Here is a 136,827-nt window from a genome sequence, read left to right on the forward strand (position 1 = left end):
AGGTGTACGTGGACGGGAAAGAGGGCTTTTTTGCACAAGAAAAGGGAGGAGGAAAAAGCACAGGTGCCCTGGTGGCAATCCTGTCCATAGCAATCACTGCTTACTTGCAAGAGAGCATCCAGGCAGTCTGGACGCTCTCTTTCGCAAAAGTGCATTGCTTTTTTGATGCACTTTTGCAGTGTGGACACTGTCTTGCGCAAGAAGCCTACACTGTCTTCCGACAAAAACTTCTTGCACAAAAAGCCTGCAGTGTAGACATAGAAGAAAACCCCTTTTTCCTCCAGACTGCATGAGAGACCTGACAGTGATGGGCAGCCTGTGGGTCATATGCAGCCCATCAGGGCTCTATGTGTGGCCCCTAGGACATTGTGTTTGGTGTTGCTCATGTGCAAGGTTGCCAGATTCTGCCGGCATAGTTTTTTTCTCTATTGGGATGACCAAAGTCGCACATTTAAAGCAAGGGCGAGATAAGGTGCATGCTGATTGCACATAACATTGACAGTGAGCGCTATGAACATCCAATCATCCAATCCAAGCGCTGCTGCGGTTCATTCGGCACACCTCCTAAATTCTAGGTACGCAGTTAGCAAAAGTGCTGGGAGACCATCTTGGTTAAACAATCTTGCAGCCCACTTGTGTGGCCCACTCACTAGCCTACATTGCCAGTGCCTGCCCCAGGAGAACCGCCAGCTCCTGTCTCATCATGCCCTTCCTATCAGCATTCAGCCCCCATCCCACCGGCTTCCTCCATCATTCCTTGGCCACTGTCCCCTCTTCCTCATGAGCCCCCTTAGCTTTCCCTGCCCATCAGCCCCCCATTCTCCTCCCCCACCTCCTGAGCCCCCTTCCTCCTCCCCCAGACCCTCCCTTTCCTGTGCCCTCAGCTTTCCCTGCCCATCAGCCCCTTATTCTCCTTTCCCCCTGAACCCCCTTTCCCCTCCTATGGCCCCCCTCCTCAGCCCTTCCCCTTCTGAGCTCTCTCCCCTTAAGGGCTCCCTGAGCCCCCCTTCTTCCTGAGCCCCTCCCCTCAACCCCCTCCCCCTCCTGAACCCCCTTACTGAGCCCCTCCCCTCAACCCCCTCCCCCTCCTGAGCCCCTCCCCTCAACCCCCTCCCCCTCCAGAACCCCCTTCCTGAGCCCCTCCCCTCAACCCCCTCCCCCTCCTGAGCCCCCTTCCTGAGCCCCTCCCCTCAACCCCCTCCCCCTCCTGAACCCCCCTCCTGAGCCCCTCCCCTCAACCCCCTCCCCCTCCTGAGCCCCTCCCCTCAACCCCCTCCCCTCAACCCCCTCCCCCTCCTGAGCCCCCTTCCTGAGCCCCTCCCCTCAACCCCCTCCCCCTCCTGAGCCCCCTTCCTGAGCCCCTCCCCTCAACCCCCTCCCCCTCCTGAGCCCCCTTCCTGAGCCCCTCCCCTCAACCCCCTCCCCCTCCTGAGCCCCCTTCCTGAGCCCCTCCCCTCAACCCCCTCCCCCTCCTGAGCCCCCTTCCTGAGCCCCTCCCTCAACCCCCTCCCCCTCCTGAGCCCCCTTACTGAGCCCCTCCCCTCAACCCCGTCCCCCTCCTGAGCCCCTCCCCCTCCTGAGCCCCTCCCCCTCCTGAACCCCCCTCCTGAGCCCCTCCCCCTCCTGAACCCCCCTCCTGAGCCCCTCCCCTCAACCCCCTCCCCCTCCTGAGCCCCCTTACTGAGCCCCTCCCCTCAACCCCGTCCCCCTCCTGAGCCCCTCCCCCTCCTGAACCCCCCTCCTGAGCCCCTCCCCTCAACCCCCTCCCCCTCCTGAGCCCCCTTCCTGAGCCCCTCCCCTCCCCTCATTTTCCCCTGCCCATCCCCTCCGCCTTCGAAGTTCCCTCCCCTTCGCCGCAGTGGCGCCCGCAATGCGCATGCGTGGCCGCGGCGGCGGTTTCCAGCCGGTTGGGAGGAGGAGGCGGCTCGCATCGCCAGCGCGCGCCACAAGGACGCGCGGACGCAGCTCGCCCCCTCCCCCTTATCCCCGCCCACGACCGCTCGAACGCTTCCTTCTCCCTGCTTCATTGGCTGCGGCAGGCTGGAAGGCGTGAGCGCGAGCCGCTTTCCTTAGCTCCCATTGGCTGATCGCGACGACTCTCGGCCGCAGGCAGGGGAGGGACCAGCCAGAGGTACTTGCCCATTGGTTGCAGCGCCGCCAAGGTGGGCGGGGTTAGCTTGGCTCGTTCTCACACCATTGGTCGAGGCGCGTGTCAGCTGTGCTCCCAGTGGAGGAGGGCGCTTGGCGCGCCGCCCACCTTGCCCGAGGGAGGGGCGGAGCGCGAACGCCCCTGATTGGCTGTGGCACGCAGACGCGAACGCCAAGGCGAGGCAGGGTCGGGAGGGGGCGGGCGGTGGCGCGCGAGCCCCACCGGGGCCTTCCCATTGGCCCAGGCTGCCGCCCCGCGCGCGCGCTGGAGCCGGATCGGGAGCGCGCGCGCTGCTGCTGCTGCTGCCTCCCGCGGGGGCGCGCGCTAGGGGGAGCTCGAGCCGCGTCTCCCTCACGCTCGCACAGTAGCGGCGGCTCCTTTGTCCCGCCGCGACGCGACCCGGCGGGGATGGAGCCCGCGAGCGGCCCCGCGAGGGGCGGGCACGGTGAGCGCGGGGAGGGGGGGCCGGCGCCCCATTGAATGGAAGGGCGGGGGGGGCTGAGGGGCTACGGCGGCCCGGCAGGGTCAAGAGGCCTCCGCGACGTTCCCTGCGCGAGAGCTCGGCCGCCCCCCCGCGCGGGGACCCTTCCAGCGTCCTCCCTGCCCCCCCCGTGGGCTGTGCCCCCCCGAGCAGCGCCCCTCCCCCATCCCCGGGGCACAGCTCCCCCCTCGCCCCTCCCCCATCCCCGGGGCCCTGGCCCCATCGCGGCCCCCCTCCCCGGGGCACAGCTCCCCCTCACCCGCCCCCACCCCTGGATCACTGGCCCTCCTGGGTATCTCACCCCCCCAGTCTCTGGAGAACTGGCCCCATCATGCCCCCATCCCTGGGGCAGTGTTCTCCCTGAGCATCCCTCTTCCCCCACCTCCCAGGGATGGGGGGGCAATGTGGGAGGGGTGATGCTCAGATGATGCCCCTGGGATCGGGGGGTGATAGGGGATGGCAGTGCCCCCCCCCCCCGTGATCATCTCATTTCTGGTGTACTTGCCCCCATGAGCACCTCTCCTTTCATGAGCACGCCATCCCTGATGTACTGCACCCTGTTTGCGTTTCCATCCGTTCTGGGGCTCTGGCCCTCCATCAGCATCTGCCCCTCCTCAAACATGCTGCCCTTATCCTTTAGCATCAACCCTTCCAGTCACCCCAATTCATTAACAGCCCTCTCTTTTCTTCCCAGAATACTTCCCCACCAAGGGGTTGTGCCCCCCCCTTGCTAATCAGCCTCTTTCCTGCCCCCTTTCTCCCAGAATCTCTTTGCTTCCACCTTGCTATCATCCCACTCCACCCAAGAAAGCTGTCCTTACCTTACTCCTCAGCATCTCCCTCTTTAGGCTGGGGTGCTTCCTCCTTATTGTTCAACATAAGTATCTTCTATCCTGTTTAAACTAGTTCCCACATCAATATCCCCCTCTCCCATTTCCGTACCTCATTTTGTGGATCCTGCCCACACTACCATCATCTGCCCAGTCCCAAGGAATTGTGTTTTCCTATCTCTTTTCTCTAGCCCATGGAGTTGCTCTACTCTATTCTCAAGAGCTATGGTCCCTCCTCCTTCCACCTTCTCTTTCTTTGGAGAATTGGTGATTTGAGGGGGTTGGCCTTAGATCCCCCAGGCTTACAACATCCTGGCTGGATTCCCTACACATTCATATATTTATTATGGGAAAGGTTCAGATTTTCCACCTGCTCAGGACAGAGCCACAAGAAGAAGCCAATCACTTGTGCTTGCAGGATGGTCTATAAATTCTCTCTCCTAGGAGTACTTCATTGCTCAGGCTCTGACTTCCTGGAGAGATACCAAGGTTCTCATGTGCTGGGGGTGGGGGGAGGTTGAAAGGAGCAGGATTAGCTGCTGCATCAAATAGGCACATAACCACAGACAGCTCCACATGCAAAGTCCCGCTGTCAGATGTATTGGGGAAAGGAGGTGCAAAAAATTGCCTCAATTCCACTCAGCTCATTGATATGAATTTGTGGGTGATGATGTTTTAAAGAGGATTTGCTCTCAAAGCCTATTAATAAGCACCCCCTTGCTCAGAGCATCCCCCATGGTTTCCTGACACACAAAGCACATTTAAATATGAATGGGTCTCTATGTAACACAGCTTCTCATTAGAAATCATTTGGAAATAAAGGGAATATTTACTGATGCCCCAATATTCTAATGGAGGGTTTTAACTGTTCTCTTTCATCTCCTGTTTTGGGGCAAATTTGTGCTGCCTTTGATGGTCACAAATCAGTTAACAATGTAGTCTATTGTTTTAAGGCAGAGGCTCTTTGTTGTATTTTGTATAACTGTAATAGGTTTTTAACAACTTTCCTTAAACATTGTCTTGCACACTTGTTTTTGTGGTGTTTCTGATGATCATTCATATAAAAAGTATCTTTTAATATTAAACATTTACAAAATGCTACATATTTTGAAATGATGGAGGTTTTGCTGTATGTTAACTTGACCCAAATGTAAGCATAGTTGAAGTCTGAGACTTTTAACTATAGATTTAATAATACCTAGTTCTAAATAATATTAAATATTTTTTACAAATTTTCCCTTGTTCCCATCTTTGAGTGATACATTACCCTAAGTATCTCAATTTCTGTTCTTCATAATTGTTTTATTGCCCCTAATATCTTGGCATCATCTTTATTTTAAAGTGTAACCCAATTTGCTGTATGTCTCCTTCAGAGATAGAGGAGCGTGACAGATTTGAAATGTGCAGGGAGGGTTACTTCAGGTTTTTCACTTTTTTTGATTGGTAAACTGTATCTTCATGCGTTTTGCATTCATTTTTGCTTTCGTCCCTCTGTGTAATGACAGATAAATGGTATGTAGCATGTTCAGATCACGGTGACTGCTTTGCTAATCTTCTTTCCATTAAAATATGAAAGGAGATAGGCAAGTTAATGGAGAAAATCGGTTAATTTTCTGTGTTTAAAATAATTTATATTTTCCTTTTTCAAATATCAGAATCTAAAGAGAAGCAGAAGTGGAGATATAATTAAAGGATTTGTGCAGCTGTTTTTTAAAATTCATGAGTTGCATTAAGATCATCTAAAATGAGTGGCTTTTAAGTGTCTTGTAGCATATTTGATTACCTTTCTGCACAGGTTGGGTTTTCAGCATAGTGGAGCATGCTTATCACAGCAGAGTCAGTGAAAGAAGCAGGTCATCCCCAAGTGAGACTTCTGTGGCATATTTCCTTATTCTTTGCAGCTGGTATTTTCACATAGCTGTGGGGATTTGGGTGTCAGACTCCTCTGAAGATCTTGTCCTTTGTTTAATTCAAGGATGAACATCAAGGAAAGAGAATGTGTCTGTATTTTATTGTTCAGGGCTAAAAAGGTTTTCAAAGGTTTTAAACCTTCCCAAGACTTTTATTCCCCACCCCAGTAATGAGCATTCTGCTCCCATTTGCTCTGTCTATCTATAAAAGTTACTTTAGCAGATAACTGTTAAAATTGCAAAAGTGTAGTTTTAACAAAATAAAACAGTAACATTTTTTTAAGCAAGCAAAGTTTTCTTTCAGACTAAATAATTAAAAACCTAGAAATGGCAGTACTGGGTCAGACCAGTGGTTTGTCTAGCCAGTATCATGTCTCTGGCAGTGACCAGTGCCAATGATTCAAAGGGAATGAACGGAACTGGGCAATTTTGAATGATCCATCCCATCATCCAGTCCCAGTTTCTGGAGTTGGAAATTTAGGAACAGCGAGAGTATGGGGTTGCATCTCTGACTGTGGGACTAATAGTCATTGGGGAGTGCCTTTTCCATGAACTCAACTAATTCTCTTTTGAAGCCACTTATACTTTTGGTATGCACAGCATCCCATGGCAAGAAATTCCATGGGTAGACTGTGGGTTGTGTGGAGAAGTACTTCCTTTTGTTGGTTTTGAATTTGCTGACTATTAAGTTCATTGGTCAACTGCTAGGTCTTGTGTTATATAAAAAGGTAAATAGTCACTTTCTCCACACTATCATGATTTTACAGACCTCTGTCAAATCTCCCCTCTCTTAGTTGTCCCTTTTCAGACTCTTTTGTTTGTCACTCTTCTTGTATGGCATTTGTTTCAGTCCTTAATCACTTGTGTTGCCCTTCATTTTCCAATTCGAATGTATCTTTTTTGGGGGGGTTGGGATAGCTCAGCAGCTTGAACATTGGCCTGCCAAACCCAGGGTTGTGAGTTCAATCCTTCAGGAGGCCATTTTGGGATTTGGGCAAAAATTGTCAGGGATGGTACTCAGTCCTGCTGCGGAGGCAGGGGACTGGACTTGATGACCTCTCAAGGTCCCTTCCAGTTCTAGGAGATAGGCAATTTTTTAATTTAGATGGGATGAGCAGAACTACACACAGTATGCAAGGAGGCGAATTATCATGGATTTATACAGCTGCATATTTTCTGTTTGATGATCTATTCCTTGTCTAATGGTTCCTAACGTTCTATTAGCCTTTATGACTGCTGCTGCACATTGAACAGAAGTTTTGAGGGAACTATCCGCTAGGGATGTTAAAATGTGTGTAAATTAAGTAACTGTGTAACCAACTGAAAATTTCAGCGGCTACACATGGGGCAGAAGTCAGCTCCATGGGAGCGACTGTATGCAGGAAGCTGGCTTTTAAGCCAGTTCTCCATGCATACCCATTCCCACATGCTGCCCTGCGCTGCTGTCTCTTAATACAGAGGCAGCAGTGTGAGGCAGCAGGTAGCTCCCAGGGAACTGGTGTGTGCATACCTAGAGCCTTGCATTTAGCCAATGAGCCCAGGCTCATCAGTGAATCATTTACATGGTTACACTTTCACATCCCTACTATCCACAGTGGTAACTGTTAATTTCAACCATATTATGTGTGTGTTAAGATTAGGGATGTTAAAAAGTAGTTAATTAGGTAACCGTGTAGCCGCTGAAAATCTTAGTGGTTACATGCTGTGGGCTGTGCAGTATAAAGCTTATGCTGGGTTGGGGAGCCTTGTTTGGGTCGGGGCCACAAACCCACAGAAAAATCAGTCAGGGGCCTCACAAAGCGAAAAAACTGAAACCTCTCACTGACATGGCCCCCAGCTGAGAAGCAGAAAGACATTCCCCTCCTACTCCAGAGCCTATGGGTGCCAAGCCTAGTAGATTTTGTGTGCTCCAGCCCTGTGGTGGGGCCTGGAGTGCCAGCATGGGCTTCCCAATGCTAGAGGGACCCTGAATCTCAGGGGCCGAATCGGGCTCCAGGCCCTGAGGTTCCCCAGCCCACCTTGTATTGCAGAGCCTGCAGTGCAGCTGGCTGTCCGGGAGCAGGGCTGGCAGATAGTGTGCACTGTCAGCCCGCTCCTTAGGAGCCCGTAGTATAGGGCACTAGCAGGCTCTCTGGGAGCCAGTGTGTGCTGGAAACTGGCTTTTAAGCCAGTTCCCGGTGTGTACTGACTCCCACCTGCTGGGCCCTCTCCTCGGGAGCCGGCTGCCACTGATACAGAGCCAGCAGCGCAGGGTGGTAGCCAGCTCCTCGGGAGGGGGGTCAGGCGCTGTCATGTTACCATTATGGCAGTCAATAAGCTTATGCTTATCAATTAACCATTTAAACAATTACAAAAATGAGTGTTTTTAAAAATTACAGCTATGAACTAATAAGATGTATTTTAGGGGGAGAGATGTGAGATCCTTGCTGCTTTAACAACCATGTTCACACACATCACTAGTTTTAATCCTTGTTGAGGCAATGCGAGTTATCTGTGTTACCTTAGCATTGGAGGTCTTGGTCTAATGAGAGCTCAGCCGTGCTAGGTTGTGGACAAATACAGAACTGTCCCTTATCCTTGCGTATCTGAAAAGATGGTGATTCTATGAAGGGCTGGGGGAGTGGGAGGCAGTCACCTATATACGTTTGAAATAAAATGTATGAATTTTTCTGTTCATTTTCATGTCAATAAATATTGAATTTGCTCAGCTGTACCTCATTATGTTAGACTAGCACCAGGGCCTTCCGTCAGGGTCAGAACAAAGCATTGGCTCTCACTGAACAATATTTATCATTGTCTTTACAAAGTGTACTTTAGAAATACACAACAAAGGTGGTCTCTGCCCTGAAGAGTGTACAGTGTATGTATCTCTCTGTAGTGGGTGGAGAGCATAGAAACTAAAACAGTGGTGATCTGTGCATAAGGGAGGAAAGAGGTGTTTGTGGGAAGAGTGAACAAGTGGCAATTGACACTGGCATCACTGGTAGAATGTAGGGTGTGGGTTGTGATGAGATCAGAGTGGATAAGTAGGGAGGGGGAGAGTTGTATTGGGCCTTGGAGGTTAGACCTCTTCACTAGTAAGAGCTGGTGCTTTTCCTTGATTTGAAAGGAGGAGCAGTATCATTGTCCCCATTTTACAGATGATGAAACTGAGGCAGGTGGTGGGGAGGAACTTGTTCATGGTCACTTAGCAGGACATTGACAAGCTAGCAGTAGAACTTCCGTTCCATGAGTCCAAACTCCAATGTTCTGTCCACTAGGCCACACCGCCTCATTAGCTCCCCAGTTAGGGTTTCCACAACCAGCTCACAAGCGTTAAGCTATAGCTGCCCTGTCAGTACTGGGAATATAATATTGGTTTCAAAAATCACTTTCTCCTTGTGCAGATGCAGCCAAATTGGGGAGTGATGTGGTCAGAGTGACAGTTGTGTTCTTCATGGAGTGACTGTTTTTATTATTTGTATTAAGACCCCATTGTGCTAGGTGCTGTACAAAAGGTGATCTCTGCCCCAAAGAGCTTAGAAACTAAGACAGACAGACAGGGGAGGACAAGGAAACTATTCTACTGTATTCATAACCAGAATGCAAAAAAGTAAATCTCAAGATACCTAGAACTGTTCATTTCCCATAGAATAATTTTTTTCTGTATTTTAACAGGCAAATAAGTTACAGTCCATTGAGTGCAGCAATTATTAGTTTCCCATGTAGAGGAATATAAGACAAATTATATAAATATTCAGTAGCCCACTTTAAGTGTCTGGCTCTCCACCTGCAAAACTTGTTCGAGTGAAATGCACCAGTTCTTACAGTGTTTGAAAATGGAAAGGAGATGAGCCATTCATTTTACATCTTGACAAAGCAGACTTGTTTATTAGAGAAACACACATTTCAGCTGGAATAGTAATTATCAGTTTTCTTCTACAGCACTGGATTAAAAACCAGTAATCCTGAGACCTCAGTCCCCTCCCTCGTCACTGCACGGACTCTGGGCTGTGAGATATCAGAGACCTCAATGTCCATAGGTAAGATTTGGGCTGTTGTCTTGTTCATCTCTGCTCTGCTACAGAGGTGAGTTCTAATAATGATTTATTGAAACATTACTTACTCCACTTTCTACTGTCAGCTGTTTTAGTCATGTTAAATATGTGTTTAAAGAGCATATAACGCAGGGGAGAGAGAATCTTAGTGTTGCTGCATTTTCAGAGCTATAGTGTCACTTCAGGTCTTTTGGATTCCTTTGTTGGTTCTAAGAGCAGATTTCCTTTCTAGCGAGAGCACTTAAATTACATCCATATTCCTCGAAGTACAGCAGCATCATTTCATTTTAGTGCAGTTGCTCAAAGCAATATTTTGTCCTTGAACGTGTTTGAAATCAACCAGCAGATCACATTATCTGTTGACAGCAAGAGAATGAAATACATAACTTACAACTGTGCCAATAAAGAATATGTCCCTTCATAAATTTCACTGTGTTTGTAAGCTGCAGGTCAGCGATTGCAAGCTATGAATCTCCTGCAGTGAACAGGTCTCAGTCTTTTGTAGGTACTGTAATTGAGTATTGTCCTTCTTTTGTTTCAATATAAGACATTTAATTGTTCTTTGCTTTCCATTAGCTGTTGGAGAGGGGGGAGAATTGCAGGGCTTTTTTTTTTTTTTTTTTTTTTTTTTTTTAAGGAGACAGAAGAGGAAAATGCAGTGACATGTCTTCAGAAATCATACCAATTTCTGAAGACTGGAGAGAAACAAGAGTGGAAAGAGTCTAGAATCAAATGCCTGAAACTCATCTACAGATGAACAAAAACTGTAATAAATCATGGACTTAAACATTCCAAATGAAAGCCTGAAAGTCAGTCACTGGATGCAAGTAATTTTAAATATGTAACTTTTTTTAAACAAGTAAATCTCCCAGTAATCAGTTGGCTGCTCTGTCCAGCAGAAGAGAGATACAGCTGTCATTGTTCAACTTCTTAATTCCATGACAGTGAAAATAGGTGCCACTGACAAATGCAGTTTCTGTTTGCAGGAACTTAACCACTTAAGTGTGTTCACATGGACACAAAAGAAAGAAACTAAGTCCAAAACTTAAAATATCCAAAGGTTTCAGGAACATTAGGGGTAGGTTATTTAATATTGCTTTGCTTTTGTTCTGAATGGGAGTATTCTAAGCCTTGTTGCCTGCCTTTCTACTGCTTGATAACTGTTCTGTGAGCAGAATCCTAATGAAAGAGGCACTTTTAGAATGGAAAATAATCCATAATATACTAAAATGTGTGCCATTCTATTGGAGTGAGACCATTCACACAGAAGAAAAATTTTACAGGGAAGAAAATCTACAGTAAGTGGATGGCCAGCCATCAGGAACAGATTTGTTTTTACAGTCAGGAAAAATTATGGCATATGAATTTATAAATATCTAACTGAAACCCAAACTTCTTGAATATGGGCAGGGGTAAACACTATGGCACTGTCTAGTGTGTTTATTAGTGCTGTTGGTAAATTTGCTCCCAATGACAGCAGTGACTAAACATCCATTTTTTAAAAATAGTGACTCATATTTGTGCTCAAATCTGAATGTTTGACAAGGAAATCTCCAGTATGTCCAGGATTGAAAGGATTAGATTTGCATTGGAAAAATGCTGATAAAATCATGTATATGATTTCACTGCATATACATAAACCAACAGTGAGGATCCATTAGAGGCAGCAGCATGGGGTGCCAGGCAGGAGTTGGTCCACAAGGGGAGCCAGTTTAAAAAACAGCTCCCCGTCACTCTGCATTGCTGCCTCTGATACAGAGGCAGCAGTGTGGGGTGGCAGCAGCCCATGTCCGGGGGGGGAGTTGTACCTGAGCTCCCGGACCCAGCATGAGCCACAACTGAGCCAGGCTATCTTCCTTGTTCCTAATACAGTTCAAATGCAGAGCCACAGCAGGGGTAGGTCCTGGACCCGCTGCAAGCCAGGACTGAGCCAAGCTGCTGTCCAGCCTGCTAAAAAATTTGCTGGCAGGGGTGGGGAGAATGCATGTAGTCTGTAGCATTAACCGATAAGCTTTTGCTTATTGGTTGATCAACTACACTGTTACATCCTTGGCACAGTTTGCTGCATTCCTCACTCTGGCTGGGGAGCACAGGAGGCAGACAAACCTGGACCTGCCAAGCTGGGGGACATGCACCCCTTCCCCAGCTATGCCTTCTGCAGCTGCCATGAAGAGGCGATTCTCACCTGTCCTCTAGCTGTTGTTGTGAGAGAGGGCTAGGGTAGTCCGCTTTGCTCAGGGCAGCCTGCATCCTGAACCCCTCATCTCCAGCCCCACCATTTTATTTTCCAAAAAACAAAAATTAAGGACCCAAGCAATGCCAGGTAAGTCTTCTAGTGTTTGGCCATTTGTGTTTTTAATGGTTATGAAACTTTAACTTTTGAATCTGAACATCTACTATCATTAAATAATTATCTGACCCCCTCAATTCCCACAACTGTGAAATCTACATTGATTAAAAATTGGAAAAAATGCTTAAAATAGACGAATATATTGATTAATCATTTCAGCATTGATGGTAATAATTTATCAAATTTTGCCAAGCCTCATTATATCAAACTAAAATCTGGAATTCTTTTAAGTTTCCATTTTCTTAATTTGTTTGTATCAAAACCATGCATCACTCCTTTAATTTTTTGTCTGTATATAATTCTGTAATCAAGTCAGATTTGTGATCTTATAACATCATGACAAGAAATAAGTACAGGGTTAGGATTTCATAGCAGAGTCAGTAGAAAGTGAGAGTGAAATGATACAGGCAGACTTCTTTGTGCCTTGTAATAAGTGCTGCACGCACCTTTAGGTAAAAATGAGTTAGTGATTGCCTCTTGTGACCAAGAATTATTAGGTGACACTGGGAATAGTAAGATGAGGGAGGGCAGAAGGTGAACGGGGGCATAGGCAAGGAATATGGGATTCTAAAGTTCTAGTTTCTTCAAACCCCTGTTGCAGCTAATAAGAAACATTTTCCCTCTGGACACAACACATCTGAGGACAAAGTTTGGTCCAGTTTTTACAAAATGAATTTTCATCTCTTATTAGAGTCTCATGGGGTAGCTGTGTTAGTTGGTAATTTCAAAATCAATGAGCAGTCCTGTGGCACCTTAGAGACTAACAACTATAAGTTTTCGTGGGTAAAACTCACTTCATCAGATGAATTGGGAGTGGAAATTAGTCAGGTTGTATACAACAGCAAGTGGAAGCTGCAGTCTGCTTGAAGTTTTAATTGAGGGGAAAGCCACTTCTCAATTAGATGAATTTGTCTAATTTATCTCAGCGATTATCAGAATACTCTTTGATAAATATCAAGCAGAACTGCTTACTCTGACCACCTTCATATCTTTCAGGCTTGATTACAACAGCTAAAGCATGGTAGTAAATTTGGTAAGATAGCAGTTATGTTAAAAAAGGGCCACCTGTTTAAAATGGGGATGTGACTGAGTAGTCGACTAGATGATTAACTGATAAACCTAGGCTTATTGCTTAATCTAGTTTACTACTTGCATTTTTCCCAGAGGCAGCAAGGAGGGGGAAAGCAGGAGCTGGTGTTGGGAGGAACTGGCTCCGTGGTGCCACCTGTTCCCGTATCCTCTCCTTCCCCCTTCCTTGATCAGAGGCAGCAGCGCGAAGTGTGGGGGGGAGAACAGGACGGGGGCTGCTGTAAAGCAGCCACTGTCCACAGATTGTCTGAGCTCCCGACGGACAGGAGCTGCTGCCAGAGGTCAGCCCGGGCCACCATGGACAGAGGCTGCTTCGCAGCAGCCTCCCCGCTCCCCAGCAGCCTCTGTCTGCGGGGAGCATGGACCCCTCATAAACAGGGGCTGCTGCCACCCTGCACTGTTGCTTGTGTATCAGAGGCAGCAACATGGGGAGACAGGCAGCTGGTCCTTGAGGGGAACTGTTTTTTAAACTGCCTGGCACCGCGCACGTCTGCCTCTGATACAGAGACAGCCATGCGGGGTGGCAGGGGGCTCCCTGGGAGTGGGGCCGGAGTGCATTGGTTGCTGGCCCTGCCCCGAGGACTACAGAATAGTTGACTAACCGCTAAGAATTCATGTGGTTAGGTGACTATTCTATTACCCATTATCTAACATCCCTAGTTTAAAGCAAACGTCCCCAAACTGATGGGAGACCATGGGGGTCACTTACATTTTTACAGGTCTCTGACAAGCAGAACTTTGAATTCTAGAGTTAAACTGATATATGAAGAATATATGATTTATAGGACTGGATCTGTCCCGAGGATCATGTAGCCCAGAATCCCATCTCTAGTAGCAGGCAGTGCCCGATGCTTTTGAGGAAGGTGCAGAGAATTATTCATTTGCAGGTGTGAGCTAATCTGCCCCCAGGAGGCTCTCAGCCTGGTCTGTAACCATTACAGATTGTCTGAAGCCCTGAAGGGGCAGAAAATAAGAAAGGGTTTAACAATGGAATCTTATCTAGTAACATTGTTTGCCATTTAGTATTGAGCAACTGACATTCTACTCTATCAATACTCTGATCATAAAAGACAAATATGAATCCCTTAAGACTAGTATATTTTTCTGCCACAGAACAAGAAGCTCAAGAATTCTCAAATATTTAAGCAATGCACCTTGCAAAGTAATAAGAGATGAGACTGTGGATTGTTCTCTTCATGAATGTATCAGAGACAAATTTAAAAAGCCTCCTTTAACAAACCAAATATAGTACTTTAAAGAGATGTGTCATCCTTGATCTAGGAGAACAGGTTTGCATTCTGTTCTTTCAGTTCCCACTTAGGGTACCTTTTTGCTCTCACAGCTGCAATATGTGTCAGAGCATGAAATCCAGAAATGGATTTGGTTTCCCATGTGGCAGTTGGTTGTAAACATTTAAGTGCTTCATTCTAGCTTGACAACTGTAAGATCCCGGGTTCTGGCTGGGGGTTGTGTACCTCTTTCTCCCAGACTCATTGCTCTTAGAATCTCTAGAGCTTGAGAAATGATAACACTGTGTCCTTGAGGGTTTTTATAACAAATTTAATTTATATTACACAAGCAAGTGAAGCTTTTTCTTGCATAATCTGTTAGACTGTAATCTGGTCTGAGCAGTGAATATTTAGGCATTTTATATCCTGTAAAAACTTCAGTATGGCTACATTGATAAGCGAGACTGCAGTGATACTGCAGGTTTTGCCTCCATAACTCATTCTGACTGCTGGGAGCAAAGAAGTATGATCAAAACTGAATACAATAAATGTTCTCTTCTCCATGGCTGATATTAACCAGGGAGCGTGTTCCCTTTAGCTATCTGGAATCTTTAAATATATTTATACCCAAATCTTTTGCCATACAAAAGCAAATTCAGTTGTGGAAATTGTAGGGTTGCTATCTGGACTCTTCTGATGGAAATATGCAGACATGTAATTTGGCATCTTTCTTCCAAACTGTACTTTGGCTCTACTGTTTCCATGGAATTTAACAGATTTTAATATATAAATTCAGTAGTGGTAGCTTTTGTTGTTAATGCAAATGTTACTAGTTAGAAATACTGTATCAAAATTCTATTTAAGAAAGAGAATTTCTAATTTAAATGGAAAAATAAATTAAACCTGAAATCACTGGTTGGCCACACAGTTTTTCAGACCGCATTTTTAATTTGGGCTATTCTGTCATAGTTGTGGACAGTGTTTTGCTATCAGAGGGGTTCTATTTTATTGCAGTCTATACTAGGCAGGTCCCATCACACAACACAATTTCTTAGGTTTGGTGTCACAGGACTGGCAATCTTATCTTGAAAATGTTCTAGTGATTTGGATTTGAATCTGCATGAGATTGTCTTCTGTAGTTTAGGTTTTGTGACAGGTTTTTCTATGTGAGGTTTTTTGGTATGTATTAGTGAAATACCCCTTTAAAAATACTGGCATTTTAGACTGAACCAAACCGGTGCTTTATGGCATGTGCCTTCTGCCAAGAGTTAAATGGATTGATTAATGGTTTCTGTAAGCATATTGATTCTCTCAGAATCACATATTGAATGGGTAAAGTTCTGAATTGGGAGTAAATTCCAGAGTTTCACTTAAAATAGATGACTTACCAAGGTGTAGAAGCAACAGAGCTTTGTTTGTGCCATTGGAACTGCTTTCCATGGATAATAGGTTCTTCATTACTAGACATTTTTAAATGAAAACTTCATTTTGCAAAAGGTCTGCTGTAATTCAAGTAACAGTACATTCAAGGAAGTCCTTCCTGCATTAATCGGGGGGGGGGAAGGGGGGGAGGAATCAGATTAGATAACAGCAATGATTTCTTCTGTGTAGAATCAGCTTATAAAATCAAAAGTTGCACTACTTTAAATTTGTTTAAAAAACGGTTTTGTTAAACCACTATTAGCGTGGTTGCTGTTATATCATTTTACAATAAATTATATCAGCTGAGTTTGCAACTCTCAATTTACTGAGTGATGCAGACTAAATAAAGATTTAAATCAGTTTGTGTCTCTAAAAAAATGCACCAATTTAATAAAAATTGGTATAAAATCACACCTGTATGGTGCAATCTTACATGTACATCAGGCCTTATTGTGATAACACCTCTTTTGCATATGCATAATACCCAGTAATATTGATGGATATTAAGCACATACATTGAAAGGAAAATAGACCCTTTAGTGAGCATTGCCCATGCTAATTGTAATTATTTATTTACAAATATTTGAAAGGTATGAAAAAAAGGTGAGGGAAGAATTATTGAGGGTGGTTTTAATGGGTGCTTCTAGAGTTAATGGGAAGAAATTAAAGGGGAAATTTAGTCTTAATATCACAGAAATTTTTTTGAAAACGAGTCCTGTAAAAGTGTGGAATAATTTCCTTAAAGACAAGGTGAATGTGGAAATTAATTTGACTCGAGCACAAGGGGGCAAGTTCTTCCCTGGCTTCAGGGAGTTGTGGGAGAGAGCTTGGATTAACAGATCTTTTGTTTCTAGTTTGTATTATGGCTTTCTGACAAATGCAGACAGGAATTAAACTGTTAATGTATATTGGTATAATTTCTATGGCATTCCTATTAATCCCGTAGACTGGCTGCTTGGAAGCCAATGCTTCCAGGTATATGGTCAGTGTCCCACATGTGTCTTCTGAGTTTGTGTCCATTGCTCATGCTCTTCTTTGGCAACATGATTATTTCAAAGAGGGATATGTGTATTGAACAGTAGGGTGCTTACTTTAGTCAGTTACCATTTCGTGGAATGAAATTGTGCTATTATGATTTATTCATTTACTGCATTTTCATGGTTCCTGGTGTCCCAGTTGTGAGTTCCCCTCCACCCAATGCTGTATGAAATTGTCTTATGGATACAAATATGCATAACTTGAAGCTGCTTTGGACAAATGCCTCATGTAACCTATCAATTTTAATGTCACAATCTGCTGGGTCTGTACATCTTATTTTGGTGTATGCATCGTTCTTGTATGTAAAGTTAGGAAACTGTTTATGGTTCTAAATGTGCAATGTAAGCCTTCAGTGGTATGAGCCCTCAGTTGCTCTTCGTGGGGAGGAGGGAGTTATTGCAGCTCTGTGTCTTGTCTGGGGGAGACCAGGAGAGCTGGTCTAGCAGGACATGGTGGTGAGGAGCCCTAGAGAGCAAGAAGGTGAGTGGCAGTGGCTTTATCAGCAAACTGGGCAACAGTCCCAAGGGGTCTTCTGTGACTGTAACTTGTCATGCCAGCCATGGATATATAAAGCTGTATCAGTGTTCTTGCACCCGCTCAGGCTTTCTGGGGTGACCCTGTTGCTTTCAAAGAAGCGAGCCCTCAACTGGCCGTGGTGTTAAGCCATTGACTGACTTGCGCTGGCGGTTCTATCTAAAGCCATGCTCTCTTGCACTAGGATACTACTCTGAGCAATTCCATTGAAGATGTCCACTCCAGATCCTCCAATGGGAGGAACGCCTCGCCCAGGGCCTTCTCCTGGACCCGGGCCATCACCTGGTGCAATGCTGGGCCCCAGTCCTGGACCTTCGCCTGGCTCTGCACATAGTATGATGGGACCCAGCCCTGGACCACCTTCAGCAGGACACCCTATACCACCTCAGGGGTCTGGGGGCTATGCTCCCGACAACATGCATCAGATGCACAAGGTAACCAATGGTAGTAATTGTGCTTTGCTTGAGTGGGACTTTCCTTTTTCCTGCAGAGCCAGTGCATTCCTCTTTCCCTAGTGATTACAAATAAAACGAAACAACTAAGAGTTGCCCAAACTTTCTAGAGCATGCTATTTCCCTATAACAAGTAAAATGTAGTGCAAGATATGATCCTTTCTAGGTCTTATCTTTCATGGTGGACCAAAGCTGACTTTAAAGTTGATTTGTGAAGGAAACAGAAATGAGGCTGAAGCCTGTATTTGTTTCTTGGCAATGGATACAGAAGGCCTGAAAAGTTGTGTTTTCTTTAAAAATTGGTTTACTTTGGTTTTGATACCTTGAAGATATAAAAAATGCCAGGCCTAGTCTTCTCTGGTTTTGCTGGAACACTTGGGTTTCAGATGTGTAGTTTGTGAATATCTGCAGGGTTATGTTCAGCGATAGATGCAGATTCAGATTTTGTAGCTAGAGCCCTGAAAAGCATATCCGCTTTATTTCTGTGGATTGCATGCGGATACAAATTTTGTATCAGAGCAGTGCTCTACAGATGTGAGCTGAAAACTGTCTTGCTTCTATTTGAAACTTGTGTGTGTAATGTTGTTCATTTAATTCAAATAACTCCTAGAACATTAACAAAAGCAAACCAACCATCCTTCTACCCTGCATTTCAGATCGGATTAAGAATATCTTTCTTTGTTTTAGTTCTCAACTTTTATGACCTTAGAATTCTTAGTTCTATGGCCAATCATTAAGCTCCAGGGTAGAGAAGACCTCCGTTTTATTGTAATAAGCAGCCAGGAAATTTAAAAAAAAAAAAAAACCTTTTGGACCATCTTCATACAACCTAAAGAAAGAAGGGGTCGAACCCCTAATTTTTGTACTTGACTCAAGGTCACCTTTATCACCGCCAGTATGCAGAGGGTGTTTGAAAAATTGGTGTACTATGTTAAGGCATAACTCGTTATGGGGACTGCAAACAAGAGACTGGACTGAGATCTCAAGGAGTAATGGGTTTAGTCTGAGAGCTATAGCTGACATTGTTTAATGAGATACCCATGGCACCCTTCAGACTTACACCACTGAGAACAAATAGTGCAGCATACCTCAGACACTACTAACCTAAGTACAACCCATACCACACAATGCAGCAGCCTACTCTTTGCTTCCATGTGTCCTCTGCCTCCGGGAATGCCTTAGCTTTTCCTGTGACACAATTATTTTTAAGCAGGTATTGACTGCTCCTTTTTTCTTGGCAGCCAATGGATTCCATGCACGAGAAGGGAATAACTGATGATCCTCGGTACAGCCAGATGAAGGGGATGGGAATGAGGCCAGGCGGGCACGCAGGAATGGGTCCTCCTCCAAGCCCAATGGATCAGCATTCTCAAGGTCTGTGTTTCTCCTGGGCGAGGGGCCTGAGTGAGATTTGCAAGCCAGTTTCTGAAAAGGGGACTGAACCTCAGTCTAGTTTCCGTGGTGTTTCCTGTTGCAGTGGGACTTGTCGTGGGATAGTGAGCGGCTGTAGTAGCATCTCATTTTTGTGAAAGGCCATCTGTTGTTTGCTGTGCTCTTGTGTTCTGCCACGCCGAGTCCAGTTGCTACACAAAAGGGCATCTGGTGTTCTGGCATAGCCACATACAGCACAAAGTTCCCCAAAGGATACCCAGCCGTGTCCTGTAATTCCCTCGGCTGCCACTGAAAGTGCTCCTGTGTTCCCTTTGTCACGGACATGGCAGTGGTTCAAGTGGCTCTGGGGAGAGGGTGGTTTTATTACCGAGAAAATAAATCTACATGCAGGGACCAGATGGAGAACGCAGCAGGTAAGAGACGTGCAGCTCTTCACTGCCACCAGCATGTCTGCGACCCTTCCCTAAACAGATCTTTGTAAAGCTTCAAATGGGATTTTTGTTTTCTTGTAACCCTTTAGTTCCAGGCAAGTTTGGTGCTATTCCTCTCATTGGGAGCCCTGGTTAAAGCAGTTGCTACATCCATTAAGAGTGCTTACCTAGCTCCCCCCAGAAGTGTTTTTAAAATGACAGCAGCCTTTCTGTAGTATTAAGGCTACAGCATGCTGCAATAGAATTGCACCTTTTTTCCAGGTTACCCTTCTCCACTCGGTGGTTCTGAGCATGCATCAAGTCCAGTTCCAGCTAATGGTCCATCCTCTGGCTCTCAGATGTCATCTGGTCCTGGAGGAGTCCCGCTAGATGGTACCGACCCACAAGCATTAGGGCAACAGAACCGGGGCCCAACCCCTTTTAACCAGAACCAGCTGCACCAGTTAAGAGCTCAGATCATGGCCTATAAGATGCTTGCCAGAGGGCAGCCTTTACCTGACCATCTTCAGATGGCAGTGCAGGGAAAGAGACCAATGCCTGGAATGCAGCAGCAAATGCCGACACTACCTCCACCCTCTGTATCTGGGACAGGACCAGTGCAAGGAACAGGGCCTGGGCCTGGACCAGGACCCACGCCTCCAAATTACAACAGACCTCATGGTAAGTGCCAGCTTTGTTGCTTCCTTAGTGTAAATTCAAGACTCTTCCGTTTCGGTACAGACGCACACAGACTGACTGCATGGAGATAGCATATGCAAGGAGAAGCGTGCATGCTTCCTTTATTTCTTTGGTACCTTACATCCGTTTATGGTGGGATGTTGGTCTGCATAATGTCAGGTCGTGCATGCGCAAAGGCGTCTTTGTCGTTTTCAAGGTCCTGACCATTTTGCCCCATCGATATCTTTGCTCTTGTTCCCTTGCATTCCTAGTCCCCTCTCCTAATTGCTCCATGTCTCCAGTCGCATTGTTTTGTATCTTCTGTCACAAACCAGCCTCCGGGTAGCACCCCTCCCACAGAACACACGTCTGGTGGGAAACCTCCCACCCTTCAGCTCTGTGCTGGTGTCACATCATGCAGTCATGTGTTGACATGTGGTTTAGACTTTCTGAAATGGGACCTCAGCTCGCCAGGGCAGGAACATGGTCTTTAGCTGATTGGAAATGGTCTCACATGCTAATTAAGAAACTGAAGGAGCATGGTTTTGTTCTGATTAGCTACATGCAGGGAGCAAGCAGATTAATAACCTGCAGAGAGAGGCTTCCTCTTGTTTTTTGCTCTCCTTTGTGCAGGTATAGGAGGGCCTAACATGCCTCCTCCTGGACCCTCAGGAGTTCCCCCAGGAATGCCTGGGCAGCCCCCTGGTGCACCCCCAAAGCCCTGGCCTGAAGGTGAGACTAACTAGGGTTCTTTTAAATGGTTAATTACAACAGATTTCTCTGGCAATCCCTTCCTTAGAGCATTGATGGTAGCATGGGGCTGGGGATGGCACGGGGAGGAAAGGCATACTGAAATGAAAACTGACTGAGCCACCAGCACTTCTTGGGCCTTTTGTTTTGTTCCTCCAGCCAGCACCTGAGTTGCTGCAGATCCTAGAAGACTTTGATTTTGGTTTCTGCTGCAGTGTGCCCCTGCCACCTGGGGGACTGTGGAAGACATTGCAGCTTTAGTTCTGTAAAAACCCTCCACCTGGCTTTTGCGATCCTGCAGACAGATCACTTAATTCCAATGCAGATTTTGAAGCCTCTGGAGTGTTTTGGGCTTTTTGGCAGCCACCTGATGTCTTTGATCAGATGGTTAGAATCCAATGAATGATCTTGCCAAAGAGCTGGATTTTGCTCAGGCATCTACACATTTTTCTTCCACTTGATAGGGGATGGGTGTACAAAGTTATGCAGTTCATCTTGTAGCTAGGTGGAAGGAATTGCATTTGGTTGCTGTGAAATGTAATTAGGAGTGGAGGCTGGGGGATAAACCGGACTGAATGACTTGTTGAGGGGTGAGAATGGGGTGAACATGGCTGTGTCCTGTGTTACAAAGTACAGTAAATACAGGACAGATGAAAAAGCAGAATTTTTTTTCTAACCATTTTTTCTGGCAGAGTTCTTCTGCCCATGAACCATGTAGCTGGGCTGCCTGTCAGCTCTCCAGTGCAACTTAGAACCAGTCTGTTCAGACTTGCATCCCTGAAGCTTATCACCTAAATGAGTGTCCTGCTTTCCAGAGGCGGTGAAACCCAGCTGCTCTGAAAATCAGGCTAGTTACTAAGGTGCCAAACTGGAGTCACCCAAATCTGAAAGTTTTTTAGTCGGGGCCCGCTTGACATTCTGAAAGGTTTAAAAAGGCGTGGGGGCATATACAACCTGGTGTCACTCCTGGTTTGGTTTTTGAACAGGACCAATGGCAAATGCTGCAGCCCCCACTAGCACACCTCAGAAACTGATTCCTCCTCAGCCAACTGGCCGTCCTTCACCAGCACCCCCAGCGGTACCTCCTGCAGCATCTCCTGTAATGCCACCCCAAACTCAGTCACCTGGGCAGCCCGCCCAGCCTGCCCCCATGGTGCAGCTCCATCAGAAGCAGAATCGTATCACGCCGATCCAGAAACCAAGAGGACTTGACCCAGTGGAAATCCTTCAGGAGAGGGAATACAGGTAAGAGCTCTGGCTTCTGTTGGAGTTGTGAGATGCTAGTATTAAGTGCCTGGCTGCCTCTTCCCTTTTATCCTCCCACTTGTTTCTTTACTTTCCTGGGGAATACAGTGGGGTCCTCCCCTTGCCCCAGACAAAAGCCCCAGTTGACTTGCACTTTATAGAATAGCCTAGGATTGAGGAGAAATATGCATAATTTTACTTCAGAATCTGTCTCGACAACTCTTGAAATCTTACGGTTTTCTGTGCAGTCTCGCCTGTCTTTGCATCTCTTTTGATTATAGAGCCTAGGTCGGTCTCATGCCAGAGAGGAATGCTACTGCAATGCCAATGTATTAAACCATGTTTCAGATGCTGTGGTCCAAAGCTGTGCTTAGCTGTCAGAAACCTGTCGCACATGAGCTGTGGTATCCCAAAAAACTGGACAGAGCGCCGATGTATTTAACAGTCTTGTCAGTTGAACAGTAAAAGGGTGGAAGTGCCCAAACTTAAATTCAATTTGTCTGTCTGTCAGCTACAAAATTCTGTCTTATCCCCTCAGATTGCAGGCGCGCATTGCTCATCGAATCCAAGAACTAGAAAACCTGCCCGGGTCTTTGGCTGGTGACCTGAGAACCAAAGCTACCATTGAACTTAAAGCACTAAGACTGCTTAACTTCCAGAGACAGGTAGGTTATGGGCTCTCAGTAGCTGGCCTTCCCAGAGCAGGAATTAGCCAGTCACTGCAGATTTTGTAATGCAAGGCAAGTCCAAGTTGCACAGCAATAAGATAATTAGCATGTGTGTGTCTGTGCCTGGCTTGGAATAAAACAAACTGAACTTAATACTAGACCCCCCAGGTCTGTCCCTTGTATTCACTTGCTACTGTGGAAGTGGCAGCTTACCTTCATACTGGACTGGATGGTGCATTGGTCCATCCCATTTCCTGCTTGACTGATCTGGCCTGGCAGAAGGAAAAGATGCCTGATGAGATGGACCACTGAGCCAATTTGGTGTGGCAGTGGACTAGCTGAACCATTGCCATGCAGTGCTATGGCAGCATCTCAATTCTGAGACTCCATATGCAAGAAATTCTGATTAAGTAGCTTTTTGCTTTTTTGTTTTTCCACTGAGCGGGTGATCTGTCCCTGTGCAGAGGATCTGCCCGAGGCTGTTGCCCAATGGATGTCCCACAAGGGCCTGAGATGCTAAATAGGTCTGTTGCTGGTGAATCTCACCCTTAGTGTACACAGGCAGAATTCTACTGTAACACTTCATATTTTTGCAGTTCCGTAGCATACATCTTGATTTTTTTTTTGCCCAAGGCAACTTCAGAAAGATTCGTATTACTTTTGGCTTTTTTAATGACATGTAAAACATTGGCACTTAAAAAATGACACACTGAATTTAAAAAAAATATGTGAATTTCTTGAAAAGCTGCGTCAGGAAGTCGTGGTGTGCATGAGACGAGATACGGCCCTGGAAACCGCACTGAATGCTAAGGCATACAAACGTAGCAAGCGGCAGTCCCTGCGCGAAGCTCGTATCACAGAGAAATTGGAGAAACAACAGAAGATTGAGCAAGAACGGAAACGCAGACAAAAGCACCAGGTAAGTTGTACCCTTCCTGTTAAATACTTTTGGAGTAAATTATAATGAGAGGAAAAGATTGGTGTGTGTGGGTGTGGTTTTTTGTGGGTGTGGTTTTTATTGCTAAATCCATGCATCGCATGGCTTACAGCAGGGGTTCTCAAACTTTGTGATACTGCGACCCCCTAAAATGCTAAATGAATTTGACACCCCCCTCCCCCCCCACTGCTCCAAAGTTGTTAAGCAAAAGTTGCACCACTTTGTCCAGTTTGGGACTGCACATTAACTGCCAGTGCACCCACTCTTCCCCCTGAGCCATGCCCCCCAGTCTCCCTATCCCAATGCAGTCACCCCTGCCTCAGACCCAGGCCCCCTGAGAGTCCCTCCCCCATCCTAGTGCACTCCCCCTTCCCCCTCCCCACTCCAGTCAAATCTCCCCCTCCCCCCCGCAGAGCCAGGCACGGAGGAACAATTTTACTTTTAAAGTGCCTGCTCTCCGCCCAGCCCGGTTGCCTCAGCATAGCGTGTGTATCAATTTCGTAGCCCAATTGCCATGGTTTTGTCCCTTCAGGAATACCTCAATAGCATTCTCCAACATGCCAAGGATTTCAAAGAATACCATCGCTCTGTCACGGGCAAAATTCAGAAGCTTACGAAAGCTGTGGCCACTTACCATGCTAACACTGAGCGTGAGCAGAAGAAAGAGAACGAGAGGATTGAGAAGGAGAGAATGCGCAGGTTGATGGTGAGGTTTCCCATGGGGTTGCGAAACCGTTTACACACTCCCACCCTCTGTTATCCAGCTCAGAGGTGTAGGGAGCCTCCGTGCTGATGAAAGGATACTAACCTTCCCTTTTCCTTAGGCTGAGGATGAAGAAGGGTACCGTAAGCTTATCGATCAGAAGAAAGATAAGCGCTTGGCATATCTACTCCAGCAGACGGACGAGTATGTGGCCAACCTGACCGAGCTGGTGCGACAACATAAGGCTGCACAGGTGGCAAAGGAGAAGAAGAAGAAAAAGAAAAAGAAGGTGACTTAACAATTAAGCTTGCTTCTTGATAGAGCTGATGATTCTAATAGGAACCAGGTCTGGAGTAAGGCAGGGGTTTGGAAATTGCTCCAAACATGTCTCTGTTGTCATGCCTCGTTTCTGAGCTGTTCTAGCCCTGCCTTTGCAGTCTGTGGAGCAGTCTATGGAGCAGACACTGTTGTTCATAATGACTGGCTTTTCATAGATGTGACTAGGGTGAGACAAGCAAGTTTGCTTCTCTTGTAATCAAGCGCCATGTTTGAACTTGTGACTCCAGAGCACACACCCTAATGCATCATCTAACCTGCTATACTAATGAGCAGTTTATCCTACTGGAGAGAGCATCTCAAACTGGAGAAATGGTCAGATGTAAATAGGTTGAAATTCAATAAGGACAAATGCAAAGTGGAAGGAACAATCAATTTCACACACACAGAATGGGAAGCGACTGTCTAGGAAGGAGTCCTGCAGAAAGGGATCTAGGGGTCAGAGTGGACCACAAGCTAAATATGAGTCAACAGTGGGACACTGTTCCAAAAAAAGCAAACATGATTCTGGGCTGCATTAACAGGAGTAGTGTGAGCAAGACACGAGAAGTCATTCTCCCGCTCTACTCTGCTCTGAGTAGGCCTCAACTGGAGTACTTTGTCCAGTTCTGGGCACCGCATCTCAGGAAAGATGTGGAGAAATTGGAGAAGGTCCAGAGAAGACCAACAAAAAAGATGAGAGGTCTAGAATTCATGACCTGTGAGGGAAGACTGAAAGAATTGGGTATGTTTAGTTTGGAAAAGAGAAGACTGAAAGAGGAGACATAACAGCTTTCAGGTACCTAAACTGGTGTTGGAAAGAGGAAAAATTATTCTCTTTGGCCTCTGATGACAGGACAAGAAGCAATGGAATTACTTGCAGCAAGGGAGATTTAGGTTGGACATTAGGAAAAACTTCCTGCCTGTCTGGGTGGTTGACCGCTGGAGTAAATTGCCTAGGGAGGTTGTGGAATCTCCATCACTGGAGATAAAAGCAGGTTGGATAGACATTTATAAGGGATGATCTAGATCAGGGCTACTCAACATGTGAACTGCATGCAGCCCGCGGCCTGTTTGTTTGCAGCCTGCAATGCAGTTTGGGTTTACGCAGGGCTCAAAACGTGGCCCGTGGGTGGGAGCCAGGACAAAAAAGTGGTCACTATAATGGTCTTCTGTTGATATACTGTTTAGTAGTTAAATACTTGGACTGTCATTGCTCATTAAAAGTGCTGTCCTATGGGTGAAAATCAGGTAAATATTGCTTTTTATTAATATCAGCAACACTGACTTAAATGGGGCCTGCGTGTTGTGTGGTCTTGCATTTATCTTTGTATTCATGCCCATCAGTGTGAAATGAGCTATTTGCATCTATGTTTGCATGTCTGTGCAACCACACTTAAGTTGCGGCCCTCGGCATGTGCTGTGAGTATCATTGTGGCCCCCGGGACTTCCAAAGTTGAGTAGCCCTGATCTAGATGGTGCTTGGTCTTGCTGTGAGGGCAGGGGCGGGACTTGACCTCTTGAGGCTTCTTCCAGTTCTAGTTTTCTATGATTCTATGAAAAACCAACCTTCATGCTGTTTTCCTTAATTTTTCAACAAAGTATCACCAAATTGCAATGTTGTTTTCTTCCATAGTAATAAAGGGGGAAAACCTGAAGACTGGTCTGTTCTGACAGCTACAATTTAACTAATGGCAGTTTATCTGGGAAAATTCACTGCAAATTTTCTGCAGCACAAGCTCCTTTAGTGAGAGTCACCAGATCAGAAAACTAGCCATAAATTTTCCCTAATAAATTGCCATCGAGTCAATGGAAGTTGAAAAAACCGAGAACAGTTTTTTGAGGTTTTTTCACTGTATAAATATGGAAGAAAACCATGTGATGAGTCCAAAGGGATAAGCTGGTAGAATTGGTAATAATTTTAAAGTGTTGTTTTTTTGACAGTAGGAATTTCTATTCTGGAGATTTGCAATGGAGTTTGTCCACCTTTAAAGAACTATTTTGGTTTCCTTCTTGTAGTAAGGTGTGCAGAATTATTGTTACTAACTGGCTTTGTATGCTATGGAGATGGATACAACAAACAAACTGGAGAAGAGCAGCTGTTTTGGAGTAATCAAAAGCATCACTCCCACTATAATAATCCATGAGTGCACTAAACTGGTCTAAAATGTTAGCTCTTTTGGAGAACTTCTTGTCTAAAACTTAATTTACAAGTCTGTTCCATCCTGAACAGCTTCTACACTTGACTGAGTCCTCTCTTCCCATCCTCCTTCTTTTGAGTTGGGATACTTGCATTATAAGCATGCCATTTCAATGTAGTGCTTGTATTGTGGGTTTGATTTTTGATTCCGTACCAGTATGTTGCTATTGGTTATATTCCCTTTCTTTCAGAAGGCGGAGAATGCTGAAGGGCAAACCCCTGCAATTGGACCAGATGGTGAGGTAAGCATAAGAAACTTGGGGGCAGAGCAGGGGCAGGGAGAAATAGGGCCTGGGCGGGGAAGGGAGGTTTGGTCATATGGCCAGGCTTAACCAATCGCTTCTACAAGGGGATCTGATATAATTGGGATCAGATCCATAAGAGAGATCCATCGATAATTTCAGGCATGTGAGCAGTTCCAGTGAACTCAGTAGAACAAAAGTGCTGAAAGTTACACACATACATAAGGATCTGCAACCTCTTTTTTTTTTAACAAGTATCTAGTTGCAAATAAATTCATGAGAGAAGCTAGAGATATTTCCCATTAAGAGAATTCTTTTATTCATTCCTCCAATTGCCAGGCAACATTTTTTGGTCACAGCTAACTCAAGACCGTGGCTGTCTGTTTCTTTTTTAATCCGTGCAAACCAGACATTTTAAAAACAGATCATAAGCTTTGATCTACTTCTCATTTGGGTCAATACTGTAGTAGCTGTGTAGTAGCACACAACTGATTTTAATGAAAGCACTGAGCAGCTTTAATTGCAGGTGGAATACTGACATGTACATCTATTGTGCTTCCTCAGCCTCTGGATGAGACCAGCCAAATGAGCGATCTCCCTGTGAAAGTGATCCACGTGGAGAGTGGTAAAATCCTTACTGGCACAGATGCTCCGAAGGCTGGACAGCTGGACACCTGGCTGGAAATGAACCCAGGGTAAGCAGACACCAGTTCCCAGCTTGCCATCTGGAGTTCTGGCAGAAGGATGACAGCCTCGCATTTGCTGCAACCCATTCTGCAGCTTTGCTTATACATCCTGTTCCATGTGTGATCTGAAATGGGTCAACAAGTACACCGGTTGGGGGTCTGGAATCTGGCCCTAACCCTGCAGTGAAGTTTCCTCTCGCAGAGACCAGCACAGGACTGGGGCTGTGTCCAGTCGAGGCAAGAAAAACCCAAAATATCAACATAGGCCCAGCCCAACACCTTGAAAGTCCCAGAGGACAGGAAAAAGTATGTTGTATCCTTAGAAAATGAATATTCCTTTAACCTTACTCCAGCAGTGAGGGAGTTGCTAAATTGTGTGGGGAAATACTGTTGCAAAAGGGACTTAATTGTCTTATGCACTCAGGCCCAATTAATTTTTCTGGGTGCACTGGTTCTAAACCTGGGATTAGAAAGGAAAACAATTAGTCAAATTCCTGGGTTAAAAGTAGCAGTAATCTCACTCTGGTTTGAGTTTGAAGGCTTTCAGAGCCAAGCCAGTCTCATGTCTCTGCATTGCACTGCACTCTGCGTCGGAACTGGCATTAAATATTAATATTTGTGTTTAATTAGATATGAAGTAGCTCCCAGATCTGACAGTGAAGAAAGTGGGTCGGAGGAGGAGGAAGAGGTAAGTGAATGTGTCTTAAGTTATATTTTTTGTGTGCTAGTATTTTAAAACCGAAAATAACAAGAAGATATAAAAAAAAATCTTCAGCTTAATCCAGTATTTATTTTTTCAAATATAGTTCAATGTTCATTTCGCTAAGTGGAATTCATTTAGAACAAATACATCTTGAAAGCTCTAATGTATGCGGTGTAGAAATAACCTCATGCTGTCCTATTTCCGCTTGGCATCTCTTCTTCTGTTGTGTCATGTCTTAACTAGGACACAGTCCTGCAAATCTCTGCTTCTCATAGTAGCCTGGCATTGCCATCATACGTGTATAAGGATTTAAAAACAGCTGCCCTAGTGGGTCAGACCAATGGTCCATTTAGCTTGGTATCCTGTCTCTAACCATGGTCAGTTCCAGAGCTTGGAGGGTACAGAACAGGGCAGTCTTGGAATAATTCACAATCTTTCCCTGTCTTGCAGGAACCAGTCCTTGATCTGTAAGGCAGGGTATGTCTAGACTATGTGGCTCCGTCGACGGAGCCATATAAACTAGTTTACCCGGCATAGGCAAAGAAGCGGGGATTTAAATAATCCCTGATTCATTAAAATAAACATGGCCGCCGTGCTGTGCTGATGATCAGCTGATTCAGCACAGCCTGGCAGTCTAGACACGGATCTGTCGGCTGGGGAAGCCTTTGCCGTCCGAGGCATAAGGGATCAGTCGGCAGAGGCTTCCCCAGCCGACAGATCCGGGTCTAGACTTCCAGACTGTCTCTAGACATACCCGCAGTGACTGTTGCTTGTGGGTTCTTAAAGGTCCATAAATAATCTGGAACTATGTAAATATAAAAAAAGTACTAGGTTCAGGAGGCACCATCACTCTTTGAGTGCGCTACAGTTTGGAGTGAGGAAGAGGCAATATTTTGGGGATAGGGACCGGGTAAAGCTCCCCCTGCATCCCGTATGAGATTGAACCATTAATCTCGGTCGCCCTCCCTGCCTTTTACTACTCTGCCACTTGTGGTGGGCTGGTCTGATATTCTGCACTGACAGCTTAGGGGCAGGCATGGTTTTGCCAACGTAATGGAAGTTCCTACTCCCCTCAGCAAGAATTCAGTTTTAAATCACGGGAGGAAAGGAGGCCGGGTTGTTAGCATAGGGATGGCAGGAGGCAGGGTGCATTGTCGGTCAGCATTCTAGACCATACATGAAAACTGTTCACACTTAGATGCCTATGGTTAGCTCCTACATCCATATTTAGGAAGGAGACCAAATAGATTTGTGTAGGTACCTACATAAGTAGTGTAATTTTTTTTCCAAAGATGCCACAAATGTACAAATCCTGTTGAAGTCAATAGGAAAAGCCAACACTCCCCTTTTTTGAAAAAGGGGCTGCTTTTATTCTGGTGTCTAAATATGGATGTCGGAGCCCTGGGTTTGGAGATCTTGGCCAAAGTTTTTATTTCTGCTCAGTTATGATCGGGGGGGGGGGAGGAGAAGATGTTGGCCATTTTTCTAAAAGAAAACGAATGAAAAGGCTGCTGATATGGTCACAAAGTAGGCCTAGATACTCCAATTGTACAGGGAGGTGCAAAGAGAGTCTATAGCTTTGTAGCAGGGCAGGCTGAGTCCTACACATGAAAAGTCAATGCAAATCTACACATCGGATTCATTCCAACCAGCCAACTGGCCTGTATATTGTCCTTCACTTCCTCTGTGCATTGAAGTCTCCTGCAGCAGCAGCTGGTGAACAAAACTCTGTGCTTGATAGCATCGCAGCAACAGGAGGGAAGGGAAGAGGTGTCTCCAAGGGGATGGGTTTTTGCAATGTTTGCAGCATGAATTTTAAGAGTTTGCTGCATGTTAAGTGGCTTGTGCAGACTTGGTCAGCTCCATCTCCCTGTCAGGATGCAGAACACTGTTCTCTGCTGCACGTAAGGAGGAGCATGTGTAGCTGGATAGTCCCAGTGACGTAGCCTTCCATTTCTGGCAGGAGGAGGAAGAGGAGCAGCCACAGCCTGCTCAGCCTGCCCTGCCTGTGGAGGAGAAGAAGAAGATCCCAGACCCAGACAGCGACGATGTGTCCGAAGTCGATGCCAGGCACATTATTGAGTAAGCTCCACGTGGTCACTTGCTGCATCAGTGTGTTAAATCCCATTTTGTTTTCCGTGGGGGGGTCGGAGGAAGAAATCACCCAGGATTAGCGTGGTTTGGTTTCCATTCTTTTCCTGGAGGCAGGATTGACAGGCACTAGTAACTGGCAAAAGACTTGCAAACCCCTGCTCTCTTGTTCCAGTATGAGGGGCACCTCGGTCACCTGGCTGGTACAGTTGTCATTTCCTGCTAGAAAGGCTTCCATTGTAATCCCTGTTTGTCAGTAGCTTATCATTCCCTCCCAGTGCACTCTAAAAATGACATTTGGGGCCTCTGATTTGTTATGCTTGGTCTTTACCCAGAGATTAAGGTTGAGACATTCAAATCTACATAATAGATTTAGATGCAAGATCTGTTGATTTTAATGGGAATTGTGTCTGATTCTCGAGGAAGCTTTATATTAGCAATACAGTGATCCAGGGTTTTTGAAAAATGAAGCAAAACTAACATGTTGGTTGCCAAGTACAAGGAAACTTGGGTGCTGCTTTTTTATTTAAAAGGTCTTTCTTGGGTACCCTCCCTAGCTACGTTTGGAGACGGGAAAAGGCTTGCAGATGAAAATAGCATAAGAAATCATGGCTGCATACCTGCTGGAGACCCAAGGGGTGGGGAGGTCATGTCCTTTCTGGTTTGAGAGAGAGGAGCTTTAGAGGTCCTGAGGAAGGACTCTGTGTAAGTTCACAAGCTTGTGTCTTTCCCCAGCAGAAGCTGGTCCAATCAGGTGCCTCAGCCATCTTCTCTCTCCAATGTTCTGGGGCCAGCACAGCTACTGAAACGCTCCCTGCAAACATCAGCCACGGATTAGAACACCAGCAGGGGCCACTGTGAGCGTCTAGTCTGACCTCTTGCAGAATGCTGGTCAATAGACTGCCCTGAATTATGTCCTATTAGAACATCAAGCGGTTAGGCTTGAACCCTTACATGAGCCACATCAGAGTGGTCAGACGGGGTCAGACCAAAGGCCCATCCAGCCCAGGGTCCTGTCTGCCGACAGCGGCCAATGCCAGGTGCCCCAGGGAGAGTGAACAGAACAGGGAATCATCACGGGATCCCTCCCCTCTTGCCCATTCCCAGCCCCATATAACCAGAGGCTACGGGCACTATTCCTGCCCATCCTGGCACACAGCCATTGGTGGGCCCGGCCTGCAAGAATTACCTAGTTCTTTTTGAACTGTTACAGTTTCTCTACTCCAAAGTGGGTTCAAGTTATGCTTTCCTCGCAACATCCTCTGGCAGTGTCCCACCGGCTGATTATCACGTGTGAGGAAATACTTACTTTTGCTTGGTCTCAACGTGTTAATTATTAATTTCACTGGGTAACACCTGGCACTCACATTACGGGGAGGAGTAAATAACACTTTCTTATTTACTTTCTCCATACCAGTTGCCATTTTACAGACCTCTACCATGTCCCCACTTACTTTTCAACTTGGAAAAGAGGCAACTATCAGCTTCATTAATCTCTCCTACTGAGGAATCTTTTCCATCCCCCTAATTATTTCGTTGCACTTTTCTGAACTTTTTCCAATATTGGTATATCTCTTCTGATATGGGGCAACCACATCTCCATACGATACTCAAGATGTCGGCGTACCCTGGATTTATATGTAGGCATTATGATATTCTGTCTAATCTATCCCTTTTTTAATTATTCTCAACATTGTTTGCTTTTTTTGATTGCTGCTGCACATTGAATGGATTTTTTCAGAGAACTATCCACAATGACACCAGGAACTCCCTCTTGAGTGGTAACAGCTAATTTAGACCTCATCATTTTTTACGTATTGTTGGGATTATTTCCAGTGTGCATTACTTAGCATTTATCAACATTGAATTTCATCTGTCATTTTGTCGCCCAATCACCCAGTTTTCTGAGGTCCTTTTTAAGCTCTTCACAGTCTGCTTTGGACTGAACTATCCTCTGCAAATTTTGCCATCTTGCTGATTACCCCTTTGTCCCGGTAATTTATGAATATGTTGAATAGGACTGGTCCCAGGACAGACCAATGTTTCCTCTAATCTTTTCCATCCAGGTGCAAAATATAATTGTATATGCACTGAGGCATGTGCTAATGCGCACCGCCCATAGAAACATAAAACCTAATTGTGGGTGCTCTGCTAATCAGTGGGATGGCATTTGAATTTCTTCTGAGTGGCCTCAGGGTACACTGGTACAGACCCTTTAGGGCAGCGATGGGCAAACTAGGGTAGTGAGTGGGCTGCATGAGTGGCCCTTCATCTTAGTGGGCCACAACATTGTCGTAAACAAAGCCGTCTCTTGGGATAGGGCGGCTTTGCTTACTGCGCTTGCTGGGTACCTAGAATTTATGGGGTGTGCTGATTTGAATTGGAGCAGCACTTTGATTGGCTGTAGAGAGAGCACATGGCTCTCTCAGCCAGCACGCATCTTGGTTCACGTGCCCTTGCTTTACATGTGCATCACTTCAGTAATACTGGTAGGAAAAAGACTACAGACAGAAAGCAGCAGAATCTGGCAATCCTGTACGTTGCAAAATGTCTCATGGGCCACACACAACCCTGATGGGCCACATGCAGCTTGCCCATCACTGCCTTACAGACCCCACTAGTTCCCCCTCTCCATTCTGAAAACAATTTATTCTTATCCTTTGTTTCCTATCTTTTAGCCAGTCATTGATCCATGAGAGGATCCCATGACAGCCTACTTTGCTAAGGAAAAGTCTCCCAGCTGTCAATAAGCCATTACATTGTCTAGAGAGGTAGTCGCCTGCATTAAGCCAGCATATCACAGTGCCATAATGTGCCTCCTTTTTCATACCGTGCGCTGGGTTTTATAAAGCACCCCTGAGTATGAATGTGGCATAGGTGCGTTTATGCCAGAATGTCTATCTGAGCTGTTAGTTTTTTAAACTAAGGAAATGGAAGAAAAGAAGGTAATGCAATGTTGATACTTTACAAGACAAAGAATCGGGGATGACCGCGTTTATGGTTCCCATGGTGGCAAGCGTTGCCCAGATAAAGAAAAAAGTTATCGTCATGTATGGAAAATGCTGAACATTTCAAAGTGGGTTCAAGTTCTGCTTCCCTCAGCAACTATAACTTAGCATTCTGGATACTTCTGTGCATGTAGAAACTGCACCTTACTGTGGCAGTAGCCTAGTTTTTTGCTTTTAATATTTGTAAGGGCTTAGATACACTGTACTCTCAGATCTTTTCCCCTGTTCGTTCGTGCTTGCTTGCATGCAAACACTGGTCGAAAGATGTCAGCAGAACAGTTCTCCCTTGCCTGCCCTTTTTCTTGTTCAAATTGCCGCTTCCTAGTTGCCTTTCTGAGCTGCAAAAGCAAAAAAGTTGTGTGCGCCTTAAACTGCACTTAAGGAAGCACCATTTGGCTGTAGTGTTAAGCCTACTGGAGGGGGTCTCCAGTTTCTGGTGCATCAATTGGAAGAGATTCTAATCACACCAGGAAATACTAGTACGTGGATTGCAAAAGCAACTATAATAGATTAAATAGGCAAAATATGTGCAAAATTGTTTTGTTTTTTTGTTTTTGTTTTTTTTTTTTTTTGAACCAGTAATTCCTTTCAAACAAATATAAGCTGTTGGATGATATGGTAATAAGAATTTACTTCCCATTCAAGTAAAGTTTCTTGCTCTCAAAGCAAGCTGTGGTTTGGATCTTCAAAATTCAGCAGGGCTTGTGCTCCAAAGATACCTGGGTGCTGCTGTACATCTTATCCCACCTGGTCGTTTCCAAGGTGTTAACGAGCAGGCATTATTCTTTGCTTCCTGATCCTAGAGAGTATGAGGCAAAGGTAAACCGGGATGAGACGAGACTAAAATGTTCTTTCAGAGGCAAAGAAGTGGATGGGGTTTGTACTTTGGAGTAAAGAATTAATGAGGTCCAAGGCTTCGTGGGGTCCCCCCCGGGGGTCATTGGGCCCCGAGGAAGCCTGTCTCCCAGAGAAGTGAGAAGGATTATCTCCATATCGATTCAAAACCCTTTATGTATTTATTTTTTAGAAATGCTAAGCAAGATGTTGATGATGAGTATGGGGTCTCCCAAGCTCTGGCGAGGGGATTGCAATCTTACTACGCTGTGGCCCACGCGGTCACTGAACGAGTGGACAAACAGTCCACGCTCATGGTCAATGGCGTCCTCAAACAATACCAGGTGAGACACTGAGGGAGGAAACACCCTGGTTCAGGGTGATTGGGACTGGAATAGCGTATGCACACGTACAGCATGTCTGATCTACCTCAGGGATGCTCAGCTGTGGGGGGAGAACCTAGGACTTGCCAGGAGGGATGAGACCCACAGCTCGTAGTCCAGTGGCCTGTCTCTGACCAGCAGCTCAAAGGGATGTTTTCTGGACTCTGCAGTACCAGACGTGGGATAACAGCCCCCCACCGTAGGGCTCATCCAGGGACTGGCTTTACCACGATCCCTGAGATTTAATGTCCCTTTCAAAATGATGTTTGTTATGAGAAGTGAATTCCTGGCCTAGCTCTGCCTTGCATGTCAGTTCCTTGTGCAGATTGTATTTGAACAGAAAAGCCTCCTTAGAGCGCTCCAGGCAACTGATCTCACCCTGCTTGGTGTTGGGCTCCTGTCCTGCTTCCCTCACTGCTCTGAGGTGGCGCGCCTTCACTGTGCTCGGTTGTTTGTCTGCCTAGGCATTGCAGCTGCATCTCCAAGCTGATGTGGTCTAATCTGTTTGGGTTCATAGGGCATCATTTCTTACCTTTTGAACCTGCTGAATACCCTAGCTCCGTAAGCAAACCCACAATGTAATAAAGCTGACGAGCAAGTTTTAAACACACACGGCTACGTCTGAATTGCACCAAACAGGCTGAAAATGATTGGATAATACTCGAATCGGTTGCAGTCTGCAGGGACCAAAGTGACTTGACAGACACTTTGTGGCATCTGTAGGTGTAGTTAGGTAATTCTGGAGTACTTTGAAGATGGAAAGCCCTCTGGAACGGCTAACGTTTTGTGCTCATTAGTAGGCTCTGGTGGTGTAAGACCTCACTTGTGATATTAGTCAGTGAAATCCTGGGCATTAAAGAGAGGAGCCCGTTGGCTCTCACCTCCGATCTCTCCCCCACTGCAGGGAGTGGAGGGTTGTTCCCGTCAGTCCGTGCAAACAACCAGACAGTTGGTAAAGTTCCGAGAGATGCCGATGAGAATAAAATGATCCGAGCTTCTGGAGAAGAGGGTTCCTTAATAAAACAACTGTTTAGCCAGACTTGGCCTGTCGCTTAAAGTAGTGTTTCTCAACCTTTTTTTAAATAAAATACCCCTTTAAAAAAATTGTAAGTACCCCCAGTACCTACAGTTTTCAGACACACAATTTTTTTCTACCGTTGCAACACGTTGGTTTAAACAACTTAATCGTAGCCGGGTGAGTGATGAAATTTTGGGGTGTAAAGTACAAAAATAATAAAGCGCTGTGAAACTTAAAACAAATGTTCAGTTTTCTCCAAATGTCAGTTGTTGATGTACCCCCCAGACTTCTCTCAAGTACCCCTAAGGATACTCGTACCACTGGTTGAGAAACACTGGCTTAAAGCACAGCACATTAAAGGGAGCTCTCTGTGTGGTACACGTGATCCAGAAGGAAAAGGAATGGATCGGTGCCAAGGAGCGCTTTGAGATAATTAACTCTAAAACAAGAGGTTTAATAATCAATAAATAATTCATTACAGTGTTACATAAGGCAAGTGGCTGCAGATCATTCACAAGGAAGTGTGGCTTTTTTTCCTCCTAGCATGTCCTCTTTAGTTGACGTTCTTTGAATCGCCCTCTGTTCTCTTTCTATTCAGATTAAAGGCTTGGAGTGGCTCGTCTCTTTGTACAATAATAACCTGAATGGCATCCTGGCAGATGAGATGGGTCTGGGCAAAACGATCCAGACCATCGCTTTAATCACATACCTCATGGAGCACAAGCGCATCAACGGGCCCTTCCTCATTATAGTACCTCTCTCGTAAGTGTGGCGCGTGGCCCGACGGTGGGAAGGGTGGGACCGCAATGTTCCTTCTAGTGGTGCTGTGCAGGGTAGCAGGGTGGGATGGCTGGGGCTGGGCTAAAGAGCCAGTTGTGAATTATGGGCTCCGTTCCTCGCACTGCCACGGACTCCCCCCTCTGACCTTGGAGTTCACTCTGCTGCTTTGCCTCCGCTACCAGTCTGCAAAATGGCTGTAGTGGCTCTGGCCGTACCAGGGCATTCGGGACCATTTGGACGGGGCTTTGAGAGCCTTGGACAAAGCAACTATAGAAACCCAGATAATGTCACACTTGCCCTCAGGGATGCTGCTGCTCTTCTGCCCCCAGGCATAGGCTTTTGGCTCACAGCCTCTTAATCAGTGGACTAAATTTTACCCTAATGTTATAAGACATCATGTCAATCTGAGTAATCAGAAGGCACCTTTAAAGGCACCTTCCCCACTCACCTGAAATAATAAATCAATGCACTGGTGTGAAGAGCCAGAACTCGGGCATTCCAGGCTGTAGCAGAGCTGTTCCTCTTTACCTGTGATACGAAAGCCCGTGTCTTCGCCTGACAAACTAGGGCAGCGCTCCCTCGGGCATGCAACGTTTGGGAAATGGCGCGTTCCCAGTTCAGTCCCTGGCGCGTGGAAAGCTCCTTTGAGCGATTGCCCGGGCTAAGTCCGCTCTTGAGGTACCTGCACCCCGTACACGCTAAATGGGATTGTTTTGTCCAGTAGCATCCAGTGCAGCTATGTCTGTGCCACGGGCTCTTTGCAGCCCTCCCTCCCGCTCGGGGACAGACAAGCAGAGTGGCACAAGCATCTCTCTCCAGTCTTACCACCGGTGGCAGACATGGGGAATCCCTGCTCCATGCAATGGGTGATTGACTTAGCCTAGTATGAAATGTAGTTAGTGTTGTGTCATGGTGCCCAGGCCTGCACTGTGCAGCTCTCCTCCTGCTCCTTTTCCTACCTTCCTGGCTGCCAGCTCCCTCCTCCCAGGGGGACACTGCGGGCTGCCCTTTACACTAGAACCTCAGAGTTAGGACTGCCTCACGGGTGGAAGTTGTTCATGATGCTGAACTAAATCTTAGGGGTCTTTCCAAACTTCGTACACCTTTGAAACTTTACTAGGCAGAAGGAAAATGCTGCTTTTAACCATCTTAATTTAAATGAAACAAGCCAAGAAACAGTTTCCTTACCTTGTGGAGCCTTTTTCTAACTTTCCCATTCGTTTTCTTTTTAGCATTTTATCTTTAATGCAGAATTTTGTTAGTCTGTAAAGTGCTACCAGACCATTTGTTGTTTAAGTTTATACAGTACCGTGATGTATCTGCACCTTCCTCCTCTTCCCTCTCCCCCCAAGTACTGCCAGTTCCAAATGAGGGGTGTGCTTGGTCTGTTGGCTCATAACTCTGATAGGCCCAACAGTCAGGGAGTGGCTCCTTTCAGGCAGCCAGGGCTGCTGTCACCTCCTGGGCGTTATACAGACACTTCCTGTTCGTGCCCAGCTGAGCTGCATTTAATCAAGCCCTGCTTCCTGGCTCCTCCAGGTGCAGCCTGGGCAGTTAGCCTACACAGCCGTCCTGACCCTCCCGGACAAACAACCCAGCAAGTCGGCTTTGGCAGTGAAGTTACCCTTGACCAGGGTTTCCCAACTGATGGGTCAGGACCCAAATATGGGTCACAGTTACGGTTCAAAAGGGTCGCCAAGTGTCTCCCCAGGTGGCTCTGCCCTCTCTCCTCCCTGTTTTTGAATGGCCTTGGGTTACCAAGGCTTCCTGAATTGCCAGAATGGGTCCCCATCTGGAAAAGGTTGGGAACCGCTGCCCTAGACAAACAGAAACCTGTGGAATAACTATGGGAGCTTGAGCCACTCATTAACAAACCACTGTTCCTAAGCGCAGGCTTTCAGATCGGATGCCCCGTCCTGCAGTCCCAATTTACAACAAACTCCAGCTTCCCACTGCCGAGCAATTGCTTGCCCCTCTCTAGGCCTGGAATCTGTGTGGACAGTGGCTTGGAGAAGAAGGAACACTTACGCGCCTTGCGGCAACCGGTTCTTTGCAATGTGCTGTGCACGCCCTTTCCACAATCGGGTCTCTCTCCGCTGCCACCGAGTTCTGCTCCTCGGGGTTCTGTGCCGGCGGAAGAACGGAGGATTGGCCGAGCCCACTCTGGCCCTTGTGCCCTCCGGCCAGGGGAACATGAAGTTACGTAGGTGGCAGGTGTGGCCCCAGCAGACCCTTCCGGACAAACCATCTCCTCTCTTGTGCGTGAGGCGCGTGGGCAGCACGCGCCAGCTCAGTGGCAAGTGCGTCTCCATGGAGCCGTTCCTGGAGAATAGGCAGAGCTGCCGTAATCCCAGGGAAGCGGCTGGATTGTGCTCGAGTACCTTGGATAATGGCTCTTGCAGCAAGTGTGCTGATTTCCTAAGAGCTGCTGGAGACTGAAGGGTTTGCACCAACAGCCCTGGCCTGGCGTCCATTATGCAAGGGTGGCTTTTACAGGTCGTGTTTTCTCTTTCCTTCTCTCCTAGAACTTTGTCCAACTGGGCGTATGAGTTTGACAAATGGGCTCCTTCTGTGGTGAAGGTCTCGTACAAGGCAAGTAGTGGGGTTCAGTCCTGCACGTCTCACCCTTCCACCGTAGAGTGTACATGTTGAAAGGCGTACCCAGCCGCCACACGCGCATCAGTCCCTTCCTTCACAAGCGCACCAGCTGCTGGGTGACTGCGCTTCTGTGTTGGATCTGAATACTTGGGCAAGAGAACAGAGCTAAGTGGCATGGTCTGTGGAAACATTCCAGCTCGGTTTTTGGGGGGAAGCAGTCAGGAGCGTGGGATTTTCCCCCTGTTGCTGATAATCAGGACTTGTATATTTTGCCCAATGCATAGAGTCCAGACTAGAAGAGTGTGAATTCTACAATGCAGTGTGCGATACTCTGTGTAGGCACTGCTGGCACACACTAAAAATGTGCAATCAGGAAATTTTAAAGCATGCCAGCAGGGTCTACATGGGCCACTTAGCGTGCAGCGTGATGGTGCACATTAGAATTTGTACGCCCCTAGTATGCATTGCCGCATACTAGATCAGGGGTGGGGAATCTAAGGCCCAGGGATTGGATCCGGCCCTGATTTTTCTGTGGCTCAGTTGGCTCCCAACCCACAAAGGTCCCCTCCCCCCACCCCCACCTCGGCTGTAGACAAACTCGTAGTAACGCCCCTTGCTAGAAATGACTTTGATTTGATTTTTTTTTCTTCCGTTCCTCCTTTGCCAGGGCTCTCCAGCAGCGAGACGGGCATTTGTACCTCAGCTTCGAAGCGGGAAGTTTAATGTCTTGCTTACAACCTACGAGTATATCATCAAAGATAAGCACATTCTTGCCAAGGTGAGTTTCTCGTTCCTGTGGCTAATTGCCCTTCTTGCCCCATCGTGGCTGCCTTATGGGCCACTCCTCTTGGGGCTTTGTCGCCCAGCTATTGCCTTTTTCAGGCCCTGCATTTTATGTTCTCAGGAGTAACTAGATTAGTCAGTGATCTGCCATCCCTCCTAAAGTGGTGTGTGCTCACAACGAAAGCATTACAGGAAATGCACGTGCACACACACACCCTCCCCCAAGCTTAGCAGGCAGTCGCCCATCTTTCACACGGAAATCCTGGAAACTAAGGGTATGTCTACACTAGCCCCCTAGTTGGAACTAGGGAGGCTAATGTAGGCATTCGAAGTTGCAAATGAAGCCCGGGATTTAAATATTCCAGGCTTTATTTGCATCTTCCCATCCAGGCGCCATTTTTAAATCCCCTTAGTCCGAACTAACTGCCCGTGGCTACACATGGCAGTCAAACGTTAACTCGAACTAAGTCCTTACACCTGGAATGAGGTGTAACAGTTACTCAAACTAAGGACTTAGTTCGAGTTAACGTTTGACTGCCGCATGTAGCTGTGGGCAGGAAGTTCAGACTAAGGGGCTTTAAAAATGGTGCTCAGACGGGAAGATGCAAATAAAGCCCAGGATATTTAAATCCCGGGCTTCATTTGCAACTTCGAATGCCTACATTTAGCCTCCCTAGTTCCAACGAGGGGGCTAGTGTAGACGTACCCTAATGTACTTCAGGTCCACTCATGTGGCCTGTGTCAGTTCGTGGCTTGCGTTTGACACTCTTCCGAGGTCAGAATGTCGCTGTTTCATCCCCAGACGTGGGAGTGTGAAACTTCACCAGGCTAGTTACGTGGATTATTTCAGTAGTAGAGATTTGCGTGTTACCCCTTTATCTGGTGGTGTTTCTTTCAGTGAACTACTAAATTAAGTTGCATTGATTAGGGGTTTGTGTTGAGTTAAACTGGTGCATCTTCTCTCAGCTAGAGAGGCCTTCACATGGAGGTTTTAGCTTTTCCTGTTCCCAGTTCCAAAGGAAACGAAATGCCCTTGGCTTTATCCAGGAAGCTAAGGAACGGCTGAGGGTGGTACATGGTGTGTGAGATACTAGAATAACTAACTGGGTAATATTCCTCTTCCTTAATCATTTCTTGGGGTTACTGTCCCTTTCCTTTGTGTCATCCCCTTATTCTGCCTGCTGCCTCAGTTCTCGGTGCCATAGGCCAAGAAAGGGCTTGTGAATGGGAGCACCTTCCCAGCAGCAGCTTGAATGAAACTTGACAAGGCTTTCACAACCCTAGTCAGCTCTGATCTGTCTCTGAGGGCGGCCCCTGCAGGGCAGACATAGTTGCATGGATGGTGAAGACTTTGTGATTGGCCTGCGTTGGAGGGTGTGAGTAGAGCTGCTGCGCTTAGGAAAAGCGGGATTCCTGCAGGTCCTGACCCCGTCTCTGTTGCGCTTCTGTCTCTGCAGATTCGCTGGAAGTACATGATTGTTGATGAAGGTCACAGAATGAAGAATCATCACTGTAAGCTAACCCAGGTCCTCAACACACACTACGTAGCGCCGCGCCGCTTGCTGCTGACAGGAACTCCACTACAGAATAAACTGCCGGAGCTGTGGGCTCTGCTCAATTTCCTACTTCCCACCATCTTCAAGAGCTGCAGCACGTTTGAGCAGTGGTTCAACGCTCCCTTCGCCATGACTGGAGAGAAGGTAGCTGTGAAAATAGCCATCCGGCAGCAGTAGGATTCACACGACCTTGTGCTGAAATAAGGCACCGAATCCCTGGGGAGCCGTGCCATTTGATTGTAATGCTAGCTTAGACCGTTTGCTGCTAGGGCAGAGATACGGTCTTCATTCAGACGTGAATTTCTGGGGCCTGACACCAGACAGCGGGAGTGGTAATTAGCAAGTGCTGGAATAAGAGCAAGCTGTCTTTCTGTCCTGCAGCCATCCCAGCAGGTCGCTGCCTTGGATCTAGTCAAAACAGATTCTCAGATTGCACAAAATCCTCCAGGCTTTTAAGTGAACTGGAGAGATTCATTCAAATCTCCTCTCCAAGTGGAGTCATTGGGGTGTGAGTGCCGCATAGTAAAACTGCACAGGGAAAATGTCGAGGTTTCAGTACAGAAATCCCTGACTTGGACAGCTGCAGCCATGGGTTTGCAGTTTTGAGAGGTGTGTGGCTAAGTCAAAGCTGTAAGTCATCAGGTGCAGAGTTTATGGAGAGAGCCTATAGACCTCCTTGCTATTCCCAGCTCGGCCACTGGCCTACTGGGAGACCTTGGACAAGTCCCTAGCCCTCTCTGAGTCTGTTTCCCCCTCTGTGAAATGGGGATGATCATGACTTTCTTTGCAAAGCACTTTGGGATTTGCTCAAAAAGAGCTAGGGCTCCTTAGTATTGGGACCTTGCCATCTTTAGTGAAAATGTTGAGGGGGGGAGAGACTCAAGGCATTTTCATAGAATCATAGGACTGGAAGGGACCTCAAGAGGTCATCGAGTCCAGCCCCCCGCCCTCAAGGCAGGACCAAGCTCCATCTACACCATCCCTGACAGATGTCTATCTAACCTGTTCTTAAATATCTCCAGAGAGGGAGATTCCACCACCTCCCTTGGCAATTTATTCCAATAATTGACCACCCTGACAGTTAGGAATTTTTTCCTAATGTCCAATCTAAACCTCCCCTGCTGCACTTTAAGCCCATTACTCCTTGTCCTGTCCTCAGAAACCAAGAGGAACAAATTTTCTCCTTCCTCCTTGTGACACCCTTTTAGATATTTGAAAACCGCTATCATGTCCCCCCTTAATCTTCTTTTTTCCAAACTAAACAAGCCCAGTTCACGAAGCCTGGCTTCATAGGTCATGTTCTCTAGACCTTTAATCATTCTTGTCGCTCTTCTCTGTACCCTTTCCAATTTCTCCACATCTTTCTTGAAATGTGGCGCCTAGAACTGGACACAGTACTCCAGCTGAGGCCTAACTAGTGCAGAGTAGAGCGGCAGAATGACTTCACGAGTTTTGCTTACAACACACCTGTTGATACAACCTAGAATCATATTTGCTTTTTTTGCAACAGCATCACACTGTTGACTCATATTCAACTTGTGGTCCACTATGACCCCTAGATCCCTTTCCGCCATGCTCCTTCCTAGACAGTCGCTTCCCATCTTGTATGTATGGAACTGATTGTTCCTTCCTAAGTGGAGCACTTTGCATTTCTCTTTATTAAACGTCATCCTGTTTACCTCTGACCATTTCTCTAACTTGCTACGGTCATTTTGAATTATGTCCCTATCCTCCAAAGAAGTCGCAACCCCACCCAGTTTGGTATCATCTGCAAACTTAATAAGCGTACTCTCTATCCCAATATCTAAGTCATTGATGAAGATATTGAACAGTACGGATCCCAAAACAGACCCTTGAGGAACTCCACTTGTTATCCCTTTCCAGCAGGATTTAGAACCGTTAACAACAACTCTCTGACTACGGTTATCCAGCCAATTATGCACCCACCTTATCGTGGCCCTATCTAAGTTATATTTGCCTAGTTTATCAATAAGAATATCATGCGAGACCGTATCAAATGCCTTACTAAAGTCTAGGTATATGACATCCACCGCTTCTCCCTTATCCACAAGGCTCGTTATCTTATCAAAGAAAGCTATCAGATTAGTTTGGCATGACTTGTTCTTCACAAACCTATGCTGGCTGTTTCCTATCACTTTATTACCTTCCAAGTGTTTGCATATGATTTCCTTAATTACCTGCTCCATTATCTTCCCTGGGACAGACGTTAAACTGACCGGTCTATAGTTTCCTGGGTTGTTCTTATTCCCCTTTTTATAGATGGGCACAATATTTGCCCTTTTCCAGTCTTCTGGAATCTCCCCTAAGATTTTAATCTTAAAATTTTAATCTTAAAATCAAAAAGATTTTAATCTTTTTGTATTCTTATTTCCCGGGTGGAAACACAGGTGGATTTGAATGAAGAAGAAACTATTCTGATTATCCGTCGTTTACACAAAGTGCTGCGTCCTTTCCTGCTGCGACGGTTAAAGAAGGAGGTGGAAGCACAGCTGCCTGAAAAGGTAACCCCTGCAAGGAAGGTGCAGATCAGCACACGCACATGTGCCCCGTGCTTTCCGGAGGCCTTGTTGGAAGATGGTCTTTAGTCAAACACAAGTTCTTGTGCTCGGATGAAATTCCCTGGCCTAGCAGCTATCCAGGAAATCAGACCGGATCTAAGGGATCCTTGTGTCCTAGAAGCTGTGAACTGCACTGCACTTAGTGTTTTCTCTGTGTGTTTGTTTTATGTTGCATTCCTTCTGTAAGTCGTCACATCGCTGAATGGAGAGACTACAGAAGCTGAGACATCTTCTGAGGAAAATTGGGAAAGCTCCAAGATTTGAGCAATTAAAACTGTACAGGAATGGCAAATGTGTTCGCACTTCTGCCTGGCCCACGATAGGGGGATGAGCTAGATAAACTAACCCATTTACCCTTTAACTGGCATATAGTTGTCAGTGAAGCTGTTCGCTCCAGCATTTGATAGCTGGTTCCATGATGTTCTTACTAGAGACTTTTGCTTTTCATGGTTTCCTTTTCTTCACCCCGGTTCAGTAGGAAAGGTTTTTTCCCTGTTTCTGTGAAAGCCAAATGAATTTCCTGTCTAGGAACTGCTGCACTGCACTGATAGGGTGTTTTGCTGCTTTTCAGCTTGCTAGTCTCATCCCGAGGAGCTACGCTAGCCTGATGAGAACAAACCGGATTGGGGGCTTACCGCTGGCACAGAGGTGGTGGGCTCAAAGTGGGGACGATAGTGCTGCCCGACAGCTCCACCGGAGTGACTTGTATGCCTGCTCTGTTGCTCCTGTGGCTGGCACCAGCCAAGCTCCGTGGTGAAAGAGCATCTTGGCAGCATTCTGGCCAGATGAGAACAGTGCTAATGGGCTGGGAATCCCAGTTGAGCGCTCTGCAGAGAGCGCAAAGCACTCAGCAAAGGCAGGGCGGGGGGGCAGAGCTACAAGCCAGCCATGGGGGTAGGAGTGAGATGTTTTGGGAACAAGCTGAGAATGACAGTGGGGTTAGATCACAGAAGTCCCCCAGGGTGCTGATCATGTTGCTGATGCTGGCCTTCCTGCTCTCTGAGGCTTCTCCCCACCCTGTTCTGCGGGCCAGAAGCTTTGGACTCCTTATACCAAGGCACAGAGGTGGGGTTACTGCTTCCCTGCAGAACAACAGACACTGAGTCAGCTCAGCTCCGGGTGGGCTCCGCACCCAGGAAATCAGCCCCCCAAAGGAACCCAATCCCCTGACAAATCCGTCTTCCCCAGCGTAAAAGTTTTACACAGAGAAAGCTCATAAGATCAGTCCCCTTTGTTGATGGAAGAGGGTAAGTGTAAAAAGTAGGATTTAAGTGGCTGCAAGTGAAACAGTCGGATCACAGTAAGTTATGAAGTTAAAATCCTAATCCACTAAAACTTTGTTACATGCAAATTCTTACCTTCAGCAGTTGTTCTACTCATCTCTTTCCCAAGCTACGCTGCCTTCTAGCTTGGGCATGAGCCTTCGCCCTGTTTAGTCTTAGATAGTAAGTGGGGAGGTCTCCTGGCATCTGGCAGCTGCTTCTTCTGTTTGGTGCCCTTTGCCCCAGGCGGGAATTCTTCGTGCGCAGGTCAGACTTTTCTTACCTTCAGTGCAGAATGGGTTTCAGCATCAGGTGGCCTGGCATGACCAACCATGATCCTGGCTTACAGGAAAAACAGGGCCATTCACGTTTTGGCTTGAATGGTTAGCTTGACTACTGAGCCATTAAGAATTCTAAACAGATCCACACTTCATCTTTCCAACTTCACATCCAAGAGTGGAACAGGCACAAAAATGGGATCCACAGATTCAACGGATTTCAACCTTTAAAATGACGTGTCACGTTATCTGTTTTGCATAAAGCGCCTTCGAGTTATGCGTTCTCCTATTCATAAGCCAGAGGGTGGGGGTAGCGCTTACGGTTTGTGATGTGCAACTCTCCTCTGCTCTTCTAGGTGGAGTATGTGATCAAGTGCGACATGTCGGCGTTACAGCGGGTGTTGTACAGACACATGCAGGCCAAGGGAGTGCTGCTTACCGATGGCTCCGAGAAGGATAAAAAGGTGCGATAATAGGGCTCTGCTTTGTTACTTGTTCTCCCTGCATTCACCTGCAGCAGGGCTAAAAAGTAGTTCATCAACGGGGCCCGTTTCCCCGTCAGGTTTGTTCCCAGGCTCGCTGCCAGTCACACTGCTGCGACAGTGCTAGGGGGATTCTTTTGTGGAGGTAAGCACCTACATCCGCTTGGCTTTCAGAGGTGCCTAGGCTGTACTTAAAGTATTGCATGGGATCTTTTGCAGGGGGATACGGCAAAATGCCACATCTATTGGTAATACATGTATCAATCAGTACTCTTATCATGTACATATGAGATATTACACAAGCACATGCTGTCTTGTTACCAGCTAGTTGCTCCCCCTAATTTCATGGTCATGTGAGTTAGATGGGGGAGGGGTGGAGCCAGGTGTCTGCCAATCCAGATCGGTACTCCGATGTTGAGAAGACGAAACAGAATCGTAACTAGATAATTTGGCGCCTGAGGCCAGACTGTCCTCGGTGCGGGTGGGGGTGCTGACGTGGCGCGAGGCACGAGCGAAGACAGCACAGTAGCTGTCTTTTCTACGCCCCCTCAGCTCTCTGCCCGAGGCAAATGCCTCATTTGCCTTGCCCTTGTTACTGCCCTGAGACGAAAACCCGGAGTCCTCCTGGAAGACACCTTAGATTTAGAGCAGCTTCCCTCTCCTGCAAGTCTATACCGGTTAGTCGCCCTGTGCATATGCAAAATCTGTGCGCTCTTGGCTGGCTGGGTAAGTCAGTCATCTGTGGCGGCTGCTTCTGCAGTGTCTTTGATGCTGCCACATTCCTCTTCAAGGGGAGGTGCCTGCCTCTGGCTCCCAGGGCTGTCAGTATGTCTGATCTTCGTGAGCCTGCTTGACAGGTCCTGCTGGCCTTGGATCTGGCTCCCATCTCCTCCCCAACTGTTGTAACTGCTGGAGATTCCGGTCTTCCGTGCCTTCCCCGTTCACATCTCAGTCATTCAGCAGTGCAGTCCCTGCCAGAACAGATCTCTCCCTTTTACTGAATGAAGACGTGACTACAACATTATACCAAAACTGAATACAAAGTTGCTATATAAACAGACTTAATACGAAGTTTCTGTATAGAAGGACTCCACACACAGTTATATGTGGAAAGACAATACAAAGTCCTATGCAAATGATACAACAAAGTTATAACAGAGATTTGTCCACACCTAGTGCTTGCTGTGCTTTGGGACATCCCTTGAATGCATTTGGCACTGTAGGATGAAGCCTGGTCTAGACGTAAAGCTTCGCTGTGGGTAGGGTTAGGATGTGAAAAATGCCCATCTGAGCGCTGTAACTGCTAACCTAGGCCCCAGTGTAGACGCAGCTCGGTCAGTGGCAGGCAGCTGCAGTCATGGGGGAGTTCCTACAGTGACAGCAGATCCCTTCTGTCCTAGAAGTCTGTCCACGCCGCGGGGTACATAGCTACGCCCCATGCCACCGGGAGTGTAGACATGAAGCAGAGGCAGTGTGCGCTTCTGCCCCGTTACTGAAACCTAAACCTGTGGGGGGGGGGGGGGTTCCCAATTCGGCCCAGAAGAGGGTGCCATAAAGGGGGCTGCGTCTAATTGTTAGGAATTTCGCAGCACTTTGGATCACACAGATCTCTGGACAGCTGGCAGTAGCTGGTTGGGCTGGATTTAAAATGAACTATTCCCTCGTCCAGTACGCTACCTCTGAGATTGCCTCTCCCCTGAGCTTTGCAATTCCTTTATTCCTTGCAGAAGGGGATTTTGTGGGTTCTTAACTGGAAGTTCACTTCATGAGCAGTGGGGTACATGGGCAGTTGTCTAGCTCAGTGGTTCTTATTCAGGGCCTGGGGCCCCCAGAGGCAATGTTCCATCCATGTGTGGAATAACTTTGTGCACCCAGGCACCACCAGTAGAAACACACCCTACCTGTGGGTGCTGACCAGCGGAGTGGCCGCACAGCTCGCAGGGAGCCCTGCCTGGGGCGGCTGCGAGTAGGTTTTAGCAGGTCTGTCGAGCAGGGCCAGCATGAGACTTATTCCGGCCCATGGCATAGGACTGAAACCCAGGGCCGCAAGCCCCGTGCCCAGGACTGAAACGGAAGCCTGAGCAGGCTAGTGTCATGGGGGCCCAGGCAACTGCCCCGTTTGCCACCCACGAACACTGGTCCTGGCTTTTATATGTGGAATCAGTTGTGAGTTTTTATAGCATGGTGGGGAGACCTCAAAGGAAAAGGTTGAGAACCCTGGTCTAGCTGTTTTGGGCAGCTAACGGCAGTGGGGCTGGGAGAATCGGCCTTGCTAGTGAGTGGAGAAGGTTTTGGAGTCGTTGGCTGGGTCCGTCTCCTAAAGTAGCAGCCCTGAGACTAGATCCGTGTGACGTTCTTGCTGAAAACTGAGTGAAGATGCCTCCCGTGTCCCTTCCATGCTCTGAGCCGTTCACGCTCAGCTGCTAAAGCTCCCGGGCGCGACACATCCAAACAGTTCCGCCTTTGTCCTCAACTGCGCCCATCCGCCAAGAGTGTAGGGCACCCTGACAGCAAGTGTGGTGCAGCAGGGTCTCAGCTTTCCCTTCCACAGCTTTGAAAGGGGCTCATTGGTAATCCTGGTTTTATTTGCACAGGGCAAAGGTGGTACGAAAACCCTGATGAACACGATCATGCAGCTGAGGAAGATCTGTAACCATCCGTACATGTTTCAGCACATAGAGGTAATGGGGACAGTGTCGCCAAGGGAGGATCTGGACCCTAGTGCACTCGGATCCCGTGTTGTGTAAAACGAGGGCTATGTAAAGCAAGCATGTTTGGGCTGCGGGTGGGTTGGGTTCCAGGGCGGCACTGTAGCACTCCTGTGTCTCCCCCAAAATATTCCCCTGCAGCCTCCAGCGTTAGCCTAGCAGCCAGCAAGAGTCCAGGGAAGTGATAGCAATTACAAATGGCACAATAAGGCTCGTTGTCTCACTGGATGCAGCCTCTGCTCATAGGCAGCTAGACAGATGTTCCGCTCGTAAATCCGGGGGATCCTCTTCCAGCCTCAGGTGCCCCCAGAGAGATGTTTGATGACTTTATTCCTGCGTGTTCTTTCCAGGCCTTCAGGCAGCCATTGGATAGCTTGTGAATGAAGCTGTTGCCATTGTGCCGAGACTGCTGTCCATGTGAGCAATCAAATGGCCGATCCCAAGCTTGATGTGCAGCTCTGTGGTGGGGGTATCCGCCACCAGGCTCACCAGTGTATCTCGGTGTTACACTGGACAGGAGTTAGACCTTTCAGCAGCACCAAGAATGTCAGGTCTGGTCACACTGATCCGAAAACTGTCCGGGACATCATGGGAGTCATCATGCAGTCTGTGGAGCTACAAACAGCACCAATTGCTTTGGTATAGCATGCGCCTGAATACCGTGTGCCAGTGTGGTCTCCTTGCATAATGCCATGTGCCTCGTGTCAGAGATGCTCCAATAGATTCCAGTCGCACATCCGGCCTCCACAGACAAGAACTGCTCGGACATCTCCCTCTTAGCCAAGGATCCCGCTGTGCGGTGACAGGAAGAATCTTCGAGACAAGATTAAAATCCCACAACCCTCTATAGAAACGCACCAAGACTCTTGCACCCAGCTGAGGCTCTGTAGAGATCATTTCAGCCTCTCCAAACAAACAGCTTGGCGTTGCCCTGCTGAAGAACTGCCAGGTTTTGATTTGTCCGACGGATGCAGGCCGGATGGCAGGCAGAAAAGCAAACCGAACATTGGGGATAAAGAAGAAAGGGATAAAGAAGAAGACAGAAAATATTCTGTGGCCTCTCTATATAACTCCATGAGATGCCTATAGTAAGATGAAGGCCTATGACATAAGCCAGTAAATCCACCTAACCACAGTGCCTACATCTTGAATATTGGGTGCAGCTGTGATGGCCCCATCTCAAAAGAAAGCTCTTGGAATTGGGAAAGGTTCAGGAAAGGGCAAAGACAAATAAAGAGGTTATGGAACAACTGCCGTATGAGGACAGAGTAATGAGACTGGGACTTTCAGTCTGGAAAAGAGACAGCGAAGTGGGACATGGTAGTGAGCTAGAAAATCATTGTATGGAGAGTGAACAAAGAAAAGTTCTTTACTCACAACACGAGAACTACGGGTCACCAAATGGAACTAATAGACAGCAGATTTAAAACAAGCAAAAGGGAGTATTTCGTCTCACAGTTCATAGAATCCTAGAGCTGGCAGAGACCTCAGGAGGCATCAAGTCCAGCCCCCTACCCAAAGCAGGACCAACCCCAACTAAATCAACCCAGCCAGGGCTTTGTCAAGCCGAGACTTAAACACCTCTAGGGATGGAGATTCCACCCCCTCCCTAGGGACCCATCCCAGTGCTTCCCCACCTGCCTAGGGAAATAGTTTTTCCTAATATCGAACCTAGACCTCCCCTACTGTAACTTGAGACCATTGCTCCTTGTTCTGCCATCCCTCACTACTGTGAACAGCCTTTCTCCATCCTCTTTGGAACCTCCCTTCAGGGAGTTGAAGGCTGCTATCAAATCCCACCTCACTCTTCTCGTCTGCAGACTAAACAAACCCAAATCCCTCAGTGTCTTCTCATCGATCATGCGCTCCAGCCCCCTCATCATTTTGGTCGCCCTCCGCTGGACCCTCTCCAGTGCGTCCACATCCTTTGTATAGTGGGGGGCCCAGAACTGGATACAATGCTCTCGATGTGGCCTCACCAGAGTCGAATAAAAGGGAATAATCACTTCTCTGGATCTGCTGACAATGCTCCTCCTAATGCAGCCTAATGGCTCCTCCTAATGCCATTAGCCTCCTTGGCTACAAGGGCGCACTGTTGACTCATCTCCAGCTTCTTAGTCACTGTAACCCCCAGGTCCTTTTCTGCAGAACTGCTACTTAGCCATTCAGTCCCCAGCCTGTAACAATACTTGGGATTCTTCCATCCCAAGGGCAGGACTCTGCATTTGTCCGTGTTGAACCTCATCAGATTTCTTGTGGCCCAATCCTCTAATCTGTCTAGGTCACTCGGGACCCTATCCCTGCCCTCCAGTGTATCTACCTCTCCCCCTAGCTTAGTGTCATCTGCAAACTTGCTGAGGATGCAACCCATCCCCTCATCCAGGTCATTCATAAAAATGTAGAACAAAACCGGTCCTAGAACCGATCCTTGGGGCACTCCGCTAGAAACCGACCGCCAACCTGACATCGAGCTGTTGATCGCTACCCATTGGGCCTGACAATCTAGCCAGCTTTCTATCCACCTTACAGTCCATTTATCCAATCCATACTCCCTTAACATGCTGGCAAAAGTATTGTGGGAGACCGTATCAATTCAGTCAGTCTGTGGAACTCCTTGCCAGAAGATGTTGTGAAGACCAAGACTACAACAGGATTAAAAATGCGCTAGATACCTAAGCAGCTCCTTTTTGGGGAACCCTCTACTGGTAAACGCTCGCGTGGTGGACAGAGGAAACGTTACAAAGATACACTCAAGGCCTCCCTGAAGTTGTTCAGAATTGATACAACCATCTGGAAATCGCTGGCACACAACCGCCCTACCTGGCACAATCTCATCCACAAGGGATGCCAAGCTCTCGAAGCAAGGCGCATCTCTGAAACACAACACAAGCGCATGCTGCGCAAGTCCAAAGCTACCAGCGCAACGATTGCAATGCCTACACGTCTGCCCGACATGTTCCAGGACACTTGGTGCCCGAATTGGCCTGATAAGTCATCTTCGGACACACTGTATCCAATCTCAAAGCACTTAGTGGTGTTGAGGTCTTCATCGACCACGATGGATGAACAACGAAGATAAATTCATGGCGTCTAGGTCCATCAATGGCTATTACCCAGGATGACCAGGGATGGTGTCCGTAGAGCCTCTGCCAGAAGCTAGGAGTGGGCAGCAGGATGGACTGCTTGGTGATGACTTGCTCTGTTGGCACCTGGCATTGGTCACAGTTAGAAGACAGTATTGGGCTTGGGTGGAGCTTTGATCTGGCCCAGTGTAGCCATTGTCCCATGGGAGATGTGGACACATGGAAAATGAGGCAACGCCTGTGTGTGATACAATGGAGCACGTCCTGTCTGGAGTGTCCTCTCCTTCCTTTGCTGCGTCCTGAGGGTATTCACCAGCTCGGCGGTAGGCTGGCTATCAAGCCTAGGCCGAGTTGCTGCTTCCTACCCAAGCCACACGAAAGAAGATGAGACTGATCTGACTTGGTGCTCAGTTTTCCATTAGGGCAGTTCCAAGAGTTTGTGGGATTCATTGGGCACTTGCGTCTGTGGAGAAGAGTCGGATACAATCTGGGTGACAGTGTGTTTGTGTTTTGGTTGCAGGAATCCTTCTCGGAGCACTTAGGTTTCACTGGCGGTATTGTGCAGGGGTAAGTCGAATGTGTTTGCGCTTTCCAGAGGAGGGTATTGGTAGTTTGCGTGGTGTGGTTTCAGTGAAGAATTACTCGGACTAGGCTAGTGGATTAGTGTACCAAGAACTGGGAGTTCTCATTTGCATGCTTGGATGATGCATTTTTAGCCTCTGGTTCTCACCTATTTCCAATCCTTTCCTATAAACTAGACTAGACCTGTACCGAGCATCTGGCAAATTTGAGCTCCTAGACCGGATCCTTCCCAAGCTACGAGCCACCAACCATAAGGTGCTGCTATTCTGTCAGATGACCTCTCTCATGACCATCATGGAAGACTACTTTGCATACCGTGGCTTCAAATACCTCAGGCTGGATGGTGAGTGTCACTGGTAACCGAGCGACAAGCATTCACCTCTGGAATGCTGTGTACATGCGCTGATCGGTAGTTTACACCCTGCACGTATAGCTACGCAGCAGTCCGGGAACAGCCCTGCTTCCAGTACTCATCACCACGCACTGTGATTATCAGCACACGTGAAACATGCACGAAACTAACAGTGCTGTGAATAAAAATAAAGCCCGGACTATTGTACGCAATAGCATGATGTGCTGGCTCTGGGAGAAGCTGGTGGGATTATGCTGTTGCAATATTGTCAGGGCACACCTGCTCCTGGACATGTTCCTTCCTTAACCTATGATTGGGAAAAAGGCTTGCCAGGGTTGCACATACCTTCTGCTTTTTTCTTTTAAGATGACATTAGGGAGGTGATTTACTGCGCTAATCCATCCTGCCGTCTTCCACCTCTTCTGTCAGGGAGCGTCCTGTTCTGTAGGCTAACGTGCATCGGCCTTGTGCTGTCTCTTGGAATTAGCCTTCTTCTGGGGTTTTGTAACCTGCTGCCTTTGGTGCATTGATCCCCTTACGTGACACGTTATGTCCTGGAAGATCCCAAAGGACTTTCCAACCTGGTGCACAAGATGCATGCACAGACCTCAGGTTGCTGCCATGACTGCTGATTTTGGGCACTACAGTATCGGCAGTGTCTATCTTGAGTCGTCTCCACTGGGCCTGGTTTTCAGGGGATGGGTTCTCAACACTTTGAGCGCTGTGGAACCCCTCTGTGCTCTGTGGAGTCCTGAGTCCATTTTAAATAGGAAACATGGCCCGGCGGGAACCAGTAACCTCCTTCGTCTCCCTGGGCTTCTAGGGACCACTAAAGCTGAAGACCGTGGCATGCTGCTGAAAACCTTCAATGAGCCAGGCTCTGAGTATTTCATTTTCCTGCTGAGCACGCGAGCCGGCGGGCTGGGACTGAACTTGCAGTCTGCAGATACCGTGATTATTTTTGACAGCGACTGGAATCCGCACCAGGTAAAGAGATGCCGCTGGATTGATGGGGATCCCCGGCGGGGTTGTGGGTGGATCTTTCCAGAGGCACGTGAGACCACGTCTTGCGTTTCTCAGATAACGCGGGGGGGAGGACTAGTGTCCCGCTCAGGGCTTGGATGGACTGTGTGCCTGTCATGCTAGGCTGTCCCCACAAGGCTCGAAGAGTGCGGCTCCACCTGGGTTAGAATAGCACCGAGGACACCGCAAGCCGGCTTTTCATTCGGGTTAGCGGCTTGAGTTCGGCCTCAGGCTGCCTTCAAGGCTTTCACTCGAGTTGCCAGGCTCAGCCAGGTTGCCATGTAAATTAGCTAGCGTGGGTGGGTTAGTCAGAATTGAGAGCACTCTTGGGGGGAGGGGCCATTGCAGTAGGTGCCGCCTGCACCGCTGCTTTTCCCCATCATCCTCCCGGCTGCCTTTGCAGTGCCAGCACTCGCGTCTTGCCATGCTCTGTGCATCTCCATGCCACGGCCTTGAGATGCGAGTGCAGCCCAGGGCCCAGTACCAGCATCTGCTCACACTCTACTGGTCTCCCCTTTGTCTCCGCTCCGACACAGCGTGGGCTGTGGGGAGAGCCTCCTGTGGCTGATCCGTAATTATCACGAGCGGTGCTAATTAACGTGATTAACCTCCTTCACTATCCCTGCTAAACTGCTAAAGATCTCTCTGTCCCGCCCACTCCACATACTGTATGAAGACACCGAGGCCGCCAGCTCACCAGGTCTGCTAAGAACCCCTGCGTAGACACTTGGCTCTAGCAGGTATAGCAGCTTGAGCAGCTCTCAGCAGTTTGTGCCAGCTAGCCAGCCTGTTTTGTCTGAATTGCTAAGTACAAGAGCAGTCAGCAAAACGAGCTGCTTTCGTTAAACTTCCCCAGTGGCTGTACCAGAACCCTCGGGGCCATTGAGGTCCTCCAGGTAGCTCTGGGAGGCAGGCGTCCGTCCCGTTCCTGTCACGTACCGAAAGGCTTGGCGAGGGAGGTTTAAATCACCCTGCAAACAGCGTGCTCCCCTCTTCAGGATTTGCAGGCCCAGGACCGAGCGCACCGTATTGGGCAGCAGAACGAGGTGCGTGTGCTCCGCCTCTGCACCGTGAACAGCGTTGAGGAGAAGATCCTGGCTGCAGCCAAGTACAAGCTGAATGTGGATCAGAAAGTCATCCAGGCCGGCATGTTCGACCAGAAATCCTCCAGCCACGAGCGGAGAGCTTTCCTCCAGGCCATCTTGGAGCACGAGGAGCAGGACGAGGTAAGGGGTGGTGCAGGCTGCCCTCTCTGCTACTGCACAGCGTGACTGGTGAACGCGTGGCTGGCTTTTGCTCCGCTGCTCTATGTCCCCGAGGCCAAGGGCATGTGGGCTGGAAGGAAAGAGCATGAACACTTGTTTCTCTTTTGAAGTGAATTTTAGTGTCGGTGAAAAGTGCCGGATTGACAGCCCTGGAGACTGAAGTCCTCTATTTATCCACAGAACAGATACAGCACGGGCAGCGGCAGTGGCAGTGCGAGCTTCCCCCACACTGCCTCAACCCTGTGCCTGAACCCTGACTTGGAGGAACCACCTCTAAAGGTGAGAGGGGTAGTTCAGTCTCCATGCCCATTCAATCCTCGGCCTCACTGCTGAGACTGCCAACAAAGGTGCCAGCTCTGCTGGTGGTCTCTTGCAACGTGGAAACCTGTCCACTAGACACTGGACTGAGACCACCAAACTCATTTCACACGGACAGCCACACAGGCGTCAGATGGTAGCAATGATCAGTGTTCGGTTTCCAGCATACGAACTGCCGCGGCGTCTTCTCTCGCCATTAAGCCGGGCGTTTGAAATCTTGCAGGAAGAAGATGAAGTTCCTGATGATGAAACGGTCAACCAGATGATTGCCCGTCACGAAGAGGAATTTGACCTTTTTATGGTGAGCGTGGCTGAGGCCATGGAAGAGAACTGAGCCTGCCTCTCTCCCGGTAACGCAGGCAGTGGTTTTGCTGAGAAGGGTTGAGCTCCTTATGTTTGAGCAAACTTTGACTCGAGTAAGGAGTAGGGGTCTGATCAGTAGAGCAGTAGGGCCTGAATCAGGACTTCTGGGTTCTGTTCCTGGCTTTGTGAGGGGAGCAGGGTCTAAAGGTTGAGCAGGCTCTGCCCGGTCTTCGTTGCCCTCAGCTTGCCTGAGATCTGATGGGGAAAATCCTTACTGTACAGTGCTACTGCCGTGTGTTGACGTGCATTGAAAGCTTCAGCTGAAAGGTGATAGGAGAGGCAGCGTGTGGAGTTCTGTAGAGTGTTCCCTATGTCTCAGTGAGTGCACCAGATTCCTTTAGACAACGACACACCTTCTCAGTGTGAGAGATGCATGTGGAGGAGCGGGTCTGGCCGGGTCTGCCCCCGGCTTGCCCATCAGATGTTCTGGGCTCTGGTGATAAGCCCGGACAAGCCAAAAACCGGGCAATGGGCTGGAGAAGCTGACGGACGCTGCAGCAGCACAAACGATGTGTCCCCTGGGACAGGCCAGCCTTAGTGAAGACGGGGGGACGAGATGCCGCGCAGGACTAGCTCTTTTCTGTCTCCGGTTCTGCTGATCGCGGCTAGCGTCTTGTTCCGCCGAGGATTAGCCTTACGCCAGCTCGCTTGGGGGCGCGGCTCTTAGCCTGGTGTGGCGTCTGAGCTGTGGTGCATCCGTAGATACCCAAATAGTTGCTGCACATACTGCGTGTTCCTGCTGCGGCTCCCCCCACAAAGAGCTTTGCCCTCAGAGATGGCAGCTGGCGTGGCTCCTGCATGGCTGAGATATGCCGGAGGCTGCACGGCAGCATTCTCTGCTCCTTGGTACCTGCCGGATGCCAGAGCCAGCTGTCCGTTCCACAGCCAAGCTCAGTTGCACACTGGTCCATCGGGGGTCAGCTGCGTGACCCTTGGCGCCTGCCTCGACTCCGCAGGCCAGCTAGCCCCCAGTAGATGCGTTCGGGGTGGCCCCAGCCCCTTCTGTCGCTCTGCCAGCGGCCCCCCTCCCCCCAGCAAACCCCTCTTATTTTAGCGCATGGACCTGGACCGCAGGCGGGAGGAAGCGCGCAATCCAAAGCGCAAGCCCCGTCTCATGGAGGAGGATGAGCTGCCCTCCTGGATCATCAAGGATGATGCTGAGGTGGAGCGGCTGACGTGTGAGGAGGAGGAGGAGAAGATGTTTGGGCGAGGCTCACGTCACCGCAAAGAGGTGGACTACAGCGACTCGCTTACCGAGAAGCAGTGGCTCAAGGTATACATGGTACAGCATCGTTCTCCAATGACCTTCTCATCTACGTGCTCCTGGGGTTTGTGTGCGCTGCAGGAAATACCCAGTACTGGAGGCTCTGGTGTTGCGTAGCTCAAAACCAGCCCGCTCTGGGTGGGCGCTTGAGTCCCTCGGCACCCTTCCTTCCCACCTGGCGGAAGGTGCCTCTTCCAAATCCCCCACGTGCTCCTAGCCAGTGACGCACGGGACGCCTCGGCCCATTCGCTTGCCACCAACCATTTCTGCGCTAGGGTCCGTTTCTGGTTCGCCATCCGAGGCTGGTACTGGGTATTTGAAAAAGTCCCCTCCCCACAGCACAGGGCTTGAGGGGCTGGAACACTCAACACCAGGCCAGAGCTGCCTGCTCCTGTAACGGCCGCCGAGTCTCCCAGGCAGGTGGGTGGGAGAGGGCCTGCCCCACTGGGAGCCATCCGGGGGAGTCTGCTTGTTTGAGCAGCAGCCAGGAGAGGGGCTGCCCCAGCTCCCAGGCTAAGGGGGATCATTCCAAGACTGGGCTCTGAGTGCGTCTGGGGCAGGAGGCGCTGCCCCCTCTTCCTTCCGTGGGGGGAAGCCAGGAGACTTCCAGCCACCACTTCCAAGAATGCGAGAGCACTGGCAGGTGCTGCCAGCCCTGGGGCCTCCCCCACGCGGCTCAGTTGCAAGGGGTCCCCGTATGGAAAAGGGGGTCCCCGTAGGACCAAGTCTGAGAAGCCCTTTTCTGCAACAGCTTGAGCTAAGGTCTCCGGTTGGGAGGAGGGGCGGACGGGACGGCTCCAGCCCCACTGGGCAGCCGGCTCTTTTCAGTGCAGCAGATTAAAAGGCTTCCTACAAATGGCCATGCTTAGGGTTGGCCAGGCACCTCCCTTGCCCCTTTGCCCAGCAGTCTCCGTGCTAGCGGCCGCTCTGTGCTCCCCTCCGTAGGCCATAGAGGAGGGCACGCTGGAGGAGATCGAGGAGGAAGTTCGTCAGAAGAAATCTTCCCGCAAGCGCAAGCGAGATGTTGACGTTGGCTCTGCCACCCCGACTACCAGCACCCGCAGCCGAGACAAAGACGACGACAGCAAAAAGCAGAAAAAGCGCGGCAGGCCTCCGGCCGAGAAGCTCTCCCCAAACCCCCCCAACCTCACCAAAAAAATGAAGAAGATCGTGGATGCTGTGATTAAATATAAGGACAGGTAAGAGAAGCGGCCTGGGTTGCACAGGGTCCCCTGCACAGGGTCTGCGGGGGGGCGGGAATGGGGGGAGCCTGGTCCCAGCCTGGGCAGTCTGTGTGGTTCCCCGTCTCTGCAATGGGCGGAGCTCTCCTGCCTTCCCAGGCGCTCTGACAGAGCACACCAAGTACCGCCAGCTCCTATCCCAGGGGGGAGGCTCGTCTCTGCTGCGGGGTCCGACTCGCAGAGCGTGTCATGCAGTGAAGGCAATGGCAGGAGGGTGGACCCAGGCTGCATGTTGTACAAGCTTTGGGAGTCAGGCTGCGATTGCCTCGTCCCGCCCAGCGTGCGCCTGGCCCGCGGGCAAACTGCAGCCGCTGGCAAATCCAGCCACTGTGCCGCTGATCTCAGACGCCTTTGTCTCCAGCAATCCGCTTCTCTGCTAGGTCCATGTAGGCTTGACACGGCCTCGTGGCGCACGCCTGCCATCGGGGTTCTGCTGGACAAGCGCCATGACAGCTCCGCTAATGGCATCATGGCCGAGAGGCACGCGAGGCCCTGCGGCGCTCTTCTAGCTAGCACGGCAGAGAGCTGCCAGCGTGGGCGGTGTTAGGAGGGGTTTGCAGTTCAGGCGTTAACAATGCAGAGACGTTCGACCCTGGTCTGTGTGAATCAGTCTGAACTTTTCAAACTATTTCCTGTGTGGGTTTCTAGCCTCTTTGACTTGGCCCATGAACACGTCCTTTCTCTAGCCTTTACTTTTGATTAATTGACTCAGAGTCTGGAAAAATTCCCTGGCTCGAGGGACGTATTCAATGTCTCTGAGTTTAGAGCCTTCGTGACTGGCCGTAGTGCTTAGAGCACATGCTGGAAGAGGCATTTTTGAGTTGGTGCCTGCGTTGCTGAGACGCTCTGGAGCAGTCTGCACCACCCCATATCTCAGGAGCCTTTTAAGAAACAGCAAGGCTTTCCCCGTCCCGCGTCCAGCCAGACCACTGCTTTTCCTCTTGGTACCTGAATACCCCACTGGATTTTGTGCAGCCTAGAAAAAGAGATGGAGACCAGGGCCTGCTGTCTGATAGTTGCCGTAGCGACCGTTCAGCAAGACGGTACCCAGCCCTGCCCCTTCTTGGCTAGCGTATTTGATTGTCTGTCCCTCAGCATGGAGCGTGCGACAGGAAGGCCGCGTGTCTTGCGGGTTTTGAGAGCCGTTCTGCGTGGCAGGCTGGGAGCTGCGGCCCTGCTGATGGGGGAGGGGATTGACTCTGTCTTTGATCTTGTATTTCTTCCTTGCTTTGTAGTAGCAGTGGACGCCAGCTTAGCGAAGTCTTCATCCAGCTGCCTTCTCGCAAGGAGCTCCCCGAGTACTATGAGCTCATTCGCAAGCCAGTGGATTTCAAGAAGATCAAGGTAACCCTGCTGGCCTCAGTGGGTGTCTGGCACCAGCAAGACTCTTACTTCATGTCCTTCATCAGGATTTAATGCAGTTCAGTGCGTCCGAAACAGCCACAGCCCACGCCCAGCCCTTCTCTTCTCCTGGTCAGCCACCCACGCTACCCTGGCCACTCCTTACGGGCCCGCCTGTGCCCTGGTCTTTACTCAGTCGTTTCCATCTTTGCCTGGCCCTGGCCTAGCCCATGAGCTGGGACCAGCCCCCCAAACCCCCCTCGCCACGTCTGTCCTTCTCCACCATCTGAAACCTCCCCTGAGCTCCTGGCTGCGCAGTAAATGGAGGGGAATGCAGCCCTCCCGCCCCCCGCCAGAGCCCCCTAGGGCCTTTAGCACCTCTAGCCACGCTGCCAAGTGCTCTGGGCCAGCCTCCTCGAGACCAGCCCGAACGGGTTCATCTGCCAGGCCCCCTCCCTGTCTCCCCTGCGCTTGTGTTCTGAGAGCTGGGCTGCCAGCCACTGCCCCGGGGAACTGCTGCTAGGTCGGCCGGGGAACCAGCCTTTTGTTCTGTCGCGTCTTAGCCTGGCCTCCGCTGCCGCGCGTGCAGCGAGGTGCTAACTGCCCTGGCGCGGAGGCGGGAATGAAAGCGGAGGCCGACGGGCCTGAGTCTGGGAGCAGCATTCTCAGCCGCTAAAAGCCAGCTGAGGGAGCGTGTGCAAAACACCCTCCTCTTCGGATCCTCCCTCCACCTTCGCAGCAGCGCCCCAGCCCGGCCTGGGCTCCACCCAGGCTTTTCCTGACTGCTCCCTGCAACTGCTTCCCCCGTGCACACCTCCACACCTGCCACGCCACCCTGGCCAAGCGCTTGCTCACACCTGTCCCAGGCAGAGTCCCTGTAGAGTGTGGGCCTCTCCCTGGATGGTGCAATTAACCTCTGCACATCTGTGCGCTAAATGGGGGGGGGGGGATTTCCTTCTAGCTTGGGCATGAGCCTTCGCCCTGTTCAGTCTTAGATAGTAAGTGGGGAGGTCTCCTGGCATCTGGCAGCTGCCCCTTCTGTTTGGTGCCCTTTGCCCCAGGCAGGGATTCTTCGTGCGCAGGTCAGACTTTTCTTACCTTCAGGGGGAAAGGACGAGATCAAGAATGGGCCTGGCATGACCAACCACGATCAGGGCTTACAGGCCGGAGCCGGGCGCGTGGCGAGGGGAGGGGGAGCACCAGGCGTTGAATCGCTGGCCGCACTGGGCATGTTTCTGACCTTTGCCCCCTTTCCAGGAGCGCATCCGCAACCACAAGTACCGCAGCCTGAACGACCTGGAGAAGGACATCATGCTGCTGTGTCAGAACGCACAGACCTTTAACCTGGAGGGCTCCCTGGTAAGGTGCTGCCCTCCCCTCCGCCCAGGGAGCGCTTGGGACTTCCGGGCGGCGGACTTAGAATCCCGTTAGATGGGCCAACCTGCTCTTCCTTAGCAGAGCTGCAAAGCCAGTCTGGCGGAAGCCGGACTATCCCCCAGCACGGCCGGCGCTGAATGCCCTGCCTGGGGAGCGAGCTGGCACCCGGGAGATGGAGCAGGTGTCGTGCTGTGGGGAAGGGCACCCGGCCCTCTGGTGCCTTGCGCAGGGGGTGGGGGTCAGGAGCCAGGGCTCCCTCCAGGAGGGGACCCGCCCCGACTCAGCCAGGCCGCCTTGGCTTCCCCCTCCAGATCTACGAGGACTCCATAGTGCTGCAGTCTGTCTTCACCAGTGTGAGGCAGAAAATCGAGAAGGAGGAAGACAGCGAAGGTGAGGAGAGCGAGGAGGAGGAGGAAGGAGAAGAGGAAGGATCTGAATCCGAGTGTAAGTACTCGTGTGTGCGCCTGCTGCTCCCCTGAGCGGGGGGGTGTGTGTGTGTGTGTGTATGCGTGTGTGTGTGTGTGTGTGCGCGCACGCGCCCACGCCCACCATGTTCTGCCCTCGCTGCACACGGGGAAAGGTACCAGCCAGTTAGGGAGCACACTGAGGCCGTGGCCCCTGCCCTCCCCTCCCTGCTCCAGCACAGGACTGAGGCACTTTGGCAGGGCACTGTGGCTGGGGGAAGCGTGCACTGCCCTGCCCATGTTGTCTCTGTTCTGGGGCAGGGCGAGGACGGCAGGCACCAGGCCTGGAGGGGGGGGGGGGGCAGTGCATGCTGTTCTCTGCATGGGGCGTAACCTCACGATTGCTTTCTAGGCCACAGCTGCTCAGCCAGGTAGGTCGGGAGCTCTCCAGCAGCAGCTGAGTTACAGGCCAGGATGCAGCGGGGGGGAGGCCCAGGGCCTGGTGTTGCCTTTGCTCTGGTTGAGGGCAGCCATTGGAGGTAAGCAGACGGCACCGCTGCCGCCCCGAGCTGCCACGCGCTCCCTGCCTGCCGTAGCCGCACGGGTCTGACGTGCCGCGCAACTCTGTGGCTGTGTCCAGCCTGCCCTTGTCCGCGCTCAGACGCCATCTCCTTGCGCTTCCCCACAGCTCGCTCTGTCAAGGTGAAGATCAAGCTGGGCAGGAAGGAGAAAGCACAAGACCGGCTGAAGGGTCGCAGGCGCACCAGCCGCGGCTCCCGGGCCAAGCCAGTCGTTAGTGACGACGACAGTGAAGAGGAGCAGGAAGAGGTAACTACCCAGTTGTCCACCGCCACCCAGGGGCTTCCTGGAACCTTGCGTGGGCCTTGCCTGGAGCTGGACTGTAACAATTTGCCTTCTGCGGCTTGGCCTTTGCCGAGCACCTGTCGCGGGGCCGGGCCGGGGGGGAGGAGCCGAGCCCCATTCCAAAAGCAAAGACTGAGCACTCGGGAACGCTGAGGGGAGAAACGGCCCCTACTCAGCCAGCCCTGGAATCTCCCCCTCATCTCCCCTCCCTTTCCTCTTGTCTTCCAGGATCGCTCAGGAAGTGGCACCGAAGATGATTAAGCAACATTCCATGGTCCAGCCCCCAGAGGCAACCTCGGCAGAGCGGCCGCGCCGTGTCCCTGTAGCTCTAACGGGTAGCAACGAGTGTAGTGTCAGACTTCAGTAACTGTATCCAACTCTTCCCTATTGATCCTGCAGAGCAGCTGTAGGACTGTGTGTGTCCTGCCTTGTCCTGACCTCGGTAGCGTTGTTACAGCATTAACTGGTTCCGAGAATCGCGGATGGGGGAACACTCGGGATCTTTCCTTTGATGGCAGTACTGTTTCAGTGGCAGTATTGAATCGCTGTAGTTGTAAGCTGTGGATGCATGTGTGTAGCAGTCCACTCCTAGTACTGTATTTTATGAAACAGGTCGAGCCGCCAGCTGCCTGCCATTCGACCGGGGGCGGCGGTGACTGTGTGTGTCAATGTCACTGGATTTCAAACAGTAATAAATTAAACAGAAGGTTAATTTTTCAGCTGGGTTTTTCTGGCTCACTGGAAATGTGCGTTGAGTTAATGGGGCCCCACCACCCCCCTTCCTGCAGCTGCCTGACCTGGCCATCAGCTGCCCCCCCTTTGATTCCCCCAGAAATGCTCTTGAGCTGCCCCCACTCCCCTGTTAGCTTGGCAGCTGTAGGGGGCAGGATGCATCGAGACCTTCTGCCTCTTTGCTTGCTCCAGCACCGCAGGCATTTGCCCCCTGGGTTCCGATCCACCCAGGGGTGCCTGGGCCTGTTCCGTAGGGGCTGCTCCAGTCCGGGCCGTGTAGCCCGTGAGACCCAGCATTAAGCTCTGCAGCACCTAGCCGACCTGCCGCAGCCGCCCCAGGATCTATGTGGTGAGCCCGTCACTTAGCATCCGCCCTCGGTGCTGGCACCAGGAGGGCTGGGTGAGGCCCCTGGCAGGCTCCCCTGCCTCCGTTCCTGGGATGGTTTCTTTGCACCCCCCAGGCTGGCGATTTCCGGGGTTGCACTGACCACCACTCAGGTTTGGCGCACGGTTCTGGGCTCGCTTTCACAGCCTGCCTGGCCTCAGGGCTTGGCGCCAGCCGGGAGCCTGCAGAGGGGCCAGGCAGTTCCTGTCCTGCCCGCGAAGTCCACTAGGTGGGGTTGCAGTCAAGTGCAAGCCCCGATCTCCGAGGGGTCCCGTGTCCGGGCAGGAGCCACGCACAGAGGGCTGCTCCGGCAGGGCGGAGGCGGCGAGTGCGGGGCCCTTCCCCGGTGATGAGAGCCTAAAGGGGAAGGCCTTGCTGCACCGAGCCTTTCCCAGGCCCTATTCCGGCCCAGCCCTGCGGCCTCCGGCTCGCTGGCGCCTCCCCGCTCCGCAGCTTCTCGCTGCAGTCCACTTTAGCAGCAGGGACTTGCGCGTCCGGCGGGCGCTGCTCTCCGACGCTCACGGCTCTTGCCGTCTGGTTCGTGTTCAGGTCGCCTGTGGCGCACTGTCTGGTTTGGCCGGGGCACTTGGCCACGGGGCATCATTAGCCCAGCGTGGCAGACCTTGCGTGGATCGAATTCCTCTCGCTAGCTCTGCTGTAACGCTCCCATCTCGATGTGCGTTTCCCTGCCTTCCAATTTGTCCACTTCATGCATCTCACGAAGCCGGCGGCCCATGCCAGCCTAAGCCCTAAGAAATCCAGCACAGGGCCAGCGTGGGCACAGAGCGCCCACCTGCAGGAGCTGGGAAGGTGCAGGGTAGGGTTTGTTTATCACCAATGAATTGTTCACGAGGGTTTCTTGTAATGCTTCGTGCCCTATAAGCACCTTGTAGGGGCAGGCAGGGAGCGAATCCACCTCTTGGTGTCTGAATTCTCTGCCTTCCCCCAGCTCCCTGCTGCCCTTTCCTCTGTGGCTGCCAGCGCAACCGTCTTTTCCACCCAATAGCTGTGGCTGTTGTGATGATGGAGATGGTGGGTGGGGAGGAGCAGTTAACAGTAGCTGGTTCCTCCTGACATCTTGGCCACATGGATCCCACTTACGGCTCGTGTGGCCCAGGCGTGATGTACGCAGGGGCTGTAAGTGGATCCACGTGGACAAGCTCTCCTGAGGAAGTGGGGGCGGAGGGGTTCCCGTGGGAGCTGGTGCCCTGCTAGTGCCTCGCGCCCCAGCGCCAGGCTGCGGTGCTCCGAAGCCACCGGCCGGTATTTCTTGGCTCTGGATGCTGGCTGAAGCCCTGACGAGCGCAGCCGACACATCCAATGACTGCGCCAATGTCTTATTTCATCCCCCAGCTCGCGCCGCCTTCGCCTGCCCAGCTCGCGGAAAGCGGGCCAGGTGGGGGAGGGCCGCCAGCCACGCCTAGTGTTCCACAGCACTTGCGGGAATACCGGCCACATGCTGACGCCAGCTGCCACTGCAAGTCAGAACCGGAAATCCTGCTCTGCCTCCTCCCCGCCTCCCGGCCTCCTCCAGCAGTTGCAGCAGGAGTGACTCACTCGCTGTACTAGACTCCGTGTCCTTCCCCTCTTCCTTCCTGCGTGATGGGCCCTGTCCTGGCCACATGGCCCCGTTACAGAGAAGGGAGGGGAGCGTGGCCTTGCCTCGCCCCGGGGGCTGGTCAGAGCCTGTTGCTTTTCCCCCGCCAGGGGAGAGACGTGCCAGGGGCCGGCCCGGCTCCAGGGCTGACCCCTGCGGTGATGCCGCTGAGGGGCCAGTCTGGGAGCTGTAGACTGGAGGGGCAATCCCCGGATGAGCCGTTGCTGGCGGAAGATGCTTTTCAGAAACGAGAGCTCGGAGGGGAGGGGGGGGACGTTTTTCAACGTCCCCCAGGGATTTAGAAACCTGAGCCCCTTCTCCAAAGGGCCTTGGGGCCCGAGGGTCACTGAGTCTAGCCCACCTGCTCTGCTGCATTGGGGGGGCCTGCTGTGGTTTGCCAGGGCGGGGCAGGAACCCTGGTCAGTGCCCAAGGGGGGGCTCTGCTAGAGCAGGGCGTGGCTGTTTCATTTCCCCCCTGCCTCTCGGGCCAGGCTGGCTCCCCCCGCTGGGTTGCCCTCTGCCTGCCCCCCCCCCCAGGAGCAGCACATAGAGCCCGGGATGTTGGGGGTGGCGGCTGGCCCCCTCCCCCCCGTCTCTGCCTTGAGGCCTCAGGTGCACCCTTGGCAGCGTGTCCTCCATGAATCCGGACCCCGGCTGAGTGTCCCAGTGTGACAGGTGGTCCCTGGCGCAGGGGAGGGGGCAGTGCTGGGAGGGATGTTCAGTCCCTGCTTCCCCCTCAGTCCCCCAGCCTGGGAGCCTCCGTTCTGTGTTCCCAGCTGTGTCCGCTTCCCGGCGCCCCCTTTGCCAAGGGACCCGGACTGCTCTGCCCCCGTCACCTCGCCCTGCCAGGTCGGGGCCTCCGCCCCAGGCTCCCTGCGCCACTGGCCGAGTCGGGCTCTGGGCTTCGGTTTTCCACCTGTGCCCCGGCCCTGCCTCTGGGGGGCTGGGAGAATAAACCCACGGGGGGGGGGGCTCTTCTCCCCGGGACTCCCAGCGGCTGTGAGCTTGGGAGAGGAAGGCCCCTCGCTCGGCCGCAGGCAGTAGCAGCGCGGCTGGCTGACCGTGACTTCTCCAGGGCAGCCACCTGGGCCGTGGCCACGGAGGGTTCGGCCCGGCAGCCCTGGGGGGTCCGGCAGGGGGCCCTCCCCGGGGTCCTCCCCCAGGCTACAATTGGCCTTGGCCTTGCTCCAGCACCGGGACCATCCTTGTTTATGCTCCGCTCTGCCCTTGGGCGGGTTGGCCAAGGGCTCTGGCTTCTCTTCAGGAGACGAGTGGGCGGCGGCAGGGAGGGGGGCCGCAGTGGGAGGGAGCCTGTGCCGGCCTGGCAGCCCCCCGGCGCCCAGCCCCCCGGATCAGCAGCCCCCCGGCGCCCAGCCCCCGGATCAGCAGCCCCCCGGCGCCCAGCCCCCCGGATCAGCAGCCCCCCCCGGCGCCCAGCCCCCGGATCAGCAGCCCCCCGGCGCCCAGCCCCCCGGATCAGCAGCCCCCCGGCGCCCAGCCCCCCGGCGCTAGGGCTGGTGTATCAGGCGCGGGCGGCAGAGCTGAGCCCGGCCCCTCCCGGCCCCTCGCACGGGCTCAGCAGGTTCGGCGGGCGTAGGTCACCCTGGCTGCCAGGGACCCGTCCAGCAACGCCGGGAGCTGCCTGCGCGGCAGAGCGCGAAGGGTCCCGGAGCCAGGCTAGGCCAGCGCCCGCCCCCCAGAACGCTGCAGGCCCGGCTCCGGGCACGGCCACCTGTGGACCCCCCCCCCCGCACCCAGGGCCGTGGGACCCGCTTGTGGCTTCAGGGGCCTCCGGGTTAGGCGGGGAATGGGGCTTGGTGTCCAGCGGTGCCGCTCTCATGCGCCCCCAGCCACCCCAGGGGCTGCCCCGCGCCCGGGGCCTGCTTGCCATGGGCCGGGCTGCACTCAGCAGCCCCCGCCCCCCAGCCTGCTGCCCGGCTCTACCCGCCTTAGCTCCCCCCTCGCCACGGCAGGACCCGTCTGAGAGCGGGGCGCTGGCCCAGCCCTGCAGGGCCCGGGCAAACCCGGAGGATTTCTGCCAGGAACGCCTCGGAGCCGCAGGCACGCAGGGCAGCGGGGCCCCAGCCCCCCGGAATCGGGGCCGCCCTCTCCCAGAGACACGAATTCCAGGGGGGCCCCGGCCCCCGCCCAGATTCCTGGCAGCCAGCGCCCTCTCGCCCCCGGCCCGGCCCCTGGCCGCAGGGCTGGCTCTGGGGAGGAGCCCGTCTCCTCCCTTTGCTCCTGCCGCTCCCCAGCCAACCAGCGGCGCAGCAGGGAGGAGCCGCAGTGGCCTGACTCCTCTGTAAGGCAAAGCTGGCGCCTTGGCTCCGCTTCGGCCGCTGCCAGATTCCTCGAGTGCAGCCGGCGGGGCCGCCCGCGCGCAGGGCAGGACGGGCCGTAGGGAGCCGCGGTGCCTGCGGGAGGGCTGGACGCCCCGGGTGGTCCCTGCAGCAGGGGGGCGGATCCCTGGAGCTGGGCAGGGTTTGCTCCCAAAGGCCCCTCGCCCCCCCCCCCCGGGTAGTGGGGGGCAGCGCAGACGTCCCCCTCCGAGCCCCGGGGGGCCCCTGGCTGCTCTCCAGCGCGCTGACTCCAGGGCGGGGAGCAGTGAGATCCCTGCGGTGACTGGGCTCAAGAGGGGGCCGCCGGCCCCGGCCCCTACCTCTGCCGGCCTCCCCCGCTCGCTGCGGCCTGGGCCGAGCGATAAAACGCCGGCTGGGCCCCGCAGAGAGCGGCCCCTTGTCTATAGCGCCGAGCAGTCAGGTCCGGGGCCCGAGCTGAAACCAGACCCCCCCGAGATGGGCCCGTTCACAGGCCAAAGCGCTGAGAGAGAGGCAGGCTCTATGGGCAGTAGGGGAAACTGAGGCCCAAACCGTGCCGGCACTTCTGCCTGCGGGAATCGCTAGAGTCAGTGGGAGATCTGGGCTGAGCCGCCCCAGGGAGGCCGGAGCACTTGCTTTTCTCTGGCCCGCAGCGCCCCGGGTTGCGCATACGCCCCCGAATGAAAGTGTTGCTGCTACTTGGGCTTCCTAGTAGAGCCCTGCCAAGCCGCGGCCACCGGCTTTCTGTGCCTGCCCGAGCCGGCCTTGGCAATAACCGGCGATGTCGGCCTTGTCCCCGGTGCGGATTTCTGGCCTAGCTCAAGTCTGGTGCAACAACGCAGGCGGGCAGGGCCCGAGAGCCCGGAATTGTTTTGCATAACAATGCAGATTGCGCATGGGCCGCGAGACCACGTCAGGAGCACGGGGCAAGCGGCCTTGCACTGGACTTCTGTTTCTGATAAGCGAAAAGGACAGATGCAGCCATGAATCTGTCAACTGCGCACGTAGCAGCAACATCCTGGGTAGCAGGATGTACCCCAACGGGGGCGTTGGGCCGTTGACGTGTCCTACACAACGTGTAATCCATTGGTAAATCGTATTAGAACGACCAGGTCTGGCTTTGCTATAACATGGGCTTAGGAAGAACAATCGCTGGGGGGAATGGGCAGCATTTCTAGCGTTGCCAGATGGTTTCATCAAACATACCGGACACACTTGCCATCACATCACAATCTACCTTCCATCTCGTTTAGAAAACACCGGACAGTTCTATTTCTTCATTTATAGAAAGCTCAAATGCTGGACTGTCCGGTTCAAAGCCGGACACCTGGCAGCCCGAGGATAGACCCACCCGTCCTGCTCGATGTACTCGAAGTGATTAGGCCCTTCACACCGGCGGCCCGGTGCGTGGGAAGAAACAGACCCACGCCCTCCGGCCTGGCGCTGTGGGTAGCAGACGGGTGAAGCGTAAGGCTTTGCCTACACTGCAGAGGTTTTGAGCAAGAAGCTTTTTGCGGAAAAGATCTTCTGCAAAAACTTCTTGCGCAAAAGCGGGTCCACGCCTCAAAGCGCATCGCAACTGCAAGAGCACGTCCACCCGGCAAGGACGCTCTTGCGCAAGACGGTTCTGATGGCCCGTCGCAGAATGGCCATCACAGCACCTGTGCGTTTTCGGATGGGCTCTTTTTGTGCGAGGAACCCCTGCGGAGCGGCCACACGCCTTTTGTGCAAGAGCTCTTGTGCAAAAAGGAGTTCTGCCTCGTCGAAGGAGGTTTGCCTGCGCCCCAGAAAGCCCTCGGCTCTGCCGTTCTACTGGAAACGTTCTTGTCTCTTCCCACAGCCAGCCCTGCAGCCGGGTTCCCACTGCAGGGTGCAAGCCAGGAATTCACGTGCTGGTTTCCTGGGTCCCTGGCCGCTCTGCCTCCCTTCCCCAGACAAAACCGCACGAAGCCCCGGGAAAAGAATCCCTCCAGACCAGGGAGTTTGGGGAGTCAGGCAAGACCCCTGGGAGGAAAATGTCCCAGCAAGAGCAATAAACTGGCTCCGTCAGCCCCAGACAGCCTGGGCGTCACCAGAGAGAGCCTGCCCCACGCAGCCCCTGCCCCGGCGCCTCGGCTTCCCACAGCACCACTCGTGGGGAGTTTGGGCGTCCCATGGGGCCCCTACGGTGCCACCAGCTCCGCTCTCCTCCAGACGAGCAGGGCGCTGCTCTGTAGCCCACGGGCCACTGGCAGCCCAATCCGCACGCGGCCGTGGCCCATGCGCCCTCCTCCAGGCCACGGAGGAACGATATGGCCCACCTAACGCCTGGAGAGCTGCGTGCGCAGCCCACGGCCGGCAGCCGCTTCAGCCGGCGGCGCGCAAAGCACGTGACAAGCACGAAGGGAATTAGCCCTGGATGGCCATTGCTATCGGCCCCCTTTTCCCACTTGGGGAAAGCGAGGCACAGAACGGCAGCGCATAGTAATAGAGCAGCTACGGGCCTCCCCCTCCCCCCTCCAGCCTGCTGCTCGCGTGCCAAGTGTCTTTCAGCGAGGCACAGAGCCGCTGCCAGCTGGTTCAGTTCTGCTGACTAGTGGAGCCCGGAGGAGAACCTTGGAGGCCAATCGCTGGTCCATTAGCAGTCCCTGAGCAGGTGACCGTGGCTACAGACCAAGCACCACGTGGGACAGCGAACCAAGGTGAGACTCCTGGGGATAGGCAGGAACGGGCCCTATGAATAAGACTGGGACTTTTCAGCTTAGGAAAGAGGAGACTAAGGGGGGATAGGAGAGAGATCTATCAGGTCATGACCCCTGTGGAGAAAGTGGCTAAGGAAAAATGATTGACTTGTTCCCATCGCACAAGGTCCTCCAATGAAATGAACAGGCAACAGGGTTAACACAAACACAAGGCAGTATTTCTTTACACAGTGCACAGTCAACCTGTGGAACTCCTTGCCACAGGATGTTGTAAAAACCAGGGTTTAAAAAAAAACTAGAAAAGTTCATGGAGGACAGGTCCATCAATTAGCTAGAGAGGGTGTCCCTCACCGCTGTGTGTCAGAGCCTGGGAATGGGTGACAGGAGGGATCGCTTCACGATTCCCTGTTCTGTTCGCTCCCACTGGGGTGCCTGGCATTGGCCACGGTCAGTAGCCAGGACACTGGGCCAGCTGGACCTTTAGTCTGACCCAGCCTGGCCGTTCTCATGTTCTCATTGGGATTCACATTGGGTTTTGCTTCAGCCCCGGGCTTGTCCATCTCCTCTGGCCTGCGGAGCACACGGGGCTGCCCCAAATTATCGAAGCAGGGGCCCTCGGCTGCAGCCCTGAGCCTCTCCCCAAATGCAAATCCGTGGCAGGGTTAGTCTGAGTCCCTCCGATGAGGGAGATGACGTGTCGGCCCCCTCCTGCCTGCTTGCCTCCCTGGTGGCTTGAAACGTTCCCCCCCCCAAATGTGTTCCCCCTCCCCCTCCCCACCTGCTAGTCCCCAGGGCTGCCTTGGTGGGCGGAGCAAGGGCAGGGCCTGGTTGTCCAAGCTGGGGGAGGTCACATGACAGAGGGCTCCCTGCGCCCCCCCCCGCCAGTCACCTCTGGGGGGAGCCCTGCAGCCTCCTGGCCCCACAGTTCCAGCCGTGGGTGCTCGCACCGTCCCCTCCCTGCGTGTGGCCTGCCCCGACCCAGCCGGGAGGCGTTTGGGGGCCCCTCGCTGGAGGCAGCGTGGGAATGGCAAGCGCTTGCATTGGGGGGCGCGGGGGATCCGCGGGGGGTGCGGGGGATCCACAGGGGGGGCGGGAGGTGCGGGGGATCCGCGGGGGGGGCGGGAGGTGCGGGGGATCCGCGGGGGGTGCGGGGGATCCGCGGGGGGTGCGGGCTAACGCCAGCCGAGTTGGCAGAAAGCTGCGCCTGGCCCGTTGCCACCGTGGGAGCCGAGTCGGTCGCCCGGGTGGGGGCCGTGTTGCTCGCTGCGCCCGGTGCTGAGACCTGGCCCGCTGTGCGGATGGAACCGGAGCAGCACTGAGGTTGGATGGGGGAGGGGGAATCCGCACTCACCGCCCCGCCCCTCCCCTCCCGGGCGGGGCACCCTCATTACTGGCAGGAAAAACCAGCGCGGCCAGAAACCGGGGAGACCTGGCAGCCCGGCGGGCGCGTGGGAACAAAACGCTCTGAGGCCCCGCACAGGACCCCATGGGCCCACCGCCGGCACGGGGCCACCGCAGCATGGAACGTGCACCACGGCTGAATCCCAGCACCCCGGGACCGGCCGTCCAGGGCCCTGGTGCCTTGGGCTCGCTGCATCCCTCCCAACGGAAAGGACCTGCCTGAGCCCCGGCCACGTTCCTTAGACATGGAGCCCTGCGTGTGTTGCTCTGTGTGTGTGCGTGTGACTGTGCACATGTGTGTGAGTGTCTGAGCGTGCACGCATGTGTGTGAGTGCGTGTGTGCGCATGCTTGTGTGTGTGTGTGCGTGCATGTCTGTGTGTACGTGTGAGTGTGTGTACAGGCGTGTGTGCATGTGTGTAGGTGCGTGAATGTGCACGCGAGTGTGTGCACGTGTGTGAGTGTGCACGGGTTTGTGTGCGTGCACGTGTGCATGTGAGTGTGTGCATGTGTGTGAGTGTATGTGCATGCTTGTGTGTGTATATGAGTGTGTGCGCACATGTGTGAGTGTGCGCGCATGTGTGTGTGCATCTGTGCATAGGTGCGTGTGAGTGTGCGCGCATGCGTGAGTGTGTATGCGTGTGCACGCATGTGAGTTTGTGCATTTGTGTGTGTGTGCGCATGTGCATGTATGTGTGTGTGTAAGTCATAGAATACTAGGACTGGAAGGGACCTCGAGAGGTCATCGCGTCCAGTCCCCTGCCCTCATGGCAGGACCAAATACTGTCTAGACCATCCCTGATAGACATTTATCCAACCTGCTCTTAACTATCTCCAGAGATGGGGATTCCACAACCTCCCTAGGCGATTTATCCCAGTGTTTGACCCCCCTGACAGTTAGGAAGTTTTTCCTAATGTCCAACCTAAACCTCCCTGGCTGCAGTTTAAGCCCATTGCTGCTTGTTCTATCGGAGGCCAAGGAGAACAATTTTCCCCTCCTCCTTGTGACACCTGTAGAAGCTGTAGAAACCATTTTCCATGTTTAGCTAGAAGCCATCTTGTATATCAAAAACCATTTCAGCTTTTCTCTCAAGCACGTAGACCAGAGTGAACTTTCTGTCACCCCGTGAGAAGAGGCCTATAGGATGGGCTATTGGTATGTGTTAATTGGGCTGGTTGGGACAGGAGATGTACTCCCTCGTACCTGTCCGCCATCTTGTTAATAAGGTTTGGTTTTTCCAAACTTAATTGAGGATTTCTGTAATTGGATGCCCTGACGTCAGACTGTTTGGCTAAGGGTATAAAGATACTAGGATTGATTGTATTAGCAGCCTTACTGGGCCTGGCTCTGCTGTGACCACGTTTGGCTCATGCTGTGCTTTATTAATTAATAAAGCTCTTTGTTAGCTGCCTAAACACAGAGGAGCGTGTTTTTGCTTCGACACACCCTTTTAGATACTTGAAAGTGGCTCTCATGTCCCCCTTCAGTCTTCTCTTTTCCAAACTAAACAAGCCCAGTTCTTTCAGTCCTCCCTCCTAGCTCCTGTTCTCTAGAGAGAGAGTGGGGGTGGGTGTGGGGGTGGGTGTGGTGTGGGTGTGGTGTGGGGGTGGGGGTGGGGTGGTGTGGGGGTGGTGTGGGGGTGGGTGTGGTGTGGGGGTGGGTGTGGATGTGGTGTGTGGTGTGGGTGTGGGTGTGGTGTGGGGGTGGGTGTGGTGTGGGGGTGGGTGTGGATGTGGTGTGGGGGTGGGTGTGGTGTGGGTGTGGGTGTGGGGTGTGGTGTGGGGGTGGGGTGGGGGTGGGGTGGGTGTGGGGTGGGGGTGGGGGTGGATGTGGGGTGGGTGTGGGTGTGGTGTGGGGGTGGGGGTGGGGTGGGTGTGGGGTGGTGTGGGTGTGTTCACCAGGCGACGAGGCCCAGTGCAGCATGGGCAGGCGACTCGCCTTTGTCCAGCACGGTGCCTTGTGGAAAATGTGGGTGACACACGGAGTGGTACAGGCCCACCCAGGCGTGGGGAACCACATTCCCATCATGCACCGCTCTCCACCCCAGAATGCTGTTGCTCGCTGTCTCTCCGGGTTGTATCGGCTTGGTCGGGGGTCTCAGCGACCAGGGCGCCGTCCGTGGCGAGCCCCCAGCAGAAGCGTTTGTCGCTGGGTTCCAATGTCTCTGGGTGCAGCCGGGCTCGTAGGACGGGTGTATCCTCCGCCCCTCCCTGTCCTTGTGTGCCGGGTGTTAGCTGTGTAGGACAGGGCCTGGCTCTGTTTGCACAACCCCTTGCACAACGGGGCCCTGTTGCGCGATCGGGCCCACTGGCTGTTGCTGTAACGCTGCTAAACAAGAAATCCCATGAACCCCGTCAAGCCGATGTCTTCACCCTGACGCAAGAGCCCGGGTCCCTGATGTCATACGGGTTTCCCAAATCACAGTGAACCTCTGCGGGGCGGGGGGAGGGGAAAGGCTGACGCGGCTTCGCTGCGCTGTCCTGTCTGACCAGGTGGGCGTTAGGTGAATTCACACCCCCCTGCAGGAGCAGCATCCACTGAGCTGAGTGGAGGTGACGCTTTAGACCAGGGCTTCTCCCAGGGGCCACAGTGATACTCACGGCTCACGTCAAGGGCCTCAGCTTAAGTGTGGTTGCACAGACATGCACGTCTATATGCAAATGCATGCAAATAGCTCCGGTCACACCGACGGGCATGAATACACAGATGAAGGCAGGGCTACACGACACGCAGGTCTGCTGCCGTTACTAAAATGCACCATTGCCCCGACGGCCCCATCCGAGCAAGACACTCCAGGAATCGAACTACCAATACGCATGCCCATAGGAGACCGCAGGGGCTACTTTTTCTTTTGGCTCCCACCTGCAGGCTGCCTATTGAGTCCTGCGTGACCCAATCCGCCCCGCAGGCCTCACGCAGACGGGCTGCAGGCCGCATGAAGAGCAGCCCTGCGTTAGCTTTAGTTCATTAACAGTCCCAGGTCTCTGGCTGGGGATCGCCGCTTTCTTTGTCTGGTTAACTATGGGGCAGGTTGGCCCCTGCTGGTGCTGATGTACCAGCCAGTAAGCAACCCTCCGAGAATGGCAGCGAGCACCGCACAGACCCAGGTCCCGAAACCAAAAAAACCTGGGCAGGATCTGCGTTTGCTCGGAGCCGTTTCTTGGGCTGGTCCGTGGCGAGTCCAGGCCACTAACGTGCAGGAACGGGATGGGGGGGGCGAGCTGGCCGAGGATCGCACGGACGCCGCGTGTTGCCAGGGGATGTTCCCAGAGGGCGGATCAAAGGGCTCGAACTTCCTTTTCCTTCCCCGAGGTCGCTGCGTGCCTCTGAGGCCTGTCCTGCTCTGGGCTGCTGCATTCCAGAGAAAGTGTTTTCCTGCTCTCGCTGGGGAAGAAGCAAATGCAATTCCTGGGGCAGGTCCGCGGCGAGGCCAAGGTGACTTTGAGCCTCTCGGAGCCAAAGAGACTAGAACTCTCCGAGCGTTTGGGTCTAGATTTAAACCACAAGGGTGAGAATTTTAGCACCTCCTCCCTCAGACGGACGTGCCTCCTCGTGGCTGGGATGCAGCCAGTGACGCTTCCCCTCTTCTTCCTCCCCCACCACGTGTCTGCAGCTCCGTGGCCCCGCGAACGTGGCCCTCCCATGAAAGCAGGCCCGAGCCCTTTGCCTGCGGCGTTGGAAAGCTGCAGCATTCGGCAGCTGGAGACAGGAGTCGCCAGATGAGATGCAAGATGCGAGCGCAGCCTGCAGCTCTGTTTCTTCCTTTCTCATCCCGTGGAGGAGAGCTGCCGTGTTCCCGCACCCCGGCTGTGGCTGTAGGCGGCTGATCGTGTTCACGGGCCACGCCCTGTACAGCGTGAGCCTTCTGCAACGCGCTTCGCAGAGCAGCGGCCCCCACCGAAGGCCGGGGATATTGCTCGGTTGGCCGGCTGAGCTGAGGGCGAGTGCCAGCCCTCACGAGCTGGGAGGCTGCAACGGACAAGGGCTGTGGCATCAGCGCCAGGGGAGTTTGGCGTTTGTCGGCGCTAGAATGCTGGAAGGGGAACATGGCTTCCCTCTGGCCCGGATCGAGTACAGGGCTGGGATGGAGACAGGACGCAAGAGGAGGAGCAACTAAGCCCCGGTTATGCAGTGATGGCTGGAATCCATAAAAGCCACCACCCAAGGCAAGCGGGAGCCTGCGTGGAATTACGCCACGGTGCCGGAGGGGTTTCCCTAGGAGCAGATGCAGGGGGTAGTGGAAGCCGTGGGCCGGTGGGTGAAAGCTGGCACAAGCCGACGTGAGTGTGGCCCTGGTACGGGTGGCGGGGCAGAGTTCCTCGGGGCACAGGACCTGCCAAGGCAGGTTTGCAAATAGTATGCCAGGCTCCTGCGTCTGCCATTTGCTTGTTTCTACCAAGAGCTGGAAAAAGACCCTGATTCCTCCCAGCTGCTGCTGTTCCTCTGTAGCAAAGATGTCTATTTCCAATTGGTTCTAAGGCTGTAAGTGTGATGCAAATTGGTCTGATGTCTAATGACTTGCTTCTAAGTTCTGCAGCTTCTGCTTCTCTCTCTCTGGCTCCCATTGGACACTGTTCGTGTCAGGCCTTGCGTCCGGCCAGCGTTGAAGTGCAGCTGTGTCCTCGTCTGCATCACCAGCCGAGCTGGGGCATCTAGTAACTATTGATCTTGTCTGCAACCCTCTACAATCGTGCGGAGGGGGGGGGAGTGCGGCAGCCATCGCAGATCCCAGATGATCAAGAGGTGGGAATCTCGAAGATAACGAGGAAACAGCCGCTGTGTCGGAGGCTGAACTGGAGACAGACAGCAGCACGGAGGAACCCTGGAGACAGACAGAGCCCCCCCAAGAGCAAGACCCCCCGACGGACGGCCTGACAATCCCCACAGGGCTGGCCCACAACCAGTTGACACCTGAGGCGGGGAGCTCCAATGACGCCCCCCCGGCCCCTTTTCTCCTGCCTGCCTGTTATGTCTCCTGAGCCCTCCTTCCTCCGGCACAGCCCCCCCCAGCTCTGTGCATCCAGAGCAGAGAGAACCAGCAGTGCACGATTCCCTGCTCTGGGTCCTAGTGACGCCCCCCCCACACACACAGTCTGGCACCTGACACAGCCGCCTCAGCTCGCCTCGCGGTAAGGCCAGCGCTGAATCCCCAGCAGGCTGGAAAACAGATTCACCCCTCCCCAGGGCGGGTGACGGCAGCATGACACTGCAAAACCCACAGACTCCCCTGGGGACCGACACGGAGGGGAAGGGGGCTCTGGCCATGGGACTCTGGGGTCACCCTGCAAGCCGAGCTCCGGGAACCCGACTCCTCGCTCAGTCGGCCTGGCCTGGCCAGTGACTCTGACTTGAGCCACCATAGACCGGTCACTACACACCATCTGCAGGACCTCTGTGTGTGTGCAGGAACTCTGTGTGTCTGTGTGCGCATGTAGGACCTGTGTGTGTGTGTGTGTGTATGTGCATGTAGGACCTGTGTGTGTGTGCGTGTAGGACCTGTGTGTGTGTGTGTGTGTGTGTGTGTGTGTGCAGGAACACTGTGTGTCTGTGTGCGCATGTAGGACGTGTGTGTGTGTGTGTGTATGTGCATGTAGGACCTGTGTGTGTGTGTGTGCACGCGCGTGCAGGAACTCTGTGTGTCTGTGTGCGCATGTAGGACCTCTGTGTGTGTGTGTGTGTATGTGCATGTAGATGTAGGACCTCTGTGTGTGTGTGTGTGTGTGTGTGTGTGTGTGTGTGTGTGTGTGTGTGTGTGTGCAGGAACACTGTGTGTCTGTGTGCGCATGTAGGACGTGTGTGTGTGTGTATGTGCATGTAGGACCTGTGTGTGTGTGTGTGCACGTGTAGGACCTGTGTGTGTGTGTGCACGCGCGTGCAGGAACTCTGTGTGTCTGTGTGCGCATGTAGGACGTGTGTGTGTGTGTGTGTATATGTGCATGTAGGACCTGTGTGTGCGTATAGGACCTGTGTGTGTGTGTGTGCGCGCGTGCAGGAACTCTGTGTGTCTGTGTGTGCATGTAGGACCTATGTGTGTGTGTGTGTGTGTGTGCGTGTAGGACCTGTGTGTGTGTGTGTGTGTGTGTAGGAACACTGTGTGTCTGCGCATGTAGGACGTGTGTGTGTGTATGTGCATGTAGGACCTGTGTGTGTGTGTGTGCACGTGTAGGACCTGTGTGTGTATGTGCGCGCGCGTGCAGGAACTCTGTGTGTCTGTGTGTGCATGTAGGACCTATGTGTGTGTGTGTGTGTGTGTGCATGCAGGACCTCTGTGTGTGTGTGCAGGAACTCTGTGTTTATGTGTGTGTGCACGCACGCAGGACCTGTGTGTGTGTGTGTGCACATGCGTGTGTGTTGAGGACCCGTGTGTGTGCATGCGCGTGCAGGACCTCTGTGTGTCTGTGTCTGTCTGTGTGCAGGAACTCTGTGTGTGTGTGTGTGTGTGTGTGTGTGTGTGTGTGTGTGTGTGTGTGTGTGCGCGCGCGCATGCAGGACCTGTGTGTGTGTGTGTGTCTATGTATAAAGCAGATTCTAACTGCTTCTCTACTCTCAATAACACGGCGCGTTGCCTTTTCCCCGCCCAGGACCCTACCGAACGCCTCCGACCGGCGCCCCAGGCCCTGGCTAGCGGCGTGGGAGAAGGGAAGTGCTAGTAACCACAGCGGCTAGAGACGACAGAGCCAGGGGTCCCCTGGAGCTGGGCGCTGGACGTGGCTGCTCTGCTGACGTGCCGGCGGATTAGGCCTCCTCTGCCAAATGCCCCTGGGCACAGAGTGGGGAGCCCGCTACGCTGGCTGCGCGGGGGGGCTGCCCTTCCTGTGCCTTCCTGGGCACGGAGCTGGGGAACCGTCGCTGCTCCGTTGTCCTGCCCGCTGGTGCCCTTGGCCTCGCTCCGGCCCCCGGCCGGTGGACCCTCCTGGCCCTGCGTCTCTCGGCCTGCATGTGAGATCTGCACCAGTAGAAGTAGTGCTGGGGTCACCCTGTCGCCCCCTCCCCCCCGTGCCCTCCTGGGGCCGGGTGCTCTGCTTCTTGCTGCTGTGCTGAAGCTGAGTGCAGGAGCCTGGAAGAGGGTGGAGGGGCAGGGCAGAATAGAGCCGCTGCCGGGTCACTCCGGCTCCTGCTGCTGCTTGAGTGCACGGGGAGGGGAAAGGTGACCCCTGCTGCTGCCCCATGCCAGGCCCCTCGGTAATCCCTGGGACCTATCTATAGGATGGCTGAAGTGGCTGCCATGGGGCTTGAGGCAACCGTCCCATCACTTTTGATGGGATGGCTCTGACTATTGCAGGCAGCGGTGGGATTTTTCCTTCGACTCCATTAACATGATGTCACTGATTTATTCAGTGGACTCCAGTTGCACTGAGAGCCCCAGTCATGGAGCAGGACCCATGGAAGTGTGTAGCAGAGAAGAGGCTGCAACCCAGGCCTTCTGAGGCTAAGCCAGCTCCCCAGCCTAGCGGGGGTTTTAAATCCCCTCTTGGATTATTTCAGCTCGGCTGCACTGTCGGGCACTGTAGGCATCCTCAGCTCTACGAGGCCCTGGCAGGTCTCCGGGGGGGCAGCCAAAAGATTTGCATTAGCCAAACTGAGTGAAACCTGGATTTTTCGGTGCTTTGGTGAAGTCACGAGAGAAAATCGTTTTGGTCTCCTGACCTTTCATTTTGGACAAAATCCAAATGTTTCAATCTTGAGTCTTAAACACTAAACATCAGCAAAGGGCATTTTAATGGACGGCTCAATTCCAGCTGAAAAGTCGAGACACGTCGTTAGGAAAACAGCCGTAGCGGCCGTGTCGCGTTTCCCCCAGATTCACCAAACCTGACACACAGTTGCAAACGGTTTGGGAGTCACTGAAGTGGCATTTTTCGCCACGTTCAAAAGGCTGGCGTCAATCATTTTACCCGGGGCCTATTTACCAGCCTTCCTGCAAAGCTCTGCTCTCCCCGGGGGAGTTTGTTCCCATGGGAATGGCCCTCAGATTGCTGCGAACGAGGCCGGGTCCTTTTCAGACAATTAAAAGAAGCCAGCGAGAAGCTAATTCTCACTGTGGACTCCCGGCCAGCTCGGTGTTTTCGGTCTGAGTTTGACTCCACCGACAAAGAGACAGAGACAGCGACGGGAAGGATTTCCCTGAACTGACTCTTGGAGACAGGGGAGGGGAAATTTGGGCCACAAAACATACGGAAAAATACAGAATCAAACCAGCAGCCCCTACAAACTTCCCAAACTTTTCTGGCCACGGCGCCCCCATGGGGTCCTGCAAATGTGGTGGAGCCTTTACTAGCCCTTTCTCCAGCTCAGCAGCAAGATCCCGAGTGTGATGCACAAGGGTTTTATTTGACAACGGCACGGCCGCTGCTTTTTTCGCGAGATTGCTCATCGAGCGTGCATCGCACTACCTTGTGCACACGGCCGGGTGAGGTTTTCTGCAATTGGATGCGCGTCTCCCGCCAGTGCGACACGGTAGCTCCCTGCGTAGGAAGCTTCGGCTGCGTTTTCCTTGTCCCATTTAGCGATTTTCCGTCAGCGGGAGTTTACTATTTGCAAATGTGTCAAGCTTCTGCTTGAAAACCCTCGCGCCCTTGTCTGCGTGTTCGGAAAGGCTTGTCTGTAGACACCTTCAGAGTTCAGTGGGTATCAGAGAGCTACTGGGACGTACTTTCCTGCCCCCTGCACACCGTGCATCGGGAGCATCTTCCGTTCCAGCAGAGTAAGTCGGACAGACGAAGGACTCCTAGCTCGCTTGCGTTTCTTGCTGCCTGCGGCTAATCCGGCGGAGGAGAGCGCTTTCCCTTTCCACAGCCCGCGTTCCCACTTTTCTGTCACAAAAAGCTGCGATTGTCCTTCTCTGCCTGTGCCCACAGTTTGCTCGTGCGGGCCAGCCCATGTCCGATTGTTCGCTGCCCAAGTTCTGCAGCTGGGTGTAGCTTTGGAGTAGCGGTGGGCGGAGATCGTTGTGAAACACTGAGCGAAAACGCAGTATGACGAGCCCAGCCGTGCAGCGGGCCACGGCCCCAAGAAAGGGGGAAATAAAGATCTTAAATCCTTGCCTTGCCATGAGCGAGGCCAGATGGTTGGATCGGGTGTTTGACACGTGTAATATACGTCCCCGGGTCTGCAGCGTGCTCCTGCGGTGGGCTGTTCTCTACGGCCGTGGCAGCCGTAGGGTGCCGCCTGACTACTCAGCGCTGTACGAATCCTCTGCTCCCCTTTCAGGTTGCCGCACTGCGCCTCCTTACTGACCATCGCCACAATAACCCTCAACGGTACTTATAAAAACAGTCGTCCCGATTTTTATCAAAAAACATCGCGCCATGCAACTGTCGTGAGCATTTCTCACGGAGCCCCTAGGCTCCGGGGAACTCCCTGTGGGAAACGTGGCCCTAAAGACACGGCACAAGAGGCAAGCCCAGCACAAACCGGCCGGGCACCAAATCCAGAGGAATCAAGAGAGAGAATAAAATAGCAGCACCTCCGGAAATCTCAGCCGCAGAACGGAACGGTGAATTATCGTCCCGGCGCGCGAGGCCAAAGAACGTTTCACGATTCCCGCTGTCGCTGGCAAATGTCGAACTTGTCGACAACCCCGTTCGGCCCAGTGGCTCCCGAGGCACGTCCCAGATTTAACCAACGGCCAGACCCCAAGCGGGGGCTGGGATTCCAGGGCGCCCCCGGGAAACGGGGCTCTTTTGTAAGACGCAGCGATGCTATGTGAGAGCATGGGACAAGAAGGCAGTATCGCCCCCAAATTGGTGTGGAATTCAAGTTCACCCACTGGCTGAGAGCTAGCGAGGCCAGACTTTGACAAGGATGCCGGGGTTAATATTTCGGACTCTTGCAAAAATGGCGTGGTGATCTTCAGTCCGGTGAGGCAGGAACAACAAACGCAGCCTGTTTTCAGTCCCCTTCAGTGGGAGCCAGACTCTGGCGTCTAGAGGAGGACTCTTGTGTCTGGGGGTGTGTTCCAGGTCCCCCTTTTCGCCTGGCCCTAGAGATGGCTGTTGCAGTCCCGGCTAGTACGGGTCAGGCCGTACGCTGAGCTGCAGTTCGATCCGTAGCTCGTTAGCGTCCCTCATCTTTAGCACCGCAGCCATGGGCCAGCACTGCCCACGAGGGCGAGGTGGGGGGACTGATTAGCCCCTTTTACGGGGGCTGAAAAGTCCAAGTCCAGCATGACACAGCGGGTCTGGTTCACAGGAAAAGTAGGTGGTGTGTGCTGTGTTCCCTCCAATATTTTCTATCCATGTGTAGAATAAATTTTGTTACGTGCACCAAGGCATGATGGTGAACTCCAGTAGGAACACAAGCCAGCACTGTGGGCGTTCTGCTAATCAGCGGGGCGGCATTTGAGGCCCCCCAGCTCTCAGAGAGGCCTGGTATTGCGTGCAAGGCGGAACGTGCGTGTTTCCTGCCATGGCGTGAACCCCATTCTCTGTGCAGGTGGGAGCACCCCGCCCCGCCCCCAAGAGGTAAACGGGGGGTGGCCGTGCAGATCTGCCATAGACACGGAGGTGGCCACCCCACAAACGTGGCCGGGGGGGGACGTGTGGCCTGGGGACGGCAGAGAAGCTGGGAACACGCTGACCCGGGGCCCTGCTAAGTTCAGTCGCTTCTGGCAGCAGGACGCTGCGGCTGCCCCTTCTTGGCGGCTGCTTAAGTCCCACTTAAGTTCTACTCTCAAGGCTGAAGTGGGACTTAAGTGATGCAGGGGGCGGGCGGGGCCGCGCCAGGCACGAGAGGGGCTGATCCTGCCACGAGGGGGCTCTGGGAACAGTTCAGGTGCCCAGCGCGAGGCCACAAAGTGCCTTTTAAATCTCTCGCAGCTGGGAACTTGCTGAGCAGCCCCCTGCCTGTGGCAGTGTCTCTCCACACCTGACGGGAGTGTGGGGGATCCTGGGAAGCAGCGGACACAGGCTGGGATGCTGGAGACCTGGCTTCTATGCCTGGCCTGCTGGGTGACCCGAGGCAAGTCCCAGCACTGCTCCATGCCTCAGTTTCCCACGCTGTAAAATAGAGAGAACCTCTGTGACTCAGTTTCCCCTCTGTAAAATGGAGAGAGTGCTCCGTGCCTTAGTTTCCCCCACTGCAAAATGGAGATAACGCTTTATGCCTCAGTTTCCCCCGCTGCAAGATGGAGATAATGCTCTGTGCCTCAGTTTTCCCCACTGCAATATGGAGATACTGCCCCGTGCCTCAGTTTCCATTGCAAAATGGAGCTAGCACTCCGTGCCTCAGTTTTCCTCAGTGCAAAATGGAGATAACGCCACGTGCCTCAGTTTCCCCCACTGCAAAATGGAGCTAGCACTCCCTCCTTTGGTGAAGCCCTCTGAGCACGCCCAGTAGAAAGTAGCGAAGAGCTGGGGCAGATGGGGGGGGGGGGTGTCCATGGCCCAGCGTGTCCTGTGCCTGGCCCTGGATAGCGTTTGGCAGCCACTGCAGCCTGTGGCCCTGGGTCCTCGGCCCCGTGCGCAGGACCCTGCCGTGCCGCGTGGGAGATACATTTGTAGCTTTTGCTGCAGCCGTTTCCTCTCGGTTGCAATTTCCTGGTGGGTTTGCCGGCCGGGGTAGGTTGAGGGATCTAGCGCTGGTCTGGTTCTTCTCCCCGCTGGGCAGCGTTGTGGGGGCTCCAAGCTGGAGTCACCCCCCTTCCTAGGCGCCCGTAACCCTCCTGTTCCTGCCCAAGGCCTCCGTGGCGGGGAAAATAGACGCCGGGGGCAGCGCTGCACGTTCGCAGCGAGACAGGGCAGGGGGGCTGGGCACCTTCCAGCCAAGGGAAAGCAGCAGCCCCAAAGGCAGGTCCAGTCTGGCCTGGTCTGTGCCGCTTGGAGGGGAGGGGCCAGGCCTGGTGTTTTGGGGAGAGGATGTCGACCGGCTGCCCAGGCCTAAGGCAGGTGAGGGCCCCGCGTCTCCACCCGGGACAGGCCTGGGCTTCGTGCTCCGACGGCGGCGCGGGAACTTGGGGTGGGGGGGGTCCCAGCTGGATGACCAGGGTCCTGCCTGCCAGGGGGCTCTGCTGCCCTGCACCCCGGGTCTCTGCTGCCAGGCCCCCGAGGGAGGGGGATACAGGGTGGGGGGGTCCAGCGCCGCCCCCCCGAGGGAGGGGGATACAGGGCGGGGGGGTCCAGCGCCGCCCCCCCGAGGGAGGGGGATACAGGGCGGGGGGGTCCAGCGCCCCCCCGAGGGAGGGGGATACAGGGCGGAGGGGGTCCAGCGCCGCCCCCCCGAGGGAGGGGGATACAGGGCGGGGGGGTCCAGCGCCCCCCCGAGGGAGGGGGATACAGGGTGGGGGGTCCAGCACCCCCCCGAGGGAGGGGGATACAGGGCGGGGGGGTCCAGCGCCCCCCCGAGGGAGGGGGATACAGGGCGGGGGGCGGGGATATAGGGTGGGGGGGTCCAGCACCCCCCCGTGCTTTGAGCAGCTGCCCCACGGGCCGCCTGGGCTCCAAACCCAGGGGTGCACCTGTGGGCTCCCCCTCCACAGGCGGCCGGGGCGGGGCCCACTCGCGCCCACCCCCGGCTGTCGGGCGGCCCGGGGGCAGGACTCGCCGCCGATGTCACATCGCCCGGTCCCCGGCTCCGCCCCCAGCGCTGATGCGCAGAGGTTTGAAAATCACCCCATCGCAAACCCCTCCCCCCGGCGCGCCTAGAAATGCGGCTAATGAGCCCGGCCCCGCACACGAGCAATTAGCGCCCGCGCGCCGCCCGCCCTGCTGGGACCCCCGGACCGAGCCCCCGACCCGCCGCAGCGAGCATGGCACCGGCACCGGCCCCGGCCCTGGGCGCCCTCCTGGCGCTGCTGCTCCGCGCTGCCCTCGCTGCAAGCGCAGGTAAGATACGGGGGACAGGAGCCAGCCTGGGGGGGAGCCAGCCTGCGCGGGGGGTGGGGGCCAGCCTGGGGGGGAGCCAGCCTGCGCGGGGGGTGGGGGCCAGCCTGGGGGGGGCCAGCCTGGGGTGGGAGCCCACAGGGGCCAGCCTGGGGGGGGGGGTGGTTTGGGGCCAGCCTGGGTTTGGGGCCAGCCTGGGGGGGGGGGGTTGGGGTCAGCCTGGGGGGGGGCAGCCTGGGGGGAGGATTGGAGCCAGCCTGGGGGTGGGGTCTGCTGGGGGGGTCGAAGCGCCCCGTTCATGTGCGGTGCCGGTAGCGCCCCGGTTCTGGGCGCACGTGGGGCGCTCGGCTGGGGGCGGAGCCAGAGGGAAGACGGGGTGTTGTGAGCCCCCCCCCGGCTGCAGCAGGGGTTCGTTACTGGCAGCCCCCCCCCCCCCGCGTTCCCAGCGCGTGGGCCCTCCCGGCCCTTGGGGGGGGGGTGTTTCACTCGCCCCCGGAGGGGCTGGGAGCCTGGGGGGGTCCGGAGTCACCCCCCTTCCCAGGCGCCCCGTAACTCCCTGGGGGCGACCGCGGCCCTGCCCCCCCCCACGCAACACCTTGCCCGGCGCGAGCGCAGCCAGGGGCTCTCGAAGCAAGCGGGGGGGGGGGGTCTGAAGGCGGGTTCCCCCCCATTGGGGTACTGATCGGCCTGGGGCCGCTCGGGATCGCCAGGGCGAGTCTGGGGGATCGGGCCCCGGGGAGCCGGATCAGATGAACAGCTGATCGGCCCCGGGGGCGGGGAGGGGAGAGACTGGGCTGAGGGGTGGGGGCGTCCGGGGGGGGCTCTGAGAGAGGTGGGGGTGCCTGGGGGCTGTGTGTGGGGGGGGTGCATGGTGGGGGAGGGGTGCCTGGGGGCTGTATTGGAGGGGTGCCTGGGGGCTGTATTGGGGGGTGCATGCTGGGGGAGGGGTGCCTGGGGGCTGTGTGTGGGGGGGGTGCCTGGTGGGGGAGGGGTGCCTGGGGGCTGTGTTGGGAGGGGTGCATGGTGGGGGAGGGGTGCCTGGGGGCTGTATTGGGGGGGTGCCTGGTGGGGGAGGGGTGCCTGGGGGCTGTATTGGGGGGGTGCCTGGTGGGGGAGGGGTGCCTGGGGGCTGTATTGGGGGGGTGCCTGGTGTGGGAGGGGTGCCGGGGGGGTCACAGAGCAGGGCTGTAGGGAAACTAGAGAACATGGGTGGGCGGGGCCCCGGGATGGGTGGGAAGGGAAGGGGGAGGGCTCTGGCTGGGCTCTCCCCTCGCCCATTGGCTGCGCTGGCAACTGGCCACCCGGGAGGCCCTCCCCCTCTGGCCAATGGGAGTTGGGGGGCGGAGCCCAGCCTAGGCGCTCCCAACTGTGAGCCCCCCCCGGATTAAACCCCTGACCCATCAGGATCTCAGTGCCCCCCCATTGTCTGCATCTGCCCCCCCATTGTCTGCATCTGCCCCCCCCGTGCCCCAGGAGCCCCATGGTGCAGGTGTCCTGGCCCCTCCGCCCCTGGCTGGCCTCGCACCCTGGGGGGGGAGCGGGGGTGTTGGCTCCTCTGCTGACTTGGGGTCACAGCTGCTTGGAGACCCTGCCTGTGGCCACGCCCGGGGGGGCAAAGGGCCGCCCTGGCAGCGGTGGGGCCCTGGGGTGGGCTGGGAGCAGCGCCCGGGGTGCCCTCAGCCCTGGTCCTAGCAATCCCGTAAGCTGCGTCCGGGCCAAGGCGGGGGGTTGTAGAGGGCCGCTCCTGGCCCTTCCTGGCCCTTGTCAGGCGTCCGAGGGGCCCTGCGTGGGTTGCTCTGGGGACGGCCCAGCCCAGTCACGCCCGGCGCTGCACCGGTGGGACCTGTGGCCGGCGGCGTCACTTAGTGGAGAGCCTGTTCCCACGGGGCCGACGGGCGTTTCCTTGCTTGCTCTGGCGCCCAGCGCAGCCGGTGGAAGGGAGGCACCCGAACGGCCCTGGGTATCGGGGCCCACAGGGCTTCGGGACCCGCGGGAGAGCTGGCTGCGTCCATCTTACACGCTCCCCCCACAGCGTCTTCAAACCCAGTGCTGGAACTGGGGGGCAAGACGCTGCAAACGGCTCCCTGGTCGGGGCCGTCTGCGAGGGCGTCCCTGAAACACGTCCGCTGTCCGCTCTGTTACCGCTGTGCTGGGGTTGGCGTCGGTAAATTCCGTGTGGCACCCCTAAAAGCGCCACCTCTGGGGTGTGTCTAGGTTTTCCGAAAACACGTCACCTGTGTCTAGACTGCAGCCGCGTTCCTTTGGAAGTCAAGCGAAAGCGCGTGGCAGTGTTTTCGATCGCGGGGAGCCTCGTTTTACGAGGAATCACGCCCGCTGTCGGAAGTGCTCTTTCGAAAGAGGCGGTCAGTCTCGATGTAGCCCTGGTGTGCGCACCTTGTGCTGCGCAGGTTTGGGTTTTAGTGGGGCACCCGGCCCGGGGGCTGTCCCCGGATGTTTGGCTGGCTCGGCTCAGAGTCGCTCTCTGCTTGTTGCATCCCCACGCAGGCGTGAACTGGTGGGGTGTTTTTGCACAGCCCCCTTCGGCCGGGTGCAGGCACTGGATGGTGGAACCGGGGCGCGGGCAGGAATTACAGCGACTGTAGGGGCGCGCCTGTTTCTTCTCTGGTTGTGGAGGTGGCTACACTTGAACCACCTTAATTTGGGCATCCCTGATCCAGGGACACCCGCGGTTCGGACCCTGACGGGGAGGAGGAAGTGGTGCTGTGCACCCCCCAAGCTGGAGCCAGACTGCCTGGACGGGAAGTTAGCCTACGGGTCAGATTGCGGAAGGTGTTAGGCGCCCACAGGTGCCAATAGGGTCTCTGGTAAAACTTGCTAGGTGCCTAACTCCCCTTGGCTATGATTGAAACTCGGGGGCCGGGAAGGGGCTTTGGAAATCTGGGCCCAAGTCTGTTACACAGTCACTTTGGAATGACTTTGACTTTGGCCTTGTGAGCTCTTGCTGATCTGCTCTGGTTCCCCCTCCTGCCTGGACGCCTGCCATCTGTGCTAATTGCTCGCTGCCCTTGGTCGGGCAGCCCGGGCTCTCTGGCTCGCTTCCCTGGCCTCTCGGTGTCGCCTTGCCAGCTGGCTTCTGCAGGCTGACAGGGCACCCGCTGGGCTGCCGTTGCTCCTGCTCCGAGGCGACGCACAAGTGGCTGCACGTGGCTGGCAGGCAGCCCCGGCCGTGGGCGCTTTATTCCTTCGCCCTCCCGGCCGCCGGCGAGGCTGCTCCAGGTGCCCAGAAGAGCCTTTGTGATTGGCTTGGCCGGCCGTTCCCGGGCTTGGACTCTGCTCCAGGCCCTCCCGCGGCCCGGGCAGGAGCGACGGGCTGTCCCGAGCTTGTGCCGCACCGGAAGCCGGGTGACAGGTGTAAGGGGGCGGGCGGGCCGGGCTCGCCGAGTCGGTAGCAGAACAGGAAGTGACGTGGGTGAGGGGAGCTAGAGGAGAGACACAATCCAGCCCTAAATCTGCAACGGGCCAAAGCTCCGCGGCGCTGCCTGGCGGGGGCCGTGCCTGGGGTGGCGAGCCCCAGGGAGCCTGGCGGGCCGCGGCGGAGCGGCGTGGCTCCTCGAAACGAGGCGCCTGTGAATTGGGTCGCTGGGGAAGCGAAGGGAGGGGCCTTGGGAAAGGCAGTGGGTCTCCCCTCGCTGGGCCGCGTCTCCTCCAAGCGCGCCCACTGCCCGGTCGGGGGAACCGGCCCCGTGAGACGCTGGCGGCACTGAGGGCGCGCTGGGAGCGTCCGGTTCGAGTCTCGCCAGCTGCCACTCTCGAGGCCTGGGCCTTCTCCAGCGCTGCCTGGGGGTTGGCCGCGCACCGCGGGGGCGTTGTATAAATCCCCCCCCAGGCTCGCCCGCCCCACCGCCTCTGCCCTTGGCGGGGCTGGGAACGCACCGGCGGTTCTTTCTCGGGCAGCGCCTTGACAGGTGCGCGCTTGGCGGTGCGCACGCCTGGGAGCTGAGCGCCGCGGGGACAAGGGCTCCCAGCCGGCGGCGGAAAACAGCGTCCCCAGCGGCGCTCCGCTTGGCCGCCCACCCCGTGGAGTCGCTCGCGCCCTGACCAGGAGGGGTCTGCACGGCGCCTTGGCCTCGGCCGCTCGCCCGGCAGCGCCACGCAGGTGGCCACGGCTCCGGCCCGTGCGAGGCGGACGCCACGGTGCTGGGAGCTGGCTTCCCAGAGAGAGAAGCCCCTGGCTGGCTTGGTGCGTCGCCGGACCTCTGTGGCCACCCCTTTGGACTTCCCAGCACGCACCGGGGCGGGGGGGCGGCTCTCTGCCTGCCGGGGGGCCTCGTGGCCCTGTCCCGAGAGACTCGCCCGTTGGCCTAGCGCTGTCTACGCGGCGCTTGGTGGGGTGGGATTTCCAGGCCCCCCGGCCTGGTCTCGGCGCCTGTACTCGGCAGAGCCCCTCGACAGCTGTGGGGCTTGGCAGCCGGGGCTTTCCGGGGGGCCAGTCCTGGTTCCCAGCTGGCCGGAAAGTCCCAGGTTCCCGGCCGTGCCTGTTGCGGGAGGGGAAGCTGGGGTCTGGGCTGCTCTGTCCAGGGGCTTTCTGTGGGCCGAGCTGTGGCCGTTTTGTCTCGTGCGTCGCACGAGGCAGGTTGGTGCAGCCAGGCGCCTCGGCGTGTTTGCTCCCCCGGGGCCGGCGCCAGGTGGCCAGGCTGGAACGGGGCCCGGCGCACGCCCAGTCCTGTGCCCCCCGATGGGCAACTCGGCCCCGGCGAGGCCGCCGTGGTCAGGGCTGGTGCGGGAAATCGCCCTTCTGGAAAGGGTTAAAGCGGGCGCAGGGCGACCTTTTGTGGGCCGGGCGCCGCGCACTAGTGAGAAGAAAAACAAACAACCCCCCCCCCCCCCCCCACGACACGGGCCCGAGGGAGGGGAGACCCTCCCCCACTCCCCTCGCACACCCAGGCAAGTCAGTTTTGTGCACCCCAGCCCCGTGGGGAGACAACGGGGGCTGGGGCGCCAGCGCAGGCTCCTCAAGGCTGGGGGGAGCGCTGAGCCGTGGGGGCCGGATCCAGGCAAGCTGGGGGCCACATCTGGCCCTTAGGTTCCCGCCCTGGCCCCCGTTTCCCGGGAGGGGCGCGTGCGATAACTCCGGAGCCGAAGTGCAGCCTGGACGGGGGTTTTGCTCCAGGCCCTGGTCACGGCCCTTAACTCCGGGCAGGGGCGGTTGGGCCGCGTGGTGCCGGGGTGGCCCCGTGGCCGGCCCCGTGGCCGGATCGCCTGGTGGTGGTTTGTTTGCACAAGGCTGTGGCCAGCAAACTCCCCAGCTGCGGTGGAGCTGGGCAGGAAAAGGGCCTGCCCTTCGGAGACCTTATCTCGGAAGATTAACAGCTGGGCGGGGCGGCCGGTGGTGTGATCCCGACGTGCGCGAGGAGGAGCCGGGATGACAGTGACAAACAGCCCCGGTGACTCCCCTTTTCCAAGGGGGGTGACGTCCCGTGCGTCAGCTGAAACTTGGCCCGCGGCAGAGCGGAAACCAGCGAGCGGAGGAGCGGCAGCAGAGGGGGGGGGCCCAGCGTGCCGGGAGCCAGCTCATGCCTGGAACACGCGGGGCTGTGTCACGGGGCGGGTTCCCGCCGGGATCCCGGAGCCTGGTGTGGTTGGGCACTGGGCTGGGGCATGGGAGCCTGCGGGGCAGAACGGCCTCCCGCCCAGCTACCCCAGTCTGCTGGCAGCGGAGGTCCATAGCCTCGTCTGCTCGCAGTGGGGAGCTCCCTTGAGTTTTAAACCACCTGCCTGAGCCCACATCAGCCAGCCTGAGCTGGGCCTCCTAAAATCCTGGTCTTAAAAACGGGGTCTCTTGGACCAGCCAGCTTTACACCACTGGTTAGAGGAACTTTGGGGGGGGGGGGGGGTCAAATCCCAGCTCTGCCACAGACTGCCTGTATGGCCTTGGCCTTGTCACTTCATCTGCCCTGTCTCATGGGAAGTTATGAGGATAAAGAGGTTATGGTGTTGGGGCTCAGCTGTTGCCGTGCCGGGGGCCAGAGCAGGCCCTGGGGAGTGGCTGACGTTCCAGGTTTTCCGGCAACACGAGTTCTAGGCAGATCCTCTTTAGATCGGGGTGGGGAGCCTAAGGCCCGGGGGGCCGGATGTGGCCCCTGGGTTGCCTGGATCTGGCCTCTGAGGCTTAGGGCCTCCCCCAGCATTGGGGAGTCCGTGCTGGCTCTCCAGCCCCCTTGTTGCCTCCCTGCAGCCCCTGCTGGATTTTTCTGTGGGGTCCGCCCCCCTGCCTGTGTAAAGGTTCCCCACCCCTGCTTTAAATGAAAACGGGGGGCGGGGGGGAGGCTGTGCATCACCTGGCCCCAGGAGCCGGGGCTTCATCAAGGCTGGTGACGGTCACAAGACCCGGAACTGGACGGAAGCACCAGCTCCCCAAAGGGCTCCGTGCGGCCGGCGCTTCCTCCCAGTTCTGAGTCTCGTGATCCATCTCCAGGCTTGGTGACGCCCCAGCAGCTCCGTCTTGGCACAACCTCCCCCGGCTTCAGCTCGGGGCCTTGAATTCGGGGACTCGGCTCTCCGTCCCCGTGGCCTCTTCCCCGCCTGCTCTCCGCTTGCTCCTTCCTGCGCCCGCCTCTGTCTCTCTGGCTCCGGCGCCCACCAAAGCCATGAATTCCCTGCGGGCCTCCTGCGGGCTGCTCTGTAACACGTGGCCGCGCCCAGCGGGGGACCCGGCGTAATACAGGAGGGGGGAGTCAGACAGGAGCAGACGCCCAAAGACAGACAAACCCTCTGACCTATATAGTAGATCGTGTCCCTTACCCCACTGGGCCAGCAGGGGGTGGGGTGGAGAAATAGCTGGCCCATCGCTGCCCCCTGTGGACATGCTGCAGTGGAACTCGCCCTCCTAGCAGACCCCTCCCTCTCCATGTTATGAGAAACCATCAAATTCCAGGCACGTCCCATTGTCCTGGCACCACCAAACCCCGACCTGCTTTGTCGGGAGAAGAGGGCGGGCCGAGTTCTTCCTTGCACAAAGGGACACGTGGATGGACAGATGCACGTTTCTAAAACAATCGGATTTCCTCGCGCTCGGTGTCGCTGAGAATGCCCCGGGCGGCGGCGGCTGCTGCTGCTCCCCCAGGAGCCTGTATCGCTCTCCACTCCGGGGCTAACGGGTCTCCCCTCTTTGCTCCCCCCCCGCAGAAGCAGAGAAGTGCAGCCAGAACGAGTTCCGCTGCCAGGATGGCGAGTGCATCCCCTACAAGTGGGCGTGTGACGGGAACGCCGAGTGCAAGGACGGCTCTGACGAGTTGCTGGAGACCTGCAGTAAGTAGCCGCGCCGGGGTGAGTGGGCAGGCTCTGCCTAGGGAAATGGGGGCAAGGGGGACTGGCCAGGGACCGGCGCTGGCTGGAGAGGAGGGGAAGGTTTCCAGGTGCCGGGTGGCAGGGGAGCCCTGGGGTCACCGGCTCTGAGCAAAGTGAGCCCGGGAGTTTTCTTTCCCAGCATGACATGATGCCGCTTCCTTAAAATCTCCCGGCTTGCTCTCACCGGCATCCCCTGTAGGCTGAGCGCTTGGGCGGCTGCCCAGGAGAGATTCAGGTGCCACCCACCTGATGAGCAGTGTCCACAGCTGGCGGTTTGTGTTTCTGCTGGTGGTGCACATCTGAACATGCCTCAGCGCACAGAAGAAAATTTATTCCACACATTGATGGGAAAAAATTAGTGTGACCGCTGTGTTCAGTAGTCCCCGGGGGAGTGCTGAGTGTGGGAGATGCCGGGCCGGGAGAGCTGGCAGCCCTGGGTGGGTGTAGGCCGGCTGGGCAGGCTGGCTAGTGACAGTATGGCCAGGCTCTGATGCCAGGCTGGCCCACACTAGCAGGCCTAGGCCTTGATTTCTTCCAGCCCTGCCTGTCACTGCAGAGCTGGGTATGAGGCCGTTGCTGGTTGCTCCTGCAGAGTCGGTGACGTGCCAGTCGGGGGAGTTTAGCTGCGGAGGCCGAATTAACCGGTGCATCTCCAAGTCCTGGCGCTGCGACGGGCAGGCGGACTGTGAGAACGGCTCAGACGAGCAGGACTGTGGTAAGTGGCTCGTGGCGTCGGAGCCAGGGGTGCCGGCTCCCGTGGCCAAGGGCTCGAACAGGACACCCTGCTTGCTTGGGCTTAAAGGCAGGGAGTGTGGCCTAATGGTCTGAGCAGGCACGCAGGCAGTGGGGACTCCTGGGTCCCGTGGCTGGAGATGGAAAGGACTAGTCTGGTCTAGGGGGAGATGGGGAATTGCTAGGTTCTGTTCTTCACACTGGGAGGGCAGTGAGGGCTAGTGGGTAGAGCAGGGGGAAGCGGGCCTGGGTCCTATCCCAGCTCGGGGTGGTGGTGGTGGTGAAGGCTAGTGGTTAGAGCAGGGGGAAGTGGGCTCCTGGGTCCTATCCCAGCTCTAGGAGGGCAGTGAGGGCTAGCAGTTAGAGCAGGGGAAGCAAGCTGGGGGCTGGACTCTTGGGTCCTATTCCAGCTCTAGGGGGAAGCGGGGGCTAATGGTTAGAGCAGTGAACAAGCCTGCCTGGGACCCCGGGCGTGTGCCCGGAGCGCAGCGAGGCCGTGGCCGAATGGGGGGCCGGGGAGGCAGACAGGCGCTGGAGGGGGCGGAGCCTGCCTCCCCTCCCCCGCCCGGCTGACGGCCCCGCCCCCTCGGCAGCCCCGCGGCGCTGCGCGGACGACCAGTTCCGGTGCCGCAGCGGCGCCTGCGTCTCGCTGGCCTTCGTGTGCGACGAGGAGCACGACTGCGAGGACGGGAGCGACGAGGCCGACTGCCCCGCCCCCACCTGCGACCCCCGCATGTTCCAGTGCAACAGCTCCCTCTGCATCCCCAAGCTGTGGGCCTGCGACGCCGACCCCGACTGCCCCGACGGCTCCGACGAGTGGCCCCAGCACTGCGGGGGCCAGGCGGGGGCCCAGCCCCCCAGCCCCTGCTCCCCGCTGGAGTTCCACTGCGGCAGCGGCGAGTGCATCCACGCCCGGTGGCGCTGCGACGGCGGCTCCGACTGCCGGGACCGCTCCGACGAGCACGACTGTGGTAGGCCCCCGGGGGCGGGGCCAGGAAGGATGGGGGCAGGGCTTGGCTGGGGGGGGTGACGTCGTGGGGGGACCTGGCTGGGGCTGTGGGCAACCTGCTGTCTGTCGCGCGGCCCAGCAGGGCAGGGGGTGAGTCATTACGCAAAGGGGGCTCCAAACCTGTCCGACCAGCTGCCCCGCATCTCCGGGGGGGGGGGGGGGGGGCACTGAGGCCTCTTAGCCCCAGTTCCTGTAACTGGATCACATCTGTGCTGGGCTGTACCCTGGAGAGGCAATAAACCCCCCTGTGCTACCGGCTGGTGGGGTCTGTTCGTGCCCTTTGGGGGGTGCAGGAGGCGGGGGACCCGTTCAGGGTGTGGCTGGTGGGGCTAGTCCAGGTGCCACGTGCCCTGGTCCAGCTTGCGTGTCCCCCGCCCTCCGGCCAGCTCGGGTTGATAAACACCCCTGTGGAGGGGGGGCAGAGACCCGCCTTGGCCCCCTGGGCAGCGTGGGGGGTGGCCTGGGCAGCCCGTGGGTGTGGCTGGGCTCCAAGTCTCTGCCTCCCGCAGCGAAGGCCACGTGCCGGCCCGACGAGTTCCAGTGCGGGGACGGCACCTGCGTGCACGGCAGCCGGCAGTGTGACAAGGAGTACGACTGCCCGGACATGAGCGACGAGCTCGGCTGTGAGAACGGTGAGCGCCCGGCGCGGCCATGGGGGGGGGGGCTAGGACCCCTCTGCACCTAGCTCTTGTGGCTGGAAGAGGCAAGAGGCTCTTCCCCGCCCCTGGGGCCCCAGGGCCAGCGTGTGTGTGTGTGGGAGGGGGCTGGCTGTGGGGGGGAGGGTCCAGGTGTGTGTATGTGGGAGGGGAGGGTCCAGGTCAGTGTGTGTGTGTGGGGGGGGGCTGGCTGTGGGGGGGGTCCAGGTCAGTGTGGGGTGGGGGTCCGGGGGGGGGCCCCGGCTGGCGTGGGGAAGGGGGGAAGGCCCAGGATGATGGGGGGGGGCAGGGCCTCTCACACCCGTCCAGGGCTCCCCAGGAGGCGGAGGGCGACACTCAAGGGCCCTTCCCTCCCGGCAGTGACGGCGTGCGACGGGCCGGCCCAGTTCCAGTGCCGCTCGGGGGAGTGCATCGCCCTGGAGAAGGTGTGCGACCGGCGGCGGGACTGCAGGGACTGGTCGGACGAGCCCGTCAAGGAGTGTGGTGAGTGCAGGGCCCGTCGGGGGGGGGGGGGGGGCGGGTGCGTGGGGCCTGCCGGGGGGGGGTGCACTGCTGGCTGCGGCGGGACCCCGTGTCCAGCCCTTGGGGTCGGCCGGGTGCCCGGGCCGCGTGGCGCTCGCAGGCCCTCGCATCTCGGCTCACGCCCGCCCTCCCCTGCAGCCACCAACGAGTGCCTGGCCAACAAGGGCGGCTGCTCCCACGTCTGCAAGGACCTGAAGATCGGCTACGAGTGCCTGTGTCCCGAGGGCCACCGCCTGGTCGACCAGAGGAAATGCGAAGGTTGGTCCCCCCCGCCGCGGCCCAGCCCCCGTCCTCGCCTCCCGTGTCGGTCCCCCCTGCCGCGGCCCAGCCCCCGTCCTCGCCTCCCGTGTCGGTTCCCCCCGCCCCCCACCGGGTCCCCCTCCCCCTGCCGCTGCCCAGCCCCCGTCCTCGCCTCCCGTGTCGGTTCCCCCCGCCCCCCACCGGGTCCCCCCCTCCCCCCGCCGCTGCCCAGGCCCCGTCCTCGCCTCCCGTGTCGGTTCCCCCCGCCCCCCACCGGGTCCCCCCCCTCCCCCCGCCGCTGCCCAGGCCCCGTCCTCGCCTCCCGCGCTGGGGAGCTCCCGAGGGGCCGAGCCCCATGTGGGGTCAGAGCTGCAGCAGAGAGCTGCTCCTCCCCAAGCTGCCCTCAAGCCGACCCCCTGCCCCGAGCACCCTCCTGCCCCCCAAACTCTCATGCCTGGCCCCAGCCCTAAGGCCTTGCATCCCAACCTTCTGTGCTGGGCCTGAGCCCCTCAGGCCTGGCCCCGCCCTAGATCTCTGACCCCCAGCGAGAGGCCTCGCCCCTGGGCCCGCCCCCGTCCCCGCCCCATGGATTTGGTTCCGTGTCCAGCGTGCAGGGGAGGTGCCGTGTGACGACCCCCCCCCCCCCGTGGGTGCACGTTGGGAAAACTCCTTCTGCCCCGGGGAGGGGGCGCTGAGGTGGGCCCCTTCTGAGGGGCTCGGGCTCTGGGTGGGGCCCAGGGGCTCGACTCAGCAGCTTCCCGCCGGCTTTGCAGACATCGACGAGTGCCTGGACCCCGAGACGTGCAGCCAGATCTGCGTCAACCTGGAGGGCAGCTACAAGTGCGAGTGCCACGCCGGCTACCAGCTGGACCCAGCCACCAAGACCTGCAAGGCCGTCGGTAAGGCGGGCGCTCCTGGTTCTCGGGGCCGGGCCGGGGGGTCGGGGGTTCTCCTCCCCGGGGGTGGGCCGGGGCGTTTCCTGCCTGCCTGTCCGTGCGGCGGGGTCCCTGCCCTGGGGCCGGCGCGTCAGCGAACCCTTGGGACTCGCTCCTGAGAGCGACTCTGGCCCCGGCACGTGGTGGCTGTCGCCGTGGAGACGGCCACGTCTTGGCCGTGGGCTCGCTGGGACGCTCCAGCCGGAGGGGCTGCCGGCTGGGCCCGTCTCACGCCCCCTCCCCCCTCTCGCGGCCAGACACCATCGCCTGCCTCTTCTTCACCACCCGCAACGAGGTGCGGCGCATGACTCTGGACCGGCGCGACTACGGCAGCCTGCTGGCCCACCTCAAGCACGTCGTGGCCTTGGACCTGGAAGTGGCTGCCCGCCGCATCTACTGGTCCGACATGTCGCAGAAGAAAATCTACAGGTGGGGGCAGGGCCTCCCGGGGGGGGGGGGGGGGGGGCAATGGGGCAATTTGCCCCGGGCCCCGCAGGCCCCCACGAGAAGGTCTGAGACAGGGTGTGCCAGGAAGGGGCCCCCGAAATTGCTTTTCCCCAGGCCCCCTGAATTCTCTGGGTGGCCCTGGGTGAGGGTGGGCGAGGAACGCAGCCAGGTAGCCCCGCTGGGCGGGGAACGGCCCCCGGCTGGCACCTGCTTCCTGGCGGGGGGGGGGTCTGACACCCCCCCCCCCGCCCCAAACGCCTGGGGCTCTGCAGCGAAACCAGCATCCCCTTTCGTGGTGACCCCGGAGCAGCCCGGGAGTTCTCCTGCGCCCCCCTCGGAGGGGCTGGTGGTGGGGAGCAGGCGCTGCCCTAACCCGGCACAGAGACTGTCCGGCTGCGGGGCCCTCAGCTCCCAGGTCTTCACCCCGGCGCCAGAGTTCGCGCCCGCTTCTCCGTGGGCGGAAGGTGCCGCGGTTCCGTGGCCTCCCCCGGTGCTGCCGGCCGTCCCAGGAGCTCGGCCGGGCTGACGCGGCTCCTCCTCCCCCGCAGCTCCCGGCTCGACCAGGCGGAGAACGTCACCCAGCACGCCGCGGTGATCAGCGCCGGCCTGCGCGCCCCCGAGGGCATCGCCGTCGACTGGGTCCACGGGAACCTCTACTGGACGGACTCGGCCCGGGGCACCGTCTCCGTGGCCGACAGGGCGGGCGCCAAGCAGAAGACCCTGATTGAGGAGCCCGGCTCCAAGCCCCGGGCCATCGTAGTGGACCCCGTGCACGGGTACGAGGCGCTGACGCCCCGGCCCACCCGCATGTTCCCAGGCGGGCGGCGGGCGAGGCTCTGCCGGGCCAGAGCCAGGGGGTGGGCTGGGTTCCCCTGCCTGGATTCCCAGCCCGCCCGGGGCTTTCTAACGCCTCCTTGCGTCTCCCTCCCAGCTTCATGTACTGGACGGACTGGGGCTCCTCGGCCAAGATCGCCAAGGCCGGGCTGAACGGCGTGGACAGCTTCGCGCTGGTGAAAGACGGCGTCGAGTGGCCCAACGGGCTGACTCTCGGTACGGGCTGGGGGGCTGGGACCTGGGGGCGGGGGGGCAGGCCGGAGCCTCGTGGGAACTTGGCCTGTGCGGATCCCCCGCCCGGCCCCTTCCAGCCCAGCTCTCGGCTTGCTCCCCGCGGAACCAGCTTGGGGGAGCCGGTCACGCCCAGGGGTGGGGTCGGTCCGGAGCCAGAAACGGGGTGAGGCCGGCGGGAGCGTCTGGATTGGAAACGGCCCAGCGCCGGGCCCCTTTCCCGGAGCCGGGGCGGGCGCCAGAGCTGGCCACGTGGCTCGGCGCTGCCTGTCCCGGCCAGCCCGTCACGCTCCGGCTCGGTTTCAGATCTGGTGAACCTGCGGCTGTACTGGGTGGACGCGAAGCTGCACTCCCTCTCCAGCGTGGGCGTCGACGGCGCGAGCCGCAAAACCATCCTGCAGGACCAGGACAAGCTGGCCCACCCCTTCGCCGTCACCGTCTTCGAGGTGGGTCGTGCGGCCGGGCGCAGGGCCCCCGGGAAAGCCTGGGGGGACCAGAAACAGCTCGGGCCTGCCGGGCTCCCCGGGGGCGCCTCTCTGCACCTGCCCAGTGTGACCCGGGGGAGAGGCCCGGCTCTTCTGCCCCCGAAATGCGAGCCACTCGAAGGGCCCTCAGCGGGCTGGCCGGGCAGTGCCGGTGGCTCGTGGGGGAAGTCGGCCTGTGAGGTTAAAAACCTCCCGGCGCCTGCGGTACGGGCCCTGCGACGCAAACCCACGGGACGTGGCGGCGCCACTCCGGGTCGGCCCGCCCTGCTCGGGCTGTGTAGACGCAACGGAGGAGCCGGGCCTGGGGCTTAGGGTTGAAGGGCTTTGTGAATCGGGGCTTTCGCCGGGCGCGTGGGGGCTGCCCTGCGCCGGTTAATGCGGGTCAGGACCAGGGAGGGATTCTCCCAGAGTCCGACGGGTCGGCTGTTCCCGTTGGCTGCCCGGCCGCCGAGCGCGCTGGGAGCAAGGCAGCCGGCCCGCGGGACTAGCCCTTCGCCGTTCCGTCGCTCGGGACTGGCCCCGCCGCCCACGCCCGGCCTGCCTGGACTTCGCTCCTGCCGCGATCCGTGGGCAGCTTTGGCTCTGGAGCCCAGGCCTTGAGCTGCCTCGCTGGCTATTTGCTCTCGTGGGGCGGGGCGGCCGGGGCGGCTCTCCAGGCCCGTTTCTGGAACCTCCCCCTCGCATCCCCCCGCAGGACAAAGTGTACTGGTCGGACGTCCTCAACGAGGCCATCTTCAGCGCCAACCGCCTGACGGGGGCCGACGTCACCGTGGTGGCCGACAACTTGTTTTCCCCGGAGGATCTCGTCTTGTACCACAACCTGAAGCAGCCGGCAGGTAGGCGCCCAGCCGGCCCCCTGCCTACGGGCTCCCCGCCCCCGTGGGGGGGCTCCCTGCGCTCTCGTGCTCACCCTTGCTTCTCCCGCCCGCCAGGTGTGAACTGGTGTGAGAGCCACTTGCTCCCGAACGGCGGCTGTCAGTACCTGTGCCTCCCGGCGCCCCAGATCACCCGCCACTCGCCCAAGTACACCTGCGCCTGCCCCGACGGCCAGCACCTGGCGGCCGACATGCGGGGCTGCACCAAAGGTACATGGCCTGCCCGACTGGAGCGAGAGGGAGCGTTCCCTGGTGGGTAGAGCCAGGAGTCCGGGGTCCTGTTGTCAGTGACACTCGGAGGAAGACGCTTCTCCTGCCGTGAGGGACAGAGACATCCCTCTGCTCCGCTGAGTATTCAATCCCCTCCCCGCAGATCCCCAAGTCCCTGCTGCCCCCAGCACCACACTGGTGGCCCGGCTGCTCACCACGACCCACGCGCTGGAGCGGACGACGAAGCCTCTGCCTGCCACCGTCGGAGCATCGAACACCCACGCCAGGCAGGGCCCCGACCGCACCACGGCGGAGACGGTCACCCACACCACGGCGGAGACGGTCAGCCTGTCCCAGAAGGGTAAGAGCGCCTGCCTCCATGCAAACCCCCAGGGCACAGAACCAGCCCAGCAATGCCGTCTAGTGGGTAGAGCAGAGGGCATGGGGCGTCTGGCCTCCCAGGTTATGCTCCCAACTCGGGGAGAGGGGCACGGTCTCATGCGTAGCGCACGGGAGTGGTGTCTGGATACCTGGCTTCTGCTTCTCGGGCCTGGGAGGGGCGTGTAGCTTGAGGACCAGGAGTAGGGACTCCTGGCTTCTCCTCCTCCTCCTCTCTAGGCCCCCAACTTGCCCCAGGCCGTCAGGCACCCCTGCCTCCCTGCCTCAGTTTCCCCACCTGTAAGGCTGCTGCAGGAGGTGAGCTGCGCTTTGGACTCTGTGGCCATGGGATAGGAAAGTGTCTGATGCAGCCCCCTTAGCACCAGCCCTGTCCTGTCCCTCGCGGTCCTGCCTGTCCGCCGCGCGCTAACTGGCTTCTCCCCCTTCCCCCCAGCCCGCAACGGCATCACCGCCGAGACCAACCAGGACAAGCGCACCAGCCACACGGCGCTCTCCGTGGTCTTGCCGCTGGGTAAGTGTCCGCTCCCTGCGGGGCGTCCGCTCGTGGCCTGCTTGGCCCGCACTGGAGGGGGGAGGAATTTCTCCCAGGCAGGTGCTCAGCGGGACCCTGGCTGGGCTTCTGCCTCAGTCGCCCTGTTGGCGCGGCGGGGACTGGAACTTCCCGGGCCGCGTGTTGACGCTGTCGTCCCCCCCCCCCCCCCCCCCCTTAGTGCTCTTCTGCTTAATCGCCTTCGGCGCCGTCCTGGTGTGGAAACACTGGCGCCTCAAGAACATCAACAGCATCAACTTCGACAACCCCGTCTATCAGAAGACCACGGAGGACGAGGTTCACATCTGTCGGAGCCAGGACGGGTACACGTACCCCTCGGTAAGCCCGCCCGGCTCCCGCCAGCCTCCAGCTGCCAGCCAGAGCTCCTTGCCCCGGGGCCGTGGGGCGCCCCCCCCCCCCTTCCGAGACAGGCAGCTGGAAATGTCAAAGCAGCGTCCCCAGCACGTGGCCCCGCCCGCCTGGCCATGTCGCGGCTCCTGCGGCCGGGTCCGGCTTGCGGGGGGCAGGGCAAAGCTGCTGCTCCTCCCGGGGGTCCCGTCCCACCCCCTGTCAGAACGCCGGGGCTTGCCTGGCGTGCTCCCGTGAAATCCGGCCTCCGCGGCTTGCGCAGGGGAGACTAGCCTTCCCCAGGCCGGGGGCCCTGACCGGAAAGGGCTGCCTGGGGTCACAGGGCTCCCCTTCTGCCCCATGGTTGCAGTGTCGGCCTGGGGCCCAGCTCTGAAGGCAGCAGCCGCCCCCAGAAGTCAGGGTAACAATACTGCAGCCCCTCCCCCGCCCAGGACCCCTACCATTGATTTAAGTAGCTGAAATGAAATTTTACTGTTTTTAATCTCCCACGACTGTGAAATTGACCAAATTCAGGGTCTGTTTTGGCAGGGCCCTAGTCTGTGTCCTTGCCCCTGTACTGCCAAGAGCGGTTCTCCTTTAGCACCAGCCCCGTTTCCCAGTGGTCGAGGCACCGGGCCTAGCCTGGGCGTCACGCCCTAGGGACCTGTTAGGCTGCCGCCGCGCTGGGTTCCTGCGGCTCCGCTGGCCGCCGGGCCGGGAGGCGCCTTTGGTAACGGTCGCGCTGTGTTTCCTTCCCAGAGGCAGATGGTCAGCATGGAGGACGACGCCGCGTGATGCCGGGACGCGCCTCTCGCCAGACTTTGCTGCTCGTTTCGTGGGAGGCAGGGACGCTCGTGGCCCCGCCCCCCGACTTGGGTTCTTCAACCGTCCAGCCCCCCAGGGCCTCCTCAGCGACTTGAGCCTCCCGCTCTGCCCCGGCGCAGCGTGCTCGGCTCCGGGGGGGAGACGGGTGCGGCCGGACTCCTGGGTTTTTACATTTTATATATTTAATACTGTCGGCTGCTGCTGCTCTCCCTCGGCGCCGGGCCTGCTGCCTGTCTCCGTGCTCTGGGGAAGGAGGAAGGGTTTTTTGTTCACGTGCGCGGGGGGAAGGAACCGCGCTGGCAGCGGGGCAGTATCCCTGCGGGCCGAGCCGCCGGGCGAGGATGGATCCGTATCAGGGACTTCGCAAGCCAAAGCAAAGCGCTGCTGTCGCGTCGGCCCTTGCGGGGGATGGAGGTTTGCTTAGACCTGGAACCCCCGAAGCACAAGCCTGCGCGTCTGCCTTGCCCAGGCAGGATCAGTCCTTCCCTCCCGGTCGGCGGGCAAAGGAACCAGGCGGCTGCGAGGTGCAGGCCTGGCTGGGGCCGTGGCCCCCTCTCCTGCCCTCCTTGCACTTGGCTGGGTTCTCTTCCGGGGCTGGTTTTTGAACGGTGTCTTGGGTGGGTTTTGCGCACACGGTTCCCCCCCGCGCGGCTGGGCCTGGGGGAGCGCGGGGCCAAACGCCAGGCTGAAGGGGAAGGTTTCATTGCGCCGGCGCTCAGCACCGCGGCTCCTCTGCGCACCTGGCTGCCGGGGGGAGTGGGGGTTCCAGGAGGAAACTGACGCCATGACAGCTGACCGTTTACAGTCGCCACATGCCTTAGCACTTTGAGTTTTGAGAACTTCGCCACCGGCTGCCTTCTGGGGGCGGGGGAGTCTTCCCCGCACCCCTCTGTCCGAATGCTTTCGCCAGCCCCCTCCCTGGCACTTAACGCAGGCTGTGGGGCTTAGGCCAACTGGATTCTACCAAAAATCCGCCGAACGGGAACGCCGGGAGCTTTTGTAGTACACTTGGGAGACGTGGACTCGAGTTGGTGACATTCCCTGTGCGTGTCTGGGGCCAGCCGGCCGGGCCCGCGGTTGGAGTAACGGTTCCAGGAGCCGGGCTTGCTTGCTGCCTTTTCTGAGCCGATTCGGTACCTTCCCCGTGCAGTCGGCAGGGGGCAATTCTGCATACCAGAGGGTTTTAATAAGTGTGGGGAAGGGAGGGCGGGGGACACCCGTGTACGGTTTGAAGATCTTAAGGTGAACAAAAGGGCTGCAGACAGCCCTGGCTTAGCACTCCCCTCGGCCTGCCCAAAGCTGTGAAAGATTCAACTTCTGATTCTGAAGGGTGTAAATATCGCTGTGTACAGGTTCTATAGTATCTATTTCCTCGGCGCACACCGTGCGTGTGTGTGAATGTTTGTCTGGAGCTATTTCTGTAAATAGGATTTATTTATTTTCTCAATGGAATGGTTGCGGAGTTAATTTCATTCTTCGTCTTTTTTTGGTTGTGTGTGTTGATGGGGTCGCCCCCTGAAGAAATGTTTGCACTACTGCCCGTCCTCGGTGTCCCCGGCCATGCCCCCGGGGCTGCAGCGCGGGTGTCTCTCTGCGCTCAAAGACGCAGGGTTGGTCTTTTTTTTTTTTTTAAATCAGAGTGTTACAATTTCTACCCTAATCTGATCAATTAAATTTTGGAATGGAAACAGTCCCCTAGCAACCTCGCTGTGTCCTTCTCTGTGTAATTCCTGGTCGTAATTCGTCTCCGCTCCCTGGCTAATGGGGCGACGGATTTCCCTTGGCCTGGCTCCGCTCAGGAACGTTAGACTGGCATGAGCCCTTCGGCCTGTGCTTAAACGTAGGGGTGGCGGTGAAGAGGGCTGTAGACAGCCTGGTTCTGGGTGTTCCCTATTGCACACACCCGTGTGTGACCGGCCTGTCTCCGGTGCCAGGATTAATCAGTAACAGCACGGCCTCATGGATCGATTGAGCCAGAGCTCTGCTCCAGCCCAAAACCCCAAGGCTGCCGTTGCCTGGCTGCTGTGTGAGCTGGGGGAGGCTAATGCAGCGCCCTGTTGTACCCTCCCAGGCTGGGCCGCGGGGCCCCTGTCGCCCAACCGGCGCCTGTTGTGCTGAAGACCTCGCCCCTCACGTCGCATGCGAGGGCAGAGCGAAGCCCCGGGTGCCTGCCCCAAGGCCCGTGGAGGGGGAACCCTGGAGCCTTCCCTTCCCACGGTGCCTTCCTGTAAAAACACCTGGAACCCCTGTCCCAGCCTGGCGCTTTGGGCAGAGCAGGGCCTCAGGCTGCACCAGCGGGGTGACCACCCAGTCCCCCGGAGGGAAGCGCTGGGTCGGTGCTGCCTGGCGCTGCCACCAGCTGCTGATTCCACACGGGGCTCCGGCTGGCCCCAGCCCCGCTGGCTGGCTTTATGGTGCAGTGAGGGGCAAAGTCCTGGCCTGGCTCAGGGCCTGCCTGTCCCTCTGGCTGGGGGCCCGGAGGAGGGCGCCTCCCCCAGGGGAACGTACGTTCCCTTTCCCTTGCATCCAAACCCCCCACTCTTCTCCCTGGCCTCCCACCGTGGCCTCTGGGCTGCAGCGCCCGGCTCGGCAAAGGGACTGGCGCCTGCATCCTGCCAGGCCAGGGTAGCGACTCCCCCCCACATCAGGCCCTTGCGTGTGTTCTGAGTGCGCTTTATCCTGCTCTTCGGGCCCCAGGCCTGCTCCCCTCTGCCCCCAGCAGGGCCTGGGGCTCCGAGCGGAAGGCGAGTAGTCGCCCAGGCCGGGGGCTGTGGGGGCCAAGCTGCTCGAAGGCCTGGTGAGGGGAGACGGGCCTGTGAGTGGCTGGCAGGGCCTTGGAGGAAACACTCAGGTAGCTGCGCTGCTGCCAGCAGCCTCGGGCCGTGCTCCTGCCCGGCGGGCCCCACGGGGCCTGTGCAAGGGGTGGGGGCGGAAGGGGCTGGCCCCACGCTCCCTGGGGGCTGTGGCCGGGCGAGGGCACCAAAGGGCTTGTGGCTCCTGCTGCAAAAATCCCAGGGCGGGACCTGGGTCCCGTTGCCCCCGGGGCGCTTGGAGCCCTGTGCTGGGCTGAGACGGGCACCCCCAGCAGGGGCAGAGCTGTGGCTCCCTGCAGCCTACTCCCCCCCCCCCAAAGCCCTGGGGGCCCAGCGAGGGGCTGGCTTAAGCAGTGCTTCTCTCTTTCTCCCTCCCCCCCCCCCCCCGGGCTGGTTCTAGGCCCTTTCTGCAGCAGTAAAACCTGCCCCATAGTGCCCCCCTCCCCCCGCTGCAAATGCCACAGGCAGGGGCCTGATCCTGCGTCCCATGCTGCCTGCACAGGGAGCTGCTTGTGGTGTTTGTGTTTGTCTGGGGTTGGGCAGGGGGGAGGTGCTCACAAGGGGGGTGCTCAGGTATAAACATCTTCTCCTCCCCCCCCCCCCAGCTCTGTGCACAGTACTAGCCTGAGTTCAGAGGGGAAACTGAGGCACAGAGAGGGGACTTGACTTGCCCAAGGTCACCTTGCAGGCTGGTAACTGGGCTGAGGCTGGGGGGAAGGGAGCTACCCCTTCCCCATGGGCGGGGGGATGGTGTGCTTCTGTGGCAACTGGCCATGGGGGGGGGGGGGGGGAGTGGGACTGGCGGGCCAGCAGCCCTGCCAGCCGGGGCGGAGCAGGCGGGCAAAGGGCGGCTGGTACGTGGAGGGAGGGGAGCTGAAGGGTGCCAGGGTCAGCTGGCCGGAGCACAGGGTGTTGATGTTGAGATTGCACCAAGTCTCCCCCCAGCACAAGCCAGAGTCAGGCCACGGATCTCGGCATCTCCCTGCCAGCAGCCCTGGGACCTGCCTACCCCGCAGCGCCAGCCTGCGCTATTCCCAGCCCCCCCCAGGCCATGCTGCCCTGGGTGCCCACTGGCCTCCCTGCTGCCAGGAGGGAGGTGAAGAAGTGAGGTTCAGCCTTTGGGCACTGGGCATTCCTGGCCTAGCTGCCTGCCAGCCAGCCCACGTCACAGGGCAGGGGGCAAGGACGCCGGAGCCAGCCTCCTGGCTCGCTCGCCGCGGGAAGGATCTGGCCTCGGTCCTAGACCTTGCTGACTTGTCAGCAGCCACCAAGGCTTGGAGCCGGGGGCCCGGGCTGCTGGGTTCCAGCTCGGTGCTGGGAGAGGAACAGGGCCTAGTGGTTAGAGCAGCGCCAGCTGGCGGCAGGGCCCTGGGTTCTCCCCGATGTGGGGAGGGGAGCAGCGTTTACCGGTTAGAGCTGGGTGGGTGTGTGTGTGTGTGTGTGTGTACACACTCGTGTGCGTGCAGGCATGTGCCCGGTGCTCTGTTCCCTACCCTGGAGAAACGATTCATTTCTAGCCTGATGTCTGGGCGTCTTGTGGGCCTGGCTGCAGGGTGGGGCAGCTGGCTCCATGGGCTCCCCCAGCCTGGCCAACCTGGGCCAGCACCTCCCAGCCCTGAGCTGTGTGGGGCAGCCCTGGGGCCCACAGTGCTACTATCACATGCCCATCGTCACTATGGTTTCCTAGCCATGCAAAGCTATATGCAAATCTATGCAAATCGCGTCTCACACATGGACGGGCACCAATACAAAGCTGGCGGCAAGCTGCCCAGCACGCAGGCCCTCTCGAAGTCAGTTCTGCTGCTATTACTAAACCGCAGCATTGCCCCGCCGGGTGCCAGCGCGGTGCCCGGCCAGGAATCGAACTCCTCACCCGCACGGCCCCGGGAGAGCAGGCTATCGGCTACGGCTTTCTTGTGGCTCCCACCCGCGTGCCCCAAACCCATGGGCCCTGTGTGGTGTGGCCCTGCCTTAAGGCAGCGCTGGCCAATGGTCTGTTACCTGCGGCGCCGAGGGTGGGAAAAGCCAAGGTGGGGTGGAGGCTCCCGCCCCCCCGGGGCCCAGCACTGGAGGGAGGGCAGGGTGAGGGGGCAAGGACGGGCCTGGTGCATGGGCTGCAGAGGGATGCTCGCACGTACCCCACCTCGCCCCGCGACACAGCCAGGCTCCCCCCACGCTCTCTTGGCGGTCCAGCCGTACTAACATGACTCCGGCTGCTGGGGCTTCGCGAAAGCCAGGAGCAGGCACCCAACAGGCAGCTGCGCGGGGGACGCTGCAGCCCGGCGCCCAGCCCATCACGGCCCAGCTCTGTGCCGGGGAGGTCCCGGTGCAGCCGGCTAACTAGGCCCGGGTGGTGTGGGAGAAAAATCAAATAACTCCAATTGTGGCTAAAGGGGGGACTGTGCAGGAAATCAAAACTCTCTAAATAAAACTGCTGGAAGGGTTAAAAGTTTTCCAGGCCCCTCTCCCTGTAACAGAGAGAAATCATCTTAACTCTAATCAAGACCCTTCCAATGCCTCCTGTCTCAAGTTCATGGAGACTCCTAGTCTGTCACAATTTGTCATGTAAACCCTGATCTTTGGCACAGTTTGCCTTGTAGACTCCTCCACTCACGTTCTCATGTGGCTTTGTTCTGTGAAACTTACGTCTAGCTCTCCTGGGGTGAACAGAAACCTCGCCGAGCGCTTCTGCTGGGCCTTTGATATGGTAAAGAAAACAATCCCCACCTGAGCTGTCTGAGCATTCTGGATAAAGGACCCTGAACCTGTCCCTCAGGGCTGCTTTCACTCTTGGTGTGCCAGCCTGCATGCAGCAGAAAGTTTTTCCTTCTAGATTTCTCTCCTGCCGCACTGATTTGCCCTCCGGCCTCGGACCTTTCTGGGGGCTCTGTCCCCCAGGGGAGCGAGATTTCCCCCACAGTGGGGGCAGCCAGGGGTCCAGTGCATGAATGGCACAAGGGTGCCCCCTAGCGGGGGGAGCCAGGGTAGCACTGTGCTGGCAGGGGAGTGGTGTCTAGTGGCTAGAGCAATGAGTGTCACCGCTCCTGGGTTGTCCCCCTAGGATGGGGTTAGAGCCACGTGCTAGTGAAACAACTGCGCCCCCGTGGGCCAGAGGAGCTGGGTCCCCCGCACTGGAGCAGGCGGCTCTGGGCAGCGATGGTGCCTCTGTGGCCTGGGAGCCGACCAGGCTGCATATGATGCTGCCAGCGCCTGCCTCTGCAGCAGAATCGCCCCCGTGCCATCGCCCTGGCCCTGGCCTGGCGGGCTCCGGGCAGCGCCGCTTAGGCCCCAGGCCTCGGGCACCCAGCGTTAGCAGCACCCAAGCTGGGCCCCCGCAGGATTCGAACCCGTCACCGCTGGTGGGACACAGGTGAGGGCCGCAAGCCAGAGCCGCTCATGCGGTACCTGCTGCCGTCACCGCAGCCCCTGGGAGTAGACACATGGCTCCCAGCCTGGCCCCATGAGACCAGGGTCCTGGGGACTGGAGCATGGCTCCCTCAAGAGCCACACGCTGCTCAGCGAGGCGCCGGGCCTTGGCCTGTGCAGCCCCAGGCAGTAGGGGACAGTTGGCAGCTTCCTCAGCAGCAGCTGGTGGGTGCTGGAGACCAGATGCCAGGCTAGATGGGCCCCTGGAGGCTCGCTGGTGTGATCAGGGCCCGGGCATGCTGGGTGCTGCCCAGACCTGGACCAAGATTCCCCCCCCCCCCCCCGCTGGGCCAGGCGCTGCACCGCACTGCTCTCAGAGAGCCCCTGCCCTGAAGAGCTCACGCAAAGAGGAAACTGAGGCACGGAGGGACAAGTGACTTGCCCTAGGTCACCCAGCAGGGCAGTAAACAGCGAGGACCAGCCCCCCCCCCACACACACACACTAAGCGAGCCGACTGGTACCAGCCCTCAGTTTTCCTAGTCGCTTTATTTCGTAACAGGCTATACGTGGGGTTAGCGTAATACTGGCAGCAACGAATACACCTCTCGGGACGTGCCACTAACCGGCCCCCCAGGGCTACACGGCGGGCCGAGGCCCCTCCCATCCCACGGTTCTGCCCCTGTGTGCGTGGGGGTGGGGGGTAAAACATTCGCTAAACATGCCGGGGTGCGTGTGTCTCAGGCAGCAAAGAGACGCTCCAGAAATTCAGCCCATTGTACCACTTGGGGGGGGGGGGGATGAGCCTGAGGCTTACGCAGGCAACCGACACCCGGCAGGTTTCTTTGGGCTGCAGCCCAGCTGGGCGCGCTGGCCGGGGCTGAAATCCTACACCGGGCTGGGAAATTCAATGTGGCGCGTGTGCGTGGGCTGGGTGGGCTCAGCGCCGGCAGTGAAGGCGCGTGGGCCGGGTGGGCTCAGCGCCGGCAGTGAAGGCGCGTGGGCCGGGTGGGCTCAGCGCCGGCAGTGACGGCGCGTGGGCCGGGTGGGCTCAGCGCCGCCAGTGACGGCGCGTGGGCCGGGTGGGCTCAGCGCCGGCAGTGACGGCGCGTGGGCCGGGTGGGCTCAGCGCCGGCAGTGACGGCGCGTGGGCCGGGTGGGCTCAGCGCCGGCAGTGACGGCGCGTGGGCCGGGTGGGCTCAGCGCCGGCAGTGACGGCGCGTGGGCCGGGTGGGCTCAGCGCCGGCAGTGAAGGCGCGTGGGCCGGGTGGGCTCAGCGCCGCCAGTGAAGGCGCGTGGGCCGGGTGGGCTCAGCGCCGCCAGTGAAGGCGCGTGGGCCGGGTGGGCTCAGCGCCGCCAGTGAAGGCGCGTGGGCCGGGTGGGCTCAGCGCCGGCAGTGACGGCGCGTGGGCCGGGTGGGCTCAGCGCCGGCAGTGACGGCGCGTGGGCCGGGTGGGCTCAGCGCCGGCAGTGACGGCGCGTGGGCCGGGTGGGCTCAGCGCCGGCAGTGACGGCGCGTGGGCCGGGTGGGCTCAGCGCCGGCAGTGACGGCGCGTGGGCCGGGTGGGCTCAGCGCCGGCAGTGAAGGCGCGTGGGCCGGGTGGGCTCAGCGCCGGCAGTGAAGGCGCGTGGGCCGGGTGGGCTCAGCGCCGCCAGTGAAGGCGCGTGGGCCGGGTGGGCTCAGCGCCGGCAGTGACGGCGCGTGGGCCGGGTGGGCTCAGCGCCGGCAGTGACGGCGCGTGGGCCGGGTGGGCTCAGCGCCGGCAGTGACGGCGCGTGGGCCGGGTGGGCTCAGCGCCGCCAGTGAAGGCGCGTGGGCCGGGTGGGCTCAGCGCCGGCAGTGACGGCGCGTGGGCCGGGTGGGCTCAGCGCCGGCAGTGAAGGCGCGTGGGCCGGGTGGGCTCAGCGCCGGCAGTGACGGCGCGTGGGCCGGGTGGGCTCAGCGCCGGCAGTGACGGCGCGTGGGCCGGGTGGGCTCAGCGCCGGCAGTGAAGGCGCGTGGGCCGGGTGGGCTCAGCGCCGGCAGTGAAGGCGCGTGGGCCGGGTGGGCTCAGCGCCGCCAGTGAAGGCGCGTGGGCCGGGTGGGCTCAGCGCCGGCAGTGAAGGCGCGTGGGCCGGGTGGGCTCAGCGCCGGCAGTGAAGGCGCGTGGGCCGGGTGGGCTCAGCGCCGCCAGTGAAGGCGCGTGGGCCGGGTGGGCTCAGCGCCGGCAGTGACGGCGCGTGGGCCGGGTGGGCTCAGCGCCGGCAGTGAAGGCGCGTGGGCCGGGTGGGCTCAGCGCCGGCAGTGAAGGCGCGTGGGCCGGGTGGGCTCAGCGCCGCCAGTGAAGGCGCGTGGGCCGGGTGGGCTCAGCGCCGGCAGTGACGGCGCGTGGGCCGGGTGGGCTCAGCGCCGGCAGTGAAGGCGCGTGGGCCGGGTGGGCTCAGCGCCGGCAGTGAAGGCGCGTGGGCCGGGTGGGCTCAGCGCCGGCAGTGACGGCGCGTGGGCCGGGTGGGCTCAGCGCCGGCAGTGAAGGCGCGTGGGCCGGGTGGGGCCCCGGGGGAGCCGCGCCGGCAGTGAAGGCGCATCGCTCTGCCCACCTTTGGGACTTCACAAAAGTTTGGGTTGTGCCCTGAAAAGCTCCATGGAGCCAGGTAGCTAGAGAGCGGGAGGGGCTGCCCCCTAGTGGCCAGGTAGGGTAATTAATTCAGGCTGCCTCCCGGGGCGCTGTGATGTTTTTAAACACCCGTGCCCGTTAAAATCACGTCTAGCCTCAGCGCCGCCCTCGTTCCAGCACAGAGCTAGCACCAAGGCGCGTGAGAGCATTCTTAAAAATCCAGAGGGGAAACCGAGGCATGGAGTGATGGGATGTGACTCATCCAAGGGGAGTCTGCCGCTGGACGGAGTACCTACAGCCCCTGCCCAATGGCGGGGGCACATCCTCCCCTGGTGGGGGTGAGGGCAGGGGAGGGACGTTCCCCACACGCATGAATTTCCAGGGGGTGAGGAAGAGGCCCGGGCGAGAATCCTGTGGCTGCCAGATGGAGGCTGGGGCAGTGCGACTGATGCTGGGGCAGAGCCTCTCAAGCCAGCCGTGGCTGGTCCTCCGTGGCGAAGGAGCCTGGGGGCGGCTAGGCCTGCAGCAGCAGCCGGCTTGGCGGGCGGGGTCGGATTCGGGGGGCTGGCGTCCGGAGACTCAAACAGCAAGCCGGTTCCACTGCAGGCTGCGAGCGGCGCTTCACCCGCTGCCTGGCCTTCATCCTGGAGCAGTGCTGGCCGCCAGCAGCACCCCCTGCCCCCCAGCTCCCACCAGCTGGGCCAGGGGCTCGGTCCACAGGAGGGACGGGGCTTCGCAAACTTCCGCTGCGCCACCTTCCTCCCCGGAGCTCGCTCGGTGGCGTCAGGGCAGCCGGGCGGAACCTTCCCCTCCCCCCCGCTGCCAGGCCTGGGGGCGGATACACGGCTGGTCCCTCCGCTACTGAGCCTCGGGGGGCAGGGCGGCTGCTGCAGGCTCGGCTTTCAGCTGCTTTGGGGTCCCCTGGAAGGAACATTTTGGCTTCAGTGTCAAGCTGGCTGTAGCCCTGCCCGCCCGCTCCATCTCCCCATTTTACATACGGGGAAACTGAGGCACAGTGCAGGGCCCACACACGCCACAGGTGATGCATAACAGACCCAGACTTCGGACCCAGGCCTCCACCGCCCGTGCCAGCGAGGGGGCGTGTGAGAGTTACATGGCCCGTCCTTGCTCCACCTGTGCCAGCCACATGTGTGCATGTTACACGCACCGACCCATGTCAGCCACATGTGTGTGCGCATGTTACATGTCCCGTCCTTGCACAAGCCACATGTGTATGCATGTTACACACACCAATCCATGTCAGCCACATGTGTATGCATGTTACATGTCCCGTCGTTGCACAAGCCACATGTGTGCATGTTACACGCACCAACCCATGTCAGCCACATGTGTATGCATGTTACATGTCCCGTCCTTGCACAAGCAACATGTGTGTGCAAGTTACACACCCCAGCCCTGCTTCACCTGTGCCAGTGAGGGGCGTGAGCATGTTCTGTGCACCGGGCCAGGCTGCACACACCGTGCAAGGGATGTGTGTGTGTTTCATGCCCCGGGCCAGGCTACGCACACCGTGCGAGGGATGTATGTGTGTTCCATGCCCCGGGCCAGGCTGCACACACCGTGCAAGGGATGTGTGTGTGTTCCATGCCCCGGGCCAGGCTGCACACACCGTGCAAGGGATGTGTGTGTGTTCCATGCCCCGGGCCGGGCTACGCACACCGTGCGAGGGATGTGTGCATGTTCCATTCCCCGGGCCAGGCTGCACACACTGTGCAAGGGATGTGTGTGTGTTCCATGCCCCGGGCCACACACACCGTGCAAGGGATGTGTGTGTGTGTTTCATGCCCCAGGCCAGGCTGTGCACACCGTGCAAGGGATGTGTACGTATTCCACGCCCCGGGCCAGGCGGCGCACACCGTGCAAGGGATGTGTGTGCGCACGTGTTCCACGCCCCGGGCCAGGCTACGCACACCGTGCAAGGGATGTGTGCGTGCACATGTTCCACGCCCCGGGCCAGGCGGCGCACACCGTGCGAGGGATGTGTGTGTGTGTTTCATGCCCCGGGCCGGGCTACGCACACCGTGCGAGGGATGTGTGTGTGTTCCATGCCCCGGGCCAGGCTGCACACACCGTGCAAGGGATGTGTGTGTGTTCCATGCCCCGGGCCGGGCTACGCACACCGTGCGAGGGATGTGTGCATGTTCCATGCCCCGGGCCAGGCTGCACACACCGTGCAAGGGATGTGTGTGTGTTCCATGCCCCGGGCCACACACACCGTGCAAGGGATGTGTGTGTGTGTTTCATGCCCCAGGCCAGGCTGTGCACACCGTGCAAGGGATGTGTACGTATTCCACGCCCCGGGCCAGGCGGCGCACACCGTGCAAGGGATGTGTGTGCGCACGTGTTCCACGCCCCGGGCCAGGCTACGCACACCGTGCAAGGGATGTGTGCGTGCACATGTTCCACGCCCCGGGCCAGGCGGCGCACACCGTGCGAGGGATGTGTGTGTGTTTCATGCCCCGGGCCGGGCTACGCACACCGTGCGAGGGATGTGTGTGTGTTCCATGCCCCGGGCCAGGCTGCACACACCGTGCAAGGGATGTGTGTGTGTTCCATGCCCCGGGCCGGGCTACGCACACCGTGCGAGGGATGTGTGCATGTTCCATGCCCCGGGCCAGGCTGCACACACCGTGCAAGGGATGTGTGTGTGTTCCATGCCCCGGGCCACACACACCGTGCAAGGGATGTGTGTGTGTGTTTCATGCCCCAGGCCAGGCTGTGCACACCGTGCAAGGGATGTGTACGTATTCCACACCCCGGGCCAGGCGGCGCACACCGTGCAAGGGATGTGTGTGCGCACGTGTTCCACGCCCCGGGCCAGGCTACGCACACCGTGCAAGGGATGTGTGCGCGCACGTGTTCCGCGCCCCGGGCCAGGCTTCGCACAGCGTGCGAGGGATGTGTGTGCGCACGTGTTCCACGCCCCGGGCCAGGCGGCGCACAGCGTGCGAGGGGCGTGCGTCACTCACCGGGGAGGGCGGCTTGGCGAAGTTCAGGTGGGTGTAGAGCATGACGGCGATCTCGTTGTGCCCGGCCTCCCGTGCGATGGACAGGGCTGTGCTGCCGTCCTGCCGGAGGGGACGGGGTCAGGGCAGAAAGGGGGCAGCCGGCGGGGCAGGTTGGGGACTGAATCGCCCCAGGCCGGGGCTCCTGATAGGGGTGACCTGTCCCATCTCTGCAGTCGGCCCCCCAGTTCTCCTGTTCCCCTCTGGCTGCCCCAGAGGTGGGGGTTGGGGACCAGCTGGGAGGCGCTGGTTACACAGTGGACTGATGCATAGTCAAATATGCAAATCAGGGCAGTGGTCCATTTGCATAAGCCCACCTCCACTGCCCATTGGTTCTGGGAAGCTGGGTCTCGCCCCACCTGCCCCCTGCCCGCCGGCCCCCCCCCCCCCGCCGGGCACTCACGTGGTCGGCCAGGCCTACGTGGCAGGCGGGCGTGGCCAGCAGCAGGCGGGCGATCTCGGCGTGGCCGTGCTCACAGGCGCACATGAGGGCGGTGGAGCCGTCGGCGTCCTGCAGGTTCACGTCGGCCGCGCAGGCCAGCAGGGCCCGCACCATGTCCTGGCGCCCGTGGCTCACGGCCAGCATCAGGGCCGTCTGGCCGGCCTGCGGGGAGCCGGGTCAGGGAGGGGCCCACAGGGAAGGGGTGGAGGACAGACCCCCCAGATCCCCTGGCTCCTGCTCAGCCTCCCACTCCCCCCGGGGCAAACCTTCCCCACCAGGCCTACCCCCTTCCTCCCTATGTTCCTGACCACGCCCACCCCAGGCAGACCCCGCCCATGGGCTCCTAGCCACGCCCACCTGGCCTGCTCCTTTCCACCCTATGTTCCTGGCCACGCCCACCCCAGGCAGACCCCACCCATGTGCTCCTAGCCACGCCCACCTGGCCTGCTCCCTTCCTCCCTATGTTCCTGGCCACGCCCACCCCAGGCAGACCCCGCCCCTGTGCTCCTGGCCACGCCCACCTGGCCTGCTCCTTTCCACCCTATGTTCCTGGCCACGCCCACCCCAGGCAGACCCCACCCATGTGCTCCTAGCCACGCCCACCTGGCCTGCTCCCTTCCTCCCTGTGCTCCTGGCCACGCCCACCCCAGGCAGATCCCGCCCCTGTGCTCCTGGCCACGCCCACTCTGGCCAGGCTCTGCCCCTGTGCTCCTGGCCACGCCCCCTGTACCCGCCCCACCTGGCTGGCTTTGGCATTCACGTCGCCAAGCTGGAGCAGCTGCCGGATGGTGGCCATGTCGTGGTCGGAGCGGGTGGCAGCCAGTGCCGTCAGCATGATGGCCGTGTAGCCCGCCTTGTTCGGCTTGTCCACGTGGCACAGCCCTGGGGAGGGGAGCAGTGAGCAGCGGCGAGAGCCCCCCGAGCCCTGGGACAGAACCCAGGAGTCCAGGGGCTCCCCGAGCCCCCGGCGCTAACCACTAGCCCCCACTGCCCCTCACCAGTCTCCAGCAGCTGCTTGACCACGGGGAAGTTGGAGTGCGAGACGGTGTAGTGCAGCGCCGTGTTCCCGTTCCCGTCCGCCATGTTGACGACGAACTCCAGCAGGCGGGACGCGTAGGCGCGGTAGGCGGCCAGGCGCCTGGCCACGGCCTCGGGGGCTGCCTCCCTGTGACACGACAGCTCCAGCCAGTCCTGCAGCACCAGGGCGTAGGCGGCCTTCTGGGGGAGCGGGAGAGGGGGAGTCGCATGGGGCCTCCGGAGCAAGTGACCCCCCCCCGGCTCCAACCACTAGACCCCACTGCCCTCCCTGTGTGGCCGGGTGGCTGGAATCGCCGTGTAACCCCTGCCAACGGGGCGCTTGGGGTGCTGGGTGCCGGCAGCGGCTCTAGCCGAGAGCAGGGCAGAGGGAAGGGGAGCCACACGGTCTCTGCCCCGAGGGGGGGGTGGAATGAAGGTGCCCAGGGAGGCAGGGAGGGGCAGGCAGGTGCCAGGGGCCCCTCCAGGCAAGTGGGGGATGGGGCAGGCTGAGAGAGATTCTCAGGGTTCTCTGGGCGGGGGGCTTGTGGCTCCCTCTGAGCGGGGGATGGGGGCCCGTTGAGGTGCCGTCCTGGGCCTCAGATGCCAGAGCTCTGTTGCCGCCTCCGCCCCAGGCTGCTGCAGGAGCTGGGACAGGTCAAAATCCCCCCCCCCCACTGCCTCAGTTTCTCCTTGTGAGATTGGCTTTGCAGAGGGATCTAAGGATTATTCCCCGTAACGCCCCCTGCCGGGCGGGGAGCCTGGTGCTGGTCCGTTGTCCGAGGCGGAGGTCTGCATTCACGGCTCGCTCCGCCCAGACCAACAGCCAGGACCCGGGAGTCCTGGCAGCAGCCGGAGCCTGCCGCGGGGAGGTCGCCAGTGTCCCCTTTAATGTTCGCCACTCATGTGAGGACTAAAGTTTGTTTCAAGCGCAGGCGTGCACCACCCGCAGAACCACCCGCTGCCAGCTCCTGGCCCCTTCTCGCCCCCTACCGTCTCCTGGCCCATGAGCGTGTCCGGGCCCTCCAGGTACTCGCGCAGGGTTTCGCAGGCTGCTGACAGCTCCGGGCCGAGTCCCGTCCTGCAGCGAGAGGTGGGAGCCGGGACTGGTGGGCTGTTCCCCATGGGGAAGCACCCTGAAGATGAGCCGGGGCTGTCGGGGGAGGTGACTGAACACGGCCCCCAAGGGTGCACACACCAGGCTGAGGAGCCGGGGCACGGCGGGTGGAAGCCGATGGCCAGAGCTCGGGGCCTGATGCTGCCTCGAGCGGCTGGGCAGGGAGGGGCAGAGCCAAGCCAGCATCCAGTACCCCCCGGCGCGTTCCCCTGCCCGGGCTGGGGCCAACCCAGGCGTCCAGGCTCCCTGGCCTCGCCCCTGCACCCCCTCGCGGGAGGGCTCGGTGCCCCGTTGTTACCCAGCGTCTCTGCCTTGTGCCGCGCGGGGGGGGTCGCCTGCCGTCGCCGTGTCGCCCGCGGCAGGGACGCCCTGGGGGGCCTTGGGGGGCCCCGCCTGCCTCGCCAGGGGCCCCTCGCTGGCCTCGTGGTACTCGCTCTCCGTGCTCTCGCTGTCCGAGTTCTCGGCCGTACTGGAGCCCGACGAGGACGTCAACTCGTACCTGGGGGGGGGGGGGGGGCAGGTTCCAGCAGGCAGGGCAGCACCAGCTGCGCCCCCCCCCGAACTCCTGGCTCCCAGCCCCGGCTCTAACCACTACACCGTGGTTCCCGACTAACTACTGGGCCCAAAGGGGCCAGCGGCAGGACCCAGCCCCCCAGCTGTGTAGGGCCGGGTGACAGACCAGCCCAGGCCCTGTAGGAGCCCATGGCAGGCCCCTGGCCTTGTGGGGCTGGGCAGCAGACCTCCCCGGCCCCAGATCCCTTGCGGATCCCATGGGACCCCGCTGCACCCAGTGGAGCCGGGCCCCAGCTGTGAGCTAACGGGGCTGCATGTGCCCACTGCCCAACACCCCCCACCCCGTCCCGGCTGGGAGTCCTGCAGCCCAGCCCCCGCTCTAACCGCAGAGGGAACCCAAGCGTCCTGCCCCCAGCTCCCCCCTCCTGGTGGGGCAGGGGCAGTTCCTCCCCTCCCCCCGCCGCCGGGCGACTTGCTGCCTCCTCTCCTTACCTGCCGTTGACGCCCACAAACTGGGAGCTTTCCTTGCCCCCCCGCTCCGCGGCCTCCTCCTGCCTCTCTGCGCCGGCTCGGACGCCCCCCTGCGCTGCGCCTGGGGGGTGAGCAGAGGGGCCGTGGTCAGAGCCTGCCCTGGGGCCCTCGCTCCTGAATCCCCTGGGCCGCTGAGTCCCTCACCTGGGCCCTCCGCCTGCCCTGGACACGGTGCAGCCAGCTGAGCTGGGACGGGGGTCTGTGCGGCCGGGGCCTCCGGCTTCCGGCGGGCTCCGGGGAGCTCTGGAGAGAGGGGGCAGAGGGGGCAGGGTCAGAGACAGGCCTATGCCGGGGGGCCTCCGACCCAGGAGTCCGGGCTCCCGATCCCTCCAGCCACGAGGCGACGATGCCCGTCCGGGCTGGGCAGGCACCCAGGTGCGGCGAGCGGCTTTGCTGCCTCGCGTGTTCCCGGCCCTGCCAACTCCACCCCCGGCCACTCCCAGGCCTTCCCCATCGCCCCCCATCCCCGAGCCTCCACGGGCCCCACTCCCGGGGCTGGCAGCGCCCTTCAGAGCTGGCTGCTCCCGGGCACCGAGAGGGGCCAAAGCGCACCCCATGCGGGGTGTTCTCTGCACAGCCGGGAGCGGCTTGAGGGGGATTTAGGGGGCTCAGACCCCTCCCCCCAGGGCATTTGCGGGGCCCGGGGAAAGGAGACGGGGCCGCCCAGCGTCACAGGCAGCGGGACTGGGGGGGGCAGAGGTTCTGTCCAGCCGGGCGCCGGGAGAGCCTGAAAAGAGCCAGGCCTGGCCAGGCTCCCTCCTCCCAGCCGGGTGGGGGCTGCTGGTGAACGTCTCGCTCCCCCGAGATTTGGGGCAGGCGGGAGCCAGGGGAGCCGCCGGCGGTTCCCGCAGGAGGTGTCGGCCCTCGGCTGCTCTGTCTGCATCGATTTCGGCGTCACGGCCCCGCGCCGCGGCGGGCTGACACACGGCCGGTCCCCGGCCGCGGGATGTGATGGGGGGGGGATTCTTTGTGACAGCCACTGCCAAGGCTCACAAAGGGGGCGTCTCTGCGGCTGCCCCCACCCAGCGCCAGCCCCCCCAGTCCCGGCCCCACAGCCCCTCAACGCGCACTGGCGACTGCCGGCACAGCGCCTCCCGGGCTTCCGCTGCGAGCTGCTGGTTTCGCCACTGGCCAGAGAGTTGGGGGCGCGGGGGGGGAGCTCCCCATCAGGCCCCGATAGAACCGACCCTTCCAAAGCTGGTTTTAACAGAGACTGTGCGTGTCTGTAGCACGGCCCAGCGGGGGGGTCCCTGGGGAGGCACCTAGGCCCTGGCCGGGGGGAGGAGTTTGAAGAAAGGAAGGGGGGCTGCCTGGGGCCAGGCGTGTTGTGTGGCTGGGAGAAGGGGCAGCCTTGGCAGAGGGAAGCGTGGAGGAAGCAGAATAAGTCCAGGCGGGGGGTTCAGGGCCTGTGCACCCCTTTCCCCCAAGCCTGTTTGCCCTGGGCCCAGTGGCAACGTTGAGCCTGCTTCTGTATCTCTGAGAAGCAAAGAAACTTCTACTCTACGGCCTGCCTGAGCCACATCTGGCTGCGGACGGGGTGCAGGGTCGGGGGCTCCCCGATGCGCCGTCACGCCAGCGCTCCCCGTAAGCCGGGCGTTGGGCTCAGGAGAGAGCACAGCGCCCACAGCTAGTTAGTTAGTTTCCCCTGGTGGTGCACATCCACACATGCCTGGGTGCACGTGACAATTATTCCGCACATAGCTGGGAAAGATTGGAATTTGGAAGTCAAGTTAAATCCTAGTGGACGCCCGTATGATTATGACCTGGCTCTGCTAACCCACGTGACCTCTCCTCCCGGCCTGGCCTGGCGCCCGGAGCCATCCCCGGGGCGGTGCTTTCAAGCCCATTTACACGGGACCGGTTCTGGGTCGCTCGGGAACCCAGCCCATTCGCGCTGCCTGGCGCCAGAGGCCACGTGTGGACGCGCCGATGGCGGTTTGAGTCACGTTTCTTGCGGCACGGCTCAGGCTAACACAAGGCGTCTGTGGAGAGCAGAGGCTTCGCTGGTTGGTTTGCAACATTCATGGGGATGTGGGGGTGACACTGGGGGTCTGGGCGGGGGGCCTGTGCGACGTGGGGGGGGACGCTCTGGGTTGGGGGGGCCTGTGGGATGTGGGGGGGGGGACGCTGTGGGTCTGGGCGCCGTGCGGCTGGCCCAGGAATTTGCCCTGGGGAGACGCACCCGCCCCAGGGCTATGACTCCAACGCCGGGGGGCAGGGGCCCTGACGCGGTGCCACGACCCCGCTGAGGAATTCTGCTGCCAACCTGCCGGCCAGCAGCTCCCCAGGCTGAGGGGGTGGCACGGGAATGGGGCGCTGGCTGGCGGGGGATGGGCTGGGCACGGGAATGGGGCGCTGGCTGGCGGGGGATGGGCTGGCTGAGGGGGTGGCACGGGAATGGGGCGCTGGCTGGCGGGGGATGGGCTGGGCACGGCAATGGGGCGCTGGCTGACGGGGGATGGGCTGGGCACGGCAATGGGGCGCTGGCTGGCGGGGGATGGGCTGGCTGAGGGGGTGGGCACGGCAATGGGGCGCTGGCTGGCGGGGGATGGGCTGGCTGAGGGGGTGGGCACGGCAATGGGGCGCTGGCTGGCGGGGGATGGGCTGGGCACGGCAATGGGGCGCTGGCTAGGTCTTTCCCTCCATTTAGCTCTGCCCCTCAGCAATCCCCATCCCAGAACTGACCGGAGGCCTTATGGGGCAGGAAGGCCGTGGCGTGCCCCCCCCCCCCCCGACGCGTGCGCTGGGCCCTACCTGGCGAGGCTCCGCCGCCCGGGCCCGTCCCGTCCCCGCCGGGCTCGGCCACGATGCTGATCTTCTTGACGCCGTGGAAGGGGGCGGCGTGGGGCGCGGCGGCGTGGACGGGGAAGGCCGTTTCCACCACCGTGGCCTGGGGCGGCGGCGCCGGCTCCCCCAGCGTCAGGGCCCGGAGGCTGGCGTAGGGCTCCCTGGTCTCCAGGCTCTGCGCCCGCTGGGGCCGGGGGGCCGCGCCCGCGTCCGTGCTGGCGGCGATCTCCGGCTCCCGCTGCACCTGGATCACCTTAACTGTGTCCACCTTGATGGGCACGTCCGGCTGCGGCCAGGGGGCCCGCTCCGCCCACCCCGGCCCCGCCTCGCCCTCCCGCCCGCCGGGGCTGCCCGGAGCCGTGCCCGCCTGCGCCAGCTTCTGCTTGGCGTCCTGCAGCTCCCGCAGGGCTTTCTGCAGCTGCTTCTCCAGCACGGCCACTTTGGCGGCCAGGGCATGCCCGGCCTGGCCCTGCCCCTCCGGCGCCAGCTGCTGCTCGCCCACGCCCACCCCCACGCTCCGCCTGTCCGCCTGCTGCCCTCCTGCCGTCCCCACCCCCACCGACCTCACCTCCTTCCTCTCTGCGCCCCCCGCGCCCTCCCGCCGGCCGCCTCCCTCCCCCGCGGCCCCTTCCTCCTCCGGGAAGTCGATGAAGAGCTCGCCCCGGCTCCGGCCCTTCCCGCCCCCGCCCGGGTGGCCCAGGAACTTCTGGCTTTTCAGCTGCACGCTCAGCTGGCGCTTCTCCTCCTGCAGCACCGAGATCTTGACCTGCAGCACCGGGATCAGCTTCACCTGCTCCTCCAGCTGCCGCAGCTTCCGCAGGGCCCCGGCCATCTGCTCCCGCACGTGCTGCAGGTGCCCGGGCGTGGGGCACACCGGGGTGGAGAGCCCCGAGCCCAGCGGGGTGCCCCCGGCCTGCGAGCCGCCCGCCAGGGAGCTGCTGGAGCCGGAGAGGCCTTGGCGCAGGCCGGGCGGCTCTCCGGTGCCCGCCTGGTCCTCCAGCTTCCGGCGGGCGTCCTGCAGGGTCTTCTCCACGCGGGCGTTGAAGGCGCTGGTGCCGCACTGGGGGAAGAAGCCGGGGGCGCAGTAGGAGTAGGAGGAGTGGCGGCTGTCCATGCTAGCGTTGGAGCACAGCGACTCCGTGGAGGTCCACCAGGAGCCGGCGCCGCGGGGCAGGGAGCTGTAGCGGGGCCGCCGGTGCACCGGGACCCGCCGGATGGTGTTGCCTTTCTCAATGTCATCCACGTACTTCAGGAAATCCAGGTCCAGGCGGTAGCCGTAGGGCGTCTCCACCGAGTAGGGCGGCTGCGGCTCCGGCATCCCGAAGGCGGTGGGGGAGGTGAGGGCGGGCTTTCCTGAGAGCGGGGGCAGGGGTCAGTGGCGGGGGGGCTGATTCCACCAGACTGTCGCAGACTCCCCTGCCCCCGCTTCATCCCCCTTTGCGGGGCGAGAAACTGAGGCAATGGGAAAGTTACTGCCACGTTCCTCCGGGCTCCCAGCCCCTCCCCTCCCACAGCTCAGCATAGAAGCCAGGCGGCCTGGCTCCCAGCACCCTGCCCTAACCATTAGACCTCCCCACCCCTCCAGCACCATTGAAAGAACCCAGGAGTCCAGGTACTCAAGCCCCTTTCTGCACTAACCACTAGATCTTCCTCCCTTCCCAGAGCAGGGAACAGAACCCACGAGCCCTCTGGAGCGTCTGGTCTCCCCAGGCCCCGAGTGGCACTACCAGTGCTCGGCCCACGGGAGCTGGGTTCATCCAGCGCCTTGCACCCTGGCGGAACCCTAAGGCCCTTAGAAAGCTAACGTGCTACCTACAGATGCCCCAGCGGCCTCCTTAGCTCGTGGGTCGAATGCAGCCACCTCTGGGGTGGGGCCCAGCAGCGAGATGCAGCCACCTCTGGGGTGGGGCCCAGCAGCGAGATGCAGCCACCTCTGGGGTGGGGCCCAGCAGCGAGATGCAGCCACCTCTGGGGTGGAGGCAGCAGCTGACTCAGCCCACAGCACTGGGCAGGCAGGGAGGCTGCTGAATGGTACCGAGAGCAGACCGGCCCGCCGTGCCCAAGCACCCACCTGGGAAACCAGGCTCCATGTGCAGCACCTGGGCCATGCCGGCCTCTTGCCAACGTCGGCCCGTCACCGCGATCCCGGGGAGCCCTTAGAAAGGGGGGCGGCTCCGCCCCACGACCTGCAACAAGAGGCAGCGGCTGGGTACACGACCGGGGGAGGGGCACGTAGCTCCAGCCCCCCCCCCCCCCCCCCCCGGAGCCTTTGCTGCCAAACTCCCACGTTCTGGACAGGGCTGAGAATAGAATCCAGGCGTCCTGGCTCCCCCCCCCCACTCTAACCACTAGCCCCCACTCCCCTCCCAGAGCTGGGAACAGAACCCAGGCGTCCTGGCTCCCCGCCCCCCCCCACTCTAACCACTAGCCCCCACTCCCCTCCCAGAGCTGGGAACAGAACCCAGGAGTCCTGGCTCCCCCCCCCCCACTCTAACCACTAGCCCCCACTCCCCTCCCAGAGCTGGGACAGAACCCAGGCGTCCTGGCTCCCCGCCCCCCCCACTCTAACCACTAGCCCCCACTCCCCTCCCAGAGCTGGGACAGAACCCAGGCGTCCTGGCTCCCCGCCCCCCCCACTCTAACCACTAGCCCCCACTCCCCTCCCAGAGCTGGGACAGAACCCAGGCGTCCTGGCTCCCCGCCCCCCCCCCCACTCTAACCACTAGCCCCCACTCCCCTCCCAGAGCTGGGATAGAACCCAGGCGTCCTGGCTCCCCGCCCCCCCCACTCTAACCACTAGCCCCCACTCCCCTCCCAGAGCTGGGAACAGAACCCAGGCGTCCTGGCTCCGCCACCCCCGCCCTGGCAGATCCCAGCTTGTTTGTAGCCTGACTTTCAAGCCCCCCGCCCTCCCGGCTCTCGCCCTGCCCGTGACCCCCCCCCGCCTCCCCCCACCACTTTCCCAGCTGCTGCGTCTGGTTTCCTGGCCCCAACAGGCTGGGCCAGGCGCCAGCAGCTTGGATCCCGCCGCCCCCATCCGCTCACTGGGGGGTCCAGGGGGCGTCCTCTCCCCAGCCAGTGCCGGAGCAGGGATGTGGCCTCCCCCCGACCTACAGCTTCCCCCCACGGCTGGGTGGGGCTAAGACCCAGCCAACTCATTCCACTCCTGCCCCAGAGCTCCAGGCCAAGGCATGCAGGGACTATGGGGGGCAGCCCCCCCCTGCAGGGTCCCCTCCCCACTCCAGCTACCCCTGGATCCCAGAGCACGGTCCCCAGCACAGTACAGCCCAGGTCCTGCCCCGACCTTCCACTAGACCCCACTCCCCTCCCAGAGCTGGGAACAGACCCCAGGAGACCTAGCGCCTACCCTCGCTCCAACCACTAGACCCCACTCCCCTCCCAGAGCTGAGAACAGACCCCAGGAGACCTAGCGCCTACCCCCGCTCCAACCACTAGACCCCACTCCCCTCCCAGAGCTGAGAACAGACCCCAGGAGACCTAGCGCCTACCCCCGCTCCAACCACTAGACCCCACTCCCCTCCCAGAGCTGAGAACAGACCCCAGGAGACCTAGCGCCTACCCTCGCTCCAACCACTAGACCCCACTCCCCTCCCAGAGCTGGGAACAGACCCCAGGAGACCTAGCGCCTACCCCCGCTCCAACCACTAGACCCCACTCCCCTCCCAGAGCTGGGAACAGACCCCAGGAGACCTAGCGCCTACCCTCGCTCCAACCACTAGACCCCACTCCCCTCCCAGAGCTGAGAACAGACCGCAGGAGACCTAGCGCCTACCCTCGCTCCAACCACTAGACCCCACTCCCCTCCCAGAGCTGGGAACAGACCCCAGGAGACCTAGCGCCTACCCCCGCTCCAACCACTAGACCCCACTCCCCTCCCAGAGCTGGGAACAGACCCCAGGAGACCTAGCGCCTACCCCCGCTCCAACCACTAGACCCCACTCCCCTCCCAGTGCTGGGAACAGACCCCAGGAGACCTAGCGCCTACCCCCGCTCCAACCACTAGACCCCACTCCCCTCCCAGTGCTGGGAACAGACCCCAGGAGACCTAGCGCCTACCCTCGCTCCAACCACTAGACCCCACTCCCCTCCCAGAGCTGGGAACAGACCCCAGGAGACCTAGCGCCTACCCCCGCTCCAACCACTAGACCCCACTCCCCTCCCAGTGCTGGGAACAGACCCCAGGAGACCTAGCGCCTACCCTCGCTCCAACCACTAGACCCCACTCCCCTCCCAGAGCTGGGAACAGACCCCAGGAGACCTAGCACCTACCCCCGCTCCAACCACTAGACCCCACTCCCCTCCCAGAGCTGGGAACAGACCCCAGGAGACCTAGCGCCTACCCCCGCTCCAACCACTAGACCCCACTCCCCTCCCAAAGCTGGGAACAGACCCCAGGAGACCTAGCGCCTACCCCCGCTCCAACCACTAGACCCCACTCCCCTCCCAGTGCTGGGAACAGACCCCAGGAGACCTAGCGCCTACCCCCGCTCCAACCACTAGACCCCACTCCCCTCCCAGAGCTGGGAACAGACCCCAGGAGACCTAGCGCCTACCCTCGCTCCAACCACTAGACCCCACTCCCCTCCCAGTGCTGGGAACAGACCCCAGGAGACCTAGCGCCTACCCCCGCTCCAACCACTAGACCCCACTCCCCTCCCAGAGCTGGGAACAGACCCCAGGAGACCTAGCGCCTACCCCCGCTCCAACCACTAGACCCCACTCCCCTCCCAGAGCTGAGAACAGACCCCAGGAGACCTAGCGCCTACCCCCGCTCCAACCACTAGACCCCACTCCCCTCCCAGAGCTGGGAACAGACCCCAGGAGACCTAGCGCCTACCCTCGCTCCAACCACTAGCCCCCACTCCCCTCCCAGAGCTGGGAACAGACCCCAGGAGACCTAGCGCCTACCTCCGCTCCAACCACTAGACCCCCACCCCCCAGCCCAGCAGAAGGGTGAGCTGGTGTCTGCCAGCGGAGGTGGCACCCATGCCCCAGGGGCATTTCTGTGCAGGGGCTGGGTGCAGGGACCAGGGACGGGGGCCAGAGAGCTGCAGGGATTTTCCAGCCCGTGGGCCAGGCTGAGCTCCTGGTGGGGTCGTTCCCAGCGCCAGGGCTCCGGAAAGTCTGACGCGGGCAGGGGAGGGGCTGGGTGCTGGCCAGGACGGCGTCTGGCTGGCAGGGGGGGAGCGGCCCCTTGGGGTCCATGGCAGGGGGCTGGAGCCCTCTGCCGGGCACAGGGCAGGGGTGGGAGAAAGGGGGGTCTCCGAACCCCCGAGTTCCTGGCTGCCAGCCCCCCCAAGCCAGGGAAAACCCCAGGAGTCCTGGTTCCCAGACCCCCTGCTCCAACCACTGGACACCACTCCCCTCCCCCCCATGGGATTCCCCCAGACCTGGCACCAACGGGGGTGGGGGCGGGTGGTGCACCCGCCCCCAACCCCCTGAGCCCAGGCCTGCACCTGTCCCCCATGCCCCCCAAACCCTAGGCCCCATCTCCCTAGACCTGCACCCACCTCCCAACCCCCATCCATCCAGACCTGCACCCCCTGCTCCCCCAGGCCTGCACCTGTTCCCCATCCCCCCAACCCCTAGGCCCATCCCCCCAGACCTGCACCCCCTGGTCCCCCTGGCCTGCACCTGTCCCCCATCCCCCCAACCCCTAAGCCCCATCCCCCCTGGCCTGCACCTGTCCCCCATCCCCCCAACCCCCAGGCCCCATCCCCCCAGACCTGCACCCCCTGGTCCCCCTGGCCTGCACCTGTCCCCCATCCCCCCAACCCCCATCCTTCCAGGCCTGCATGGGCCTGTGCCCCCCATGCCCCTGGGCACAGCGAGCACCAAGGAGAGGACCCGAGCCCGGGGACGAGCCGGACACAGCGAGCGATGCGAGGGAATCCCACGGCGCAGCGAGGGATCGGGGCGGCCGCGCCCCCCAGCCTGACCCAGACGCACAAGGCAGCGTGGCTGGCCCCCACGTGTGGGGCAGACCCCCCCGTACGGGGCAAACAGGCCTCTGACCCCCCCTCCCTGGCTGTCTGGCCGGGGGCAGCCAAGTCAGACGTCTCTGGTGCTTTGAATGGGGGGGCAGGATAATGGGGGTGCGGGGGGGGGGTCCAGGGATTTCCCCTTTGCGGCCCCCCCCCATTCTATTAGCAAGAGCAAGAGGGAAAGTAGCCAAGGGGACCCCCCCCCCATTGCCATGGCGACTGGAGGTGACATCACCCATGGGATGCGGGTCCTGGTGCCCCAGCAGCAAAGGGCAAGAGATGCCATCAGGGGAGGGGGGCGCCGGGGGGGGAAGGAGAATGGCTCCGAGCGTGATCAGCCGGGCCCCAGTGCAATGGAGCAATCGGACCCGGCTGGGGCGGGGGCACGGGGGGGCAGGGGGCTGGGGCGGGGGCACGGGGGGGCTGGGGCGGGGGCACGGGGGGGCAGGGGCTGGGGCACGGGGGGGCAGGGGGCTGGGGCGGGGGCACAGGGGGGCAGGGGCGGGGGCACAGGGGGGCTGGGGCAGGGAGCTGCTTGGCTGGGAGGGAGGAGGCAGAAGGGCCCCCCCCCCCGCGCAGCCAGGCTGGGCCCAAGCGACTCTCCCCGGCACCCATGGAGTGAGCCCCCCAGTTCTCAGCCTTGCGCTGCACCTGGGGGGGAGCAGAGCAGCTGGGAGACCCAGGCAGGATCGGGCCCTCGGCCCATTTCACCAGCTGGGGAAAAACAGCTCCAGGAGGGCAGCGACTGCCGGTGCCCCTCTCTCCTGCCCCCCGGCCCCTCCCCCCCAGCCCTGCCGGTGCCCCTCTCTCCTGCCCCACGGCCCCTCCCCCCCAGCCCTGCCGGTGCCTCTCTCTCCTGCCCCACGGCCCCTCCCCCCCAGTCCTGCCGGTGCCCCTCTCTCCTGCCCCCCGGCCTCTCCCCCCCAGCCCTGCCGGTGCCTCTCTCTCCTGCCCCACGGCCCCTCCCCCCCAGCCCTGCCGATGCCCCTCTCTCCTGCCCCCCGGCCCCTCCCCCCCAGCCCTGCCGGTGCCTCTCTCTCCTGCCCCACGGCCCCTCCCCCCCAGCCCTGCCGGTGCCTCTCTCTCCTGCCCCCCAGCCCCTCCCCCCCAGCCCTGCCGGTGCCCCTCTCTCCTGCCCCCAACCCCTCCCCCCCAGCCCTGCCAGTGCCCCTCTCTCCTGCCCCTCAGCTCCTCCCCCCCAGCCCTGCCGGTGCCCCTCTCTCCTGCCCCACGGCCCCTCCCCCCCAGCCCTTCCGGTGCCCCTCACTCCTGCCCCACGGCCCCTCCCCCCCAGCCCTGCCGGTGCCCCTCACTCCTGCTCCACGGCCCCTCCCCCCCAGCCCTGCCGGTGCCCCTCTCTCCTGCCCCATGGCCCCTCCCCCCAAGCCCTGCCGGTGCCCCTCTCTCCTGCCCCACGGCCCCTCCCTCCCAGCCCTGCCAGTGCCCCATAGCTCCTCCCCCCAAGCCCTGCCGGTGCCCCTCTCTCCTGCCCCCCAACCCCTCCCCCCCAGCCCTGCCAGTGCCCCTCTCTCCTGCCCCTCAGCTCCTCCCCCCAAGCCCTGCCAGTGCCCCTCACTCCTGCCCCACAGCCCCTCCCCCCCAGCCCTGCCGGTGCCCCTCTCTCCTGCCCCACGGCCCCTCCCTCCCAGCCCTGCCAGTGCCCCATAGCTCCTCCCCCCAAGCCCTGCCGGTGCCCCTCTCTCCTGCCCCACGGCCCCTCCCCCCAAGCCCTGCCGGTGCCCCTCTCTCCTGCCCCACGGCCCCTCCCCCCAAGCCCTGCCGGTGCCCCTCTCTTCTGCCCCACGGCCCCTCCCCCCAGCCCTGCAGGTGCCCCTCTCTCCTGCCCCACGGCCCCTCCCCCCCAGCCCTGCCAGTGCCCCTCAGCTCCTCCCCCCCAAGCCCTGCCAGTGCCTCTCTCTCCTGCCCCATGGCCCCTCCCCCCAAGCCCTGCCGGTGCCTCTCTCTCCTGCCCCACGGCCCGTCATCCCGGCCCTTTGCCTTGCCCCTCCCTCGGCCAGGCAGCCTGCGGGGGGAGAGCTGGGAACCCCAGGCCGGTGACTGATGTGAGAAAGGCCCTGGGGTCTGCAGCCCAGCGAAGTGGGGCTGGGTGAGGTGGGGGGAGGGGGGCGGGGCAGCAGGGATGGGGGGTGAGGTGGGGGCCGGGGGGGAGGGGGGGCCACGCGCAGCCCTGGCCCTTTCCGTATATGGCAGCGATTTGCTCTAAAAATAAACAGTTTCGCCGGCAGCTACGTGAGAATTTCCTGCAGCCTGGGCCAGGCGCAGCCCCCCCCCCCCCGCTCGCTCCTGCAGCCCCCCCCGCCCGCTCCTACAGCCCCCCCCCACTCGCTCCTGCAGCCCCCCCAGCCGGCGCATGGGGGAGACGGGCCCCTCCTGTAGGGGGCGCCAGTGCTGGTCCGGCCCCAGGCCAGGGGGTGGCTCAGGCCCAAGCTGGGGCCTGGTGTGACGAGTGGGGCAGCCTCAGCCAGGCGGCCGGCGGAGCAGGGAAGGGGCGTGGCCCCGTCGGGCCAGGCCGAAGCAGGGGGGCAGCCATGGGCCCGGCTCCGGGAACAGCCCCCCCCCCCAACACAGGGTCCCTGCCCCGAGACACCCCTTCCCCCGCCCCCCGTGGGAGCATTACCCCCTGCCCTGCCCCCCACGGCTCTCCCTGGCTGGCCCCCAGACCCCCCCCCCACATGAGCAGCTGCCCAGCCCCAGCCCCACAGCCGGCTCCCAGCTCTCACCACTGCCAGCGCTGCCTCCTTAGTGCGCGGCCTGTGTCTGGGCAGCCGGGACGCCAGCACCATGCCGCTTCGCCCGCCCGGGCCCTCAGGCCCAGCACCCGCCACCGCCCTGCGGAGCCAAAGGCACCAAGTGTCAGCCACTGAATGCAGAACCCAGGCGTCCCGGCTCTAACCACTAGACCTCCCTCCCCTCCCCGAGCACAGAGAGAACCCAGGCGTCCCGGCTCTAACCACTAGACCTCCCTCCCCTCCCCAAGCACTGACAGAACCCAGGCGTCCCGGCTCTAACCACTCGACCTCCCTCCCCTCCCCGAGCACAGAGAGAACCCAGGCGTCCCGGCTCTAACCACTCGACCTCCCTCCCCTCCCCAAGCACTGACAGAACCCAGGCGTCCCGGCTCTAACCACTAGACCTCCCTCCCCTCCCCAAGCACTGACAGAACCCAGGCTTCCCGGCTCTAACCACTAGACCTCCCTCCCCTCCCGGAGCACTGAGAGAACCCAGGCGTCCCGGCTCTAACCACTCGACCTCCCTCCCCTCCCCAAGCACTGACAGAACCCAGGCTTCCCGGCTCTAACCACTAGACCTCCCTCCCCTCCCGGAGCACTGAGAGAACCCAGGCGTCCCGGCTCTAACCACTCGACCTCCCTCCCCTCCCGGAGCACAGAGAGAACCCAGGCGTCCCGGCTCTAACCACTCGACCTCCCTCCCCTCCCGGAGCACTGAGAGAACCCAGGCGTCCCGGCTCTAACCACTCGACCTCCCTCCCCTCCCGGAGCACTGAGAGAACCCAGGCGTCCCGGCTCTAACCACTCGACCTCCCTCCCCTCCCGGAGCACTGAGAACCCAGGCGTCCCAGCTCTAACCACTCGACCTCCCTCCCCTCCCGGAGCACTGAGAGAACCCAAGCGTCCCGGCTCTAACCACTCGACCTCCCTCCCCTCCCCGAGCACAGAGAGAACCCAGGCGTCCCAGCTCTAACCACTCGACCTCCCTCCCCTCCCCGAGCACAGAGAGAACCCAGGCTTCCCGGCTCTAACCACTAGACCTCCCTCCCCTCCCGGAGCACTGAGAGAACCCAGGCTTCCCGGCTCTAACCACTAGACCTCCCTCCCCTCCCGGAGCACTTAGAACCCAGGCGTCCCAGCTCTAACCACTCGACCTCCCTCCCCTCCCGGAGCACTGACAGAACCCAGGCGTCCCGGCTCTAACCACTCGACCTCCCTCCCCTCCCCGAGCACTGACAGAACCCAGGCGCCCCGGCTCTAACCACTCGACCTCCCTCCCCTCCCCGAGCACTGAGAGAACTCAGGCGTCCCGGCTCTAACCACTAGACCTCCCTCCCCTCCCCGAGCACTGACAGAACCCGGGCGTCCCGGCTCTAACCACTAGACCTCCCTCCCCTCCCGGAGCACTGAGAGAACCCAGGCGTCCTGGCTCTAACCACTAGACCTCCCTCCCCTCCCGGAGCACTGAGAGAACCCAGGCGTCCTGGCTCTAACCACTCGACCTCCCTCCCCTCCCCGAGCACTGACAGAACCCAGGCGTCCTGGCGCCCAGCAGGGCCCTGCCAGCCTGTGCAAAGCAACCAGCTGCCACCGTGCGCTGGGCTCTGCTCAGGGGACCAGCTCCGCTTGTGCCACGGCCCCACGTCACTAAAAGGTCAATTTCAACCCAGGGCAAGAGTCAGGCGCTGCCCAGACCCCGGCCGAGCTCAGGGCCCGAGAGGGGCCACGTGGGGGCAGGAAGAGGAAGGGAAAGGGGGCTGGAGAGCAGAGAGCCAAGGGGCACCCAAAAGCCCCCGAGCCGAGAGCAGGCGGGACGGACGGGGGAGCACAGCCGGCTGGGACTCCCCTTTTCATTGGCTCCGAGGAGTCTCTCTGGACCGTGCCCAGGCTGGCTGGAGCGTGTGGGGGCCGGGTCCCGAGCGCCTCTGCCCCAGGGAATTGGGGCCAGCCGGGGGCCCTGCCCCCCTGCGAGCCCAGCGTCCCACTGGGGGACCCGGCTCCAAGGGGCACTGGCCATGGCCAGGCAAGGCCCGGGGGGGGCATGGAGACGGGCAGGGCCCAGGGGGGGGCATGGAGGCGGGCAGGGCCCGGGGGGGGGGCTATAGGGTTGGGCAAGGCCCGGGGGGGGGCATGGAGACGGGCAGGGCCCGGGGGGGGGGGGCTATAGGGTTGGGCAGGGCCCGGGGGGGGGCATGGAGGCGGGCAGGGCCCGGTGGGGGGGGGCTATAGGGTTGGGCAGGGCCCGGGGGGGGGCTATAGGGTTGGGCAGGGCCCGGGGGGGGGGCTATAGGGTTGGGCAGGGCCCGGGTGAGGAGTCCAGCCGTGGCGGAAGGATTTGGCGGCTTCCCAAGGCCCCGGCTCCCACACACTGGAACTCCCGTGGCTCCTGCCCACAGCTGGCACCGCGGGCTCCCTGCCTGGCTCCGCGCACGGCCAGCTCCCACCGTCGCCCTGGCCCCGGCCACAGGCCCGGCCCCAAACGCAGCCACCTCTGGGGAGGCCGTGGGCTGGGGTGCAGTGTGCGGGGGGCAACTCCACAACCCCTCCCCCCCCCCCCCCCCGTCCCCAGCACTGGCCCAAAAGCGCTGCCTCAGCAGCCTCCACGTGGCTCTCCCGGGGCCAGGGGCTACAGCTGGGCTGCGCTGCCCCACAGCCGGGTGGGCACATGCTGATGATGCCTCTCCCCCCCCAGTCCCACCGGTGTCCTTCGCCCCCCAGCCCCTGTCCCCCAGCCCTGCCGGTGCCCCTCACCACCGCCCCACAGCCCCTGCCGGTGCCCCTCACTCCCGCCCCCCAGCCCTGCCGGTGCCCCTCACTCCTGCCCCCCAGCCCCTGCCAGTGCCCCTCACTCCCACCCCACAGCCCCTGCCCCCCAGCCCTGCCGGTGACCCTCACTCCTGCCCCACAGCCCCTGCCAGCGCCCCTCACTCCCACCCCACAGCCCCTGCCCCCCAGCCCTGCCGGTGCCCCTCACTCCTGCCCCACAGCCCCTGCCAGTGCCCCTCACTCCCGCCCCACAGCCCCTGCCACCCAGCCCTGCCGGTGCCCCTCACTCCCACCCCACAGCTCTGGGTGCTGCTAGAAGGCGGGCGCGGGGGCAGGGGCGTGGGTGAAACTGGCACATTCCTGCTTGTTTTGCAGCTGGGATCTGCAGGGTGCTGGCTCCGAGTGCCGAGGGGCGGGGGGGCTGCGCGGGGCGGGGTGTGTCTGTTTTCCAATCCCTGCGTCCGGTCCCACAAACCCGGCTGCTCCTGACGCCTGGAACGGCTGAGCCGGGGGGATCTAATGCGATTAGAGGCTCCCTGTCCCTGTGGCCCCTGGCTCCAAGAGCCACCCCCCAGCCTCGCTGCATGTGCCTTGGGGGGCTGGGAGTCAGGAATCCTGGGTTCTAGCTGCAGGGGGCGGGTGTTCTGGCCCCTCCATCCCACTGCAGAACCCTCGTCTGAGTGCCGGCCCCACGGACACCCCGGTCTGTACAGGGCCTTCGCTGCCTGGCCGGGGGACAGCGAGAACACCCTGCCCCCCCCAGACCTCAGCCAGCGCGGCCTCTTTAAGGCAGATCCGCTCCCTCCCCCAGCTGCCGGCAGCACATGGAACCAATTAGTCCGGGCTGGGCTCACATGGGCCTGGGCAGGCTCAGGTTTCAGCAGGGGCCGAGATGCAGCCGCCTCTGGGGTGGGGCTGGGGAGCTGTTTCTGTGGGTCCCCGGGTGCATCTCGGGGCTGGGCACAGTCGCTGCCAGCGGGTGGGGACGCCGTGACTCAGACACCCGGGTTTGCGCCCGGCGGCGGGGGCTTGGGTACCACACGGCCCCCGGCTGCCCGGCCCGCTCTGAGCCCCCCAGTGCACAGGGCAGGGCTGGGGGCACCCGCCCAGCAGGGTGGAGGGGCAGACACAGGCCAGCTCAGTGCTCCCCACCCTGCCCATCCCCGCGGCCTCTGGCCTCGGCTGCCGCCTTCCAAGCTCTGCCTGTGCCGGAGAATTGGGTGGGCTTCCATCCCGAGGGCCGAGGCCAGGCCCCTGGATGGGGAAGGCCCATAACCTGCCCTTCAAAGGCCACTGGGGGCGGGGGGAGAACACGGACAAGTTCTGGGGCTCTGCAGGTGCAGAGGAAATACGCCGAGCCCCCTTCCCAGCTGGAATCCCGACCCCCACGCCCCCCCCAGCCACAGGCCCCGCCCGGGCCCCCGAGGGACTTTCCCTTCACTTCCGCCAGGGCCTGGCATGAAAGCAGCAATTGTCCGACCTTCCCCCGCCTGCGCCCTGCGCACAACGGAGCCTTTCAGCCTCCGAGCCCCACTCCCCTCCCTCCACGTGGGGGCAGGGCAGTGCCCCATGGGCGAACGGCCCCCCAAGGGGGCGGGGCTGTGGGAATCCTCCCCTTCCCACTAGCAAAATTGGGGTCCTCGGAGGGGCGGGAAAGGGGCAGCGGGGGGGGGGCATGGGCATGTGGGGGGGCTTTGCAGACCCCCAGAAGGAGGGATCTAGCCCAGCCCCTCTGCCTCCCACCCCAGTTCCACTCCTGGTGCGAGGGCCGCGACCGCAGGGAGCAAGGAAGCTGCAAAGGGGGAACCATCCGCAGGCTTCAGGGCCGCAGACGCTGCCGGGTCAGGAAGGAGCCTCAGGTTGGACCCGCCCAGCTGGGGCCAGGGATCCCATGTGGGGGCAGGGAAAAGAGCTGGGCCTCTGGGGCTGGCGGTGGGAAGGCGGCTGCTGCCCCTTCCCCAGCCCTCCTTCGCATGGGCCAAGTCCAGCCCCCCAGCCGACCCCCCAACCCCTCCCTGCCCCAGCGCCTAGAATGGGGAGCCAGGGGGTGAGGCTGGGCTCAGAAATTCCTTCCTCTTTCCCTGGCTTTGAGCCAGAGTCAAGTCCTGGGGGGTGGCTCCTGCCCCACTGTCTTGCCTGCAGGGGGAGGGGAGGGGTGGGGGCAGGACGGGGCAGGACCAGGGCCCAGCCCCCGCACTGCACCCTGCCTGGATTCCTGGCCCATCAGCAACCCTGCAAGGAGCCAAAGGCAGCTGCCCCACACTGCAGGCAAGAGAGACCAGGAGGCAGCACGGCCTAGTGGCCATAGCTCTGGATTGGGCACCTGGATGCCACGCCTGCCTCTGATCTCCCGGGTGAGCCCCTTCCCCCGCTCTGTGCCTCAGTTTCCCCGTGTGTAGCCTGTGAGCCCTTCGGGGCCAGGGCTGCCTCTCACTCCACCCCAGCGCCGGAAACAAGGGGCGTCCCACACTTAGCTGGCGGGACATACAACCGATCTCAGGGGCCCCGAGATCTTCCCCCCGGTGTCGCCCCAGAAGTGGCCACGGAGGGGTTAACTGCTAATCCCGGCTCTGCTCCTTCTCTTCTGCCATCAGCTGCTCCCTGGCGCAGGCCCGCCCGGCCGCGCCCAGCCACCCACCCAAACCCCGCCAGGGCCAGACCTTCACCTCCTTCAACCCCTCCCCCCCCAGTCCACCCCTTTCCCATCCCCCCGGGCTGCGATTCTCCCGCGCTCCCGAGCCCAAAGGGCAGCCACGTTCCGCACCAGAGGCAGCTGCAGGAAACAGACTCTGGCGATGGACGGCCCCGATTCGGCGACCGCTTTTCCACGTGCAGATCTGGAGGTGTAGCCTGGGGCTGTAGAGGCGACCCCCCGTCTGCAGCGCCTGGCCCGCCAGGACCCCAGCGCAGCGCAGCCCGGCCCGGGGACGCGGCTGCCGGGCTAGAACCGGCCACGGGTGTGGGAGCAAATCCGGCCACTACCCGTAAAACCAGGGGCCTTAAACCTGGAACAGCCGGGCCGGGGAGGTCTGACCTCCGGCAACCGGAGGAGTTTTCTGCTGCCCAGAGCCCGGCCGAGATCAGGGCCCGTCGGGCCGGGCGCCCCCAGACGCACAATACGAACCAGCCAGGGAGAGGCAAAGGGAGCAGCCCAGGGCCACGCAGCAAGTCGCTGGCGGAGTTGGGCACTGCCCCCCCCCAGCCCAATGTCCGATCCCTCCGCCCCCCGTGCCCCGGCCCGCCCCACACCCCGGGCCGTGCCGCCCCACGCCGACACTGCGCCCGGCGCCCACCCCCTCACCTGGCGCCCAGATGTGCGCGGAGCCCGGCACCGGGAGCGAACTGCAGGGCGAGCGGGACAAGCCACGGACCCCTCCAGCCTCTGCCCCCCCCCGGCCAGCGCCGGCCCGAACCCGCCCGCGCCCCGGCGGAAAACAAGGGGGAAGCCGCTGGCGTCTAATGACAAACATCTGGAGCTGGGAGCGCGGCTCCCCTCCCCCAGCGCAGCGCAACCCGCAGCCCTGCCCCCCCGGAGCGGAGCCGGCCCGCGCCCAGGGAGAGGGGCCCTCGAAAGACCCGGCCTCGTCCCGCGCCCCGGGCCGGGCGGCGGCTCCCGAGGCGCGAAGCGGGAGCCCGGATTTCGCTCGCTCGCTCGCTTACCTCGGCGGGGAGCCCGGCCGGACCTGCAAGGGGGCGAGGCGGCGGGTTAAGGGGAGCGGGGGGCACCGCGCGGGGGGGGGGGGGCGCTCGGCTCTCCCAGGGGGGCAGCCGGGCCCCGAACGCCGCAGGCCCCCTCCGGTTCCCCGCCTGCGCCTCGACGCCGCGGCCCCCCCACGCAGCCTCCCTCCCGGGGGGGGCGGGGTCCCGGGCCGGGGGCTGCGGTACCTTTCCCCGCTGCCAGGCGCCCGGCCGCCGCGGAGCTCTGGCGAGGACCGACCGGCCCGGCTCCCGGGGGCTGCCTGCGGCCCCGCCCCCGGCCCACACCCCTGCCCGGCTAAAAGCGGCAGAGACCGCGGGAGCGGGGCCCGATCCGGGGGGCGAAGCGCTGCCCAGGAGCAGGCGCGGCCCCGGCTGGTGCCCAGGGGCCCCCGCGAGGGGCACTTGGGGTCTCTGAGCTCCTCGGGGTCAGGGCTCTGGGGGCGCCCTTTACAACCTCCGTGGGCGGCATTATTAGGTGCATTACGGTAGTGCCCAGCTTAGCACCCCAGCCCGGCCCCTGCTCTGTCGGATCCGGCCCGGGCCTGGCCGAGGAACCCTCAGTGCCCCCCCCCCCCGCTCGCCCCCCGGGCAGCTTCACCTCCCCCCTCCAGGGCACCGTCCAGAACACCTGGGTCCTTGGCCCTGCTCCAACCCATGACAAGCGCTTCTCTCTGCCTCAGTTTCCCCTCCCACCCTGCAGCTGGCTAGACCAGGGCCACTTCGGGGTGGGCCAGTCTGGGCAGTGCTGGCCCAAAAGCCTCCCCCCCCAATCCAGATGTTACCGTAATACACCTAATAGTAACTCATGTACATCCCACCCAAGCTCATAACACTTTGCTCCCCCCCCCCATGGCCCTTGGCAATTCCTGCCCAGGTACCCACCTGCCAGTGGTATCCCCAGCCGCTGCCCCCTCACCCACACACGAGCCCCCCTCCAGCCCCCCATAAACAAACTGGGCTCATCTGCCCGGCACTCCAACAAGTCCCAAGGGGGTTGGTTTTATTGTTAAATCACTTTATAAATAAACCCGACCGGCGCCTCCCCCCGGGCCCGGCTAGACATGGGGGGGGGGAGCTGAGGAGAGACCCTGCCCCCACAGGGCCTGGATCAGAGCAAGGCAGGAGCCAAAGCCAATGCAGCTGCCCAGGGAGGGGGGGGGCAGTGCCCACTGCGGATTCACCGCTCCCCCGCCTGGCACTTACAGGGGGGGGGTTTCCAGTGATTCAGTGAAGACCCTTGGCTGGAGTGGGGGGGGGCAGGAAGACTTGGGCTTCCCCCCCCATTCCCCATCCGAGCCCTGGTGGAGTCAGGGCACCAGGGCCTGGGCTAGGTTTGCCCTCTAGGGCAGAGCTGGGCTGCTGGGGGGGGGGGGGGTCCTAGGGAATCTCTGGTCTGCCCCACCCTGTGCAGGGATCTGGCTCCCCCCAACTCTGTGCCCCTTTACTGGGTGCCACCCCCCGCCTTGGACTCACTTCGAACAGCCTGGTGGTGCCTGTTAACCGTGCCCCTGCCAGCCCCTCCTGGAACAGCTCAGCCCCCCAGCCCGGGCCCAGAGCCGGGACGACAGACACACAGAGGCGGGGGAAGGGCCCTTCTCCCTTACACCAGAGCTAGGCCCGTGGGGGCTGGACGCCTCCTGCCTCCCCACACAGGAATGGGGAGGGCTGGCCAAGAGCTCAGGCCGGGGGGGCCAGGACTCCTGGGTCCATCCCCCGTGCTGGGAGGGGGGGGAGCTCCCGCCCCCAGAACCAGCCTGTAGCACCGGTTGTGGCAGGGCAGCCGCGGGCGCTGTAGGGGGGATGCCCCAGGGCACAGCGCAAAGCTTTGGTCCGGATCGGGGCCGTCCAACCCTGGGGCAGGCTGCTAGGGGGACCGGCCGGACAGCCCCTGCCGCACGGGGCGCAGGCCGCAGGGGACGGGCAGAGAAGGGCCCCGCGCTGGGTAGGGTGGTCGCCCCCACAGGCCCGCTGGGGCCAGGCTGCCAGCAGGTGCGGGCGCAGCAGGAGGCAGGCTGGGCCGGCTCCATGCAGGCCCCCCCGCGGGCACGGCTGGTCCGAGTCCCTGGAGACGCCGGCTCCTAGCCCTCCAACTTGTTCAGACTCGACCTGTTCAGAGAGTTTCTGGGGGCAGAGGGGAGCCTCCAATTAATCCGATGGTGAAATTAACAAGAGGCAAAGCTACCCCCGTCCCCAGCGGCTGGGCCCCAGGAATGGGGGTGGAGAGACCCCAGGAAACAAGCCACTCAGGATTCCCAGCTCCATGAAGGGAGTGAGGTGCAGCGGTTAGAGCAGGGGGGTTCCGAGCGAGGACTCCTGGGCTGTTCCTGGCTCTGCCACGGGATTCCCTGCGTGACCCTGGGCAAATCCTGGCTCCTCCCTGCCTCAGTTTCCCCGCTCGCCCTGCAGCTACTCAGGGTGGGCGGGGCCTGTCTCCCTGGGGGCTCACCGGTGCGTGAGCGTGGGACCAGCGGGGCGTAGAGCTGGGGGATGCGGCGGCTGAGCAGGGGCTGCAGGGCCTCCCGGAGGCGCTGGTAGTTCCGCTCCAGCTCCCGGTGATACTCACGCTGGTCCGGCCCGATCAGCACCTTGTTCCTGCGCAGGGC

General features: G+C 58.7%; 4 protein-coding genes across 18 annotated transcripts in view; 2 read left to right on the top strand and 2 right to left on the bottom strand.

Annotated features, from left to right (window-relative positions):
* The first annotated feature begins 2,422 nt into the window (after positions 1-2,422).
* On the top strand, positions 2,423-62,999 carry SMARCA4 (SWI/SNF related BAF chromatin remodeling complex subunit ATPase 4). Of its 8 annotated transcripts, none has more exons than XM_075916159.1 (36): positions 2,424-2,594; positions 9,295-9,438; positions 17,254-17,503; positions 18,763-18,895; positions 19,606-20,004; positions 20,635-20,733; positions 21,738-21,996; positions 22,535-22,661; positions 23,410-23,583; positions 24,134-24,307; positions 24,426-24,593; positions 27,011-27,061; positions 27,626-27,756; positions 28,378-28,435; positions 30,414-30,532; positions 34,577-34,727; positions 36,383-36,546; positions 39,090-39,156; positions 39,830-39,940; positions 41,403-41,645; positions 43,910-44,023; positions 45,977-46,084; positions 48,697-48,783; positions 52,414-52,460; positions 52,652-52,818; positions 53,651-53,814; positions 54,849-55,076; positions 55,296-55,394; positions 55,657-55,734; positions 56,851-57,078; positions 58,006-58,259; positions 59,537-59,645; positions 60,900-61,001; positions 61,331-61,463; positions 62,112-62,251; positions 62,516-62,999. In XM_075916159.1, exons 3-36 carry the CDS (start codon positions 17,282-17,284, stop codon positions 62,546-62,548), a joined length of 4,941 nt encoding a protein of 1,646 aa, XP_075772274.1. In that variant the 5' UTR covers positions 2,424-2,594; positions 9,295-9,438; positions 17,254-17,281; the 3' UTR covers positions 62,549-62,999. The 8 variants fall into 8 exon arrangements, with proteins under 8 accessions (XP_075772277.1, XP_075772274.1, XP_075772272.1 ...); XM_075916157.1 differs by having other exon boundaries at positions 9,295-9,392; XM_075916160.1 differs by having other exon boundaries at positions 9,295-9,392; positions 59,540-59,645.
* A 21,041-nt stretch (positions 63,000-84,040) lies between these two features.
* LDLR (low density lipoprotein receptor) lies at positions 84,041-102,509 on the top strand. The gene is made up of 18 exons (XM_075916154.1): positions 84,041-84,221; positions 91,365-91,487; positions 92,119-92,241; positions 92,852-93,229; positions 93,777-93,899; positions 94,284-94,406; positions 94,584-94,703; positions 95,459-95,584; positions 95,878-96,049; positions 96,616-96,843; positions 96,999-97,117; positions 97,439-97,578; positions 98,312-98,453; positions 98,550-98,702; positions 98,866-99,063; positions 99,535-99,612; positions 99,812-99,969; positions 100,738-102,509. Exons 1-18 carry the CDS (start codon positions 84,146-84,148, stop codon positions 100,771-100,773), a joined length of 2,616 nt encoding a protein of 871 aa, XP_075772269.1. The 5' UTR covers positions 84,041-84,145; the 3' UTR covers positions 100,774-102,509.
* Positions 102,510-109,367: 6,858 nt separating this feature from the next.
* Positions 109,368-134,544, bottom strand: LOC102456359 (KN motif and ankyrin repeat domain-containing protein 2). Of its 8 annotated transcripts, none has more exons than XM_075916152.1 (13): positions 134,411-134,544; positions 127,751-127,859; positions 121,076-121,190; positions 118,972-120,357; positions 116,362-116,460; positions 116,179-116,278; positions 115,472-115,672; positions 115,050-115,137; positions 114,041-114,257; positions 113,782-113,924; positions 113,004-113,204; positions 112,565-112,663; positions 109,368-110,495 (listed from the first exon to the last, which is right to left on the bottom strand). In XM_075916152.1, exons 3-13 carry the CDS (start codon positions 121,110-121,112, stop codon positions 110,433-110,435), a joined length of 2,634 nt encoding a protein of 877 aa, XP_075772267.1. In that variant the 5' UTR covers positions 121,113-121,190; positions 127,751-127,859; positions 134,411-134,544; the 3' UTR covers positions 109,368-110,432. The 8 variants fall into 8 exon arrangements, with proteins under 8 accessions (XP_075772267.1, XP_075772260.1, XP_075772261.1 ...); XM_075916145.1 differs by having other exon boundaries at positions 109,369-110,495; positions 114,041-114,260; positions 134,411-134,543; XM_075916146.1 differs by lacking the exon at positions 134,411-134,544 and adding an exon at positions 134,186-134,373 and having other exon boundaries at positions 109,369-110,495; positions 114,041-114,260.
* Positions 134,545-135,198: 654 nt separating this feature from the next.
* Positions 135,199-136,827, bottom strand: part of DOCK6 (dedicator of cytokinesis 6) — a gene marked incomplete at its 5' end in the record, with an annotated part of 36,265 nt that continues 34,636 nt past the window's right edge. Inside the window, 1 exon segment of the mRNA XM_075916156.1 lies at positions 135,199-136,827. This exon segment is cut by the window's right edge and continues 10 nt beyond it. Coding sequence (XP_075772271.1) covers positions 136,468-136,827 — 360 coding nt within the window.

The sequence above is a fragment of the Pelodiscus sinensis genome, unplaced genomic scaffold (genome assembly GCF_049634645.1).
Source record: "Pelodiscus sinensis isolate JC-2024 unplaced genomic scaffold, ASM4963464v1 ctg90, whole genome shotgun sequence".
NCBI classification, from domain to species: Eukaryota; Metazoa; Chordata; order Testudines; family Trionychidae; genus Pelodiscus; species Pelodiscus sinensis.

Coding starts and splice junctions, on each gene's coding strand:
- SMARCA4 (XM_075916159.1), top strand. CDS start 17,282: ATGTCCACTCCAGATCCTCCAATGGGAGGAACGCCTCGCCCAGGGCCT. Junction 20,005..20,634: donor AAATTACAACAGACCTCATG/GTAAGTGCCAGC, acceptor TCCTTTGTGCAG/GTATAGGAGGGCCTAACATG. Junction 39,157..39,829: donor TGGTGAAGGTCTCGTACAAG/GCAAGTAGTGGG, acceptor CTCCTTTGCCAG/GGCTCTCCAGCAGCGAGACG.
- LDLR (XM_075916154.1), top strand. CDS start 84,146: ATGGCACCGGCACCGGCCCCGGCCCTGGGCGCCCTCCTGGCGCTGCTG. Junction 92,242..92,851: donor CTCAGACGAGCAGGACTGTG/GTAAGTGGCTCG, acceptor CCCCCTCGGCAG/CCCCGCGGCGCTGCGCGGAC. Junction 94,704..95,458: donor CGACCAGAGGAAATGCGAAG/GTTGGTCCCCCC, acceptor CCGGCTTTGCAG/ACATCGACGAGTGCCTGGAC.
- LOC102456359 (XM_075916145.1), bottom strand. CDS start 121,112: ATGGCCCAGGTGCTGCACATGGAGCCTGGTTTCCCAG. Junction 120,358..121,075: donor CATGGAGCCTGGTTTCCCAG/GTGGGTGCTTGG, acceptor CCCCGCTCTCAG/GAAAGCCCGCCCTCACCTCC. Junction 115,673..116,178: donor TTTGTGGGCGTCAACGGCAG/GTAAGGAGAGGA, acceptor CCCCCCCCCCAG/GTACGAGTTGACGTCCTCGT.